Genomic DNA, 102,848 nt, shown 5'->3' with positions numbered 1-102,848 from the left:
ATCCACCTAGGATCAGCCCAGAGATAAGAATATAACCAATTATAAGGTGTTATTCCAGGTAGGTAGGGAAAAAAACCAAATATGGGTTCCACTGAACTGTCAGATAACATAACGGAGAAAGGATCACAGCCATTTAGACTTAGAAAAGCAATAATGAGGACAGGCGTGGTGGCTCACGCCTGTAATCCCAGCACTTTGGGAGGCCGAGGCAGGTGGATCACTTGAGGTCAGGAGTTTGAGACCAGCCTGACCAACATGAAGAAACCCTGTCTCCACTAAAAATACAAAATTACCTGGGCATGGTGGCCCATGCCTGTAATCCCAGCTACTCAGGAGGCTGAGGCAGGAGAATCACTTGAACCTGGGCGGAGGTTGCAGTGAGTCGAGATTGCACCATTGCACTCCAGCCTGGGTAACAAGAGTGAAACTCCATCTCCAAATAATAATAATAGTAATAATTAGCCGGGCGTGGTGGTGGGCTCTTGTAATCCCAGGTACTTGGGAGGCTAAGGCAGGAGAATCCCTTCAACCCAGGAAGCGGAGATTGCAGTAAGCTGAGATTACGCCATTGCACTCCAACCTGGGTGACAAGAGCGAAATTCCATCTCAAAAAAGAAAAGGAAAAGAAAAGCAATGCCGATCTACTATCTTACTGATGAAAAATGAATTGTGGAAAAACTATATTCAGGGCTTCTGGAAAACTTTGGATCAGTTACTCTAAAACATTTCTGGAAAACCTTGTTCTTCTACTTGGCAGTAAAACAAAGATGATCTCTGCTTAGAGTTCTACCAAATTCCCTTTGATTGTTTCCCTCCAATGCTCTACATCCTGACAGCCAGGCATGGCACTGATGAAATATTCAGCATTGTAATGATATTTGATGTATAATTAAATAGCATTTAGCAGTTCAATTTTATAGACTTTTAATCTTCAAGTTAATAAACCTTCATGTAGAGAATCTCATAAACAAAATATTCTTGGAAATGCTATCCTCCTTGTAAAAATACATAATCCTGAATGTGAGTAGTTACTACAGACAGAAAACATTTCCTAAGCATGTCTGTGTGCCAGGTAAGGTGCTAACGGCTTTACACATTATGTCATTTAATCTTCATAACCCTGTGAGGTGGGTATTAGTTCTTCTCTACAGATGAAGTGAATGAGGCTCTAAGTAATTTGCTTACGATCATGAAATAAGTAAGCAGCACTGCCAGGGCTGGAAACTCGGGTTAGATTCTCTCTATTCCCTTGCTTTTCCCTAAATTTTTACAGTATTTCTTTTTTTTTTTTTTTTTTTTTGAGACGGAGTTTCGCTGTGTCGCCCAGGCTGGAGTGCAGTGGCCGGATCTCAGCTCACTGCAAGCTCCGCCTCCCGGGTTTACGCCATTCTCCTGCCTCAGCCTCCCGAGTAGCTGGGACTACAGGCGCCGCCACCTCGCCCGCCTAGTTTTCTGTATTTTTTAGTAGAGATGGGGTTTCACCGTGTTAGCCAGGATGGTCTCGATCTCCTGACCTAGTGATCCGCCCGTCTCGGCCTCCCAAAGTGCTGGGATTACAGGCTTGAGCCACCGCGCCCGGCCACAGTATTTCTTTTCTTTTCTTTTTTTTTTTTTTTGAGACATGGTCTCACTCTCTTGCCCAGGTTGCAGTGCAGTGGCATGATCATGGCTCACTGCAGCCTCAACTTCCCCAGGCTCAGGTGATCCTCCCACCTCAGCCTCCCAAGTAGCTGGGACTACAGGCCTGTGCCACCACACCTGGCTAATTTTTAAATTTTTTGTAGAGATGGAGTTTCACCATGGTCTTGCCCAGGCTGGTCTCCAACTCCTAGGGTCAAGCAATCCACCTGTCTCGGGCTCCCAAAGTGCTGGGATTTACAGGCATGAGCCACCACACCTGGCTTATTTCCATTTCAAAGCACTTTCACTTACCTCCAACCTGGGAGGTGGAGGTTGCAGTGAGCTGAGATTGCGCCATTGCACTCCAGCCTGGGAGACAGAGGGCAAGACCCTGTCTCAAAAATAAATAGATACATAAAATTAAAAAAAAAATAAGATAGGTCGGGCATGGTGGCTCACGCCTGTAATCTCTACACTTTGGGAGGCCGAGGCAGGTGGATCACCTGAGGTCAGGAGTTTGAGACCGGCCTGGCCAACATGATGAAACTCCGTCTCTACTAAAAATACAAAAAATGAGCTGGGCGTGGTGGTGCATGCCTGTAATCCCAGCAACTCAGGAGGCTGAAGCAGGAGAACTGCTTGAACTCAGGAGGCAGAGGTTGCAGTGAGCCGAGATCGTGCCACTGCACTCCAGCCTGGGCAACAAGAGCAAAACTCCATCTGAAATAAAATAAAATAAAATAAAATAAAATAAAATAAAACAAAACAAATGCAGAATCCCAAGCACCACCCTAGATTTACTGAATCAGAAGTGCATTTTAACAAGATCTCCACATGATTCGTGTGCACACTGAAGTTTGAGAAGCACTGTTCTGCAACACCACCAGCAATATACACTATAGGCACAGAAGAGGGCAAGACTGTCTAGAACCAGGGATTTTCAAACATGTTCCCTTGGGAATCAGTATTGAGCTACAAGAAAGTATGTTTGGTTGTTAAATTTGATAATGGTGACTTTTCCCAATTCATAGAAAAAAAATTAGGTTAATGGGTTGTATTTTTCATCTTTTCTTCCATAATTTTTCCTCTCTTTTTTTGGAGCGAAATATTACCTACCTGCTGGTAACTTTAGAAGATGATAGTAGGCCGGGCACGGTGGCTCAAGCCTGTAATCCCCAGCACTTTGGGAGGCCGAGACGGGCGGATCTCGAGGTCAGGAGATCGAGACCATCCTGGCTAACACGGTGAAACCCCCTCTCTACTAAAAATACAAAAAACTAGGCGGGCGAGGTGGCGGCGCCTGTAGTCCCAGCTACTCGGGAGGCTGAGGCAGGAGAATGGCGTGAACCTGGGAGGCGGAGCTTGCAGTGAGCTGAGATCTGGCCACTGCACTCCAGCCTGGGTGACAGAGCAAGACTCCGTCTCAAAAAAAAAAAAAAAAAAAAGAAGATGATAGTGATCAAACAAGTAGTAAAGAAATACTTATATTTCTCAATATAATTTCTCAATATAATAAAACTCAATAATATATAATTCTTTATTTTTTCCTTCAATTTGTAGATCTTTTGAATTCTTGGATTTGTGATTCTGATTTTATGTTGCATAATAGAAAATAGCCACACTTTTTCTTAGTAAACTGTTCTTAAAGCATATGGAAGAATTAAGTGTTAATGTTTTATGGTGTTCTAAAAAAAGTTCTTGATTTCCACCTACATGAACAGGAAGATCAAGGCTTCAGAATCTCTCTAGAAATCATCAAACCAAGAGGAACTTGTAATAGAAAAGTAAAGTTAGAAAGAATATTTCTCACCTATCCCGTTTCCTCCAATGACAACATTAATGGATACCAATATAACCTACTGTTTTTTTCTGGATAGTGAAAGTTTGAGTAGTTTTACTTTCTCTTTTGTGATTTCCTGAATGTTGAAAAATGTCGGCTGGGTGTGGTGGCTCACACCTGTAATCCCAGTACTTTAGGAAGCTAAGGCAGGTGTGTATCGCTTGAGTCCAGGAGTTTGAGATCAGTCTGGACAATATGGCAAACCCCAAAACCCTGTCTCAACTTTATCAATCGATCAATCTACAGTGAACACTCATTCACTCGACAAATATCTAACGGGTACCTACTAAGTGACAGGCACTGTTCTAGGTCCTGGAGATACAGCAGTGAAACAAAACAGGCAGACAAAAATCTCGGTTCTGATGTCAGTATCTTTGGGTCTCTTTCCTCTTGGGCTGCTCATATTGCTTCATAAAGACACTTTTAGCTTTCTCTTTGGAGGGTAAGCAGCTGGTAGCCAAAGATCCAGGAATTGAATGAAGAGGGCATCCAATATCCATACATTAACTTATGTCCCTGTTTATACAGACAGCTATTTAACCCTCTCTGGAGAATAAATACTTCAGTCTTGTTTTTCGGAGGGTAGGGTGGAAGTTGAAGATGAGGAAGTGACCTCAGGATTTACCTGCTCTTAAACAACTCTACTTCCACGGTAGGCAGTGGGGGGAACTGTTGCCACCAGTTTCTAAGACTTAGGGGATCCTTCAATAGATATCAAGTGGGATCTCAACTTTACTACTTTGGGTTTAGGATTCAGGTTTCTTAGTTAAAACTTGCCCATTTGCTTTCCATCTTCCACTTTCTTTTTTGCTGCCGACTCCTCTCATTATTCTGGCTTTGTGCCTGAAAAAAATCCCATTACTGTCATTTTAATGGTGTCATAGAAGAGAACAAAAGTAGATCTGTGTGTTCATCTTCATTAATTGTTTAACTCTCAACACTTTCAGGAAATACTTTTCTTTCTTTTTTGAGACAAGAGTCTGACTCTGTTGCCCAGGCTGGAGTGCAGTGTCCTGATCTCGGCTCACTGCAACCTCCGCCTCCCGGGTTCAAGCGATTGTCCTGCCTCAGCTTCCCGAGTAGCTGGGATTACAGGTGTCTGCCACCACGCCTGGCTAATTTTTGTATTTTTAGTAGAGATGGGGTTTTACCATGCTGGCCAGGCTGGTCTCGAACTCCCAATCTCAGGCAATCTGCCTGCCTCAGCCTCCCAAAGTGCTGGGATTACAGGTGTGAGCCACTGCGCGTGGCTAGGAAATATTTTTCTTTTGTTTGTTTTTTTGTTTTTTTTGAGACAGAGTCTCGCTCTGTCGCCAGGCTGGAATACAATGGCGTGATCTCAGCTCACTGCAACCTCCACCTCCCAGGTCCAAGCAATTCTCCTGCCTCAGCCTCCCAAGTAGCTGGGACAACAGGCATGTGCCATCACATCCAGCTAATTTTTGTATTTTTAGTAGAGACAGAGTTTCACCATGTTGGCCAGGATGGTCTCAAACTCTTGATCTCATGATCCGCCTGCCTTGGCCTCCCAAAGTGCTGGGTTTACAGGTGTAAGCCACTGTGCCCGGCCAGGAAATACTTTTCTATACCAACTGAAACCCTCTCTTCTTACCATTCAAAACTTTATTTTCTCCGTTTGTCCTTTGAATTAGATATTTGAAGAAAATATGTATTTTAATTGGTAAGTTATGATTTATGAAGGGCTCACTGTCACTTGCATCCTTTAAGATTTTAAATAGCAAAAAATTGCTTTTCTCAACAGATCAAAAATGGGGATGAGATATACTTACACATATTCAAAATGATGTACATAGAAGATTAGTTATTGCAGTATTGTTTGTAATACCAAAAGATTGCAAAAAACCTAAAGGTCTGCCAATAGAGGACTTGTTAAATAAAACATGTCAATCCATGTGGTAGTATGTTACACAGTTAAAAAGAATGAAACAAACCTTTATGTTTTGGTGCAGAGGTCTGCAAGGCCATAATCAAGTATGTATTACATATGCTATCATTTGTATTTAAAATACATACACATACATATATATAGGATCTATCTATATATGATTTATATCTACAACAGTGGTTGCCTCCTGGTAGGGGAACTAGGTGACTGGGAAATGAACAGAAAAACTAAGGAAGATTTAGTTTTTCCTTGTATATCCTTTGCACCATTTGAAGTTTATACTACATTCTTGTATTACTTATTTTGAAAATAAATGTAAGGTACTAAGGAATAGTTTTTAAAAGGGTGGGCTTTGTGATATTTACCTGAAATAATGCCCTCTCTGATTACTTCCACCTATCCAAATTTTGCTTCTTCTTCAAGACAGATTCCTTTTCTGGATAACTCCAGCTCGAGTGCTCTTATCTGACCTCCTGTGCTAGAAATTACTGTGTGTGGCAAATCATTACACATTGCTTTCTTACAGCTCTTCTATTTTAAAAAATAGTATCTATTTTGTATTAAAATTCCCATTTTAAATTTTCATTTCTGTTTTACTGAACCTTTTGGAGATTGCATGAGGAATACAATCTTGCAAAAGAAGAATGGCTGATGGAGAATGTGACCAAGTAAAAGGCAGAAGGGGGAGTGGGTAAATGGGAAGGAGCATGAGGCTCCCTACTTGCAGTCAGCCCTCACAGATATTTATCAAATACAGATTCATTGAATTAGTGATCCCTTTTTACAAAATGCTAGTGCCCCTGGAAAGGTAAGGCCTTCACGTTTTACAACAATTAATCCAAATATCATGACATCATTTGGCCAAGAATACCTGTGTGTTCTGAGATGAGAGGTTAGGAGAAGTAAAATTTCTGAAGCAGGACTCACAAAATTTTAAAGCCAAAAGGGCTTAAAGATCTGCCATTCTAAACCCTTACTTTATAGAAGATGAAACAGGGTGTTGCCCGAGATCACAAGGCAAAGTATAGGGAGAGCCCAGACCCAAACTCAAATCTCCTCTTAATTTCAGTCAAGAAACTACATCATTCCAGCCTATCAGAGAAGAGGTCTGGCCTGGGTAAAAGATGGTGTCTTTCTATAGCAAGAAAGATATAGATGGGTTCTGTGCCTGGTGAAGAGGGGAGAGATAACTCAGGAAACAGAAAAGAGGTGACGTCAAGTTTTGCCCCCTTTGTAATTGTGTCCAGGAGTCCGTGACTGTGTGAGTCAATGGAAATCCTCCATATTAGCAGAAGCCAAGTTAAGATAATCAGAAATAGTTTGGAAGGCCACAAACCTCAACTTCCCCTTACCCAGCCCAGTCTCCTTACTTGAGGAACCAACTGAAGTTCAGCTTACAGCTCTTGTTGATCCTTTCACACTCTTCCTTTCTAAGTCTGGAGAAGGAAAGTTGGAAAAGGGGAACGCAATACAAACATGAGAGATTTCCCTATTTCCAGGGTACTTTCAGCCGATTCCCCAGTATCAACTGTATTCGAAACACGAGAGAGCCACTTAGGGTAGCCATGGAGATATGACTGTCCTCGGTCTTGTTTCCTTCCTTTTCTCTGCTATTAACATCTTTCGCTAAGATTTCGGTAAGGCACCCCACTTCTGCTGGCGCTCAGGTTCTGCAGCTCCTCTCTCCCCTCAGGGACGCTGAGTGGGGACTGGGAACACTTTTTAAAATGAGGAGAGCGCGAAAACATAAGAACGAGTGAGGATTTTCTCCAAAAGGGATCAGTACCATCCACAGCCTCCCCTTCTCCAGCCTTGAGGTTTTGGCGTTTGGTCCCAGCCCGGACTACAAGTCCCAAGAGACCCCGCGGCGAGGGTGTCCTCCAGCGATCCTTCCCTCACGCTTCTGGGTAGTGGAGAGAAAGGTTCCGACAGCGGCGCACTGCGGCTTGGTTTGTTTGCAACGGCAGCGACGGAGGTTGGGAGCCTGGCTCACTGCAAGCGGGGGTGTCAAGAGGCGGATTCCTCCTCCCTTCGGCACTTGGGGGGCGGGGAGGAGGGAGGCCGGGCCAGCGGCCGGGGACCGAGCCGCAAAGACAGAGCGGGCAGAGGCGATGGAGGGCAACGAGGTGCCATGGGGTAGCGAGCCCGTTTCGGGTCCCGGCCCCGGCCCCGGAGGCGGCGGAATGATCCGCGAGCTGTGCCGGGGCTTCGGCCGCTACCGCCGCTACCTGGGACGGCTGCGACAGAACCTGCGCGAGACCCAGAAGTTCTTCCGCGACATTAAGTGCTCCCACAACCACACTTGTCCCTCCTCCCCCACCGGCGGCGGCGGGGCCGAGCGCGGCCCTGCAGGCGATGTCGCCGAAACCGGGCTGCAGGCGGGTAAGGAGGGCAGCCCGGAGGGAGAGAGGGCAGTAGAGGCAAATCGGAGGGCGGACCGCACCCCTGCCCTGCAAAACAAGCCCGAGAAGAGGCAGGCGGAAAGGGGCAGTCGTGCAGTGTGGCCGGGTCCCCGGGCCTGAGCCGGCCGGATCCGGGATGCCTTGGGAGGGCATCCCTCTGAGGAGGGGAGGAGGGGGCCCGCTGAGGGCCCGGCTGGGGGACCGGGAGCCAGGGGCAACCGAGGGCCGGAGTTCCCGGAGCAGGACCCCGGGGACCAGGGTGTGCGCTGACGGGACTGGGCTGGGCCGGCGTTCGGAAAGGGTACCAGTTAATCCGAGGAGTGGGGAAAGTTGCTCTGAGTTGGAGGCGGGCGGGTGCGCAGTTGTGGGTCAGAGCCCCAGTTTAGGGATGGAGCAGAGGCGGCAGGGTGTCCCGAGAGTCCGAGGAGGCCATGGGACTGTAGTCGGGTGTGTGGGTTTGATGATGTATGTGAAATGTGTTCACACCAATCATGCGGCAGCTCTGTGAAGAGGGGACATTCTCTAAATAGGGTTGGGGGTGGAAATCATATCTGATGGGTGCCAGGGAATTGCCAGAGATGTTGCTCCAGCTTATGGTGAAGAAGAGAGGGGAGGGATCATTTTGGTCCTGAGCCAATGGAGAACTAGCTACTCTTGTTCTTGCATGATTCTTTCTAGGATGTGCCAAGGCCCCCAAACACTTAAAATCGTGCATGGTCTTTAATCTTTCCTAACGTCTTGCTTCCTTTTAAACTGCTGTTGGTGAGGAACTGGAGGATTTGTTAACTACTGCGTCTAATTAGGAAATAACTTTAGATCGGAAGGGAGAAGGGACTGGCATTCCATGTAGATAGATCTCTTGGGGACAAAACAGGAAAGAAGTCTGGGTTTAATTTAGTGATTCTCAAACGAAAGTGTGCATTAAACTCACCCCAGGGGCGTATTAAGAATGCCATGTCTCATGCTGTAGCTCATTAATTCCGATTGAATAGGTGTGGAAAGTGGGTCCTAAAAATCTAATTTAACATGAAAAGAACCTGGAGAGGACGGGCGCGGTGGCTTACGTCTGTAATCCCAGCACTTTGGGAGGTAGAGGCGAGCAGATCACTTGATGTCAGAAATTCGAGACCAGCCTGGCCAACATGGTGAAACCCTGTCTCTACCAAAAAACAAACAAACAAACAAACAAACAAAAAACTAGCCAGTTGTGGTGGGTGGCGCCTGTAATCTCAGCCACTGGGGAGGCTGAGGCAGGAGAATCGCTTGAAACCAGGAGACGGAGGTTGCAGTGAGCCGAGATTGTGCCACTGCACTCCACCCTGTGCGACAGAGTGAGATTCCGTCTCAAAAAATAAAATAATAATAGTAATTATAAAAGACACTGGGGAATGTGAGGCAGGTGGTCTGTTAAAATACCTTCAGAACCATGAATTTAGATACAGCAGATTTGAACACGAGGCTCAGAACTGGATGAATTGTTCTGACTTTGGGTGTTAGCTCTTATATTCCCAAAGTTTTGCGCTTAATGTCCTACATCGGACTGGGAATCCACAAATGGTGATAAAAATAAGATACTAAGATTATGACAGGGCCCTAAATGATACTATCCCATTTAGTTGGTTTGGATCGGAATTTAAAAAGCCTTATTTTATCTTGTAGCATAAAAGGAGGGGGATTACTAGTTTTTCTGAAGTTGTTTTGACATCTTATGTCCGGAAATACGCTGTCCTAGAGAGAACTGGTATCTGTGAGGCTACCAGAAAACAGCTGATGAGAAGGGCTAATGTTTTCTGAGACGATCCCCAGAATGTGTACTTTCACCCGCACCCATAACAGTGCTTTCCAGAGGTGTCCCCTGCTGGAAAGTTTCTCTCACAGCTTATCTTAAAAAGCCCTTTATTGCTGTTTTTATTTTAAAACAACTATTTATTTTAGACTTGGCTTCTAAAACAAAGAGAATCGATTAACCTCAGAGAGATGGAGGTTTTCAAGGCACTTTGGTTGGCTCTTGTTTTTATTCATTAAAAAACAACTTAAGACATACAAATATAACTTTGCATTTCACCTCATTAGCTTTTCCAGTTGACTGCATCATGAACTAATCTTTGCGTATTTAACTCTTCACCGTGTGGAGTCTGTCCATCCCAAATAAAAACCTGGAAGTGTGCAGATGGCAGGACTGGGAGCAATTCGGTTTTGTTCCATAAAATGCTTCTCTTCCTTTCAGCATGGAGTGTTTGGGGATAAAAATGCACCAAGGAAAGTTAGTGAGGGGACACTTACTATGTATATTTTAGGGATGCATTTTCCTAGCTATTTAGGTGGTCATGTCAGAAAGTAGAAACGACTCCTAAAAAGACAACTAGTTGTTGTTCTGTCATTTACAGGCCATCTTTGTAAGGTCAAGTTCATTCAGAGACTGTCTCAACTTTCTTTTTTAAATTTTTTTGTAAAGATGGGGTCTCGCTTTGTTGCCCAGGCTGTTCTGAAACTCATGGCCTCAAACGATCCTTCCACCTCAGCCTCCCAAGGTGCTGGAATTACAGTAATCAGCCACCACACCCAGTCCTCAGCTTTCTTTTATGAATGTTAGTCTCTGATTAATAGGAACTTGGATGTTGAAGGAACACTCAATTCTGTTATTTATTTATTTTTTATTATACTTTAAGTTCTAGGGTACATGTGCATAACGTGCAGGTTTGTTACATATGTATACATGTGCCATGTTGGTGTGCTGCACCCATTAACGCGTCATTTACATTAGGTATATCTCCTAATGCTATCCCTCCCCCCTCTCCCCACCCCACAACAGGTCCCGTTGTGTGATGTTCCCCTTCCTGTGTCCAAGAGGAACACTCAATTCTTACCCAAACAAACCTGTAGGTTTTAAACATTATTTCAGAATGGAAGTGTGCCTCTAGGTTGATGTAGTATGGTATTTGAGCAACTGAAAGAATATCAAGGATTAACTCTCAATTTGAAATTATTGGACTAAAAGGATGGTAACAATAGTAAAACAATTTTCATGTCTATTTATATACCATTTGTAATGCCATAGGATACCAAAAATTTTTATTGTCTCACTTTCACCCACAAAAGAGAGTAAAGGACCCAAAATAATATTTTCCTCTAAAATTTTATAGTTCTGAATTCACTGGGGTCAGTGTAAAGGATATGTAATGTACATGGTATTTTAGAAGTTAAAAAGTAAGGCTGGTTGTGGTGGCTCACACCTGTAATCCCAGCACTTTGGGAGGCCAAGGTGGGTAGATCACCTGAGGTCAGGAGTTCAAGACCAGCCTGGCCAACATGGCGAAACCCCATGTCTACTAAAAATACAAAAATTAGCTGGGCATGGTGGCGCACGCCTATAATCCCAGCTACTTGGGAGGCTGAAGCAGGAGAATTGCTTAAGCCCAGGAGGCGGAGGTACAGTGAGCTGAGATTGCGCCACTGCACACCGGCCTGGGCGACAGAGTGAGACTCCATCTCAGGAAGAAAAAAAAGAAAAAAAAAAGTAAGTAGAATGGAACTCCAAAATAGTCTTCTGTTTTTAGAGTAGCTTGACCTATACAGAGAAAACTGAATTATAAGTAAAGTTTCCTTGATTCATTTCTTCCCCTGCTGCCCAAATCCCTGGCCTTTTCACTTAGCTATAGGGCGTGAGAGCCCTTTTATCTGTTGATTTTCTTATGTCAGAGGGATCAGAAGTAATGAGATAAAGGCTTTGGGCTGGGTGTGGTGGCTCACACCTGTAATGCCAGCACTTTGGGATGCTGAGGCAGGCGGATCACCTGAGGTTGGGAGTTAGAGACCAGCCTGACCAACATGGAGAAACCTGTCTCTACTAAAAATCCAAAAAAAATTAGCCGGGCATGGTGACACATGCCTGTAATCCCAGCTGCTGGGGAAGGCTGAGGCAGGAGAATCACTTGAATCTGGGAGGTGGAGGCTGTGGTGAGTCGAGATCACACCATTGCACTCCAGCCTGGGCAACAAGAGTGAAACTCTTATCTCAAAATAAAGAAAGAAAGAAAGAAAGAAAGGCTTTGAGCACTTCTGAGGAAAGGCAGGGTGGAGTATTAAGAGTAGCAGAGGGAAAAGTATTTTTCTTTTTCTTTTTTTTTTTTTTGAGACAGAGTCTCTCTGTGTTGCCCAGGCTGGAGTGCAGTGGCATGATCTTGGCTCACTGCAGCCTTCGCTTCCCCTGTTCACATGATTCTCCTGCTTCAGCCTCCTGAGTAGCTGGGACTACAGGCGCCTGCCACCAGGCCCAGCTAATTTTTTTTTTCTTTCTATTTTTAGTAGAGGCAGGGTTTTACCATGTTGGCCAGGCTGGTCTCAAACTCCTGACCTTAAGTGATCTGCCTGCCTTGGCCCCCCACAGTGCTGTGATTACAGGCGTGAGCCACTGTGCCCGGCATGGAAAAGTATTTTTCTTGTTTTATGATCCAGTAAAGTTGCTAGCTGTTGCAATTTGTCATAAGCCTCTCAATTTTAAGAAATTGGAGTGGGCCAGGCACGGTGGCTCACGCCTTTAATTCCAGCACTTTAGGAGGCCGAGGCGGGTGGATCACCCGAGGTCGGCGGATCACCCAAGGTCAGGAGTTCGAACCAGCCTGGCCAATGTGGTGAAACCCCATCTCTACCAAAAGTACAAACATTAGCCAGGCATGATGGCACGTGCCTGTAACCCCAGCTACTCGGGAGGCTGAGGCAGGAGAATTGCTTGAACCCAGGAGGCGGAGGTTGCAGTGAGTCGAGTTCGAGCCATTGCACTCCAGCCAGGGCATCGCAGTGAGACTGTTTCTCAAAAAAAAAAAAAAAAAAAAAAAAGATATTAGACTGACTTAAATATGTCTTGTTGAAATTCTGTGGTCTGTGCTGCCTTCTTTGAATCCTGGTTTCACCTCTTCCTCTCTTCCTAACCAAATGATCTTGGGCAAATCACAACTGTGCTGTGCCTTCATTTCCTCATCTGGAAATAGGGATTATAACAGTACTGATCTCTCAGGTTCTTGGGAGTAAATCTATGTGCATGTTTAGAACAGGACCTGGGCTGGACGCGGTGGTGGCTCACGCCTGTAATCCCAGCACTTTGGGAGGCCAAGGAGGGTGGATCACTTGAGGTCAGGAGTTCGAGACCAGCCTGACTGACATGGTAAAACCCCATCTCTACTGAAAATACAAAAATTAGCCGGGCAGGGTGGCGGGTGCCTCTTTCCCAGCTATTCAGGAGGCTGAGGCAGGAGAATCGCTTGAACCTGGGAGGCGGAGGTTGCAGTGAGTCTAGATCACCCGCTGTGCTCCAGCCTGGGCGACAGATTGAGACTCTGTCTTAAAACAACAAAAAACAAAAAACAGGCCAGGTGTGGTGGCTCACGCCTGTAATGTCAACTCTTTGGGAGGCCAAGGCGGGTGGATCACCTGAGGTCAGGAGTTTGAGACCAGCCTGACCAACAAGGAGAAACCCCTTGTCTATTAAAAATATAAAACTAGAGGCCGGGCGCGGTGGCTCAAGCCTGTAATCCCAGCACTTTGGGAGGCCGAGACGGGCGGATCACGAGGTCAGGAGATCGAGACCATCCTGGCTAACATGGTGAAACCCCGTCTCTACTAAAAAAATACAAAAATCTCGCCGGGCGAGGTGGCGGGCGCCTGTAGTCCCAGCTACTCGGGAGACCGAGGCAGGAGAATAGTGTAAACCCGGGAGGCAGAGCTTGCAGTGAGCTGAGATCCGGCCACTGCACTCCAGCCCGGGGGACAGAGCGTGACTCCGTCTCAAAAAAAAAAAAAAATATATATATATATATAAAAAACTAGCTGGGCATTGGTGGCACATGCCTGTAAAATCCCAGCTACTCGGGAGGCTGAGGCAGGAGAATGGCGTGAACCCGGGAGGCGGAGCTTGCAGTGAGCCAAGGTTGTGCCACTGCACTCCAGCCTGGGCGACAGAGTGAGACTCCGACTCAAAAAGAAACAAACAAACAAAAAAAACAGTGGCTGGTAAGGTGCTATGTAAGTATTAGCTATTATTCAATAAATATCTGAGTACCTGGTACGTACTGGGCAATGTGCTACTTATGGGGGATAAAGAGTCAAATAAAAAGGACCGGACGCTGTGGCTCACCCTTGTAATCCCAGCACTTTGGGAGGCCGAGGTGGGCGGATCACAAGGTCAGGAGGTCGAGACCATCCTGGCTAACACTGTGAAACCCCGTCTCTACTAAAAATATAAAAACCTAGCCGGGCTTGGTGGCGGGCGCCTGTAGTCCCAGCTACTCAGCTACTCGGGAGGCCGAGGCAGGAGAATGGCGTGAACCTGGGAGGCGGAGCTTGCAGTGAGCCGAGATCGCACCGCTGCAATCCGGCCTGGGCGGAAGAGCAAGACTCTGTTTCAAAAAAAAGAGTCGGCCGGGCGCGGTGGCTCAAGCCTGTAATCCCAGCACTTTGGGAGGCCGAGACGGGCGGATCACGAGGTCAGGAGATCGAGACCATCCTGGCGAACACTGTGAAACCCCGTCTCTATTAAAAAATACAAAAAACTAGCCGGGCGAGGTGGCGGGCGTCTGTAGTCCCAGCTACTCGGGAGGCTGAGGCAGGAGAATGGCGTAAACCCGGGAGGCGGAGCTTGCAGTGAGCTGAGATCCGGCCACTGCACTCCAGCCCCGGCGACAGAGCAAGACTCCGTCTCAAAAAAAAAAAACAAACAAAACAAAACAAAAAAAAGAGTCAAATAAAGATACTGGTCTTGGCCTTAGGCTAGTGAAGATCAGTCTTTCCCTTCTATAAAGAAAGAAAAAATAATTATAATTATCATCAATAATCGTTTACGTTGGATGATGGATTAAAAAGGTCTAAGAGGCCGCCTGTAATCCCAGCACTTTGGGAGGCCGAGACGGGCGGATCACAAGGTCAGAAGATCGAGACCATCCTGGCGAACACAGTGAAACCCCGTCTCTACTAAAAATACAAAAAACTAGCCGTGCGAGGTGGCGGGCGCCTGTAGTCCCAGCTACTTGGGAGGCTGAGGCAGGAGAATGGCGGGAACCCGGGAGGCGGAGCTTGCAGTGAGCTGAGATCCGGCCACTGCACTCCAGCCTGGGTGACAGAGCAAGACTCTGCCTCAAAAAAATAAAACAAAATAAAAATAAAAATAAAAAGGTCTAAGAAGACCTGAACTTGGTCCTCTAGAAAAGTATAATCTAAACCATATACGTGTGCAACACATAAAACACATATATAAAAAAGCAGAATGCTAAGGTAGGTTATAAGCCTTTTATATGAGTTATAATTCTCAGGTTTTTTATAGCTCTTTGCCTTTGGTGAGCTCACAGCTGTGTTTCTCCAACATTCTTCACCTTTTTGTCACACCTTTTAAATGTGCCAGCATTTAAAAGAAGGGGAAAAGCACTAATGTACTTATTTAAAATAGGCATTTTTGGCTGGGCACGGTGGCTCACTCCTGTAATTCCAGCACTTTGGGAGGCTGAGGCGAGTGGATCACCTGAGGTCAGGAGCTCGAGACTAGCCTAGCCAGCATGGTGAAACATCGTCTCTACTAAAATACAAAAAGGTTAGCTGGGCATGGTGGTGCAGGCCTGTAATCCCAGCTCCACAGGAGGCTGAGGCAGGAGAATCGCTTGAACCCAGGAGTCGGAGGTTGCGGTGAGCTGAGATCATGCCAGTGCACTATAACTTGGGTGACAGAGTGAGACTGTGTCTCAAAATAAATAAATAAATACATAAAATAGGCATTTTCCTTGGTCGTCTTAGACCTTTGTATGATGAGAAAGTTTAAGTGGCAGAGTGACATTTGGGGAAGGGATGAAAAGTTGGGAAAGAGGAGATTCTTTAGAGCTTCATTTTATAGAGCTGTCATCTCTATGGGGCAGAGGGGTGGGGAGAAGCTGGGATTGTAGGGTGGAGCACAGTGACAGCAGTGCTGAGGCTGGGATGGGTGTGCTCTGTGGTCGTTTGCCATCATCTGTTTAAAAGAGTTGCCAGTGCATTTCAACATCTTATGCTGAGCATAAGCTCAGCAAAGATAGTGCTATAGTTTTGGTTCTTACTACTTTTAATAAAAGGTTATCTAATCTAATCATTTTTAAAAAGATTAACAAACTCCCATTTTTCCAAGGATATCCAAAACTTGGTCTTTCTTTCTTAATTTTCTTCCGGCATGGAGGCAGCATACAGTGGCCAAAAGCAGGCATAGCATTTGAATGAAACCTGGGTTCCTATTCAAGTGCATTCTCTTTTTAACTGTGTGACTTGGGGCAAGTTACTTAACCTATTTGAATCTTGGGTTCTTCATATATAAAATGGGAATAATACATAATGCCACATATTATATGATTCCATTGATATGAAATATCCAAAATAGGCAAATTTATAGAGATAGAAAATAGATTAGTGGTTGCCAGGAGATGTGGGGAGAAGAAAATGAGCAAATAAGGGGTGACTGCTAATGGGTATGGGATTTTTCTGGGGGGAGATGAGAAAGCTCTGGAATTAAATAGTGGTGATATTGTACAATTTTGTGAACATACTAAAAGCCACTGAATTGTACACTTAAAAAGGGTGAATTATATCTCAATAAATAAATAAAATGGGAGTGATAACACCTGCCTTACAAAGTTGTTGTGACATTTGAAGATAATATACCTTAAAGCACAGGCATATAATTAGTGCTAAATATATGTGGCTGGCTGTTTGAGTGGTGTGTGTGTGTGTGTGTGTGTGTGTGTGTGTGTATGGTGAGCATTGATTTAGAAAGTTAGAACATGGGGTTGGCAGAAGAGTGAGAGGAACAGAAAGATGGAATGTGGGACAGAACAGTTTTGAGCTAGAGGCAGATTTTTTTTTTTTTTTTTTTTTGAGACGGAGTCTTGCTCTGTCACCCAGGCTGGAGTGCAGTGGCCGGATCTCAGCTCACTGCAAGCTCCGCCTCCCGGGTTCACGCCATTCTCCCGCCTCAGCCTCCGGAGTAGCTGGGACTACAGGCGCCCGCCACCTCGCCCGGCTAGTTTTTTGTATTTTTTGTAGAGACGGGGTTTCACCGTGTTAGCCAGGATGGTCTCGATCTCCTGACCTCGTGATCCACCCGTCTCGGCCTCCCAAAGTGCTGGGATTACAGGCTTGAGCCACCGCGCCCGGCCTCTAGAGGCAGATTTAGGCCCGAGTGTCTAGGCTGCCAGTCCAATTCTGCTTCTGCGGCTCTTCCTTTGTTCTTTTCTGATCTGACTATGGGAATACAAAATGCACCCTGGCAGTAGAGAGACTCTGTTACAAATGAGTCATCACCCAGGCTCCACAGCTTGTACGGAACCGTCATTTATTTAGTGGGAGAATATCTGATTGAATAAGTATAATGTGGCACTACCTACTCAGGCTCTTATTCTAGTTTCCACTCCCTGACATTTAGGGCATCAGACCCCTTGTTGCTGATCTTGCTATCTCCTGCTCCCTGGGAGGAAATGGCCTCCCCAACCACAGTGGCTGTTTGCACCCTTTCCCTTTTTAGCCTTTCCCCTTCCGAATCTTCCTTTCCTGGGGTAATCTGTTTCCCATGGTACAGGTCTGCCTGCTGTTTTGTTGTTGTTGTTATTGTCGTTTTTGAGACAGAGTCTCGCTCTGTTGCCCAGGCTGGAATGCAGTGGCACAATCTCAGCTCACTGCAACCTCTGCCTCCTGGGTTCAAGCAGTTCTCCTGTCTCAGCCTCCCAAGTAGCTGGGACTACAGGTGCACACCACCATGCCCGGATAATTTTTGTATTTTTAGTAGAGACAGGGTTTCATCATATTAGTCAGGCTGCTGGAACTCCTGACCTCAGGTGATCCGCCTACCTCAGCCTGCCAAAGCACTGGGATTACACGCGTGAGCCACCTTGCCCAGCTGGTCAGCCCGCTATTAAAAAGGGCTGGGAAATTCTGTCCCCTCCCCTCCCCTTCCCCACCCCTCCCCTTCCCCTCCCCTCCCCTTCCCCTCCCCCTTCCCCTTCCCCTCCCCTTCTCCTCCCCTTCCCCTCCCCTCCCCTTCCCCTCCCCTCCCCTTCCCCTCTCCTCCCCTCCCCTTCCCCTTCCCCTCCCCTCCCCTCTCCTTCCCCTCCCCTCCCCTCCCCTCCCCTCCCCTCTCCCTCACCCTTCCATCCCCTTCCTCTCCCCCTCCCCAACCCATCCCCTTCCCCTCCCCTCCCCTCCCCTTCCCCTCCTGTCCCCTCCCCTCCCCTCCCCTTTTCTTATTTTATTTTTTGAGACAGTCTCACTCTTGTCGCCCAGGCTGGATCTTGGCTAACTGCAACCTCTGCCTCCTGGATAAAAGTGATTCTCCTGCCTCAGCCTCTCAAGTAGCTGGGACTGCAGGCATGCACCAACCACACCTGGCTAATTTTTTTTTTTTTTTTTTTTTTGGTAGAGACAGGGTTTCACTGTTTTGACCAGGCTGATCTTGAACTCCTGGCCTCAAGTGATCTGGCCACCTTGGCCTCCCAGAGTGCTGGGATTACAGGCATGAGCTCCCATTCCCAGCCTGCCTGCTTTTAAAAGAGAAAATACTGCCTTTAAGCTTATTATAATTTGCAATATGTTTAGTCTTAAAAGTCATTACTGATTTCAGTATAGTTAGTTCTTCAGCCTTGCAAGTAGTTTTTAAAGAAGGCGTGGATTTAAATAAAAATCCAATCTGGGTTTTACATTTTGTTTTGCTCTGTCTGCTTTCTCCTTTTCTTTCTCCATGCTTCTGTTCTCTGTTTTACTAGGTTAAGAGAACAGGGATTCTTTCTCCAATAAATGCACTTCTCAAAAACAATCTTTCAGAATAAAACCTAAAAAAAAGTTACGGAAATAAAGGGGAATATGAATTGTACCTTATACCTGTTAGTTAATATAGGCTCTGCTCATACAGATCATGCTTTTATTTACTTTCTTTTCTTTCCTTTTTTTTTTAAAAAAAATTTAATTGCATTTATTTTAATGCTGAATTTACTCCTGTGTCATAAGTTTTTGTTTCTTCAGTTTCTTCTGGGATAACTTTTTCTTCTGGGCAACCTCCTTTTCTGGTTTAGGAACAATCTGTTCCTTTTCTATAAGGATCATCTCAATGTGGCAGAGAGAGCACATGTATGGGTTAATCCGACCATGAGCTCTATAGGTCCAGTGGCACATCTTAGGTGCTTTGTTCACTTGGATATGCTCAGTGACCAGAGAATCTACATCTAAACCCTTCAGTTCAGCGTTACTCTCTGCATTTTTAAGCATGTGCAGCAAAAATTCAGCAAGCTTTTTGGGCCACTGACCTTTTGTCCAGCCCCACCACCTGGCCTGGGCAAACCAGCCAGCTCCACCATTGTAATGTTGGAACGGCACACGCTGTTTCTGTAAAGTGATTTTTTTCATATACTTCGTGGCTTTTCATATACGCATACCCTTGATGGCCTGAGAAGTGTCACGAGTATTCTTCTTCTTTTTTTTTTTTTTGAGACGGAGTCTCGCTTAGTTGCCCAGGCTGGAGTGCAGTGGCGCGATCTCGGCTCATTGCAAGTTCCGCCTTCCGGGTTCATGCCATTCTCCTGCAGCCTCCGAGTAGCTGGGACTACAGGCACCGGCCACTACGCCCGGCAATTTTTTTTGTATTTTTAGTAGAGACAGGGTTTCACCGTGTTAGCCAGGATGGTCTCGATCTCCTGACCTTGTGATCCGCCCGTCTTGTGATCCGGCCTCCCAAAGTGCGTGAGTCACCGCGCCCAGCCTAAGTGTCACTAGTATTCTTGAAGTGAACACGAAGATTTGAACCTCTTGATTTGCATGATTTTGTGGGGTTCTCTGGGTCAAGTGAATAGTGAACCATTTTCACAGATTACCTCAGGCCACATAGGGGAAGAGGCCCCTTCCCTTCTCCCCTTCCGTTCTCCCCTTCCCCTCTCCCTTTCCCCCCATCCCCTCTCCCCTCCCCTTCCCGAGTTTCCCAAGTTTCCTTTCCTGAGTTTCCTTCTTGTTGCCCAGGCTGGAGTGCAATGGCGCAATCTTGGCTCACTGCAACCTCTGCCTCCCGGGTTCAAGCGATTCTCCTGCTTCAGCCTTCCTGAGTACCTGGGATTGTAGGCATGCACCTCCACGCCCAGCTAATTTTGTATTTTTAGTAAAGACAGGGTTTCACCATGTTGGTCAGGCTGGTCTCGAATTCCTGATCTTGGGTGATCCTCCCGTCTTGGCCTCCCAAAGTGCTGGCATTACAGGTGTGAGCCACCGCCCCCGGACTTTTCTTTTGTGTGATTAGCTGTGGATATGTTTGTATTAGTCTGCTGACAAGATTGTGTACCCCTAAGGATAAAGAGTATGTTTTACTCATTTTGTACCCCCCGTAGTGCCTACCATAGTGCTTTGTACATAATGGGCAAATAAATATCTGTTAAATTATCTCCACAGCTGGTGGATATTGGAATGATGTTTTGAAATTAAATGCAATTTTTTGGCCCCATAGAACATAAGAATTTTTGTAAATTCATACACATTTTACCCTCTGGGCCCCTAAAAAAGAACAATGATAGGTGACTAAGCATTTGATAGGTGACTAGTTAGGCTGCAGTTGCATTATTTTTTTTATTAAAAAAATTTTGTTTTTAATTTTGTGAGTACATAGTAAGTAGGTTTCTATATTTATGGGACACCTGAGATGTTTTGATACAGGCATGCAATGTGGAATAAACATATCATGGAGAATGGGGTACCCATCCCCTTAAGCACTTATCCTTTGAGTTACAAACAGTCTAATTACTTTCTTTAAGTTATTTAAAAATAGACAATTGGGCTGGCGTGGTGGCTTATGCCTATAATCCCAGCACTTTGGGAGGCCGAGGCGGGTGAATAACATGAGGTCAGGTGTTCGAGACCAGCCTAGCCAACATGGTGAAACCCCGTCTCTACTAAAAATACAAAACTAGCCGGGTGTGGTGGCACGCACCTGTAATACTAGCTACTCAGGAGGATGAGGCTGGAAAATCACTTGAACCTGGGAGGTGGAGGTCGCAGTGAGCCGAGATCACACCATTGCACTCCAGCCTGGGCAACAAGAGTGAAACTCTGTCTCAAAAAAAAAAAAAAAAAATTAAGTTATTATTGACTATACTCACCCTGTTGTGCTATCAAATAGTAGGTGCAGTTGCATTCTATGCCAGTATCCCAAAGAATTATTTTCATGTTCCAAAGAATGACTTGCATGCAATGCCAGTAGATCTGAGCTTCACCATGATATGGCAAGTAAATTGTTAATATTCATTCACTCAGCAAATCTTTATTTAATGCCTGACTCTGTACTAGGCACAGGTCACACATTGGTGAACCACTCTATCCGACTAACTGAGATTATTAATTCCAATTGATGTTATGAAGGAAAGAAGGATTAGTGTTTCATCATGTCCCTCCCAGAGGATTTTCTACAAATTTGTTATCTACTTAACCATTAGTTGTCTTTGAGTGGGTAGAAGTGTAGAGCATATGGAAAGTTGTAAGATTAAATGGCATTGATAAGAATAGGAGTTGAGGCTGGACGCAGTGGCTTACACCTGTAATCCCAGCACTTTGGGAGGCCGAGGTAGGCGGATCACCTGAGGTCAGGAGTTCAAGACCAGTCTGGCCATGGCGAAACCCCATCTCTACTAAAAATACAAAAAAATTGGCTGGGTGCGGTAGCTCATGCCTATAATCCCAGCACTTTGGGAGGCCGAGGTGGGTGGATCACCTGAGGTCAGGAGTTCAAAACCAACCTGGCTAACATGATGAAACCCTGTCTCTACTAAAAATATAAAAAATTATCCGGGCATGGTAGCGGGTGCCTGTAATCCCAGCTACTTGGGAGGCTGAGGCAGGAGGATCTCTTGAACCCAGGAGGCGAAGGTTGCAACGAGCTGAGATCAGGCCACCGCACTCCAGCCTGGGTGACATAGTGAGTTTCTTGTCTTGTTAAAAAAAGAATAAGAGTTGAAATGTTCTGCCTACTTTCTGACAGTAGAGGAAAATCAACCTATTTTCTCTTTGATGGAAAGATTATATCATCTTGTTTATATGGTTCAAATGCAGAATGCATTTATGAAGAGTACTGTTAGAGCTTCTTTCATTTCTGTCTTTCTTAGAAGTTACAGACAAGCCAGTAGGAAAAGTACGAGGTGTGGGTGGATGTGGTTTTTTTGGTTATGATTGTAAGACCTAAGGTTGCTTTGCTCCTTCTTACAGGAAGATAGCCTCTAGGGATGATGGGGTTTGCTTCCTACATGGTGCAGGGAATCTGAGTAGTGTCATTCATAACAAGACTACAGAGGGTGAGTTCATGTGGGGGTGCAACTTTTCTATTTTACCTCTCAGAGCTCTGACTGGAGTATCCTGGGAGGATGTCCAGTCTCAGTATAGGCCATTCCCAGGTTTGAAGGTTGATTCAGTTCTTTGCCAACCTATGGAATCTGGAACTTGACACTTACATGACCAGAGGAGAACAGATGTAGAAATGCTTAAGATATGTGTCTCCTTGCTTTGAGCTATAAATGAGACTCTCTGAGAAAATTCCCTTATGCGTAATGTTCCTCCAAAGTCCAAACAAAAACTCTTGAAGGGCAAGTTGGTTAGAGCATGGAGACTCATCAGTATCCCCTGCGGATTCTGGTTGAAGTGCCTGTCATAGGCAGTGCATTTTTCTGTTTTCTTCTCTAGGCAATGTGAACAGTTTGGATGTATTCCCCAGCTGTGTGCCACGTGGCTGTGGGAACCTTTTGACCACCACTTTCTTTTGAGTTGGGCTTTATTGTAACATGCTTCCGTTCCCTGGGGTGGTGTGCTCTGGGCTCAGGATGATGGGAGTAGGACTTGAGGATTGTTTTGCTTTTCACTTGTCAATTGTCCCAAAGAATTATGTCTAGGTTATATATTTATAAAAGCCTTTGATTGTTTTTAATTCCACTTCTTTTAAAAAATTACTTTCATCCCCAAAGTGTCTTACTTTAGTTTCATCAGATTAAGAGCTTTAGTGCCCGGGAGACTGAGGCAGAAGAATCGTTTGAACCCGGGAGGCAGAGATTGCGGTGAGTTGCACTCCAACCTGGCGACAGAGCGAGATTCTATCTCAAAAAAAAAAAAAAAAAGCAAAAAAAAAAGCTTTAGTGCCTTATTTATGCCAGACGAATTTCAGTTTAGATCTTTTTTTTTTTGAGATGGAGTCTTGCTGTGTCGCCCAGGCTGGAGTGCAGTGGCGCGATATCGGCTCACCGCAACCTCTGTCTCCTGGATTCACGCCATTCTCCTGCCTCAGCCTCCCAAGTAGCTGGGACTACAGGAACCCACCACCACGCCCGGCTAATTTTAAAAATATTTTTAGTAGAGATGGGGTTTCATCATGTTAGCCAGGATGGTTTCCATCTCCTGACCTCTGACCTCGTGATCCGCCCCCCTTAGCCTCCCAAAGTGCTGAGATTACAGGCTTGAGCCACCGCGCCCGGCCAGTTTAGATCTTTTTTTTTTTGAGATGGAGTCTTGCTGTGTCGCCCAGGCTGGAGTGCAGTGGCGCGATATCGGCTCACCGCAACCTCTGTCTCCTGGATTCACGCCATTCTCCTGCCTCAGCCTCCCAAGTAGCTGGGACTACAGGAACCCACCACCACGCCCGGCTAATTTTAAAAATATTTTTAGTAGAGATGGGGTTTCATCATGTTAGCCAGGATGGTTTCCATCTCCTGACCTCTGACCTCGTGATCCGCCCCCCTTAGCCTCCCAAAGTGCTGAGATTACAGGCTTGAGCCACCGCGCCCGGCCAGTTTAGATCTTTTTTTAAATCTTTTCTAGTCTATTTAATGGGGAGACAATTTCCCAGGCCTTTTTTTTTTTTTTTTTAATCAAATCAAACTTGCCAGAGCAAAGACTAAGGCCCTATCACAAATGCAGCTAGGTTATAAGACTAGTTTAAATAAAAGCTCTTTCTATTCAATTGAGAGGGACAGTGAGTGAACCAGTATGGAGTTTACGTTTTAGGAATATTCCATATGATATACTCTAGCCTCAGCGTTTAAGATTATGGCAATATCGAGGTGCAAGGAGGAATGTGGGGAAATATAGCTAGTAGAAGAAAAGTCATTCTTAAGTTTTAGTATATAAGAACCCCAATGAGGAAACCTCTTTCGCTTTCTCCTGGTTGAACAACTGACATGCTCTTCTGGTTCTGTCCCATGGAGATAATTGGAAAAGTTTTGCTGCTTCAACTTGGAAAAGTGGTTTGTTGGTATAGGATAAAAGTAGTTAGTGTATAGGCCGGGCGCGGTGGCTCAAGCCTGTAATCCCAGCACTTTGGGAGGCCGAGACGGGCGGATCACAAGGTCAGGAGATCGAGACCATCCTGGCTAACACGGTGAAACCCCGTCTCTACTAAAAATACAAAAACTAGCCGGGTGAGGTGGCGGGCGCCTGTAGTCCCAGCTACTCCGGAGGCTGAGGCAGGAGAATGGCGTAAACCCGGGAGGCGGAGCTTGCAGTGAGCTGAGATCTGGCCACTGCACTCCAGTCCGGGCGACAGAGCGAGACTCTGCCTCCAAAAAAAAAAAAAAAGGAGTTAGTGTATAATGGCGATATAGGCTCTACCACTAAGTAAACATAAGGGGTCACTACAGGCAGTGCAAAGTCAAAGTCAAGCTTCCCCTGGTGGTTTCCTTTCTTTTTTTTTTGAGACGGAGTTTTGCTTTTGTTGCCCGGGCTGGAGTGCAACAGCGTGATCTTGGCTCACTGCAGCGTCCACTTCCCGGGTTCAAGCGATTCTCCTGCCTCAGCCTACCAAGTAGCTGGGATTACAGGCATGTGCCACCAAGCCCAGCTAATTTTGTATTTTTAATAGAGACGCGGTTTCTCCATGATGGTCAGGCTGGTCTCAAACTCCCAACCTCAGGTGATCCGCCCTCCTCGGCCTCCCAAAGTGCTGGGATTACAGGCATGAGCCATCACGCCTGGCCTTGGTGGTTTCTTATTTAATGAACCTGATGGTTACAGGTAACTTTTAGCAGAGTGTCCTATACTGGAACATCATGTTGGTCTATACTGCTTAGACTTGTGGATTTGGATTCTAAGTCTGATCCTAAACTACTTACTTAGATCAGTGCCTTGAACTCCTCAGACTCTGAGCAAGCAATAGTAAACATCACAGGAAGATTGATGAGATGGAAGGTAATGTGCAGGGCAAAAGTGGAGACAGTGAAGAAACTGTTATTGTTCAAATCCGATTATTGCTGTATTTGATGTATTTTTTTTTTTTTCTGCTGACTTTTCTTGTCAAGTAAAATCCTATCTCTTGATCTCTTTCCTCTGAGATCAAGAGCTGGATACGCTTTACTAGGTATACCTTTGGATCCTAAAAAAATTATTTTGAAATAATTTTAAACATACATAAGTGTTGCAAGAACAATAAAAGAGTTCTAATACCTGCTTCATACAAATTTTCTAGTTGTTAACATTTTCATGGATTTGTTCCATCACCCAGTCTCTCTCCTTCCTGATATATATTAGATGTAGTCTTTTAATGAACCTTTTGAGAGCTGAATGCAGATAGTTTTTCTCATCTCCTCTAAACACTTCAGTGTACATTCCTCCCAAACAAGGATATGCTTTTATGATCATCATACGGCTCGCCAAATCAAGAAATTAACCTGGGTTCAGTACTACCATCCAGTCCACAGACCCTGTTCAGGTTTTGCCAACTGTCCCAACAATGTCTCCTTTTTTTTTTCTTTCATCACAGGGTATATGATGTCAACCCATCCCTGGAGATGTTTTCTCCACCTTAAATTCACCATTTTTAGGGCCAGGTGTGGTGGCTCATGCCTGTAATCCCAGCACTTTGGGAGACCAAGGTGGGTGGATCACCTGAAGTCAGGAATTCAATACCAGCCTGGCCACTATGGCAAAACCCCATCTCTACTAAAAATACAAAAAAAATTAACCAGGCATGGTGGTGCATGCTTGTAATCCCTGCTACTTGAGAGGCTGAGGCAGGAGAATTGTTTGAACCCGGGAGGTAGAGGCTGCAGTGAGCTGGGATCATGCCATTGCACTCCAGCTTGGGCAACAAGAACAAAACTCTGTCTCAAAAAAAATAAAAAATAAAAAAAAAATAAATTCACCATTTTTTCCTTTGCAATTGATTAGTTTGTGAATTACCATTTTTTCCTTTGCAGTTGATTAGTTTGTGGAGAGGTGTTCTTCTATTTCACTGATACCCTGTTTCTCAAAAAATCTCCTTCCAGTAGACCTGGCATTCACTGATAACTCCCACCTGTCTCGGTGATGGGGTTTTTTTTGTTTGTTTGTTTGTTTTCTTTTTACAGGCAAGGTCTTGCTTGGTTACCTAGGCTGGATGGAGTGCAGTGGTATGATCATAGCTCACTGCAGCCTTAATTTCCTGGGCTCAGGCAATCCTCCTGCCTCAGCCTTCCTAGTGTCTGGGACTACAGGCACATGTCACCGTGCCTAGCTAATTTTAAAATTTTTTGTAGAGATGGAGTCTTACTATGTTGCCCAGGTTGGTCTTGAACTCCTAGGCTCAAGCGATCCTCCTGCCTCAGCCTCCCGAAGTGCTGGGATTACAGGCGTGAGCGACCATGTCCAGCCCAGTGGTGGTGTTTATATCCATCATTGCTTGTATATGTATTAGTTGTAGTCTACTGTAAAGAAGAGCTTTCCTTTTCTCTTGTTTATTTAATCAGTGTAGACTTGTGAAGTTTTTCAATGGATTGTAATATCTTCCTATCACTTTTTATTTTTATGCATAAATTGTCCTCACTTTGGTGAGTGAGTTTCCCTTCAAGCTGGTTCCTGTGTCCTTTTGACATATTCCTACCTTTGGATCATTGTTAATGCTTATAAACTGTTATACACTGCCTTCCAAATGCCAGAAACTAAGCCCTCTGTGAACCATGGGGTTGACTTCCTTCAAGGAACTACTTCCATCTCTGTGTCCCATACATTAAAGCCTCAACTGCCAGCTGCGATTCTGTTCCCTCTGTAGTGTGACCAGTCTCAGGAGCAGTTTCACCCAGAAAGGAGCTTCTTCAGCATGCTGCTGAGTGTGTTCCCATTTTACATGGCTCCCAGGGAGTATCAGCCTCTAGGGAGGCGGTCTCCTCTCCCCAGGTGCCAATACTATCTGCTTCTTAAAAGCTGTGAGAGATCTTAACATGGCCCTGACATAGAATAACTTTAGAGAGACTTCTGCCAACTTGACTTTTCCGATTCCAGCAAGAGCTTTGGCTACTGGAGTACATTTCAGTCTCTAATCTTCAATAACCATCGCCTTCAAATGAAATAGCGTGTACTACTTGGTCCTGAAGGTTCTGAAAGCCAGACTACCTAAGCATCTGTTTTCCTTAAATGAGAGTACCTCCTGTGTCAATCTTTCAAATTTAGCTGAAGGTCAGAGAGCTTGTTTGGGAAGGACAAATAAATATTTCTGGACTAAATTTTTTCTCTCTCAGCCCCTGGAATTTTGTAGTTCAGTACTTCGAAGCTTGTGGTAGAATTGACTGTAGTAGAAAGACTATATAAGATTACTTTCTCAATTTAGGATTTGTTCTTTTCTCTACTTTTGGTACAGATAGTAAAAAATAAAACATCACTACCTATTTGTGGAAATGCATATTTGTGTCACTGGTTGGCTCAGTTAACTATAAAATCCTTTGTCCTTCTTTCTTTCTTCCTTTCTTCCTTCCTTTCTTTCTTTTTTCTTTTCTTTCTTTTGGTGGAGTCTCACTCTGTCGCCCAGGCTGGAGTGCAGTGGTGCGATCTCGGCTCACTGCAAGCTCCGCCCCCTGGGTTCAGCCATCCTCCTGCCTCAGCCTCCCGAGTAGCTGGGACTACAGGCGCCCACCACCGCGCCTGGCTAATTTTTTGTATTTTTAGTGGATACGGGTTTCACCGTGTTAGCTAGGATGCTCTCGATCTCCTGATCTCGTGATCCGCCCACCTGGGCCTCCCAAAGTGCAGAGATTACAGGTGTGAGCCACCGCAACTGGGCAATCCTTTGTTTTTCATTCACTTTCAGAGGGGACTTAAGTTGACTTCCCATAAAAGCATGGCAGGTTCAATGTTAGAAGTGATATTTTTGGCCAGGCATGGTGGCTCACACCTGTAATCTCAGCACTTTGGGAGGCTGAGGTGGGCAGATCACCTGAGGTCAGGAGTTTGAGACCAGCCTGGCCAACATGGTGAAACCCTGTCTCTACCAAAAAAAAAAAAAAAAATTAGTGGCACTTGCCTGTAGTCCTTGCTACTTGGGAGGCTGAGGCATGAGAATCGCTTGAACCCGAGAGGTAGAGGTTGCCCTGACCCGAGATCATGCCACTACACTCCAGCATGGACGACAGAGCTGGGGTTTTGGCACACGCCTGTAATCCCAGCTATTTGGGATACTGAGGCACAAGAATCTCTTGAACCAGGGAGGTGGAGGTTGCTATGACCCGAGATCATGCCACTGCACTCCAGCCTGGGTGACAGAGCTGGAGTTTTCTTTTTTTGAGCTCTGTCTCTGTCTTTTTTTTAGGCCAGGCATGGTGGCTCACGCCTGTAATCCTAGCACTTTGGGAAGGTGAGGTGGGAGGGTCACTTGAACCCAGGAGTTTGAGACCAGCCTGGGCAACATACTGAGACACCATCTCTATTAAAAAAAAAAAAAAAAAAAAGGTGAGATTTTTAAAACTACTGAAAGAGGGAAATCCTTGGGTACCAGGAACAAGTATTGCAGTAATAACTCTGTCAAGACCTGAATTAACTTTGCAGTCCATGTTACCTTTATGAACTGCAGTAGTATAATAAAGCAAAAGTATTTTCTATTTCACCGACTCTTATAGTGCCTTCCCTACGTTGGACATGGACTGTACCTTAAGAGCCTTTAGTTACCTTTCACAAGTGTGTATTACTGATTGGTAGTGGCTGAAAGGTGTGATAGATTTCCTCACTCATCTTAAGGGTCATAGTCAACACTTCTCTAACAAAAGACAGGTTAACAAGAGAAAAGCATAACAAATTTATGTGACACAGGAGGCTTTAGAAATGAAGTCTCAAGGACCCAGGGAAAACTGTCTGTTTTTATGCTTAGGTTTGATGAAGAATTCACTGCCGTGTAGAAAGTGATTGGACAGTAAGACATGATCTAATGGTAATAGACTGAGAAACCCACCAAGACTGGTGTGCTCAGGTCATTCTTGGGCTCTCTGTGTAGCATTCCTTCCCCCAGGGTATGGGATGGGGCAGGACCTCTCTAGAATGCGAGTCTTCAGAGGACAAGAGAGTGACCTTTCTAGTTTTATGGCTTGCTTCAGAGAAGAAGGTTTCTAGTTAGTTCCTTTTTTTTTTTTTTTTTTTTTTTTGAGATGAAGTCTCATTCTGTTGTCCAGGCTGGAGTGCAGTGGCATGATCTCGGCTCACTGCAGCCTCCACCTCCCAGGTTCAAGCGATTGTCCTGCTTCAGCCTCCCAACTAGTTGGGACTATAGGCACATGCCACCACGCCTAGCTAATTTTTGTATTTTTAGTAGAGGTGGGGTTTTACCATGTTGACCAGACTGGTCTTATAGTGATCCACCCACCTGGGCCTTCCGAAGTGCTGTGATTACAGGCATGAGCCACTGTGCCTGGCCAGGGTTTCTAGTTTCTATGGTCTTGAGGAAGAGGAATTCTGGTTTCTATGAGTAGCTTAGGGGGAGAAAAAGGGGAGGCAGACAGGAGGCCCGGAGAAGGTCAGAGAGCAACCTTGCTTCTGAGGCCTTCCAATCTCCTTTAGTTCAAAGTGCTTAGCATGCCAAAGCACCATACTTTAGGGTATTGTTTTCTGAGCCTGATGGGATGGAAATAGGCAAGAAGGAGAGTGTATTGCTACAAATCGATTGCCATTACCCCAGAAACAATTTAAATAAAATATCTATCCTAAAGAGTCACTAGCAACAGAAACAGGTCATGAGTATTTCCTCCTTCCTGTCATCTCTTTTCAGAGTAGTCACCCAAACAGTAATACACACTGACTGTTGAGTGGAGCATTAAGAATTTCTCTGAAAAGAGTGTACTGTTGCTGTTAGCAAAGAAACTTTAGAGATCTCAGGTAGAATAACGTTTTTTGAAAGTGTGAACCAGCCAGTGGTAATACTGCGGTTTTCTCCATATGCTTTATTCCTCATGGTTTGGGACAACTTTCATAGGGATTATATCAGTCTGCTTTACATTGAAGTCCTACAGTTACTAAATCGCATTTGACCCCAGATTGGAAAACAATGTGGCGTAGGGGTCATTGTCTACTGGCCCCCAGAGATCTAGGTACAGTTCCTGCTTATCTCTGCAGTTCACTGCTCAGAGAAATGGGGAAACCTTAGCTGTTTTTTTTTTTTGTTTTTGAGACGGGGTTTCGCTCTTGTCACTCAGACTGGAGTGCAATGGCGCTATCTCGGCTCACTACAACCTCTGCCTCCAGGGTTCAAGCAATTCTCCTGCCTCAGCCTCCCGAATAGATGGGATTACAGGCATCAGCCACCATGCTTGGCTAGTTTTTGTATTTTTAGTAGAGATGGGGTTTCACCATGTTGGCCAGGTTGGTCTCGAACTCCTGACCTCAGGTGATCCACCCGCCTCAGCCTCCCAAAGTCCTGGGATTACAGGCGTGAGCCACCGCGCCCAGCCTGGTTTGGTTTTTTGAGCATCCATTTCCTCATCTTTATTATTATTACTTTTTGAGGCAGGTGACTCACCCAGGAGAGTCACACAGTAGCGTGATCACGGGTCACTGCAGCCTCAGTCTCCCTTGGGTCAAGCAGTCTTCACACCTCAGCCTCCTGAGTAGCACACCACCATGCCTGGCTGATCTTTAAAAATTTTTTAGTAGAAACAAAGGCGCGGCGGGGGTTGCTCCCTTTGTTGTCCAGGCTGGTCTCTCACTTCTGAGCTCAAGCCATCCATCCATGTTGGCCTCCCGAAGTGCTGGGATTAGAGGCATGAGCCACCACTCCTGGCCCATTTCTTCATTTTTAAATAGAGTTAATAATAGTCCTTGTCTGGTAGAATTATGAGCTTTAAATGAGATGAAGCAAATAAAGTGATCAATAGATATAAAGGGCTCAATAAATGTTATCTAAAACAAAAACCAAAATGGGTTGCTGCTTTAATTGTTCTTCTCTTCCATCTAGCTTGAAACTTTTGTTTAGAAGTAAACAAAAATCAAAATCTGTATTTAAGAACAACCACCAAGAACAATAACAACAACAAAAGCCTTGGTTTGCACTTAAGACGATTTGGTATGAATTTTCCCCCAGCCAGAGTTGGCAGGGTTAATGTGCGCCAGCTGAGAAGCCATGCTGTTACCTTCTGGCAGCCCATATGCAGATGCTGTTGTATTAATTACAAAAGAAAACTCGATTAACTTGGAAGTCCTTTAACTGTCAGTGAGGCAGCTGCTCCAGCTCTGAAACAGGTTTTCTTCCTCCCTTCTACTGTCAGTCTACAGCTTTTAATCTCTTCTTTAGAGAACTGCTAAGACTGCACTGTAGGTCCTCAGAGCCCCTGGCTAGTTCAGTCTACTTTTTGATCTGCAGTTATAGTGGTCCAAGGGGCACTTGCATAGATTCACATATAATTTAAAATAAAATAAAAACAACCAGACCAACCACCCATCCCCCTCACATCCTTGTTCTTTCAGCAGTTAAAACCTGGCATTTTAGAACTGGAAAGCATGTTAAAGATGACCTAATCCAACTCCACCCGCCTCCATTTACCGATGAGCATTTCAAGGCTCAGAAAGATCGAGTGGATTGCCAAGGTCACAGAGCTAGTCAGAGTGGCAAAGCATGCCTTCATTCTCGTGCTGTTCTCGCTTCCATATTGCACTCCACATCACTGAGCAGTGTGCTCAGAATCCAGGAGTAAAACCATCTGCTTCCAACTTCATTTCTCTCCAAGCCCTTGTTCAAATCTGGTGGAGATGTCAGATAGATGAAAAAGCTAAAGATTTAGTGGGAGAAGCAAAGGGCTTGGATAGTGACGTGTTGGAAAACAGAGAGAGTGATGTTTGCCATAGACTTCTAACAGTGTACTGGGCTCAACTTCAGCACCCTTTCCTATTGCACTGGTCTTTGGTTGGTTTGACAGTAGCAAGTTTATTTGTGGTGACTTTTTGTAGGAAAGATGGAGGTGGGGAGTGTTCATTGGGGTCAGATGAATAATGGGGTGTGTCTGCTGTGGTTTTGGCTGATGCAGCCTGTTTCATTGGCTGTCCGGTAGTTGACACTTTGTCTCAGAGGTGCAGAGGCTTTCTCCCTCTGGTCCTGAAAAGTGATTTAGTTGGTTTTCCTCTCTATTATCCACTCTCCTGGTAGTAGCAGTAACAAAGGTTAGTTAGGTTTGTTGGTCTTTTTGTGATGAAACCATTTTTATTGTAAGAATTTAAAGGTTGTCAGTATGCATTCACGTGTAGACACTTAAGTGAAAATCTGGGGAGGACTGGCAACAGAAGAAAGCTAGGAAGTGTAGATGAGGGTAAAGACATTCTAGCTCGACTTCTCACTGCTCGAGCTAAGACTATGGTAGTTAAATTCCACAAGATGAATGGAAGGGTCCTGTTCTTGTTTTTTTTTTTTTGAGATGGAATCTTGCTCTGTTGCCCAGGCTGGAGTACAATGGCACGATCTTGGCTCACTGCAACCTCCGCTTCCTGAGTTCAAGCGATTCTCCTGCCTCAGCCTCCCGAGTACCTGGGATTACCACCATGCCCAGCTAATTTTTTGTATTTTTAGTAGAGAGAGAGTTTCGCCATGTTGGCCAGGCTGGTTTCGAACTCCTGACCTCAGGTGATCCACCCGCCTCCGCCTCTCAAACTGCTGGGATTACAGGCATGAGCCACTGCACCTGGCCGAAGGGTCCTATTCTTTATCCGCATGAAGGAGGTTTTTAGGAGTGATGGTTGCTCTTAAACTATTCATCATGATACTGGACTTTTCAAAGTACTCAGTGGGTTTGCTTACAGCTTTCTATAGGTAGCTCTCCCCGCTAAATGGATTCTCAGACAAAACAAACAGATCTGTAACATTAAGCCCTTGGTATGTGTCAGGCATTGTGTTGGGTGTTGAGGATGAAATAGGATGGTTCTTCCTGCTTTTGATGATTATAAACAGATCATTAGAATAGAGCATGGTAAGTGTTCTGCAGTTGTGAATAAGGTATGAAGGGACTCAGGACTGACCTGCTGCTACTTGTTAAGTGACCACACAAGCAATTGGCTGTGTCCTCTTGCTTTTAGGTTGTAGATCAAAAGAGTAGACTAGTTATCTGCTGTTACACTCTTGTATTTAGTAAATACCCTTGCACAGAATTATATACTTAGTTAACTCTGGTTTTTGAAAGGAACTCCTCTCTTTCCCAGGAGAGTAGATTGGCTTGTTTCAGTGTCTGGTGTTGCTGATGTATATATGCAGGCCAGGGTGATATCCTTATAGACAGAGAGCTATGAAAAGAAGGGCCCTAATGAAATGCATAGCGGGATTTGCGTGAACACAGACCTCTTTAACCCTTTTGGTGTTACTGTTTGTGGAAGAGAAGGATGCTTAGGGATTTGAAATTGTAGCTGGGTAGGTTCACTCTGAAGTAGAACCACCTCTTAATTGACTCAGGCCTCTCTTGCTTCAATTCCAGCAACAAACAGAATAAATGGCCTACAAATAATTTAATGCAGCTTATGGTTAAGTGACTAAAACAAATACTGTTTCAGTTAGTGCCACCCAAAATTTCAATTATGATGGATGTCTTTGGCTCAAGGATTGGCCTTTTTGTAGCCTAAGAACTGTGTGTCTGTGCTTTTCTGAACAAATGCGGGAATTGCCTGAATCTTAGAGGTAGGCAGACACTGATACTGAGGGAATAAGGAAGTGATATAGTTCAGACTGAGAGTTTCAGTGAACTAATTTCGGGTTATTTTTCCCGGACAGAGATTCTCATTCTTTAGGAAGCTTGTTCTGTCTTGAACCTTATTTGAATGTGTTTGGGGAAGTTATCCATTTAGATTAGTAGTAGTTGCCTTGAAAGGAGTTTTTTTGTTTTTGCTTTTTAGATTTTTATTTTTTATTATTTTTTGTACAAAACATCAGGTTGGTGAAAAGCAGATTTTTTAATTGACACATAGTAATTGTACATATTTATAGGATACATGTGGTATTTATAGGATACATGTGGTATTTCGATATGTGGGTAACAATATGGTAATGGTCAAATCAGGGTAATTGGGATGTCCGTCAAGGAGAATGTTTTTGAGATAAATCACATCTCTTTCTAGATTTGCCTGGATTTTATCCTAATAGGCAATTATTTCCCTTTGTCCTATTTAGGGTCTTGTCTCCCATAAACAGAAGGAATGTGATTTGACTAGGAGGTATTGATGTTAATTGAGCACCCCAGTGTTTTAAGGAAACAGATGACTTGGCAGCTGGGATGTTGTCACCAGCTATCAGAGCGATGAACTGGAAAAGATTCTAGAGCTTATGCAAACCTGAATAGCATTTCATTTTATACATTTATACATTTTATATATTTATAGCTCATACATTTAGTAGTAAAATATGTCACAATGAAGAACATAAGCTAAAACCACATATGGTAGATAATTTAAAAGGACCCTATAGTGCTGTATTATGTGCTACATGATGGCATCTTGGTCAACAAAGGTATAGTATTTTTAGCACACCTTTTCTATGTTTAGATATGTGTAGATACACAAATACTTAAGATTGTGTTACAGCTATCTATAGTATTCAGTACAGTAACATGCTGTACATGTTTGTAGCCTAAGAGCAATAGGCTACACCCTCTAGCTTAGGTGTGTAGTAGGCTGTACCCATACCACCTAGGTTTGTGTAAGTATGCTCTGATGTTCACACAGTGACAAAATCGCCTGATGATGCATTTCTCAGAATGTATGCCTGTTGTTAAGCAACACATGACTGTAATCTGTGTTCAAGTATTACATCTTCTGTCAGAAGGAAGGGTTTAATTTTGACACATTCAGGTATGTTTCTCCTTGGGCTCGCATCCCAACCAGTATGGTTTTTCTGGCTTTGTTATTTTAATAATCTTGGTGTTTGTGATGGAGTCCTTGTAAACTCCTTAGGCTGTCCCTCCACTGAATGAAAAAGGAGCGGGGTGGGAAGATCAGGTCACTCCCACGTTTCTGAGTAGAAATAACAACTTGTTCCTAGAGAATGAGCTAGGGAAGGGAATTCTGTTTGGTATGTGGAGACTTTTCTCACTGGGGTTTTTCCCCTGATATGTCCTTCAACCAAGGTTCCTAGCTAGAAATTTCTCCTCAAGGACCCTGTCATCCTCGTGGGATTTCTGTGTGAGTCTCTCTCTCTCCCCTTCCTCACTCCTCTCTCTCTACTCCTTTCTCTTCCTCCACTCTCCCCTTCCCCAACCAGGCCAACTGAGCTGCATTTCCTTCCCGCCTAAGGAAGAGAAGTACCTCCAGCAGATTGTGGACTGCCTCCCTTGCATACTGATCCTCGGCCAGGATTGTAATGTCAAGTGCCAGCTGTTGAACCTGCTGTTGGGGGTGCAGGTGCTTCCCACCACCAAGCTGGGCAGTGAGGAGAGCTGTAAGCTTCGGCGCCTCCGCTTCACCTATGGAACTCAGACTCGGGTGAGCCTGGCGCTCCCTGGACAGTATGAACTCGTGCACACGCTGGTTGCTCACCAGGGCAACTGGGAGACCATCCCTGAGGAGGATCTGGAGGTCCAAGAGAACAATGAGGATGCTGCTCATGTTTTAGCGGAACTGGAGGTGATGATGCACCATGCTCTCTTACAGGTACCAATCTCATACTTCTCTACCAATTGTATACATATATACCAGCTTTCCTTTTATTTTGACTTTCTAGAAAAGTAATTCGATGATACATAATCTGAACTCTGAGCAGCAGTGGCTAGTGGAGTCAGAGGAACATAATCTGGGAAGTTGAAAAACAAACAAGACTGTAGCAATACCCATTGCTGCCTCTTCTTACCATGCTGCAAGGCCCTGAGTAGTTTGCTTGTCACCTCACTTCCTTATCTCTGTTTCTAAAATGAAAGGAATATGTGATTCTTGTATCTCAGCATGCTTTTACAGAATAATTGTAATCAAAGTTAGAAATCCTTTCTCATTTCTTAACCAGAAGATATGGCTGGAATTGTCTCTAGTTACCTCTTTCTAAAAGGAATGATAAGATGAGGGATGAGTATTGTTCTTATTAGAATTGAGACCAAGTGAAGAATTTTGTGGGTTCTTCCTTAGACCTAACCGTTAATTTACTAAGTAGTACAGAGGACAGATCATTTCTCCTACTTTATAAGGAACATGGGAATGTGAGGCCAGGTCTGGCTCAATGTAAGGAGACATGGAGATCTTGTTATTTGAAGAGTATCTTAGTTTCTCTCATAAACTCCCAAAGAGAGCACAGATCCTGTGCCATCTCGTAAGATATCATATTGTCTAAGACTTTATATATTATCACTTAGGAAATACTTCTCTCTTGGTCTGTGTTTCCTTTCCTGTTGGATAGTTAGGACTGGGCTATTTAATTAGACCAAATGGGTATGTGACTATGGCAGGGTCAGGAGTGGATAGAGATAAAATAATTCAGCCATACTCAGAGTTTGACCCTTGGTTAACTGTGCCAGGAAGGATGGGCTGGTTTGGCAGGACCTGAAAGAGTGGTTTTTTCTTTCCTTATTTCTTATAACCACTTCAACTACCCCACTTCTTTTTTTTTTTTTGAGGCGGAGTCTCACTCTGTCGCCCGGACTGGAGTGCAGTGGCCAGATCTCAGCTCACTGCAAGCTCCGCCTCCCTGGTTTACGCCATTCTCCTGCCTCAGCCTCCTGAGTAGCTGGGACTACAGGCGCCCGCCACCTCGCCTGGCTCGTTTTTGTATTTTTAGTAGAGATGGGGTTTCACCGTGTTAGCCAGGATGGTCTCGATCTCCTGACCTCGTGATCCGCCCATCTCGGCCTCCCAAAGTGCTGGGATTACAGGCTTGAGCCACCGCGCCCGGCCAACTACCCCACTTCTAAGAAGCTTAGTTTCTCAGTCAATGAATGAGTCCTTTGGTTGTGGCCATGGCCTGTGACACTGTAGAAGTAAAAACTGTCATCTCATTTCCTTCCACAGTCCATATATCTTTCATCTTGATAAATGCCACAGGGGGCTATGTAACAAGCCCCCATTCTCTCTCAGCTCAGTTTCAGTGGTGGTTTCCTGTGTTTTCAAACTGAGAGTTCACATTTCCTAGCTCCAGGATAATGTGAGGGTTTTTGAATAGCTCTGATAGTAACTCTGGCAGTAATCTTTGTATATTAACTGTGGCATGTTCAGTTGACCCATGAACTTCTTCACAATTCACAAGTATTTGATCGATCCATACACAGTCTCTCTGTAGTATACAGTCTTGGTCTAGTTCCTTCAAACTTCCAATAGCTCAGTGGTTTTCAAACTTATATATATATATTTTTTTGTTGTTGTTGTTTCCTCTTCTTCTTCTTTTTTCTTTTCTTTTTTCTTCTTTTTTATTTTTTTTTGAGATGGAGTCTCTCTCTGTTGCCCAGGCAGGAGTGCAGTGGTGTGATCTCAGTTCACTGCAACCTCCGCCTCCTGGGTTCAAGTGGTTCTCCTGCCTGAGCCTATAGAGTAGCTGGGACTATAGGCGCCCGCCACCACACCTGGCTAATTTTCGTAATTTTAGTAGAGGCAGGGTTTCACCATGTTTGTCAGGGGTTTGTCAGGGTGGCCTTGAACTCCTTACCTCAGTGATCCACCCACCTCGGCCTCCCAAAGAACTGGAATTACAGGCATGAGCCACCATGCCTGGCTACTGTTTTATATTTTAATTCAGGGTAAGACAAACATTTTCTTTCAGGACCCAGTACATGTATACACATATACATTTGAAATACAAGTTTCGTGAAACATTACTTTTGCTTTCTGCAATACATACTGATAATTTCCTCTCTTTTTGACTTCATTTTTTGAAAATGTGAGTAGCAACCCACTAAGTTGATGCTATGACCTGGTAGATTATAAACCTGTAGCTTAAAAAGCACTGTTGGGCTCAGTGGCACACACTTGTAGTCCCAGCTACTGGGAAGACTGAGGCATGAGGATTGCTTGAACCTAAGAAGTTGTATCCAGCCTGGGCAACATAGTGAGACCTGTCTCTAAAAAAAGATAATAATAATACTGTTAAATAGCAGAAATGACTGATGTAAGTCAGGTGGTGATTTTTACCATTCTTGCCTTTAATAACAATCCTGGAATGTGACAAAGCCATCCGCAGGAGAGGCAAATCATTTGACTTTTTTCTCTTAGTCCCTTCATTTTTTAAAATTACTATTATTATTTTTTATTTTTTTAATTTGTGAGACAGAGTCTTGCTCTGTGGCCCAGGCTGGAGTACAGTAGCATAGTCTTGGCTCACTGCAACCTCCACCTTCCAGATTCAAGCACTTCTACTGCCTCAGCCTCCCGAGTAGCTGGAATTACAGGTGTGTGCCACCACACCCGGCTAATTTTTATATTTTTAGTAGAGACATGGGGTTTCGCCATGTTAGCCAGGCTGGTCTTAAACTCCTGACCACAAGTGATCCTCCCGCCTCAACCTTGCAAAGTGCTGGGATTACAGGCATGAGCTACCATACCCGGCCCCTTCATTTTATTGGTTTAAATTTCTAATGCTTGTCTGAGCACAGTGACTTATGCCTGTAATCCCAACACTTTGGGAGACTGAGGGAGGAGGATTGCTTGAGCAGGTTCAAGCGATTCTCGTTCCTTAGTCTCCCAAGTAGCTGGGATTATAGGTGCCTGCCACCACACTCAACTGATTTTTATATTTTTAGTAGAGATGGAGTTTCACCATGTTGGCCAGGCTGGTTTTGAACTCCTGACCTCAAGTTATCCGCCCCCCTCATCCTCCCAAAGTGCTGGAATTATAGTCGTGAGCCACCGTGCCTGGCCCTAATTTTTTTTTAAATTTCTAATGCTCGTTTACTTTTATTCCATAAATTGAGGTGATATAAGAAAGTCACAGAAAGGGAAGTACGAGCCATTCCCCAAGTGCGTATCTGAGCATGTATCTTTCCATTGAGAGCTCCCAGGGCCTACTCCTGATGTGTGCTAAGCATGCAGACAGAGGCAACAATTGAGGCTACTTGGATGGGATGTTGAGATACCAAATCAGCTTTCTCTCAGCATAGTTAAAAAATATATTCTCTCTTCTCTTTTCTTGAGGAATTATTTAGCCTCTCATGTTGTTTCGTGTGGTTTGTGAGACTTCCTTGGCCAGTGTTTCTCTAGATCTGCTTTCTTCTCCAGTGGTTTTGGTGTAGGCCTCGTACCACATCCCTGTAGTTCTAAGTTTAGAATCCCTTGTTGTTGAGTCTCAGAGGGCCTTGCAACCTTTGTGGAATCCAAGCACTGCTCTCTCACTGCAGCCCGACTCCTGTCTCTGTTACATACATCAGCAATACTCAGCTTACTGCTGGGGGCATCGCACAGCAGCTACCTGGAAGATCGTTCATGCCAGCGAGAATGAGCTTTTTGTTTAGCTCTAGTTATTTTTAGGACCAGTGAGTTAGCTCTAAATAGCCCTTCCATCTGATTTATGAAGTGGGTAGTAAAGAAAGGAAACATTTAGCTAAAGGAAATCAAGATTGAATTAGGGGAAATGCAGTGTTCATTTTGAACTGTCAAATTATCAAAGCAGAATTTCCCCTGCCCTCTTATACAATGGTCATTCTTCTAATACGTTATTTTAAAGTCCTCATAAATTAGCCATTTTCAGTTTGTTCCAGAATAGGCCAACTCACATGGACCCACACTGCTTGGTATTCCCACCTTTTTATTCTGGATCCCCTGAGATTCTCAGTTCAAAATTCAACAGTAGAGGAACACTGTCAAGCCGTTCGTATCTGAAACCTCAGTTGGTGTTCAAACATAGTCACTTTGCAATTGGCAGCGCAGTTCACCATTCGCCATATTCACTAGTTGTGTCTTTATATACAAAAGTACTCCCCCTTCCCCACCCTCATGCCTTCCTTCAAGCATATATATCTGATACCTCCTTTTCCATTTCTTTCTTCTTACAAATCTGATGGAACAGTTGTCTACCTTAGAGTTGCTCAATCTGATATATCTGTGTGTGTGTTTATTTTTGTTTTTTTCTCCCGTGAACACCTGTAAGAAAAGGAAGAAGCAGCAGCAGAAGCGATTAAACTTGCTCAGCCTGAGATGGGATTCCTGCAGCCTGGAGGTGGCGTTTTGTTTACTGTGGCAGTTACATAGCTTCAGTTGATCTGCTCTGATCAGTAGCCCACCAGGTGCTTTTGGCCTTTTGGGCTGCCACATACTGACCTGGTTATTGGCTCATGGTGTTATCTGTTAGGGTTTACTTCAGGGAACTGAGGTAGACTAATATTTCCAGGCAAGGTCAGTGACTTGCAAATAACCTTTTTTGTGTGTGTGTGATGGGGTCTTACTCTTGTCACCCAGGCTGGAGTGCAATGGCGCAGTCTTGGCTCACTGCAACCTCTGCCTCCTGGGTTCAAGCGAGTCTCCTGCCTCAGCCTCCTAAGTAGCTGGGATCACAGGTGCCTGCCACCATGCCTGGCTAATTTTTGTACTTTTAGTAGAGACGGGGTTTCACCATGTTGACCAGGCTGGTCTCGAACTCCTGACCTCAGGTGATATGCCCACCTCGGTCTCCCAAAGTGCTGGGATTACAGGTGTGCACCACCATGCCTGGCTAATTTTTGTACTTTTAGTAGAGACGGGATTTCACCGTGTTGACCAGGCTGGTCTCGAACTCCTAACCTCAGGTGATCTGCCCACGTCGGTCTCCCAAAGTGCTGGGATTACAGGTGTGCACCACCATGCCTGGCTAATTTTTGTATTTTTTGTAGAGATGGGGTTTCATCACGTTGGCCAGGCTGGTCCCAAACACTTGAACTCAAGCAATCTGCCTGCCTTGGCCTCCCAAAGTGCTGGGATTACAGGGATGAGCCACCACGCCTGGCCAGTAATTGTTTTTGTTTGTCTGTTTTGCTACCCTGTTTTTAACGAACAGATATCGGTATTTAAAAATTTTCAGTAATTAATGCTTTTACAACTCATAAGCATTATAAAAGATCTTAAAATGACAAGTTTACATAAAATTTTAACCCCCAAATTTACTAAACACTATTTGTTGCTAGAAAACTAGCTTCTCTCATTTTTTGTCTAGTTATTGGCATTTCAAGACCAGACTGGGCTACAAAGTGAGACCTCATCTCTACAAAAAATTAGCCAGGTGTGGTGGCGTACACCTGTGGTCCCAGCTACATAGGAGGCAGAGGCAGGAGGATCATTTGAGCCCAGGAGGTCGAGGCTGCATTGCATCTTGGGTTATGGAGTGAAACCCTATCTCAAAAAAAAAAAAAAAAAAAACCACACACACACACAAACCCCAACATTGGTGGCTCACACCTGTGGTTCCAGCACTTTGGGAGGCTGAGGTGGGCGGATCGCCTGAGGTCAGAAGTTTGAGACCAGCCTGGCCAACATGGTAAAACCCTGTTACTATTAAAAATACAAAACTTAGCTGGACATGGTGGCAGGTGCCTGTAATCCCAGCTACTCGGGAGGGTGAGGCAGGAGAATCACTTGACCCAGGGAGGTGGAGGTTGTAGTGAGCCGAGATCACGCCACTGCACTCCAGCCTGGGCGACAAGAGTGAAACTCTGTCTCAAAAAAAACCCCCAACATTTGTTATACATTACTTACCTTTAGTTAGATACCATATTGTCTCTTGAGTATATCTAGGTTAAAAGATAAAAATTGATAGGTAAAAGGTAAGAAAGAATGCTGGGTGAGGCCCTCAGGGCAAGAAGATACTGTTGGTGGAGGGAGTCTATGGAATTGGGCCCAAAAATGGTCAACTCCAAGGGAAAAGAAACAAGGATCATATTTATATGTACAGGACAGAGAAATAAGAAATGATATTCTAGAAGTATAATTAAAAATTTAAAAACTCTTATGTGGCAAAAAAGGGAAACTGAAGTGATATATTTAAAAAGGATGTGGAAAGTTCAGGCGAATGCTAAATTATAAATTCTTTATGGCAGTAATCCTATTTTGTTTTTAATGTCTCTCTCACCTTTACCCTAGCATGCACTAACATACATAGTAAAATGTAACCATCCTGCATACATTGCTCTTTGCCAAAAAACCTGGGAATTCCTGTTATAGGCTAATATACCTATGAAGGATATGTGTGATTCAGAGGCAATTTTTTTTTAATCCCTATGCTCACTGTAATAACCTTGATATATCTCTTAAAAGAACAGCCTGGCTGGGCGCAGTGGCTCATGCCTGAAATGCCAGCACTTTGGGAGGCCAAGGCAGGCAGATTGCTTGAGTTCAGGAGTTTGAGACCAGCCTGGGCAACAAGGCAAAACCCTTTCTCTACAAAAAATACAAAAATTAGCTGGGTGTGGTAGCACATGCCTGTAGTCCTAGCTACTCGGGAGGCTGAGGTGGGAGGACCACTTGAGCCTGGGAAGTGGAGGTTGCAGTAAGCTGAGACCGCACCATTGCACTCCAGCCTGGGTTTCTGTCTCAAAAATAAATAAATAAATAAATAACAACATCCTGTGTAGCCATAAAAAAGAATGAGTTCGTGTCCTTTGCAGGGACATGGATGAAGCTGGAAGCCATCATTCTGAGCAAACAGGAACAGAAAACCAAACACTGCATATTCTTACTCATAAGTGGGAGTTGAACAAGGAGAACACATGGACCCAAGGAGGGGAGCATCAGACACGGGGGCCTGTTGAGGGGGTTGGAGGAAGGGGAGGGAGAGTATTAGGACAAATACCTAATGCATGTGGGGCTTAAAACCTAGATGATGGGTTGATAGGCGCAGCAAACCATACCTATGTAACAAACCTGCACGTTCTACACATGTATCCCAGAACTTAAAGTAAAAAAAAACAAAACAAAATAACATCCTGAAGCTGAGGCTGTATTTCCTCAGTTCACTGTCAGTGATTCATCTCTGGCCTTCCAGGGTTGGCTCTTTTTTTTTTTTTTTGAGACGGAGTCTTGATCTGTCGCCCAGGCTGGAGTGCAGTGGCCGGATCTCAGCTCACTGCAAGCTCCACCTCCCAGGTTTACACCATTCTCCTGCCTCAGCCTCCCGAGTAGCTGGGACTACAGGCGCCCGCCACCTCGCCCGGCTAGTTTTTTGTATTTTTTAGTGGAGATGGGATTTCACCGTGTTAGCCAGGATGGTCTCGATCTCCTGACCTCATGATCCGCCGGTCTCGGCCTCCCAAAGTGCTGGAATTACAGGCTTGAGCCACTGTGCCCGGCCCAGGGTTAGCTCTTGAGGCGAAAATCTGACAGCAGTCACAGTCTTAATCTTCATCTTTTGTCTTCTTCCTTTGCTAGGATTCTGTCTGCCTCTTTCCTGCACCAAATAGCTTCCTTTCTGTTTTTACTATCTCACATATTTGTTTGTTTCCTTCTGAGTAGAGGATGGATGGGGTAGGAAATCTTTCCTAATTCAGAGACTTAGAGATTGAAAAGTATTGTCAACGGGCAGAAACTGTTGTTAGGACTATTAACAATATTTTCTTTTTGACTGCTATTGTGACGTCTCAACCAATCCATAGAGGATATTATCTTGTTTGATAACGGAGCCTTTACTTTATAGCCAGCCAGCATATACTTCTTAATACAGAACCCTAGCTAGAATTGTTAGGACCCCTGAAAGCATCTAGTCTATCTTTTATTCTACTTTCGTAACTCCCCAAACACCAAATCAGACAGTGCTTGACACAGAGTGGGTCTTCCATGACTGTTTAAACATTGTCTTTGTAGCTACGGGGACCTGGATTTATATCCTGGTTTTGTCACTTAGCTGTGTCACTTTGTTCCCTCATTTGTAAGATGGGGCTATAATTCCTATCTTTTTTTTTTTTTTTCTGAGACAGTGTCTCACTTTGTCGCCTGGGCTGAAGTGCAGTGGCAGGATCTTGGCTCACTGCAGCCTCAACCTCCTAGGCTCAAGTGATCCTCTCATCTCAGCCCCTGAGTACCTGGGACTACAGGCACATGCTACTATGCCTGGCTAATTTTTGTATTTTTTTGTAGAAATGAGGTTTTGCCATGTTGCCCAGGCTGGTCTCGAACTTCTGAGCTGAAGCATTCTGCCTGCCTAAGCCTCCCAGGGTGCTGGGATTACAAACATGAGTCACTGTGCCCGGCCTATAATTCCTATCTTTTAGAATTGGTATGAGGCTAACGTGCGAGAATGTGTTGAAAGCACCTACCACAGTGTCTGGCACATAGTAAGCCCATTTCCTCCTCCCTTTGAATAAATCAGTGTCCTTGAGAAGACTTCCTGCTCTCTCAGTCACCCATCCCTTCCCTGAATCATCCACATTGGAACTCCTCCAAAACTTAAGGCTTCTTCTTCCAACTTACTTATAGTTATTCTTCTACTTTTTTTTTTTTTTTTTTTTTTTGAGGCGGAGTCTCGCTCTGTCGCCCGGACTGGAGTGCAGTGGCCGGATCTCAGCTCACTGCAAGCTCCGTCTCCCGGGTTTACGCCATTCTCCTGCCTCAGCCTCCCGAGTAGCTGGGACTACAGGCGCCCGCCACCTCGCCCGGCTAGTTTTTGTATTTTTAGTAGAGACGGGGTTTCACCGTGTTAGCCAGGATGGTCTCGATCTCCGGACCTCGTGATCCGCCCGTCTCGGCCTCCCAAAGTGCTGGGATTACAGGCTTGAGCCACCGCGCCCGGCCTATTCTTCTACTCTTATTAGAGAGGACATTCTTCGTAATTCATTATGGCTTATTTTTGTAATAAAATGAAAGCAGAAAGCTGTTATAAAAGGTTAATAATACAGAAGTATATAAAAGTTGAAAGGTAAAGTTTTCCCTCCTTTCTCTTTCCCGCTTCTCTATTCTAGACAAAATATTTTGTCTCTCCCAATCTAGTAAGTGGCAAGAGAATAAAATTCAGATTTCTACTTTTATGTGCATCAGTAGATACCTAGGTGTTTGACTATCCATTAGGTAGAATGCATAGAGACCATTCAATATATTCTTTTTTTTTTTTTTTTGAGATGGAGTCTCGCTCTGTCGCCCAGGCTGGAATGCAATGGCTGGATCTCAGCTCACTGCAAGCTCCGCCTCCCGGGTTTATGCCATTCTCCCGCCTCAGCCTCCCGAGTAGCTGGGACTACAGGCGCCCGCCACCTTGCCCGGCTAGTTTTTTGTATTTTTTTAGTAGAGACGGGGTTTCACTGTATTAGCCAGGATGGTCTCGATCTCCTGACCTCGTGATCCGCCCGTCTCGGCCTCGCAAAGTGCTAGGATTACAGGCTTGAGCCACCACGCCCGGCCCATTCAATATATTCTTATCAACTTGTCGGTTACCTAATCCATTGTCATTTGAGATAGAGAGAAGAGAGTTCAGATCCTTAAAGTCTTCATGCTTATGAGTTGAGAATCAGAGCTAAAATCTTTGCTTTTGGGTGTTTGGGATTATAAATATTCTTCTACTTTTAACATGATGGTCTCATGCTTTCTGTGGCTTCTGAGGGCTATGATTGTGATTGTGTTTTTTCTAAGTCTTATATCTGGCCTGAGTTACACACTGATGCTTTTACTAGGTAGGGAGATGAGCTTGTATCCATTCAATGTTGACTACTGGGATAAAACTCTGGTTTGCCTTCACATTGATCCCAGTTTCTTTGAGGCATGTTGTAACCTAGAAACATGTTATAGCTGTTTGGTTGCAGCTCCCCCTTGGAAGGTATATGTACCAACAAGAGTCAAGGTATTTTCTTTTCTTTTTTTTTTTTTGATATGGTGTCTCGCTCTGTCGCCCAGGCTGGAGTGCAGTGGCAGGATCTCGGTTCACTGCAACCTCTGCCTCCTAGGTTCAAGCGATTCTCCTGCCTCAGCCTCCTGAGTAAGTGGGATTACAGGTGCCTGCCACCATGCCTGGTTAATTTTTGTATTTTTAGTAAAGATAAGGTTTCAGTATGTTGGCCAGGCTGGTCTCAAACTCCTGACCTTAAGTGATTCACCTGCCTTAGCCTCCCAAAGTGCTGGGATTACAGGCTTAAGAGTGATGTTTCAGGGAACTATTTAGAAATGATAAAGAATCAGCCCTGTGTGAAAATAAACAGGAGAAACCTTTCAAATGCCCCGTGAGAATGTCACAAGAGGAGAACTGGAAGTAAAGATAGCTAGAATATGGGGACAAGGATAGAGGTCAAGGGTGTGCAAGGGCAGGACAGTTATTAATATATAGTTGCATATTTTTCTATGTGATGTGAACCTGAGGCATCAGAACTCTAGAGAAAGCAAAGACACCTTTTACCTACCAACTTTAGCCTGCGTACATAACTGTTTTCTGTGTTTTCTGTTTGTATGTTTGTTTATATTTTAGAAATAGGGTCTCATTCTGTTGTTCAGGCTAGAGTGCAGGAACGTGATCATGGCTCACTGTAACCTCAACTTCCTGGGCTCAGGGGATCTTCCTGCCTCAGCCTTCCGAGTAGCTGGGACTATAGGTGTTTGTCACCATACCCGGCTAATTTGTTTTATTTTTTTGTAGAGATGTAGTCTCGCCATATTGCCCAGGGTGGTCTTGAACTCCTGGGCTCAAGGGGATCCTCCAGCCTCAGCCTTACAAAGTGCTGGGGTTACAGGCGTGAGTTACTGTGCCAGGCCACTGTTTTCTGTTTGAATTAGCAGTTAGTATAATCATCCTTTGTTATAATTGAGTTTTAGTAATATACCATGAGCTACAGAGTAGGGATTCTTCACCTATAAGAGTCAGTACTCTTAGGAAGGGGTCAGCCTTCTTCAGTGATTGAGTGATTACTTCTTGACATTTAAAATAGTGTCACTGGCTGGGCACAGTGGCACATGCCTATAATCCTAGCACTTTGGGATGCCGAGGCAGGAGGATTGCTTGAGCTCAGGAGTTTTAAGACCAGCCTGGGCAACATAGTGAGACTTTCTCTACAAAAAATTTAAATAAAATAAAATAATGTCATTTTACACTTTATACCCAAAACAAAACCAAAGAAGTATATTCTGGTGTTTGTAGAGTAGCAAGCTCCTTTCTATTGCATTTCCTTTTTTTTTTTTTAAGATGGAGTTTTGCTCTTGTTGCCCAGGCTGGAGGGCAATGGCATGATCTTGGCTCACTGCAACCTCTGCCTCCCGGGTTCAAGTGATTCTCCTGCCTCAGCCTCACGAGTAGCTGGGATTACAGGCATGCGCCATCACCCCAGCTAATTTTATATTTTTAGTAGAGACGGGGTTTCTCCATGCTGGTTAGGCTGGTCTTGAACTCCCGACCTCAGGTGATCCACCTGCCTCGGCCTCCCAAAGTGCTGGGATTACAGGCATGAGCCACGGCGCCCAGCCTCTATTGCATTTCTTAATCCTACCAAGAAAATGGGTGGTAACAGATCAGCTTCTGTAAATTCCGTGGATTTATGCAGAATGCATTCTACAAGAGAGATCTCTTTAGGAATTCACTGTGACTCAATATGGGAATTATGGGTTATTGTCATGATTCCTTGAGATTCTTTTTACTTGATTGAGTTAGGAGCAAAATGCTTACTCATTGCTTTATTCTTGGAGTAGAGGCAAATGCGATTTCAGATAAATGTGTGGGATAAAATGTGTGGGATGGGAGTTGAAAGATAGAAGATTTTACATATTTTGAAAGTGGCTTTGAGCATCATTTCTTCATTAATTCATTCCATGTTTATTTATTGGATGTTTACTAAGTGCCAGGCACTGTTCTAGGGGCTAAGAAGGGATATAGCCATCCATGAAACAGTCTGATGTCAGACTTCCCTCTCAGGTGGCCATACTAAGACCCATAACAGCTCTGGCTCATCTTCTTTATATTAATTTTTATTTTTTCACTCCCTGTCTCCAGGAGACAGTGTTGGCTTCCTTTTTTGTTTATAACCGTCAGGCATGAGTCATCCCTTCACTGTGAGTATTGCAGAATCGCATATCACATTCCAGCCTAATTTGTACTGCTGCCAGGGTCTCTGCCAGCAGCTCTTTGCCTATCTTCTGACAGTCATGATACTCAGAGCAGTGACACCAACTGCACACGTTAGTCAACTGGGGAAGGGAGAAGAGAGAGCATAATACCTGTTTTCTATCCATTGTTGTTTAGTACAAGGTATATTTAGAAATGGGCAGCTTCTTTCTGGGTGCCAATATATCAGGCCATACTCTACCATTAGAAAGCCCGAAATCCATGGCCAGGCACAGTGGCTGATGCCTGTAATCCCAGCACTTTGGGGGGCCAAGGTGAGCAGATCACCTCAGGTTGGGAGTTTGAGACCAGCTTGACCAACATGGGGAAACCCCATCTCTACTAAAACAACAAAATTAGCCCAGTGTGGTGGTGCATCCTGTAATCCCAGCTACTTGGGAGGCTGAGGCAGGAGAATTGCTTGAACCTGGGAGGCAGAGGTTGCGGTGAGCCAAGATTGTGCCATTGCACTCCAGCCTGGGCAACAAGAGTGAAACTCCGTCTCAAAAAAAAAGAAAAATTAAAAATAAAAAATAAAGCCCAAAATCTTTTATTATTATTATTATTATTATTATTTTAGACAGTGTCTCACTCTGTTGCCCAGGCTAGAGTGCAGTGGCGTGATCTCAGCTCACTGCAACCTCCGCCTCCTGGGTTCAAGTGATTCTCATTCCTCAGCCTCCCAAGTAGCTGAGATTATAGGCATGTGCCACCATGCCCAGCTAATTATTTATTTATTTATTTATTTTGAGACAGAGTCTCACTCTGTCACCCAGGCTGGAGTGCAATGGTGTGATCTCGGCTCACTGTAACCTCCACCTCCCGGGTTCAAGTGATTCTTCTGCCTCAGCCTCCTGAGTAGCTGGGACTATAGGCTTATGCCACCACGCCCGGCTAATTTTTGTATTTTTAGTAGAGACGGGGTTTCACCATATTGGCCAGGCTAATCTTGAACTCCTGACATTGTGATCCACCTGCCTCAGCCTCCCAAAGTGCTGGGATTACAGGCGTGAGCCACCGTGCCCAGCCTAATTTTTGTATTTTTAATAGAGACTGGTTTTGGCCACGTTGGCCAAGCTGGTCTCGAACTCCTGGCCTCAAGCAATCTGCCCACCTCAGCCTCCCAAGAATGCTGGGATTACAGGCACGAGCCACTGTGCCTGGCTTCCAAAATCCATTTCTTTAATAATGAATTTACACCTACGAGCAAATAAAGTCAACTGGTCTTTTTTTTTTTTTTTGAGATGGATTCTTGCTCTGCCACCCAGACTGGAGTGCAGTGGCCGGATCTCAGCTCACTGCAAGCTCCGCCTCCCGGGTTTACGCCATTCTCCTGCCTCAGCCTCCCGAGTAGCTGGGACTACAGGCGCCCGCCTCATCGCCCGGCTAGTTTTTTGTATTTTTAAGTAGAGATGGGGTTTCACCGTATTAGCCAGGATGGTCTCGATCTCCTGACCTCGTGATCCGCCCGTCTCGGCCTCCCAAAGTGCTGGGATTACAGGCTTGAGCCACCGCGCTCGGCAACTGGTCTCTTAAAAACAGTATTGGGCCAGGTGCAGTGGCTCACGCCTATGATCCCAGCACTTTGGGAGGCTGGGGCGGGTGGATCACTTGAGGTCAGGAGTTTAAGACCAGCCTGGCTAATATGGCGAAACCCATCTCTACTAAAAAATACAAAAATTAGCTGGGTGTGGTGGCACATGCCTGTAATCCCAGCTACTCAGGAGGCTGAGGCAGGAGAATCACTTGAACCTAGGAGGCAGAGGTTGCAGTGAGCTGAGATTGCACCACTGCACTCCAGCCTGGGTGACGAGTGAAACTCCATCTCAAAAAAAAAAAACAAAAAAAAACACCCAACCGTATTGGTCTTACAAATGGACATGGTAGGTTTGGCTGATGTTTCTGTCGTGCACACAAAATGGTCCTTTGAGGAAAACCTGAAAATTTATTCTAGAATTTTAAGATAATCCATCAGAAAAAACAAGCAAACAAAATTCTTCCTGAAATTTCTAAACAATACTTTGGTTTTGAATATTTAGGCTTTCCTTTCGTAAGTTTGATTGGTTGATTTATATCTTTTAAAAAATATGTATTTAGGGCAACTTTGTAATATAAAAAACATTTCCACCTATAATTCTTTGCTTTAATGTAACTGTTTTCTTTTCTTTTTTTCTTTTCTTTGTTTTTTTTGAGACAGAGTCTCACTCTGTTGCCTAAGCTGGAGTGCATGGTGTGATCTCAGTTCACTGCAGCCTCTGTCTCTTGGGTTCAAGCAATTCTCTTGCCTCAGCCTCCTGAGTAGCTGGAATTATAGGTGTGCACCACCATGTCAAGCTAATTTTTGTATTTTCAGTAGAGACGGGGTCTCTCCATGTTGGCCAGGCTGGTCTTGAACTTCTGACCTCAAACGATCTGCCCACCCCAGCCTCCCAAAGTGCTGGAATTGCAAGTGTGAGCCACCACACCCAGCCTAATGTAACTGTTTTCGTTTCTTGGGATTCTTTTTAGTCTTTATCTCATTGTTATATGTGATTATAATGTTGTCATTTGTGCAGTTGTATGTTCTATTTTAAACCTTAAAATTTCTTACTTACCAACTTTTTGAATATGCTTCACTGAAATGATTCATACTGTAGCATGTGTGACTCAGGGTAGTGAAAAGGGGTTTGTTTTGAATAGCAAGATGACTATCAGGCTAGTCTTCCAGCCAGAAAACATTCCATGCAACTTGAGACACAGATGAAACAGCAAATTTCTTCTTGGCTTGGGTTGGATAAAGAGTAGATTGACTTATGTAGCGTTTACTAAAATGACAAATGGTGAGATGCTAAAAGCACTTTGAGCTTTAGGGAGTTCAAAGTGGCCAGGCAAATTAAAGTTATGTGACCTGCCTGAGAAAATAGCACAGTTCTTTGTGAGAAAAGAAGGTGAGATATTTGTGCTTTGTTGGGAATAAAGAAGATTTTAAAAACTCAAACAAGGCTGGGCACAGTGGTTCACACTTGTAATCTCAGCAGTTTGGGAGGTTGAGGAACAGATCGCTTGAGCTCAGAACTTCAAGATCAACCTGGGCAACATGGCAAAACCCCATCTCTACCATAAAAACATAGCCAAAAAAGAATGAAAATTAGCTGGGCGTAGTGGCTCACACCTGTAGTATCAGCTACTTGGGAGGCTGAGATGGGCGGATCACTTGAGCCTGGGAGGTTGAGACTGCAGTGAACCTTAATTGCACCACTGCACTCCAGGCTGGGCAACAGCACAAGACCTTGTCTCAAACAAACAAACAAACAAACAAAAACTTATCAAAAAGACCTGCTGCTCATGCTGGGTGTGGTGGCTCACACCTATAATCCCAGCACTTTGGGAGTCTGAGGCAGGTGGATCAGGTGAGGTCAACAGTTCAAGACCAGCCTGGCCAACATGGTGAAACCCCATCTCTACTAAAAATACAAAAATTAGCCCGGCGTGGTGGTGTGTGCCCGTAATCCCAGCTACTTGGGAGGCTGAGGCAGGAGAATCGCTTGAACCCAGGAAGCAGAGGTTGCAGTGAGCCAAGATTGTGCCATTGCACTCTAGTATGGGCGACAGACTGAGACTCCGTCTCAATCACTCAATCAATAAACCTACTGCTCAAATAGGGTAAGATATAAAAACAGTAGATTCATCTGAAAGAAGCAAAATTGTGTATCTTTTAGAGTTCACATAAAGTAAATATTCAACATCTGATAACTGTTAAGGGCACAAACTTGAGCATATTTGTGTTGAGTTCTTTTATAACTCTAAAATATGCTAGAATTCTGTGGAGGATTGATTCTGAGTTTGCAGACCCTTGAAGACATCGGGAGTCTATGTACCTACAATGGTAATATATTAATATGTGTGAGTCCCTAGTTAACAGTTTACACCTGGAATGCCAGGCAAAATAGACAATGTCAGAGACACAGAGGAACAACCTATGCAACGGATTGAAATGTAGTAGATAGACATACGCTCTTGTGTGTTTGGAACCTTCACGGGAAAGAAGCAGAACACAAAGTGGAAAGTGCAGACTGGGCAAAGGACCTGTGGAAGGTTTGTTTCTAAACCTCAAAGATCATTCTTTTTTTCTTTTTTAATTGAGACAGAGTCTTGCTTTGTCGCCCAAGCTGGAGTGCAGTGGGGTGATCTCAGCTCACTGCAACCTCCGCCTCCCGGGTTCAAGCTGTTCTCCTGCCTCAGTCTCTGGAGTAGCTGGGACTACAGGTGCCCACCACCACACCCAGCTAATTTTTGTATTTTTAGTAGAGATGGGGTTTTATCATGTTGACCGGGCTGATCTCAAACTCCTGACCTCAAGCGATCCCCCTGCCTTGGCCTCCCAAAGGGCTGGGATTACAGGTGTGAGCCACTACCCCTGGCCTCAAGATCATTCTCGAAACTCACTTTAGCAACTTGGGTATTTCAGTTAGGATTAGGTTCAATTGTGTGTAACAGATCATCAAAAAAACAAACTAAAAACCCAAAACTCAGGAACTTAAAGGTAGAGTTTTTGGGTGTTTGTTTTTTTGCCTTACATAAAAGAAGTCTGAAGCTAGGTAACTGAGAGCTGGTGTGGCAGTTCTGTGATCACCAGAGACCTAGGCTCCCTCTTTCTTTTGGTGTCATCATCTTTAGTGCTGGCTTCCACCCTCAGGTTTGCGTTAGGGCTGCTGAGTGATGACTGCTGTTCTAGCTGTCACATCTGTGCTCCAAGCAGGAAAAAGGACAAGGCCAAAGGGCGTATTTCCTGGTAGAATCCACCCCCTGTACACTAAAGGGCTTTCCTGGAAACTCCACCCACTTATTGGACACCCCTATTTGTAAAGGACATCGCCTTCCCCTATAACATGGAGACTAGATATTGGATAGGCAAACCTTGGTCTCTGCCTTACCAAGTGATCATATTCCTAAAGGTATTACTTAGACTTAGGTGGCTAAGACTTTGGGATACCTACAGACTCAGAATAGGACAGTAATAGTGTTTGGTGAACCTGGCTTTTAGTTTCCTACTTAATACTGTTGATTGATTCAACAGTATTTAGGACTTACCACATGCTAGGCACTGGAGCTACAATAGTAAGCAAAATAGACCCAGTCCCTGCCCTCAAAGAGTCTACAGACAGATGGGGGAAAGAAGAGCTTTAAATAAGTGGATTATAAATATGTTGAACCTTAAGAAAAGGGAAGTAAAGTGTGCTTGGTTGGGACTGTGTGATAGGAAAGGCTCTATAAGGATATGTCATAACATATACATCGAGACTTAAAGGATCCTTAGGAGTTAGCCAGGTCAGAATGGCAGAGATGGAGGTGTCAGAGGAGAGCAAGAGGGGGAGGCGTGCGCCAGGTCGACTCACTCCCAGTCTCATAGCTTCCATTACAATTCCTTTTTCTTCCATTATTTGTCTTAATTCTTCATCAGAGGGAATCGGTGGGAATGTCTAAACAATAAAGGAAGGCAGAGACCAAAATTTGTTTTTAATCTGATGGCGAAAGGGGTTGCCATCCTTTCTACTTCTTTGTTTTTTCACTCTCTCTAGATGAGTGCCTGCCTTCATAGGCTGCACCAGGGAGTGTTGGTAACCGAGGAAGGAGGTGGATCAATGGCTGGGGTACCGAAGTATTGTTCCATTATAGATCAGGATTTTGGTCTCAGTGTGGGACTTTGGGGAGGCAAGTATTGGTTCTGACCTAAGGCGCTGATATGACCCCCCTCCCCTTCCAGGAAGTGGACGTTGTGGTAGCACCATGCCAAGGCCTCCGGCCCGCAGTGGATGTTCTGGGTGACTTGGTGAATGATTTCTTGCCTGTGATAACCTATGCACTCCACAAAGATGAACTCTCTGAGAGGGATGAGCAAGAGCTTCAGGAAATCCGAAAGTATTTCTCCTTTCCTGTATTCTTTTTCAAAGTGCCGAAACTGGGCTCAGAGATAACAGACTCCTCAACCAGGAGAACAGAGAGTGAAAGATCACTGCTTTATCGCCAGCTGATTGACCTGGGCTTTCTGAGCAACAGTCACTGGAACTGCGGGACTCCTGGCCAGGATACTAAAGCTCAGAGCGTGTTGGTGGAACAGAGTGAAAAGCTGAGACACTTGAGCACATTTTCTCACCAGGTGTTACAGACTCGCCTGGTGGACGCCGCCAAGGCCCTGAACCTGGTGCATTGCCACTGCCTTGACATCTTTATTAACCAGGCATTTGACATGCAGCGGGACCTGCAGATTACTCCCAAACGTCTGGAATATACTCGAAAAAAGGAGAATGAGTTGTACGAATCATTGATGAATATTGCCAACCGAAAGCAGGAGGAAATGAAGGATATGATTGTTGAGACACTTAATACCATGAAGGAGGAACTTCTGGATGATGCTGCTAACATGGAGTTTAAAGGTAGGTCCCACAGAGCTTGCTGGGGTGCTGGCATGGGAGGAGTCTCTAGCCATTTTCTAGCCGGAAATTAAGAACGTTAATTCTTCAGGTTGGAGGAATCTCAGGGTAACTTCATCCACCCCACTGTTACTAGCAGGAGCCCACTATTTAGCCAAGGTGGCCTCTCTTGCTCTCAAAGATCATCGTGGAAGATTCCACCCTCATTCCTTCCCAAGAACATTAGCTCAACTTTTGGTAAATTCATCCTAATAGCTTGCTCATCTCCACTTTCTGCCTGTACCCCCTCAACTCCTAATGGAGCTGGAGAAGAGCTGCTTGGAGAATGTTAGTAAATGGTGCTTTAACCTTTGTTCCTGCAGTATGGCTCATGCCTCTTTATTGATTCTTTTTGTCTCATGGTCTCATTTCCTTTCAGGCTGCTTCTGAAGCCCAAATCAGGAGGATTTCCCAAAGTTGTGTTTTTAGCCTTTTGATAATCCTGTTCTTCACAAATGGCTACTAACAAAATTGGGTGAAAGTGATTGGTCAGGTCTTTGGGTGTCTGAGATGCTGCTAATTTTGTATACTGACTTCTGTATAAACCTCCTTGCAAGATTAAAATGATGGTTTACAGGTTACCCTTTAGAGTCTCAGTTGTGGGTATCCTAATCCCTTGGGAGGCTTTCTGAAAATACAGATGCTCAAGACCACTAAAGATCACTGCAGACTTACTCAGGATTTCTGACATGGGACCCAGCATCAGTATTTTTTGTTTCTTTTTGAGACGCAGCCTTGCTCTGTCGCCCAGGCTGGAGTGCAGCGGCGCGATCTCGGTTCACTGCAACTTCCACCTCCTGGGTTCAAGCAATTCCCCTGCCTCAGCCTCCCAAGTAACTGGGATTACAGGCATGCACCACTATGCCTGGCTAAATTTTTTTTGTGTTTTAGTAGAGACAGGGTTTCATCATGTTGGCCAGGATGGTCTTGATCTCTTGACCTCGTAATCCGCCCACCTCGGCCTCCCTAAGTGTTGGGTGTCGTGAGCCACCACACCTGGCCATGATTAATCTTCTCACATATTCGATACCTACCTGTGCTTTTCTATTCTGTCTCCTTAAGTCTAACTGAACTATTGTTATCTAACTGATCTCCCTGAGCTTCTTTCTCCAGTTCACCTTTACTGGCTCCCTATTTCTACAGACTAAGTTTAACTCCCACACCTAGTATTAAAGACCTCCCAAAGCCTAGCCCTTACCAACTTTTCCAGTCTTATTTCCTCACTATGCACTTTCCTGTATTTTCTATGTTAATTGGTCTTAACTTCTTTCTGTCCTCCGTACGCTCCCTTTACTTTTTCTTTGATAACACCCTGCCTTAAACTTGGAATGTCTTTGATTTGTCTGTGAACTTCCAGATCCTACCTACCCATCAGGGCCTGTCTCCCAAATGCCATTTTTCATGAAGTCTTCTTTAATTTTCTCCGTCTTTTTTTTTTTATTTTTGGGACAGCTTCTTGCTCTGCCATCCAGACAGGAGTGCAGTAGTGCAGTCGTGGCTCACTGCACCCTCAATCTCCTGGGCTCAAACAATCCTCCTGCCTCAGCCCCCTGCATACCTGGGACTACAGGCACATGCCACCATACCAGCTAATTTTTTGTATTTTTTTAGAGACAGGGGTTTCACCATGTTGGCCAAGTTGGGTCTTGAACTCCTGGGCTCAAGCAATCCTCCCACCTCAGCCTCCCAAAAGGTGCTGGGATTATAGGCATGAGCCACCACACCTAGCTCTGCTTTAATTTTCTTAGCTGATAACAATTGCAGTCATTTGAAATCCCATAGCATTCTATCTGTAACTTATTTCTGGCATATTTCACTTTCTATCTTTTATTATAGTTATTTATATACTGCTGACTACTTCCTAAAACTCTAGAGTTGAAGGAGGATGGGATCTGGGTCTTATTCATCATCATATTCCTTGCAGCAAATAACGCAGACTCTTTTATACAGTACATATTTGGAGAATCAGTGAGTGTGTGAATGATGGTATCTAGTTGAAGTTACACTTATAAATATAAAGGAAGTATGGTTGACTTTAGCAAGCATAGGTTGCCTGATTTCTTATAGTCATTCTAAAGATGAACAGAGATACCTCTTTGGTGAATTCCCCACTACAGAGAGGAGTTGTTGAGAAGTGTTACTTGCAGTGGAAATCTTAGGAAGTCTTCTTAATATTTGATTAAAGACACCAAAGCATCACTGCCAGCATCATGTTACACAGAATGAAGGGAGGTCAAGACAGCTAGGTTGGACGGACAGTAAAGTATTCGATTGTTCTTACCTTGTTCTAAGTGCTTTCTGGGTATCCTTGAAACAATAAGAAGAAAATTTAGAAGCAAGCTAGCATATATCCTATGGAGCCAGATTTTTTTTTTTTTTTTCTGTAGGGACGAGGTCTTACTATATTGCCCAGGCCTGTAGCGATCCTCCCACCTCAGCCCCTACAAAGTGCTAGGATTACAGGTATGAACCATCATGCCCAGCGTGGAGCCAGATTACTATTACTGTTTGTTTTTAAATAAAGACAATGCATATGTGCTAGGTATCTTGATATTCACACTTTATAAAATTTATTTTGAAGATAACACCTATATGTATGGTACTTAATTCAGAGTTATAAAGACACCATCTCCGCCGGGCGCGGTGGCTCAAGCCTGTAATCCCAGCACTTTGGGAGGCTGAGACGGGTGGATCATGAGGTCAGGAGATCGAGACCATCCTGGCTAACACAGTGAAACCCCATCTCTACTAAAAAATACAAAAAACTAGCCGTGCGAGGTGGCGGGCGCCTGTAGTCCCAGCTACACGGGAGGCTGAGGCAGGAGAATGGCGTGAACCCGGGAGGCGGAGTTTGCAGTGAGCCGAGATCCGGCCACTGCACTCCAGCCTGGGCGACAGAGCGAGACTCCGCCTCAAAAAAAAAAAAAAAAAAGACACCATCCCCTAGCCACCCAGTTCTTCTCCATATGTTCTTCTGCACTTGTCTTTTTCATTTAGTATGTGTCTTAGAGGGCATTCTATAAATATTCATACAAATTTGTCTTCTTCTAATGGATATGCCTGAATTTATTGAACTATTCTCTCATTGATGGACATTTAAGCTGTTTGTTTTTGTTTTTTAATTTTTGTTTTTTGTTTTTTTTTGATAGAGGGTCTTGTTCTGTCGCCCAGGCTGGAGTGCGGAGGCCTAATCTAGTCTCACTGCAACCTCCGCCTCCCGGGTTCAAGGAATCCTCCCACCTCAGCCTCCCTAGTAGCTGGGTCTAAAGGTGTGCGCCACCACACCCGGCTAATTTTTATATTTTTAGTAGAGACAAGGTTTCACCGTGTTGGCCAGGCTTGTTTGTTTATTTTTTATTTTTTATTTTCTCTTTCGCTAATACAAATTGTACTGCATTAATCATCATTGTACATTGTACATATACGTCTTGGGACTTGTAAGGGTATATTTCAAGAAAAAGAATTCCTAGAAGCAAAATAATTAGATCAAAAAGGTATGTAGATTTTTCTTGGTTGGTTGAACATTTTAATAGATATTGCCAAATTTCCTCTGAAGAAGTGGCACCAATTTAAATTTCCACCAGTAGACATGAGAGTGCCTTCTTAGGAGCACATCTTTTTACAAGTAGTTTGACTTCTCTTAAACTCTTCTGTCTTCTGATTTACAATATTAATAGATGTTCTAATCCTAAGAGATAGTGTAGCATGGTGGGGACAATTGAGTTTTACTTTTTATTTATCTAGTAATTGATTAGAATAAAATTCCTGACTGGGCACAGTGGCACACGCCTGTAATCTCAGCACTTTGGGAAGCCAAGGTGAGCGGATCACCTGAGGTCAAGAGTTCAAGACCAGCCTGGCCAACATGGTAAAACCCCATCTCTACTAAAAATACAAAACTTAGCTGGGCGTGGTGGTGGGCACCTGTAATCCCAGGTACTTGGGAGGCTAAGGCACAAGAATCACTTGAACCCAGGAGGCGGAGGTTGCAGTGAGCCGAGATCGTGCCACTGTACTCCAGCCTGGGCGATAAAGCTAAACTCAGTCTCAAAACAACAAAACAAAACATAGAATAAAATTCCCGACTCTTGGATTTTTCTCATTAATATGCTAGGGAGTGTGAAATTTTGTAAAGATCATAGGAATAAGCACTGGGTTCAAATGCTGACTATATTACTTCCTAACTAACTGTACTATCCCCTTCCTATGTCTACTTTGTTCTCTCTTTGAGGCTGTTTCTTGATCTATAATAACCATCTAACAAAGTTATTGTGAAGATGAAATTAGATTACATGTGTAAAATCCTTATTTTAGTGCCTTTCAAATAGTTTGCACTTATAAATGTTGTTCCTCCCTTCCTATAAATGTGTCATAAAAGCTAACAAAATCAACAGTCTCATTCTAGACTTAATTGCTTCTTTTTTTTTTTTTTTCTGAGACAGGGTCTCACTCCCATCACCCAGGCTGGAGTGCAGTGACACAATCACAGCTCATTGTAGCCTCTACCTCCTAGGTTCAAGCCATCCTCCCACCTGCCTCATCTTTTTACTTTTTGTAGAGATGAGGTCTCACTGTGTTACCCAAGCTCATCTTGAACTCCTGGGCTCAAGCAATCCTCCTGCCTCGGCCTCCCAAAGTGCTGGAATTATAGGCATGAGTCACTGCACCTGGCCTTAATTGCTTCTGCTCAGGATCTTAGCTGCCTTAAGTAGTTGAGGGTTATGTGACCCCTGATCATTGTGAGAGTCAGACTTCATCAACGAATCATGTCTTTTTGCAGCCATCATCATCACGGTAGTTCCATGATTCCTATTTGGGAGATGAGTTTATTTGGTGTGTCTGCCCCTTCTTCCTCACAACTCATTAGCTTATTTCTCTGCCTCCATAGACGTCATTGTCCCTGAGAATGGAGAACCAGTGGGCACCAGAGAGATCAAATGCTGCATCCGACAGATCCAGGAACTCATCATCTCCCGACTAAATCAGGCAGTGGCTAACAAGCTGATCAGCTCAGTGGATTACCTGAGGGAGAGCTTCGTCGGAACCCTGGAACGATGTCTGCAGAGCCTGGAGAAGTCTCAGGATGTCTCAGTTCACATCACCAGTAATTATCTCAAACAGGTAGAAAAGGAATGATTTTTTTAAGACATCGTGTCATAGATAACACATGAAACAATCTGCACAAACCCACGCTTCAAGTTAAGCAAGAATTTCCCTTTCAGCTTCTTGAGAATCTCGTTTGAATTTTATTTTGTTTTCTTGTCACATGACCACTGCCTGTGGGAGATGTTGGTGAGCTGTAAAATTGCAGTTAAGTTGATGAATATAGGCCAGGCACAGTGGCTCATGCCTATAATTCCAGCACTCTGGGAGGCTGAGGCGGGTGGATCACCTGAGGTTGGGAGTTCAAGACCAACCTGACCAACATGGAGAAACCCCATCTCTACTAAAAAAACAAAAATAGCCCAGCATGGCGGTGCATGCCTGTAATCCCAGCTACTTGGGAGGCTGAGGCAGGAGGATTGCTTGAACCTGGGAGGCGGAGGTTTCACTGAGCAAGATCGCGCCATTGCACTCCAGCCTGGGTGACAAGAGCGAAACTCTGTCTTAAAAAAAAAAAAAAGTCGATGAATATAAAGATGAGGTAGAAGGGGCTAGATAGTTAGTCACAAAATAAATAATCAGCTTGACTCTGCATATATATTGAGGGATAAATTTGGAAACCCTGAGTCTGGACTGTGTTCTTGAAATAAATATCATTTATTGCATTTTTGAAATAGCCACACTGCTGAGGGCATGTTTTCTTTGGCGTTGTCTCTTTCAGATCTTAAATGCTGCCTATCATGTTGAAGTCACATTTCACTCAGGGTCGTCAGTTACAAGGATGCTGTGGGAGCAAATCAAGCAGGTAGGGATTATTACTTAGAGAAAGATTTCTAAGCCCCTAGTTGGCTCAAATGAATCCTAGTGACCCCAATAGGAAACAGATATCTAGGATATTCTGTTAAGGCAGGATGGCCATTTGTTCTGGTTTGTCTGCCTGGGAGAATTCTGGTTTATGCCTATTCTCAAATAATTATTAACATTGTTACCTTGAACTCTCAGAAGTTTTGGGTTTAAATGATTTTTATGTTGGGTGTTCTTTGTGGACAATGGAAAAATAGAAAAAAAGATAAATGATATTTCATGGAGCCGCAAGACTCTACCACACTAGCTTCTTCATATTTCTTTTTCCCAGCCTAAATCTTTTCTCAGAACTAGGCTTTGTTGTTGCCGGAGGCTGTGAATGTGATTTCTGTTCTGGAATTTGATCTGGCTCTTATGTAGAGTTATTTACTGACTTCAGAAAGATTATCAGGCACTCCCTGGCACTGAATGTAGTATATTGAGGGTTTGTGAGCATGTAAACTAGGCCTGGTGTTCTTTGATGCTTTCTTTGGGCTAGGACCTGATTTTGAGGTTGATGGAATTGGAAAGGAACTTTAGACTTCGTATTGCTCCCATCTTATGAGCCTGCTCCTATTGAATGGGTAACCCAGAAAAGGAAGGACACTGGATCTTTGTAGTGGTTCTTGTCTCTCATTCTTCGGTGATCTCGCTGTCCTCATCCTGGTAGATCATCCAGCGCATCACATGGGTGAGCCCACCTGCCATCACTCTGGAATGGAAGAGGAAGGTGGCCCAGGAAGCCATTGAGAGCCTCAGCGCCTCCAAATTGGCCAAGAGCATTTGCAGCCAATTCCGGACTCGGCTCAATAGTTCCCACGAGGCTTTTGCAGCCTCTTTGCGGCAGGTTGGTATGTAGGAAAGGAGATATAACTGGATCAAGCAGAGAAGAGCCTCATCCAGATGGGAATATTTTGCTCTCTGTTCTTTGTGTGTGTGTGTGTGTGTGTGTGTGTGTGTGTGTGTGTATAAAATCATCAGTATTTTTTCTTTCTAGCCTATTACGTTATAGGAAGTTTTTTCAATAAATTTTTCATGTGGATATTTTCCTAACTCTAGGGAGAATGGAGTGAGCTCAGTTAATTTCTCCCCATTTCACTGAGTGAGGCAAGAAAATAAGAGTAGGAATTTTATATGTTTATATAGTATTTTAGCTAAGAACAAATGACAGAAGGTGATGACTTTCCAACTTCTATGTTATTTCATAATTGACATCTGATTGTCTGCTGGCGGGGGAGTGGGAGTGTCCAGGCAGAGAGTGGACAGATGTGAGTATGCATCCAGGAGGAAAAGTTATTATTTATTGAGTCCACTCTGTGCCAGTCTCTGTGCTAAACATGTTACATGTATCTTGTTTAATTCTCATAATTATCTATATGAGGTAGATATCGTTATCCCTGTATAACAGGTGAGGAAGTTGAAGCTAGGGACTTAAGTCATATGTTTTTCTTTTTCCCTCCCAGCTAGAAGCTGGCCACTCAGGCCGGTTAGAGAAAACTGAAGATCTATGGCTGAAGGTTCGGAAAGATCATGCCCCCCGCCTGGCCCGCCTTTCTCTGGAAAGCCGTTCTCTACAGGACGTCTTGCTTCATCGTGAGTCTGGTTTTCAAATAAACTGGAGGATGGTTCAGGATACCTGACATTCTTATGTCCAACGTCAGAGAATCCCAGTGTCTAAAGCTGCTTCTTTGCAAAACTGCCTAAACCCTTACTGATGTTTTTGAATTCCTAAAGTCTCGTCCTGCTATTTATATAGTTCAAATAACATGACCAGGCTGGGTGTGGTGGCTCACACCTGTAATCTTAGCACTTTGGGAGGCTGAGATGGGTGGATTGCCTGAGCTCAGAAGTTCAAGACCAGCCTGGGCAATATGGCAAGACCCCATGTTTACTAAAAATACAAAAATTAGCTGGGCGTGGTGGCACTTGCCTGTAATCCCAGCTACTCGGGAGGCTGAGGCAGAAGAATAACTTGAACCCAGGAGGTACAGGTTGCAGTGAGCCAAGATCATACCACTGCACTGCAGCCTGTGTGACAGAGCAAGACTCTGTCTCCAAAAAAAAAAAAACCACCACATAATCAAAGTTTATTTGAATTGAACCAGTTAGATTACTTTCTATTGGGTTAGAATGACACCAGAATTTTATCCCTGGGCATGATTACAGCTTCCTGACCCTAAAGGCAGGTTCACAGTGAAGAATGTTACAGGGCCGGCATGGTGGCTTACGCCTGTAATCCCAGTACTTTGGGAAGCCACACTGGGTGGATCGCTTGAGCCCAGGAGTTTGGGACCACCCTGGACAACATGGCAAAACCACATCTCTACCAAAACTACAAAAATTAGCCATGCATGGTGGCGCATGCCTGTAATCCCAACTACTTGGGAGCCTGAGGCAGAATAATCGCTTGAACCCAGGAGGCAGAGGTTGCAGTGAGCAGAGATCGTGCCACTGCACTCCTGCTGGGTGACAGAACAAGACTCTGTCTCAAAAAAAAAAGAATCTTACAGAGGTTGCCCACCAAGTTCCCATCCCTCCTGCCTTATCTCTGTCTCTGTACCTTATAGGTAAACCTAAACTAGGACAGGAACTGGGCCGGGGCCAGTATGGTGTGGTGTACCTGTGTGACAACTGGGGAGGACACTTCCCTTGTGCCCTCAAATCAGTTGTCCCTCCAGATGAGAAGCACTGGAATGATCTGGCTTTGGAATTTCACTACATGAGGTGGGTCCTGGTCTCATTCATCTCTATGAGAAAGATCCAGAGAAGAATCTAGAAGCCTGGTTTAGATTTTGTACCAAGAGCTACAGCATGGCCTCTCTATATTCAGGTTTCTGTGTCTAACAGACATGTGCTCCCTTTCAGGCCTTTACTGTCTTTGCTTGCTCTTTCCCCACCATCCTAATTTCTCAGACTCATCATTCCATTTAACTTTCTTCTTTAGTCCTTAAGCCTTATCAGTTTTTAGAATCCAGGATTCTTCATCCTTGTTGAAGAGGCCATGCTCTGTCTGCACTAAGGGCTCTGTCTACACTGAGGGCTCTATCTGCACTGAGGGCCATTACCTCCGGACCTGTCCTAAGCATGGTCTGGAAATTCTTGTCTCCTACATTCTGGCATGGCATGCAGGATTAGAGCCCAAGTCTTGTAGCCCAGACCTCTCTTCTTCCCACCAGGTCTCTGCCGAAGCATGAGCGATTGGTGGATCTCCATGGTTCAGTCATTGACTACAACTATGGTGGTGGCTCTAGCATTGCTGTGCTCCTCATTATGGAGCGGCTTCACCGGGATCTCTACACAGGGCTGAAGGTAAGGAGAGAGCAAGATCCAGCTGGCAGCCAAATCCACAGGTTCCTTTCTGGCCTCTCATCCTCTCCTGTTTATTCAGAGCTTTTAGCTTTCATCAGAGATTGTTGGAGTAATTAGGCTTTATTTCACTTATTTCCAAAAACCCTTAAAGATTTCTCAGCTGGGCATGGTGGCTCACCCCTGTAATCCTAGCACTTGGGGAGGCAAGGTGGGAGGATCACTTGAGTCCAGGAGTTTGAGACCAGTCTGGGCAATAGAGGGAGACCTCGTCTCTATAAAAAATTTAAAAGTTAGCTGAGTGTGGTGGCTCATACCTGTAGTCCCAGCTACTCGAGGGGACTGAGGTAGGAGGATCGCTTGTACTTAGGAGGTCAAGACTGCAATGAGCTATGATCATGCCACTGCACCCTAGCCTGGGTGACAGAGCAAGACCCTGTCTCTAAAAATAAAAATAAAAATAAATTTAAAGATTTCTCAGAACCTATTTTCACCCCATTATATACCCAGAATATTGCCATTCACCAGTCGGACCCCTGTCGTGGTAGTAAAAATCTAAACTCCTTAGAAGAGCAGTACAGCTTCCTGTAACTCTGCTCTTCTTTCTCACTTTTGCTGTAAGAGGATAAAGCTAGTTTCTGTTGTTTAGTCAACGGATATTTATTAGTGACTGCTTTATACAAGGTCCAGCATTAAGCATCATTAGAGGATATCAGAAGGTATAATTGATAGGCGCTGTTAAGAGACTTGTAGTCAGTGACCATTTCAGGAAGACGTGGAGTTTGAGTTTGACAAATACACCATGATGGGTAGAATTTGGGCAGTTGGAAGGAAGAGGCCATAGCAGGGGGAAGGAACAGCTTAATGCCTAGAGCATTTGAAGGCTGGTAAGGACACTGGGCACATTGGAGCAGCTGGTTCGTTTTGGGAATCAGGAGACATAATGTGCAAAGAGATGCTGGGAACAAATTACGTAAGACCCAAAATGTTAAGAATTTCCATAGAATTCAAATTCTGTTATAGACTATGAGAAGCTACTGAAGGATTTTATTTGAGTGAAGGTGAAACCCTCAGTTGGATGTTGAGTTGCCCTTATCTAAACCACCAAGAGGGAATTAGAGAGGTTTCTTTTGTCTGTTCCCTACATAGGAGCTGAGTAGAAGGAGAGAAAAGCTGACCTCAGAGTCTCTGAGTAGATCCCTTCTCACAGATTCCTCTTGGACCAGTTTATATGGAGGCTTCCAGAAGTAGGGCAGAGGAAACCTTAGAAGTGCTTCCCGGAGTCATGAGGAATCAATATGATGAAGAAAATGACTCTCCAAGCAGCTTTCCCTCTTCATTTCAGAGGAGTTAAGCATTGTCTGATGCATCTCCACAAGTGAACTACAGAATGTCCTTTGAACTTTTGAATGAGTGATGTGACATTTTCCAGTATTCAGGAGACCCTGAATTGAAGTAATATGAGTGACTTTGGTATTTGAATCCATAAAACCAAACCTGGGCTAACCAGGCCTGTACAGCAATGGAAGTAAATCTTCCTAAGGGACCTAGAAATAGTCACTTTGAGCCTCAAGGGCAGTTCCAGAATTTGTTCAAATGTTAGAAATGAGCTCATGCCTTAGTTGTTTGGTTCTATCTGCTAGTCATATTTGAGGTTATCCATTTGGCTTAACTGCAGTCTGCAAGGGATTTTATCTGGCTTTGTCTCCTTTACAGCTTGCTCTTCTTTGCTTTTCTTCTACCTCCCTCTCCTAACTGCTTTTTTCTCTCCCCACCTTTTTTTTTTTTTTGAGACGGAGTCTAGCTCTGTCACCCAGGCTGGAGTGCAGTGGCACCATCTCAGCTCACTGCAACCTCTGCCTCCTGGGTTCAAGTGATTCTCCTGCCTCAGCCTCCCAAGTAGCTGGGATTACAGGCACCTGCCACCACATCCAGCTAATTCTTTTTTGTGTTTTTAGTAGAGCCAGGATTTCACCATGTTTGCCAGGCTGGTCTCAAAATTCCTGACCTTGGCCTTCGTAAGTGCTGGGGTTATAGGTATGAGCCACTGTGCCTGGCTCTTCCCCCTTTTAAAAATTCACTTTTCTGTCCTCATGTGCCCAAGCATAGTCAGTTGAATCGAGGAGTTGCCTTATCATGACAAGCAAGCTCTTTTGTCTCCCCAAGGCTGGGCTGACCCTGGAGACACGTTTGCAGATAGCACTAGACGTGGTGGAAGGAATCCGCTTCCTGCACAGCCAGGGACTTGTCCATCGTGATATCAAACTGAAAAATGTGCTGGTAAGTAAGAGCTGTTTCCCCAAGATTATACTCTACCTCTGTGACTGAGTGATTTTGGAGGGTACACGTAAATGTAAGTTAGATCCTAAGAAAAGTCCTCACAGAAAGTGTATTAGTCCACTCTCACACTGCTAGTAAAGACATACCCAAGACTGGGTAATTTATAAAGGAAAGAGGTTTAATTGACTCACAGTTCCACAGGGCTGGAGAAGCCTCAGGAAATTTACAGTTACGGCAGAAGGGGAAGTAAACACATTCTTCTTCACATGGCAGCAACACGAAGAAGTACTGAACAAAGGAAGGTAAAGCCCCTTACAAAACCATCAGATCTCATTAGAACTCACTATCGTGAGAAAAGCATGAGGGTGACTCCCCCCGTGATTAAATTACTTCTCACTGGGTCCCTCCCACAACACATGGGGATTATGGGAACTACAATTCAGGATGAGATTTGGGTGGGGACACAGCCAAACCATATCATTCTGCCCCTGGCCCCTCCCAGATCTCATGTCCTCGCATTTCAAAACACAATCATGCCTTCTCAACAGTTGTCCAAAGTCTTAACTCATTCTAGTATTAACCCAAAAGTCCAAGTCCAAAGTTTTATCTGAGACAAGGCAAGTCCCTTCCACCTGTGAGCCTATAAAATCAAAAGCAAGTCAGTTATTTTCTACATACTATGAGGGTACAGGCATTGGATAAATACACCCATTCCAAATGGGAGAAATTGGCCAAAACAAAGGTGCTACAGGGCCCATGCAAGTCTGAAATCCAATAGGGTAGTCATTAAATCCTGAAGTTCCAAAATGATCTTTTTTGACTCCATGTCTCACATCCAGGGCATGCTGATGGAAGAGGTGGTCTCCTATGGCATTGAGCATCTTCACACCTGTGGCTTTGCAGGGTACAGCCCACTTCCTGGCTGCTTTCATGGGCTGGCATTGAGTGTCTGTGGCTTTTCTAGGCACATGGTGCAAGTTGTGTGTGGATCTACCATTCTGGGTTGTGGAAGACAGTGGCCTTCTTCTCACAGTTCCACTAGGCAGTGTCCCAATAGGGACTTTCTGTGGGGGTTCCAACCCCACATATCCCTTCTGCACGGCCCTAACAGAGGTTCTCCATGGGGACTCCACCCCTGCAGCAAACTTCTGCCTGGATATCCAGTCATTTTCATACATCCTCTGAAATCCAGGTAGAGATTCCCAAACCTCAACTCTTGATTTCTATGCACCTACAGGCCCAACACCACATGTAAGCTGACAAGATTTGGGGCTTGCACCCTCTGAAGCAATGGCCTGAGCTATGTGTTGGCCCCTTTTAGCCACAGCTGGAACTGAAGCAGCGGAGATGCAGGGCACCATGTCCCAAGGCTGCACAGAGCAGGGGGGCCCTGGGTCCAGCTCACAGAACCATTTTTCCCTCCTAGACCTCCAGGGGTCACAGGAGGGCCTGCTGTGAAGGTCTCTGACATGCCCTGGAGAAATTTTCCCCATTGTCTTGCTGGCTAATACTTGGCTCCTCATTACTTATGAAAATGTCTGCAGCGGGCTTGAATTTCTCCCCAGAAAATAGGTTTTCTTTCTTTCTTTCTTCTTTTTTTTTTTTTTTTTTTTTTTTCTGAGATGGAATCTTGCTCTGTTGCCCAGGCTAGAGTGCAATGGCGCTATCTCAACTCACTGTAACCTCCACCTCTCAGGTTCAAGCAATTCTCCTGCCTCAGCCTCCCAAGTAGCTGGAATTACAGGCACTTGCCATCACGCTGGGCTAATTTTTGTATTTTTAGTAGAGACGGGGTTTTGCCATATTGGTCAGGCTGGTCTCCAACTCCTGACCTCAAGTGATCCGCCCACCTTGGCCTCCCAAAGTACTGGGATTATAGGTGTGAGCCACTGTGCCCAGCCAGAAAATAGGTTTTCTTTTCTATGACATTGTCACACTGCAAATTTTTCAAACTTTTATGTTCTGCCTCCTCTTCAGCACTTTGCTGCTTAGAAATTTCTTCTGGGGTGGGCATGGTGGCTCACACCTGTAATCCCAGCACTTTGGGAGACCGAGGTGGGTGGATCATCTGAGGTCAGGAGTTTGAAGCCAGCCTGGCCAACATGGTAAAACCCCATCTCTACTAAAAATAAAGAATTAGCCGGGTGTGGCACACACCTGTAGTCCCAGCTACTTGGGAGGCTGAGGCAGGAGAATTGCTTGAACCTGGGAGGTGGAGGTTACAGTGAGCTGAGATTGCACCACTACACTCCAGCCTGGGTGACAGAGCAAGACTCTGTCTCTAAATAAATAAATAAATTTCTTCCACCAGATACCCTAAGTCATCTCTCTCAAGTTCAAAGTTCCACAGATCACTAGGGCAGGGGTAAAATGCCTCCAGTCTCCTTGCATAGCAATAGTGACCTTTATTCCAGTTCCCAACAAGTTCCTCATTTCCATCTGAGACCACCTTACCCTGGACGTCATTGTCCATATCACTATCAGCATTTTGGTCAAAGCCATTCAACAAGTCTCTAGGAAGTTCCAAACTTTCCCACGTTTTCCTGTCTTCTTCTGAGCCCTCCAAACTGTTCCAGCCTCTGCCTGTTACCCAGTTCCAAAGTCGCTTCCACAATTTCATGTATCCTTACAGCAGCAGCCCACTCTTGGTACCAATTTACTGTGTTAGTCCATTCTCACGCTGCTAATAAAGGCATACCTGAGACTGGGTAACTTATAAAGGAAAGAAGGTTAATTGACTCACAGTTCCGCAGGGCTGAAGAGGCCTCAGGAAGCTTACAATCATGGTGGAAGGAGAAGCAAACATGTCCTTCTTCACATGGTGGCAGCAAGGAGAAGTGCTGATCAAAAGGGGGAAAAGCCCCTTACCTCCCATCAGGTCCCTCCCATGACACACAGGGATTATGGGAGTTAGCAATTCAAGATGAAATTTGGATGGGGACAAACCGTATCAGAAAGTAGTAGAGTTAACAGCATGGTGAAAGATGGTATGTGAGACTTAAAGCTTAGGGAGGAGTTTTATCATACACTTAGCTGATACTGTGTAAGGTTTTTTCCCCCTACACTGTTTTGAAAAATGTTAAACTTATGGAAGAGTGGTACAATGAAGACCCATATACCCTTTACCCAAATTCATATTCTCTTTTCTCCAAAATGTGCACTCTCTCTTTCTCTCTATACATGCGTGCACACACACACACGTGTGCATACTTTTTTACTGAGCTATATGAAATTCAGTTACAAGGGCAGGCACAGTGGCTCATGCCTGTAATCTGAGCACTTTGGGAGGCCAAGGTGGGTGAATCACCTGAGGTCAGGAGTTCGAGACCAGCCTGGCCAACATGATAAAACCCTGTTTCTACCAAAAATACAAAAAAAAAAAAAAAAATTAGCCAGGCATGGTGGTGCACACGTGTAGTCCCAGCTACTGAGGAGGTTGAGGCAGGAGAATCACTTGAACCTGGGAGGCAGAGGTTGCAGTGAGCCAAGATTGTGTCCTGCACTCCAGCCTGGTGACAGAGTGAGACCCTGCCACAAAAAAAAAAAAAAAAAGTAACAGAAAACACTTTATTCCTAAGTACTTCATCATGTATCTCCTAAGAAAAAGGATATCGTTCTACATAATCAAAGTGTCATTATTATACCCAAGAAATTTAACATTGATACAATAGTATTATTTAATATGTAATCTATATTAACATTTTTCAGTTGTCCCAAATATGTTTAGTTGCCCTAAATATGGTATGTTTGTTTGTTTGATACAGGAGCCAATCCAGGAAATATATAGTATATTTTGTTGTCATGTTTCTTTAGTCTCCTTTTATCTAGAATAGTCTTTCTGCCTTTGAGGAGTCTGGGCCTTGTTATTGCTTAAGGTTTGATCAGAGATGTGGGATGAAGGCTGAGATGGGTAAATGTACCTTAAATGGTGAGATGGTCATGAACTCACTAGTCCTGTAATTTGAATTGTAAAGAATCTTTTGATCTATTCCTCTTGAAAGTATACTAGCATGTCCTTCAGTTGTTTCTGGCAATACCTAAATGATGTATGAAGATGACAGCAATTTAGGGGAAGGGAACAGTCTCCCTAAAATTGACAGCCGAAACCTAAAGGCTGATCAATAGCCAAATTAGACAGACTTATTCTCTTCAACCTTTAGGAAAGGAAACTACAGGGACTTTAGGAAACTCTCCTCGGCTGACCAGAGGACCTCAACTTTCTGCTCTGGGGTCAGGAGGAGAGTCAGGCTCTGAAGTGTTTCCCTGGTGTCCTTCCATGGACCTGTACTTTCTATTCTTCCAGGGTTTTTTAGGACCTTCATATGTACCAGGCACTGTGCTAAGCACTGGGGATACAAAGATTAAAACGGCAATCCCTGCCTTCATGTTGCTCATAGTATGGGGAAGAAGACAGTACAGGTTGAGTATTCCTAATCCAAAAATTACAAATCCAAAATGCTCCATAATCCGAAACTTTCTGAGCACTGACATGACCCTCAAAGAGAATGCTCACTGGAGCATTTTGGATTTTTAATTAGAGGTGTTGAATCAGCAAGTATAATGGATATATTCCAAAATCTGGGGAAAAAAATGAAATTCAAAACACTTCTGGTTCTAAGCCTTTCAGATAAGGGATACTCAACCTGTAATGGAAATGAACCTGGAGACAGGAAGGTTGGCGGCAGGATTTATGAAGTACAGTCATGCACTGCATAATGACATTTTGGTCAGTGAGACCACATATACAATGTAGTCCCATAAGATTATAATGGATTGGCTAGGTGTGGTGGATCACGCCTGTAATCCCAGCACTTTGGGAGGCCGAGGCAGGCGGATCACCTGAGGTCGGGAGTTCGAGACCAACCTGACCAACATAGAGAAACCCTGTCTATACTAAAAATACAAAATTAGCTGGGTGTGGTGGCGCATGCCTGTAATCCCAGCTACCCGGGAGGCTGAGGCAGAATAGCTTGAACCCGGGAGGCAGAGGTTGCGGTGAGCCGAGATTGTGCCATTTCACTCCAGCCTGGGCATCAAGAGCGAAACTCCGTCTCAAAAAAACAAAAATAAACAAAAAAGATTATAATGGACTAAAAAATTCCTATTGCCTAGTGACATCATAGCTGTTGTAATGTTGCAGCACAGTGCAATACACATGTGGTGATGCTTGTGTAAACCTACTGATATAAAAGAATAGCACAATTATGTAAGGTATATATTTGATAAACAGCTATGTTACTGGTTTATATATTTACTGTACTATACTTTTTATCTTTTTATACCTTTTAGATACTCTAAAAAGTGTAGTACAGTAAATATATAAACTAGTAAGGATAGCCTCGGGCAGGACCTTAGGACGAACTCCAGAAGAAGGTCTTGCTATCATAGGAAGTGACAGCTCCATGTGTGTTATTGTCCTTGAAGACCTTCCAGTGGGACAGGATGTGGAAGTGGAAGACAGTGATATAGATGATCTTGACCCCATGCAGGCCTAGGCTAATATGTCTGTGTTTTAGTTCTTAACAAAAAAGTTTTAAAAGCTAGAAAAAAAAAAAAAGAAAGCCTATAACCAGCCTAGACAACAGAGAAAGACCCCATCTCTACTAAAAATCAAAAAATGATCCCGGCATGATGGCATACAACCATAGTCTTTGCTGGTCAGGAAGCCGAGGTAGGAAAATCCCTTGAGCCCAGAAGTTCAAGGCTCCCTTGAGCTGTGATCGTGCCACTGCACTCCAGCCTGGACGACAGAGCACAACCCTGTCTCTTAAAAAAATATATATATATATATATTTGTACAGCTATACAATGTGTGTTGTAAGCTAAGTGTTTATTGCAAAAGTCAAACAAAAAGCTTAAAAAATTAAAAAGTTTATAAAGTAAAATTACAGTAAGTAGAGGTTGATTTATTATTGAAGAAAAACTTTTAAAAATAAATATAGTGTAGCCTAAATATACAGTGTTCATAAAGCCTACAGTAGTGTACAGTAATGTCCTAGGCCTTCACATTCACTCACCACTCACTCACTGACTCACCCAGAGCAACTTCCACTTCTGTAAGCTCCATTCATTATAAATGCCCTCTACAGGTATACCATAAAATGGTAAAATATTTTTTATACCGTATTCTTACTGTACCTTTTCTTGGTTTAAGTATGTTTAGATACACAAATACCATTGTGTTACAGTTGCCTATGGTATTCAGTACAGTAACACACTGTACGGGTTTGTAGCCTGGTAGCAAAAGACCATACTATTAATACGTAGCCTAGGTGTGTAGCAAGTATACCATCTAGGTTTGTGTAAGCACAGTCTGGTGTTTGTACAAGGACAAAATCACCTGACAACTCATTTTTCAGAGCATAATCCTGTCCAGTGACACTACTTTGAGGTACCTACCTTTGAGCTTGGGTATGCAGCACTGCTGTGTGCAGGATCAGAAACAAGGTGACTCTTGCCCTGCTTTGTTGGCAGCTGGATAAGCAGAACCGTGCCAAGATCACTGACTTAGGATTCTGCAAGCCAGAGGCCATGATGTCAGGCAGCATTGTGGGGACACCAATCCATATGGCCCCTGAACTTTTCACAGGTAAGGCTGGAGGGCAGGCAGTGGGTCTGGGCAGGGTGTATTACTTTAATCCTGAGTGCTACCCCTTGAGCTCGTTTCCACAATCACTGCTGGCAGTTCTGGCACAGGCAAGGGAGAAACCAGATCAGGGGAGACCTACCTAAGGCAAGTAGCAGGGAAATTGAAGAGGTAGAGGAGTAAGAAAGAAAAAGTACAAATGGGAATCACCATTTGGACATCTCTCTGGGTTATTCGTGCCATAATTGCCATAATCAGCCAATTATTTAATCATAAAGTATTGATTGAATAACTCCTGTGTGATAGGAGTTGTCCTTTATCATTAAAGAACTTACAGTTGACATAGAGATATATTGAGAGGTAAAATAGGAAGCAGTATAATACAACGTATGATTAAGTGCTAAATTAAGGGCTATATGATGTACTGTTGGTGTTTAGAGAAGGAATAAATGAAGGTGGAAATGTTTAGTGGTTTTGTGATGAAGGTGAGATTTTGAGTAGAACTTGAGTCAGATCTGGGAAATTGGTAGGTGGGAAGGGAAATCATTTGTTTATTTATTTATTTATTTTTATTTATTATTTTTTTTGAGGCGGAGTCTCGCTCTGTTGCCCGTACTGGAGTGCAGTGGCCAGATCTCAGCTCACTGCAAGCTCCGCCTCCCGGGTTTACGCCATTCTCCTGCCTCAGCCTCCGGAGTAGCTGGGACTACAGGCGCCTGCCACCTCGCCCGGCTAGTTTTTGTATTTTTAGTAGAGATGGGGTTTCACCGTGTTAGCCAGGATGGTCTCGATCTCCTGACCTCGTGATCCGCCCGTCTCGGCCTCCCAAAGTGCTGGGATTACAGGCTTGAGCCACCGCGCCCGGCTGGGAAATCATTTATTAAGTATACACCTTGAGTTAAGCAGTATGGGTAGGTTTTTCATGTATTTTGTTTAATTCTGTGATGATGATGGATTTTTATGTCCATTCAATGGATAAAGTTGAGACCAGACTGATGAAGAAATCTACTCCCAAAAACATTGAGCTAAAAGGTAATGGACCTGTGATTTAAGTCTAGGACTTTCTGTCTCCATAGTACAACCCTGTAACATAAAGGAGAGAAAATTCTGGAGGCTAAAGAAGGGGAAATGAAGAAAATCACAGAATAGAAATAAGCGTGACAGGAAAGAAATCCATTTGGGGAACAGTAGCAAACAAGGTTGGAGATAAAATACATTGAGCTTGAAATTCCCACAGAAGAATCAAGGCTTGTTGTGCAAGACTTAAGGAGCTACTGAGCTTTTGAGTAGGAGACAAAGGAAAATGTTGATGAATATGAGCTTTAGCAACAGTAGGTAAAGATGATTTGGGAGGAACCAAGGTAAGACCAGATAGCTGGTCTTCTATGGTTGCCTCCATGATTAAGGTGGTGTTAGTGCGGAAACAAACAAATGTGAGAAATTTAGATTAATTCAGAGGAAGAGTGAACAAGATTTTGGTGCTAACTTGATACAGTTTGTGAACAGAAAAGAATGACTTAAAAGATGACTGCAAGGTTTTGAGCCCAAGTGATGGGAGTGATTGTTCCATTGCTAGCAAAGATAGAAAGGTAGTCATTAGTATTGGTAAGAGTTAAAATTAGCAATATATTTAAATTTCTTTCATTTCATGTATGAGTCTTCCCCCAGCCCTTCACTGGGTGATACATGTAAGGATTAGGTGTTAGTGAGACAGCTGTAGCCGTATTCAACATCTGAACTAAGTAGACAGTCATCATTTTTCTTTCTCTAGATTTACTTAACAACAACAAAAAAACTTTGGGCCAGGCACGGTGGTTCACGCCTGTAATCCCAGCACTTTGGGAGGCCAAGGCGGGTGGATCACTGAGGTCAGGAGTTCAAGACCAGCCTGACCAACATGGAGAAACCCCGTCTCTATTAAAAATACAAAATTAGCCGGATGTGGTGGTGCCTGCCTGTAATCCCAACTACTCGGGAGGCTGAGGCAGGAGAATCGCTTGAACCCGGGAGGCAGAGGTTGTGGTGAGCCAAGATCATGCTACTGCACTCTAGCCTGGGCAACAAGAGCAAAACTCTGTCTCAAAAAAAAAAAAAGAAGAAACTTTCTAATCCCACTGCTGTTACTCTATTTTGGTTACTTCATACTTAAATTTCTTTTATTGTTTCTATTGCAGTCCACCCTATTGCTGTCAGAATCATCTTTCTAAAATACTATATTCTTCATGTCACCTCCTACTCTAAAACATAAATGACTTCCTGCTGCCCACTAAATCCAGACTCTTGTACCTGACTTTGAAAATTATTATATTCTGGTTTCAACATACCTACCCACCCGTATTTCCAACTTTATTTCCTTAATTTTTTGTGATTAATCTTTTTGACTGTCCTAGCAGAATGACAGGCCTTATTTTCCTTTTCCTCTGTCAGGTTCTAGGCTTGGCTCTCTTAATATTGAGCTGTGACCTCCCAATGTCTTACTTGATTGTATTGTAAAATGGGCATTATAAATGTGCCCTGCCCACCTGGCAGGGTTGTTATTGAGAGATAATAGATGTTAAAAGCTTTGGAAAAAGCCAACCCTCTACTGAGGCAAGATGGTGTGGATGCTGCTGCCTGACTCTCTGCGGCTCATTATGTTTCATCCTTTCTTGCCATCAGGGAAGTACGATAATTCCGTGGATGTCTACGCTTTTGGAATTCTTTTCTGGTATATCTGCTCAGGCTCTGTCAAGCTCCCTGAGGCATTTGAGAGGTGTGCTAGCAAAGACCATCTCTGGAACAATGTGCGAAGGGGTAAGAGCCACAAGTACTACCTTGTCCTAACTCCCCTGGCTAGTGCAGACTGAGCCCAGGCAATGTCACCCAGCCTCCTGTCATCCTATCTGGCTACTCCATAGCAGGGCCATAGATACATTTAAACTGTCCTGAATCCAGAAAACATATTTAAGTCAACCTTTGCTTCCAGTCAACTCTCTATTGAACTATCTCAAAAAGCCTTTTTAAAAAAATGTCCAATTCTTCAACTTCATATGCCAGTGTGTTCCAGTTTTTCTTTTCTTTTTCTTTCTTTCTTTCTTTTTTTTTTTTTAAATTATTCTTATTGTTAGGTTCTAACCTAGATGTTTGCAATTGAAGTCAAAACTCCTTGTATTCTTTAGTATTCTGAGCCCCACTGGGAATTCAGCCTTTGAGCTGGTCATGCCTCTTTGTATGTGGTGGGCCCCTCACTGTGGTCTTGTTTCCATGCTCCTTTCTCTAGGGGCTCGTCCAGAACGTCTTCCTGTGTTTGATGAGGAGTGCTGGCAGTTGATGGAAGCCTGTTGGGATGGCGACCCCTTGAAGAGGCCTCTCTTGGGCATTGTTCAGCCCATGCTCCAGGGCATCATGGATCGGCTCTGCAAGTCCCATTCTGAGCAGCCAAACAGAGGACTAGATGATTCTACTTGAAAGCAAAGACCTTTCTTTTTCACTCTCTAATTCTTTCCTTCCCCCTCACCTTTTGGCCATGGGGAGAATTTGACATTTATTCACTATAGGACACACTCCCAAGGGAACTGGTGCTTGCTGGGAATCTTGAAACCTTCCCAGGCAGGGATGACTCCTGGACAGTGAAGAGTTGAATGACTGAGCATATTCAGCAGCTCACTGAAGCACCAAGCTATTCCTTTAGCAAAAAAGTGTCTAAGATGTGTAAAAGCTGAGGAATGTGATGTTCTGGCCTCACAAATGAAAAGGAGGCAGATGTTACCATTGTCTATTCACTGTATATGCTTCTAAGACAACCAGCGGGACACTGCAGTGGCAATAGTGTTAAAAAGTCTCATTCTCATGATTTTTGGCTCTAGCTAGGAATAGTTTAGTCAGGACTCAGAAAATTTGAACTTAGTTCTGGGATTATGAAAACATGGGGACAAAAACAGTAACTTGTGGATGTCTGGTTCCTGCTGTCTGCAGCCAGGGATCTCAGATTGCAATGGTCAGAAGTCCCAGTGAGGTAGCTAGAAACAGAGCTATCTGTTCCTCATAGTGCCAGTGTGTTTACATTTATAGGACCACATATCCCTGGTTTCTGGGGGAGGGTTTCACTGTTACATCACCAAAAGGCCCTGAAAAGAGTTAAAAAAAAAAAAAAAAAAAAAAGAGGCCGGGCTTGATGGCTCACGCCTGTAATCCCAGCACTTTGGGAGGCTGAGGCAGGCAGATCATAAGGTCCAGAGTTCAAGAGCAGCCTGGCCAACATGGTGAAATCCCGTCTCTACTAAATATACAAAAAATTAGCTGCGCATAGTGGTGCATGCCTGTAATCCTAGCTACTGGGGAGTCTGAGGCAGGAGAATCGCTTGAACCTGGGAGGCGGAGGTTGCAGTGAGCTGAGATCGTGCCACTGTACTTCAGCCTGGGCGACAGGGTGAGACTCTGTCTCAAAAAAAAAAAAAAAGAATGTGTGTGCATATATGTGTGTGTATATGTATATACATGTGTGTGTGTCTATATCTCTATATATAGACATACACACAGAAGTTACTGGATTTAGAGTTACTGCTAACCCCAGAACAGAATCTGTTCTTTTACCTTTGAGTCTTTTCTTTTGTTTACCTCTTTTCATCTCAAAGTGGGAAAGCTCCAGATAACATGGTACATAGGAGTGAGTGAGCAAAACCAACCCAGTGCGAAGTATTTGGGTGAGACCTGAGAGGTGGGAGATGATTGGAGGCCATGGCCTGTGTACAAACGTACTGGAAGAAAACGAGCTTCTTTTTAAAATTTAACATAGTCAGAAGCTTTTCTTTTTGTGTTTCAATCTAACACGTTGACGTTTTTAAAATTTGATCAGTGAGCTTTTTAACCAAGATTTCTCCTGCAATTTGTTCCTTCTTTTTACCTTATTTTAAATATAATCTGTTAGAAGAAAAAAAGAAGCAGACGAAAGAGAAAAACCCTCCTCTGGTAGTTCTGTGTGTGTGCCCCTCACCCGTGTGCTAGTGTCTGGGAAGTTTCCCTGAAAGGTGGGAGGCGGGTGGGTGGTCTTTTGGAGAGTTCCTCATGAAGTGTGCTTGAGGAAAGAAATTCTGATTCTAGGCAGAGGAAGGGGAACAATTTAAATATTGGTGCATCTCAGATGCACTTCTTCAAGCCTTCCTCAACCAAACTGATCCATTAGATTCAGAAAAACAGGTAGACGAGGAAGTAGACAGTGGAAGTGAGTAGTTTCCCTCCATCTGCCTAATCCCCAATAACTGTGGTCTGGCCCCTGTGTCCAGCCCCAGAGTTTGTAGAACAGGTCCCCAAGTAGGTGTATAAGATGAGTTGCAAATTAGCCGGACATGGTGGTGTGGGCATGGTGGTGTGCGCCTGTAGTCCCAGCTACTCGGGAGTCTGAGGCAGGAGAACTGCTGGAACCTGGAATGCGGAGATTGTGGTGAGCCGAGATCGTGCCACTGCACTCTAGCCTGGGCAACAGAGTGAGACTCCATCTCAAAAAAGAAAAAGAAAAAGATGAGTTGCACATTTGCTGCTGGGATTTTCTAGGGTTGTTTATGACAGAATGACCATCTTTTAAATATTAATGGAATATAAATGGAGTCTATAATGAGTCTTTCATATAACTTTTAACTCTTTGGCTATCCTGGGCTCTGATCATGACATATTTGAGCATAGTAGCTCCCTAAACTCTTGCAACCTTTCAGAAACTCCACGTAGTGCTAATAACCTTTTTACCTGCAAATGATAAAGTAACTGACTCAGTGTCTTTGGGCTCTGTAGGCTTTAGCCTTGTTTTGGTAGGATGTTCAGTACATTCGAATTTTTACCACCTATTTAGCTATACTTCAAGTACTCTATTCTCTGCACTAACTCACTTGTCCTTCTGGGAACTATGATGGGGCTTCAAGGGAGTCAGGTGTCAAGAGAGGAGGGGTAAGTACTCTCTACTTGCTGGAAAATCATTGTCTAAGTCTGTTGTGTATGAAATTTTAGGAAAAGTCTTACATAGTTCCCTTTCCAGACTGTCTTCTTTTGACTCTAGCTATAATCATAAGTCTGTGCTTCCATTATGAAGGTCACATTCCTAGCATTCTTTGGAAGTCTCAGCTCATACTCCCATTCACATATGGGAGGTTAGATTTTTTTTCATCTACCCAGAGTCCCTTTTTAGTTTACCCCATGGCTTAGTCTGCGATCAGATGCCAGTTCTCTAGCAGATTCCCCAACAGTTTTTTCCCCAATGGGGAGGGTGGAAGGGAGGGACTCATGTAAGTAAAGAGATGAGTAGTTGTGTTACAGTTCATTTTCTTAAAAAAAGTATTTTGAGAAAAGGTGCAAAATATTCTTGAAAGTCTCTAGGCCAGCCAAAATCCATATATGGATATTTGGGGATGTTATTTAAATACTCAGCAGGCTGAGTGCAGGTATACGTGTGTATAATGTGTATACTTTGCTTTTGTTTTATAACATTGTCAGCTAATTTTGGTTTCTTTGTTCCTTGGCATCCATTCTTATGATAAGTGATGGAATGCCATGAAACGTACTGTATCGTATATTACTTGGGAGGACACTAGGTTTTCAAAGAAGTCTGGCAGCACTTGGCTTATAGAGGGCCCAGCATGACCAAAGTCCTAAAGATTTTACCTCCCAGCTTTGGTTGTACGTGTTCCCAAGTGGTGAGGTGAGATTGTGGCTGGAGGAGGAAAAAGGATGACGTGAAAGAATGACCCTTATTGTGTTCTGTCCTTCTAATCAGCATAATTAGGGCAGCTTACCCCAGCATGAAAATGATGACCTGGCCATTTTTAATGGCCAGAGCTTGAAGTCTGGTCTCTCATTTTGTTTCAGAAATGAGGCCTTCCTGCAGAGCAGTCAGGAGAAATGGTGGAGCCTGGGACCCTGGAATGGCTGACCCTGGGCCTAGAGAGCTGATGGCAAGGGCTGTCTGGCCCGGCTCATTTGGGTGGGGTTTCCCCAGGCATACCTTAGTTCCCTGATCCTCTGCAAAGAGTAGCTCATTGACTGAGCAAGCGCTTCACAGGAGGACTGTGCTGGTTGTTCCCAGACCAAAGAGAGTCACTTTTGACTCCATCAACTTCAAGGGGACAGAGCCTAGGCAGCTTCTCCTAATTTTTAACACTAAAATTCAAGGAAGCAGTGGAGGAAAGAATGCATTACTACCACAGATAGAAATAGGGGACTCGTCGAACTCTCGACTAGTACCTGTCAGCTCTCAAGTGCATTTTTGTGTCTTTGCTTGAGCTGCCAAAGAAGGGTCAGTCACAAAGTGTTCGTCCTAATAGAAGAAGTGCCTCGGGGTTGCAGGGCTTCAAAGTGACAACTGCACTGAAAGACACTTTATATTTTGGCTTTGGCTTATTATTTAGCACTGGGAGGCCTGGGGGGAATTGGTGATTACAGTAGCACTTTGGGAAGTTAAAGGCCCCTTTGGGCTTGCTTTGGAGAGATGATGGCATGCTTGGTATTCCATTTGGATAATCAGGAAACCTCCCTAGTCCACCCATATTGCATCAGAGTGGGATTAACAACCCTGGAAGAGGCCGGGCGCGGTGGCTCAAGCCTGTAATCCCAGCACTTTGGGAGGCCGAGACGGGCGGATCACGAGGTCAGGAGATCGAGACCATCCTGGCTAACACGTCTCTACTAAAAAAATACAAAAAACTAGCCGGGCGAGGTGGCGGGCGCCTGTAGTCCCAGCTACTCGGGAGGCTGAGGCAGGAGAATGGCGTAAACCCGGGAGGCGGAGCTTGCAGTGAGCTGAGATCCGGCCACTGCACTTCAGCCTGGGCGACAGAGCAAGACTCCGTCTCAAAAAAAAAACAAAAAACAAAAAAAAACCAAAACAACCCTGGAAGAGTCCACTGCCAAAAGTGTAGTTGCTTTCCTTGAGTTTCCAAAGCTTTTGGATTTTCTGGATCAAGTAACCCACTTTTTAAAACCTGAGGTCAGGAGTTCAAGACCAATCTGTGACATGGTGAAACCCCGTCTCTCTTAAAAATAGAAAAAATTAGCCAGGCATGGTGGCGGGCATCTATAGTCCCAGCTACTCAGGAGGCTGAGGTAGGAGAATTGCTTGAACCCAGGAGACAGGCTGCAATGAGCCGAGAACACACCACTGCACTCCAGCCTGGGTGGCAGAGCAAGACTCCATTTCAAAAAAAAAGAAAAAAGAAAAAGAAGGTTAATCCTTCCAAATATGGAGGTGGGATGAATAGGGCTTGTTTGATGTTGAAGTGGGAAAGGAGGGAGTGGCCTTGGGACACTTGTATTCCAAACTCCCCTGGAGGTTTCCAGTAGCACTACTGTTCTTAAAAGGGTTTTATTTTTAACTTCATCTGTTTTGTTAACATCCAGTCCAATTGAGGTGATCTCAGAGGTGCATCAGGACACCAAGCACTGGGGAGGCCACCTTGCCCAGATGGTTGAAGAGAAAATTGGTCTGGACAGTTGTATTTTGTCTTCATGTAATGTCGTTTGTTTGTTTTAAAGGACTAATGTTTGTTACAGTGTTAAATAAAGGTGTAACATACTAAGTGTGTAGAATAAAAGTGCAATAACAAAAGAAAATGACTTTCGCACACACTTCAGTCTTTATCCTCTCTCCTTTCTTGTGCTACCTGGCTCTTTCCATAATACTGTTACAGCAGGACTGTGGTAATTGTGTGCATTTTGAAGAGATGCAACTCGGGGTTCATCTTCATTCATGTAATTTTGAAGGGTTGGGTTTGGTTTTATAGAGTATTCTATATACTTGTTGGGTTACACAAATACCAGATGTGCTGTATAATAAAGATCACATTAACGTTTTAGGTTTCTATCTGTTTGGTTTTGGTTTTCCCTTACCTCACTACCCACAGTAACAGGACATTCCCTAATCCATTCCATTTCCACTGGTGACCTGCAGTCGGATGTCTTTCAGTTTGTCTTAGGGGAGATAGATGGAACATGTTCCTCTCCCATCAGGGGCCCTCCCCAGCCACCATGGCTCTTGGCCTCTGGGTACTTTACATCACCACTACTGGAGGGTGGGGCAAGGGAATGGGAAATAGGATAGCGGAGCAAAGGGGTGAGATGATAGCGATGTATCTTCCGGAGCCTATCCTGGGTGACATGCTTTTTTCCAGCTTCTTTTAAGCACAAACCTGCAGTATTGTGCGTTCATATATGAGCCTAGCTACTCTTTATTACACTGTGAGGGAACTTGGCACATAATCTTATGCTGGCCTATCTGCATGTAGTGTATTTTGAAGTTTCTATTTAGGCTCACCCCAGCGCTGAGATTTGCTTACTCAGCAGTGCCTGACAGGCACCACCATGGGCCACCGCCAAGAGACAGGCACTACCTCTAGTCACCAGGGAAGGTCAGCGTGCAACACGAGGTGCATTTGCTTTGGTTTGTTTTTTGTTATCATACCCATGTCTGGCTTGTGTGGCTGTCATCTTTTGCTGTAACTACTTTTGGTTTGACTGCAACACAAGGTTAGCCAGCAGATGGCAGCACATCTTACGTAGTTGGTGTGTTCTGCTCCTTGATCTCAGTGGTTCTCAGCCCATACCCACACAGTATTCATTTAATGCAGCTGAAGCCGGTTAGCTCAGTTGGTTAATGCTAATGATGCAGATAAGCCTTTTTTATTTTTATTTTGGAGACAGTGTCTTGCTCTTGCTGTTGCCCAGGCTGGAGTGCGGTGGCACAAACATGGCTCACGGTAGCCTCGACCTCCTGGGCTCAAGCAATCTTCCTGCTTCAGCCTCCTGAGTACCTGGACCATAGATGCACACCATCATGCCTGGCTGTTTTTGTTTAAGGATAGGGTCTGGCTATGTTGCCCAGGCTGGTCTCAAACTCCTGGGCTCAAGCAATCCTCCTGCCTCAGCCTCCCAAAGTGCTGGTATTACATGCACCCAGCCCAGATAAGCCTCTTAACACTTGTGAAACTCTGATAACTCCAGCCACCCTTCACAGTTAAATATATCCCATCTTATATGCATATGCCCTGTATTTTCCTAGGAAGTTCAGTGTGACTGAGTTCTCTTAACCTCTTCCTTTGCCCTTATTACTTTGGAAAAAAATAGCTTTTGGTATACACATTTTCAGATTGGGCATGCTTTTTCAAGAACACGTCCCTCAGTAGTCATGTGCCCTGAGTAGGGCAACTTGGGTGGCCTTCCCGACCCTGTATTTTGGTGGGATTCAGGCTTCTGAACATTATTAAATTCAACCTCAAAATTTCTGCCTTTAGTAGAATCCCAAGGGTCCATGAAGTGCTAACTGAATGGCCTCCTTTGGAGTGCAGTTACTATGGGGAGACACGCACTGAGTGAGGCCTCTTGTGGCCCTTCTAGGGAGAGCCTGTACCTTGGTATATTTTATTTTTATTTTTATTTTTTTGAGATAGAGTCTCTCTCTCTCTCCCAGGCTGGAGTGCAATGGTGTGATCTCAGCTCACTGCAACCTTGCCTCACGGGTTCAAGCTATTCTCCTGCCTCACCCTCCCAAGTAGCTGGGATTACAGGTGTACACCACCATGCCCGGCTAATTTTTGTATTTTTAGTGGAGACAGGGTTTTGCCATATTGGTCAGGCTGGTCTCAAACCCCTGACCTCAGGTGATCTGGCCTCTCAGAGTGCTGGGATTACAGGCATGAGCCACCACGCCCAACCCCTTGGTATATTTTGAAGTTAGCATTTCAAATCCATGAAAAAAACAGATCAGTCAGTAAAGTTGGCTATCCCCTTGTTTTAGTCTTTTCCTGCTACTATAACAAAATACCACAGACCAGGTAATTTATAAATAACAAATTTATTTCTCACAGTTTTAGGAGCTGGGAAGTTCATGATTGAGGCGCCAGCAGGGTCAGTATCTGGTAAGGACTGCTCTGTGCGTCCAAGATGGCACCTTGTTGCTGCGTCCTTCAGGAGACTAACACTGTTCTCACATGGCAGAAGAGATGGAAGAACTAGGCAGCCCTCTGAGCCTCTTTATAGTGCCATTAATCCTATCTGTGAGGGCTAAGCCCACATGGCCTAATCACTTCCCAAAGGCCCCACCTCTTAATGGCTTGGGGTTTGAGTTCCAACATAGGAATTTTGGAGGGACACATGCATTCAAATCGTATCATCACCTGAGGAAAAAAATACTTAAATCATCATGTGAAAAAAAAGTCCAGGTATAGGAAAGATGTAAATGTAAAAACAAAAACAAAAACAAAAACTCTAGGCTAGGCACAGTGGCTTGGCCGGGCATGGTGGCTCATGCCTGTAATCCTAGTACTTTCAAAGGCCAAGGTGGGCAGATCACCTGAGGTCAGGAGTTCGAGACTAGCCTGGCCAATATGGTCTCTACTAAAAATACAAAAATTAGCTGGGTGTGGTGGTGCATACCTGTGACCCCAGCTACTCGGGAGGCTGAAGCAGGAGAATCACTTGAACCTGGGAGGCAGAGGCTGCAGTGAGCTGATCGTGCCACCACATTCCAGCCTAAGCAACAGAGCAAGAGTCCATCTCAAAAAATATATATATATAAAAAACTATATATAACTATATAAAACTATATAACTATATATAACCATATATATATATAAAACATAACCCATTTTTTGGTAAAAATCCCTTTGTTCCCCAGAACCCCAAATTATCTAGAGATTTAGTCCATCTGCACATATAGTGCACAGAAAAAAAAATTGTAAATGTATAAATCAAACTGATAATAGTGATTTTCCTAAAGAGGCAACTTCCAACTTTTAGGGTATGGAATTTCTGTTACTCTGTTGTTTATCTGCTATGAACATCTAGAAAATGAATCCTGGCTAATTTAGGAGGAAGGAAATACGTACTGGAAAAATACTAGTGCCTCAAAAAATCAGCAAGAACTGGAAGATCAGACTCACAGAATCTGTAGGCAGGAACCAGAGCAGCTCTGCAAGCTTTTGCTGTCTAAGGCTATGATGAACCATCTTTACTCCCTCACGAGTTAACAGCCAGGGCGAGTTTTCTCAATTGGCCCAGCACAGGTCCCAGACCCATCTTCTAGCTTTACTGGTTGAGAACTAGAAGGATCTGTCCCCTTCAGATTCCATGATGGGAGGCAGGCACCTAAATTTGCCTGCTCACTAAAAATTATATTCCTTGGAGGAGATGTAACTCCTGAAAAGTAATCAAAGAGAAATGAGAAAAGGGACCTAAATTCAGGACAGGTGCCAGGTGACACATGGCCGTTACAGTTCATCTCTTGGGCTGCTTGACCTCCACAGCCACCCTTCTGGCACTACTGGGAGGCAAGGTCGTGAAAGAAGATTGACAGATTGGGGACTGATACAGAGAGGCCACAACTTGGTCTCTGGGAAGGACATTTCTAAATCTCTGGAGTGTTTTTCAACCTATGAAGAATGCCTTGGCTTCTATTTTCTTTCTCTTTCCTTCCTCCCTTATTTTCTCAGCATGGCTTCCCCATGAATCAAAGACACTCAAGCATCTAGGTAAAGGCTAAATCAGAGCCTTTCTATGTGTGGAAGCAGGAGTTTAAGAGGCAAATGTCAGGCTCAATGTGAAGCCACTGGCTCTGAAAATAAGGGGAACTGCTCTAGATTCTAAGCTGGGACCACAGAGAAACATGGTGGTTAGTCTAAGACATTGTATTGAGCAGGATTTGCTTACAATTGTTAAAAATTATTAGATACTGGCAAAGGAGTATATGTAACATCCTCATATATTTTGATGCGGCCGGGTGTGGTGGCTCATGCCTGTAATCCCAGCACTTTGGGAGGCCGAGGCGGGCAGATAATCTGAGGTCAGGAGTTCGAGAGCAGCCTGGAAACATGGCCAAACCCCATCTCTACTAAAATATAAAAATTAGCCGAGCATGGTGGCGGGTGCCTGTAATCCCAGCTACGCAGGAGGATGAGGCAGGAAGAATTAATTGAACCTAGGAGGCGGAGGTTGTAGTGAGCTGACATTGCATCGCTGTACTCCAGACTGGGCAAGACACTGTCTTTAAAAAAAAAAAAAAATTGATGCATAAGAACAGTTTTTTTTTTGTTTTGTTTTGTTTTTTTTCTGGAGACAAAGTCTCACTGTCACCCAGGCTGGAGTGCAATGGTGCCATCTCGGCTCACTGCAACCTCCATCTCCCAAGGTCAAGTGATTCTCCTGCCTCAGCCTCGTGAGTAGCTGGGATTACAGGCATGTACCACCACGCCTGGCTAACTTTTGTATTTTTAGCAGAGATGGGGTTTTGCCATGTTGGTCAGGCTAGTCTCAAACTCCTGACCTCAGGTGATCCATCTGCCTTGGCCTCCCAAAGTGCTGAGATTACAGACGTGAGCCACCAGGCCTGGCCAAGAACAATTTTTTAAAATGTGAATTTATCATGCAATTTGTGGGCCAGAACACTGCCATGGTTTTTAAGCCCCTGTGTGATTCTCCCAGATACCAGTTCCTGCACCTCCCTGCCTTTCTCCCATCCCTAAGTTACTACTGTGTTGATCATTCTCTTTTTTTTCTTTTTTTCCTTTTTTTTTTCTTTTTTATTTGAAACGGAGTCTTGCTTTGTCATCCAGGCTGGAGTGCAGTGGCGTGATCTCAGTTCACTGCAACCTCCGCCTCTTGGGTTCAATCGATTCTTCTGCCTCAGCCTCCCAAGTAGCTGGGATTATAGGCACACACCACCTCACCCAGCTAATTTTTGTATTTTTAGTAGAGACGGGGTTTCACCATGTTGGCCAGGCTGATCTTGAACTCTTGACCTCATGATCTGCCCGCCTCGGCCTCCCAAAGTGCTGGGATTACAGGTGTGAGCCCCCATGCCCAGCCCATTCCCTCTTTTTTTTTTTTTTTTTAAGAAAAGTATTTCCAAATATACCTGTAGCTCTAAACAATATATACTTTGTGTTGTGCCTTATAAAAATGATATTATTTAACCAGGCATGGTATGGCATGTGCCTGTAGTCCTAGCTACTTGGGAGGCTGAAGTGGGAGGACTGACTGAGCCCAGGAGGTTGAGGTGAGTTTTATAAAGGTATGTTTAAATTTGCAAGTGTGGTCAGGCATGGTGGGTCACACCTGTAATCTCAGCACTTTGGCAGGCCAAGGTGGTAGAATTGCTTGAGCTCAGAAGTACAAGACCAGCCTGGGCAAAATAGTGAGACCCTGTCTCTACAGAAAATTTTAAAAATTTGCCAGCCAGACGTGGTGGCTCACGCCTATAATCCCAGCACTTTGGGAGGCTGAGGCAGGTGGATCACTTGAGGTCAGGAGTGTGAGACCAGCATGGCCAACATGGTGAAACCCCTTATCTACTAAAAATACAAAAATTAGCTGGCCATCTATTCTTCATTACGAAAAACTTTATAAAAACCTGAAAGAAATGTTGCATACTTGTATTTTCTGTTCTCCATTTCCGAGCAAGATAATAAAGAGAGGCTCTAAAATATTTGTAAATCAAAACCCAATGGGATTAAAAATGAAATATAGAAAACCAAATCTACATACAGCTGTGCCAGAGAGCATTTGTGGCTTTTTGTTTGTTTGTTTGTTTGTTTTTGAGACGGAATCTCTCTCTGTCACCCAGGCTGGAGTGCAGTGGCATGATCTTGGCTCACTGCAACCTCCGCCTCCCAGGTTCAAGCAATTTTCCCACCTCAGCCTCTCTAGTAGCTGGGATTAGAGGCACCCACCATCATGCCTAGCTAAACATTTTTGTATTTTTGTAGAGATGGGGTCTCACCATCTTGGCAAGGCTGGTCTCGAACTCATGGCCTCAGGTGATCCACTTGTCTCGGCCTTTCAAAGAGCTGGGATTAGAGGCATGAGCCACCAAGCTCAGATGCATGAGTGTTTTTTGTTTTTTTTGGCGGGTGGGGGAGCTGGGGACGGAGTCTCCATCTGTCACCCAGGCTGGAGTGCAGTGGCGCGATCTCAGCTCACTGCAACCTCGGCCTCCCGGGTTGAAGTGATTCTCCTGTCTCAGCCTCCTGAATAGCTGGGACCATAGGCGTGTGCCACCACACCCAGCTAATTTTTTGTATTCTTAGTAGAGACGGGGTTTCACCGTGCTAACCAGGATGGTCTCAATCTCCTGACCTTGTTATCCGTCCGCCTTGGCCTCCCAAAGTCCTGGGATTACAGGCGTGAACCACCATGCCCAGCCTGCATGAGTGGTTTTTATCTGATGTTTTGGATCCATTTCACATGAAACAAAAACAGGTGCTATGGTAAAGCCAAACCAGGAAACCCCCAATAGATTATTTTTAGCTTGCCTCTTAATTTTTCTATCCCCAGCTTCTCATTTTCTGTGATGAGTCTTGGACATGTAACCTCTTGAGGGGATGCCAGTGATGGATGGGCCATGGGTGAAGTGTCAACAAATGTGAAAAAGCAAATCCAGCTATAACTATATAGACAGTTCATCTGCAATGTTCAGCCGCATAACCGTAGATAAATCCAACCACTGAAGAAAAAATAATTCTCTGAAACATTTGTTCAACTAGCTTTTGTCCCTTGTAATCTACTCGTATGGGCAGCAAGCTCATATGCTCCAACATGACTGGCCATGGAGGCAGGTGGTGGAGCACAGGTGGTGGGCAGCATGGTGAGGGTGGCTGCAACTCAGATCCGGGGCTGGGTCTGGGCCTTATACCACCACACTTGGCTTTTTTTTTTTTTTTTTTTTTGAGTGGAGTTTTGCTCTTTTTGCCCAGGCTAGAGTGCAAGGGTGCCATCTCGGCTCAATGCAACCTCCGCCTCCTGGGTTCAAGTCATTCTCCTGCCTCAGCCTTCCGAGTAGCTGGGAGCCATGGCATGGCCACCACACCTGGCCTAATTTTTGTATTTTTAGTAGAGACAGGGTTTCACCATGTTGGCGAGGCTGGTCTTGAACTCCTGGCTTCAAGTGATCCGCCTGCATGGGCCTCCCAAAGTGCTGGGATTATAGGTGTGAGCCACTGCGCCAGGCCCTGTATTGTCTTTTAAATAACATCTCCAAAGTGGTAATAGAGACGAAATACCAACTTGTGAGTATATGTTTAGCTGATGTATACTCCAAGAATTAGGATAAAAATTAAAACATTTTTTAAAAATCAAAAGTTGAAATAATTTACAAACTGATTTTCACTAATACTCATGTAAAAGATGTATTTTAGGAAAAAGGAAACTATGAGCCTAGAGAGGCCTGATATGCAGGAATGAATGGTAAGCAGAGAAAACAGTAAATGGATGGCTAAATCTAAACACACATTGGTTATATATATAAAAAAATACGTATAATGATATCGGGTCTGGCATGTAATGAGCCTGTAATCCCAGCACTTTGAGAGGCTGAGGCGGGAGGATCCTTTGAGGTCAGGAGTTCAAGACCAGCCTGACCAACATGGCGAAAACCTGTCTTTACTAAAAATACAAAAAAATTAGCCAAGTGTGGAGGCGCATGCCTGTAATCTCCGCTACTCAGGAGGCTGAGGCACAAGGATCACTTGAACTTGGGAGGCAGAGGCTGCAGTGAGCCAAGACTGTGCCACTGCACTCCAGCCTGGGCAATAGAGCGAGACTCTGTCTCGAGAAAATAAACAAACAAATAAAGCAAAATATGTATAATGATATCTAACTTCTGAGGCAAAAGGATCTCAGCCAAGAGTTTTTTTTCCTTTTTTTAGAGATGGGGTTCTGCTCTGTTGACCAAACCTGAGAGCAGTGGCGTGATCACACCTCACTGCAGCCTTGAACTCTGGGGCTCAAATGAGGGGGTGAACTTTTGAAATATTGTAAGAGTCCTATATTTTCAGAGAAGGGTAAAGATACTGATTACCTTCAGATAAAACCACCTTTCCAAAATTATGACTGAAAGAAAAATCTGATATAGTTGATTCCATCTTGCTTCTAACATCCAAGCTGTCCTTGGTCATTCCAAGCCAACTTTGGGAGAAATTTGGTTTATAGTTTAACCTTAAAGCAAGAATAATAGTAGCCCCTCCCAGAACTAAACTGCCTTTGTAAAACTAATGAAAGCCTCCAAGGTTAGAATAATGAGAGGACTCTGGATTCTGATAAGCTATAGACATAATTAGCTGGGTGCAGTGGCTCACGCCTGTAATCCCAGCACTTTGGGAGGCCGAGGTGGGCAGATCACGAGGTCAGGAGTTCGAGACTAGCCTGGCCAACATAGTGAAACCCTGTCTCTACTAAAAATACAAAAAATTAGCCAGGCGTGGTAGTGGGCACCTGTAATCCCAGCTACTCGGGAGGCTGAGGCAGGATAATCGCTTGAACCCAGGAGGCGGAGGTTGCAGTGAGCCAAGATTGTGCTACTGCACTCCAGCCCAGGCAATAGTGCAAGATGCTGTCTCAAAAAATAAATAAATAAATAAATAAATAAAAATAATAAACTCCTTTCTTTCCCAGTCTATCTGCATCTTGTTATTGGACTGCGAGAACAAGCAGCCGGCTGCGAGAACAAGCAGCCGGACCCCATTCTTCCTGGAACACTAGAGCACAGCAGGTCCCTCAGGCCCTTGCTTTCTGTCCTAGACCCTCAAGAAGACCTCAGGCAAGATGTAGACTGAGAAGCAGATGGATCAGGTGGATACAGCAGGGAGGAGGCCATCTGTAAACCAGGAGGTAGGCCCACACCAGACACTGAATCTATGAACACCATGATCCTGAACTTCCAGACTCCAGAACTGTGAGAGAGAATTTCTGTTGTTTAAGTCAGCCACTATATGGTATTGTGTTGTGGCAGCAGAGCTGACTTAAGACAGGGCCCCTTTCCCCACTGTCTTGATCCCCACATACCCTTCTTGGTGCAGATGACATGGCAGCACTTGGGAGGCATGCCAGCCAGAGGGTGCTGCCCTTGGGCTGTCTCCACTTCACCTAGGGGGTCAAGGATCTGAGGACCTGCCCAGGAAAGGGAGAAAGGGTAAGAATGAGAACCAGTCAGCCCGGGGTTCTAAACTGAGATATCTGAGCCACCCTCCTACACTCATCAACAGCCCTTTACTCTCATTGACCCTAAATACCAACTCCCCTTTTGTCTAAGAGACCTGAGGAAGGGGCGCTTACCCTCACAATCTGCAGTCTAAGTTCTGTGTTCCCTGGGATAGGCTCACCAGTCTGTAGGGTGGGAGAGGCCTTTTATAGGATAGAAGCTGGAATAAATGGCTGGATTGGGGTTTCAGAAGGGTCATCTCTGACCTCAGTAGGATGTAAAACTGTGGTCCACAGGACCTCATATCCCAGTCTTTGTTGTTGTTTAAAGACTCAATATGTTAATGAGTTGAATTACAAAGCTAATACACTTGTAGTAATTTAACGATAGAGAAATGTCTAAAGTTGGCCAGGCGCAGTGGCTCATGCCTGTAATCCCAGCACTTTGGGAGGCCAAGGCAACTGGATCACCTGAGGTCAGGAGTTCGAGACCAGCCTGGACAACATGGTGAAACCCCTCTCTACTAAAAATATAAAAATTAGCTGGGTGAGGTGGCTCATGCCTATAATCCCAGCTACTCAGGAGGCTGAGGCAGGAGAATTGCTTGAACCCAGGAGGAGGAGGTTGCAGTGAGCCGAGATCGTGTCATTGCACTCCAGCCTGGGCAACAGAGCGAGACTCTGTCTCAAAAATAATAATAATAATAGCAGAACTAAAAAGTTTTTGTGCCTCCCATATTGCCCCTTGAGGAACAAGCTGTCAGGAATGTCTCCCAGCTAGAAGGGGTGTTGGATGCTGATAGCTCACAGCCAAGTTCCTCTCCACAAATTGCCTTCAGCAGATAAGAGTTGGCTCTCACAAGGTGTTGCCTCCTTCGCAAAACCAGTCTGTGTTCAACGGCTGGTCATTCACGGGTACAATGGCCTGGCCCTCTGACCTTCATTTGGTATGACTCAGAAGGACCATTCCTCCTCTGATGCTTATTGTGGGCTTGTCTGAGGCCTCTGCTGTGGGGCAAATGGGGCACTTGTTTGGTGTGCAAAATTTAAGGGGGCACTCCAAAACTCAATATTTTGAAAAGTCAGAATTCATGCCAAAAAGAGGCCATGATGAAAAAAATAAGGTAAAAGTTTAAAATAAAGATAGGACCTGTCTGCATTTCATTTTCCTCTGCCTTCCCCTGATCAGCTTTTGATCCGTTTTGATTAATTGGATTGGTGAGCTGAACTCAGTGTGCAAATTTGGATTGCAATTAATATAAGCTAACATGTGGCTTTGAATATGCTAGGTATTTTGTCTTTATCACTTATAAAATGTACAGTGAGTTAGTTTCAAAGTTATGTACTCTTTTTAGATAACAACATAAAGTAATAAAAAAAAACCTAGGATGAGAATTATAGTTCATAAATTGTTCCTGTGGTTGTTTATTGATCAACAATTATTTATTGAGCATGTACAGTGTGCCAAGCACTAATCTAGACACTTGGAAACAAAACAGAGTAGGCTGCTTGCCTTCAAGAAGCTTATGTTCAAAGAATTGATTAGGCATTCCCTTAAGATATTAATGAACTGGAGAGAAGTTCACTATATTCCCATTTTCCTTTCTTTTCTAGCTAATTGTCTTTTGTTTCCTAGCTCCAGAAAGTTTAGTGTATCCTGGTGCTTAAAGATAAATTAAGGCCAGGCACAGTGGCTCATCCCTGTAATCCTAGCACTCTGGAAGGCTGAGGTGGGCAGATTGCTTGAGTCCAGGAGTTTGAGACTAGCCTAGGCAGCATGGTGAAACCCCATCTGTACAAAAGATACAAAAATTAGCCAGGCATGGTGGCACATGCCTGTAGTCTCAGCTACTTGGGAGGCTGAGGTGGGAGGATCACCAGAGCCCAGGAGGTAGAGGCTGTAGTGAGGCATGATTGCACCACTGCACTCCAGCCTAGGTGACAGAGTAAGACACTGTCTCAGAAAAAAAAAAAAAAGGATAAATTAAGTGCTTAATAAAGTGCTTCTGAGAATTTTCTTTCTTTTTCCCCTGACATAGGCCTTTTATCTTCTATCAAAGTGTAAGATTGTCCATGTATAAGAATGGCTGCAAAATCCTCTACAAATAAAAGTATACCCCATGAGTACACACATGAGATCCCTTTTTCAGTTCTATTGTTCATATAGGCACAAGCAAGAAAAATTTGAGAGGTAAGAGTCTCATGATAGTACAATCTCGATCCATGATCTTGAGAAAAAGCTGTCCACATCTGGGATGCCATCTGCTTCTGGAGAGAAACTTCCCTGTTTAGCTTTACCTTAAGGTTTCCAATCGGTATACAGTTCCACAAGTCTGGAGGGGGCCCTTCTGAGTTGTGAGATTATGAGACCAAGGTTCAGGATCTCAAAGTTTTGCTGCATTGTTGGTGCCAAGGGCAGTTTTTCTGTGATGTTGCCCTCAGAAGACCCAATCGATCTCCAGGTTCTAGATTGTGAAATGTTTGATTGTCCTCAGTCAGTAGACCATGAAAGTTTTTTTTTTTTTTTTTTTTGAGACGGAGTCTCACTCTGTCGCCCAGGCTGGAGTGCAGTGGCCAGATCTTAGCTCACTGCAAGCTCTGCCTCCCAGGTTTATGCCATTCCCCTGCTTCAGCCTCCCAAGCAGCTAGGACTACAGGCGCCCGCCACTGCGCCCAGCTAGGTTTTGTATTTTTTATTAGAGACGGGGTTTCACTGTGTTAACCAGTATGGTCTCGATCTCCTGATCTCGTGATCCACCTGTCTCGGCCTCCCAAAGTGCTGGGATTACAGACTTGAGCCACCGTGCCCGGCCCATGAAAGTTTTTTTTAATCTGGTGAAAATACACTTTGACGTAATGCATTAAAACTTTGTAGCATTTAGTCATATTAGTATTTAGTAGCAGAAGATACATGACATTCTATTATTAGGTGCATAGGCCTTTCCAGTGACTATTTATTTCATAAGGGGTCAACTTCCATCTTCTACTGGAAGTGGATCTGATTGTCATCAATCTATAATACCTTTGACCAAGGCAATCTAGTCAATTCAGTTAGCTTTGCCTAATGTTATTGTATCTGTAATCCTTTTTTAAAAACTGGCCGGCCTCCGTGGCTCATGCCTGTAATTCCAATACTTTGGGAGGCCAAGGTGGGAGGATCGCCTGAGGTCAGGAGTTTGAGACCAGCCTGGCCAACATGGTGAAACCCCATCTCTACTAAAAATACAAATATTAGCCGGGCATGGTGGCAGGTGCCTGTAATCCCAGCAACTCAGGAAGCTGAGGCAGGAGAATCACTTGAATCTGGGAGGCGGAGGTTGCAGTGAGCTGAGATCATGCCATTGCACTCCAGCCTGGACAACAGAGGGACATTCTATCTCAAAAAAAACACAAAAAAACAAAAAACTGTTTTATGGCCGGATGCCGTGGCTCACGCCTGTAATCCCAACACTTTGGGAGGCCAAAGAGGGTGGATCACCTGAGGTCTGGAGTTCAAGACCAGCCTGGCCAACATAATGAAACACTATCTCTACTAAAAATACAAAATCAGCTGGGTATGGTGGTGCATGCCTGTAATCCCAGCCACTTGAGAGGCTGAGGCAGGAGAATCACTTGAATCTGGGAGGCAGAGGTTGCAGTGAGTCGAGACTGTACCATTGCACTCCAGCCTGGGCAACAAGAACGAAACTCTGTCTGAAAAATAAATAAGTAAATAAATAAATAAATAGGCTGGGCACCGTGGGTCATGCCTGTAATCCCAGCACTTTGGTAGGCTGAAGTGGGCGGATCACCTGAGGTCAAGAGTTCAAGACCAGCCTGGCCAACATGGTGAAACCCCCGTCTCTACTTTTTTTTTTTTTTTTTTTTTGAGACGGAGTCTCGCTCTGTCGCCCAGGCTGGAGTGCAGTGGCCAGATCTCAGCTCACTGCAAGCTCCGCCTCCCGGGTTCACGCCATTCTCCCGCCTCAGCCTCCGGAGTAGCTGGGACTACAGGCACCCGCCACCTCACCCGGCTAGCTTTTTGTATTTTTTTAGTAGAGACGGGGTTTCACCGTGTTAGCCAGGATGGTCTCGATCTCCTGACCTCATGATCCGCCCGCCTCGGCCTCCCAAAGTACTGGGATTACAGGCTTGAGCCACCGCGCCCGGCCAACCCCGTCTCTACTAAAAATAGAAAAAATTACCTGGGCGTGGTGGCAGGCGCCTGCAATCCCAGCTACTAGGGAGGCTGAGGCAAGAGAATTGCTTGAACCCAGGAGGTGGGAGACAGAGGTTGTATGAGTCAAGACTGTGCCATTGCACTCCAGCCTGGGCAACCAGAGTGAAACTCTGTCTCAAAAAAAATAAAAAAAAAAAACAAAAAAATAAATAAAACCATTTTTACAACTTGTCCAATGAAACAAGTATTAGTACTTCTATCACTACAACCAGAAAATATGTACTGAAAATGAAAATTGAATAAAATTCCTCTATAAAGGTTTAAATGATCGATCAGGTAGCAGAAATGTACTTGAAGTTGCATTCATCTTCCCAGGATTATGGGTTTAACAACCAAACATTGGTCATAAACTATTTTAGCAATTTAGAACAGTCATCACACACACCCACTCACACACACACATTTAATTTGGAACATTTTATCTCTTCATGATGAATCATGGAAAGCTTAATAATGGAGGCTTTAAGGCCTCAGGAAGGGCCAGGCAGCCATCAGGGTTCTCCATGAGTCTGTGCCTAATATTGGACTTATATTTTAATATCAACTTTGTTTCTCTAATTTAGATGCGTAGTACGGTTTATTAGATGGGTTAGCATAGGTAATTTGAGTTGGACCATGGAATTTATTCAAATTTCATATTTTAACAATTTCCATACTGGCTGATTTAGTGTGACCATTTGGCAAAGTATTTTCTTGGTATTCAATTATTTATTTATATATTTGAGACAGGGTCTCACTCTGTTGCCTACGCTGAAGTGCAGTGGTGCAATCTCAGCTCACTGCAACCTCCCCCTCCCAGGTTTAAGCAATCCTTCCACCTCAGCCTCCCAAGTAGCTGGGACTACAGACACACACCACTATGTCCTGCTAATTTTTGTATTTTTTGTAGAGACAGAGTTTCCCCATGTTGCCTAGGCAGGCCTCAAACTCTTGGGCTCAAGGGATCTGCCTGCCTTGGCCTCCCAAAGTGCTGGGATTTACAGGCATGAGGCACTGCCACAGCCTTCAATTAATTCTTGTCCTGTTTGGGTTAGCAGTTTTATAAACCAGTCATTCCTTTTATTAGAGTTCTGAGAATTCATACCTAGTCCAAATGATATGATCCTAAAGTTATGAGAAATCTGTATTTTTTTTTGAGACAGAGTCTCGCTCTGTTGCCCAGGCTGGAATGCAGTGGTATGATCTCGGCTCACTGCAACCTCCGCCTCCCAGATTCAAGCGATCCTCCTGTCTCAGCCCCCCAATAGCTGGGATTACAGGCACATGCCACCATGCCCAGCTAATTTTTGTACTTTTAGTAGAGATGGGGTTTCACCAAGTGGGCTAGGTTGGTCTCGAACTCCTAACCTCAAGCGATCCACCTGCCTCAGCCTCCCAAAGTGCTGGAATTACAGACATGAGCCACCGCACTTGGCCAGAAAGCTGTATTTAAGAGTGCTTGTCGGCCGGGCGCGGTGGCTCAAGCCTGTAATCCCAGCACTTTGGGAGGCCGAGACGGGCGGGTCACGAGGTCAGGAGATGGAGACCATCCTGGCTAACACTGTGAAACCCCGTCTCTACTGAAAAATACAAAAAACTAGCTGGGCGACGTGGCGGGCGCCTGTAGTCCCAGCTACTCGGGAGGCTGAGGCAGGAGAATGGCGTGAACCCGGGAGGCAGAGCTTGCAGTGAGCTGAGATCTGGCCACTGCACTCCAGCCCGGGCGACAGAGCGAGACTCCGTCTCAAAAAAAAAAAAAAAAAGAGTGCTTGTCACTGTCCTTTCCATCCTTTCATGAACCTCCCTGAAGACACAACACTCTAGGATTTTGTTTGCAGAGTTTTCAGAAACTGCATCAGAATTAAGCAATTAACCATGGAAACAACTTAAAATGGGCATAAAGGCATAATAGCTGAGCGCGGTGGCTCACGTCTGTAATCCTAGCACTTTGGGAGGCGGAGGCTGGTATATCCTTTGAGGTCAGGAGTTTGAGACCAGCTTGGCCAACATGGTGAAATGCTCTCTGTACCAAAAATACAAAAGTTAGCCAGGCGTGGTGGTGCATGCCTATGATCCCAGCTACTTGGGAGGCTGAGGCAGGAGAATCACTTGAACCCAGGAAGCAGAAGTTGCAGTGAGATCAGGCCACTGTACTCCAGCCTGGGCAACAGAGTGAGACTCCTCCATCTCAAAAAAAAAAAAAAGTCATAATCGACAAGAAAATTTGGTGATTTGGCCGGGCGCGGTGGCTCAAGCCTGTAATCCCAGTACTTTGGGAGGCCGAGGCGGGTGGATCACGAGGTCAGGAGATCGAGACCATCCTGGCTAACATGGTGAAACCCCGTCTCTACTAAAAAATACAAAAAACTAGCCGGGCGAGGTGGCGGGCGCCTGTAGTCCCAGCTACCCGGGAGGCTGAGGCAGGAGAATGGCGTAAACCCGGGAGGCGGAGCTTGCGGTGAGCTGAGATCCAGCCACTGCACTCCAGCCTGGGCGACAGAGCGAGACTCCGTCTCAAAAAAAAAAAAAAAAAAAAAAAAAAAAGAAAATTTGGTGATTTATGTGGCCTACAATAATTTAATAAACTAACCATAATTACAACTGACAGCATATGTAAGACATATTAGAATTTTGGGAGTCTCATACAATTGTGGAATATATATTAATAACATTTAATACAATGCAATTCAAAGAAGGTTAATATCACTTCTTTTATTTTTATTTTTGAAACAGAGTCTCGCTCTGTCACCCAGGTTGGAGCGTAGTGGTGTGATCTTGGCTCACTGCAACCTCCGCCTCCTGGGTTCAAGTGATTCTCCTGCCTCAGCCTCCCGAGTAGCTGGGACTACAGGTGCCCGCCACCACGCCCAGCTAATTTTTGTATTTTTAGTAGAGATGGGTTTTCACCATGTCGGCCAGGCTGATCTCGAACTCCTGACCTCGTGATCCACCTGCCTTGGCCTCCCAAAGCGCTGGGATTACAGGTATGAGCCACCGTGCCCGGCCATTTTTAATCTTTTTTAGAGACAAGGTCTCACTGTTTTGCCCAGGCTAGTCTCGAACTCCTGGGCTCAAGTGATCCTCATGCCTCAGTCTCCCTAAGTACTGTGATTACAAGTGAGAGCCACCACCCTTGGCCTCCTTTAGATTTTTAAATTACTTGTCATGAAGTGGTACAAAAAGTAGTCTTTTATAATTATTTTATTCTCATCTCTCTGCTTTATTTTTTAAGTGGCAGACTTCTCTATGTTTTTCTACACTATTATACAATGTAAAGAACAAGGGTTTCTACTGGCATATGGTCTTATTACTCATCTAAAATATAAATATTTTTATTTATCAAGAATCATAAGACATGTTTTAAATAATTATGTGAAGTCATGAAGCATAACTAGGCCAGGCCTGGTGGCTCATGCCTGTAATCTCAGCACTTTGGGAGACTGAGGTGGGAGGATCACTTGAGCCCAGGAGTTTGAGACCAGCCTGGGCCACATAGGGAGACCCCCATCTCTAAAATATATATATATATATATATATTATATATTACATATAATATAGTTATATATTATAATATAGTTATATAAAATATATAATATAGTTACATATATAATATAGTTATATAAAATATATATATAGTTACATATATAATATAGTTATATAACTATAATATAGTTATATAACTATATTATAGTTATATAATGTTAACTATATATATATAGTTAAAAAAAGAATAACTAATGTGAGCGATAACCATGGCTCATAAATTGTATTACTGTTGATCACTTTAGATATAATCTGAAATCACAACGAACTGCTGAGGGTTTCGTACAAAAAAAGTTTAGTTTTTATTTCCAAAAACTGTAAAAAGCTGGAACAGCTTTTAGGTTTTGAGACGGCCATCCCGATGTATTCGTTTATCTTCTGCAGAATGAATAAAAAGGATTATTTTTAATTTCCTTTTTTTTTTTTTTTTTGAGACGGAGTCTCGCTTTGTTGCCCAGGTTGGAGTGCAGTGGTCCGATCTCGGCTCACTGCAAGTTCTGCCTCCCAGGTTCATGCCCTTCTCCTGCCTCAGCCCCCCCAAGTAACTGGGAACACAGGCACCCACCACCACGCCCAGCTAATTTTTTTTTGGATTTTTAGTAGAGACGAGGTTTCACCATGCTAGCCAGGATGGCCTCGATCTCCCAGCCTTGTGATCCGCCCGCCTCGGCCTCCCAAAATGCTGGGATTACAGGAGTGAGCCACCATGCCCGGCTCCTATTTTTAATTTCTTAAGCCAGTCTGAAAGCCTCTGTCTCTGAAGCCAGTCTGAAAAAATCTTTGTATTAATTACACTGATTCATTTATTTTGCAAATATTTTACAAATACATATTAAAGCACCTGTATGCCCTTTCTTTTCTAGGCACAATGGTATATCTGTGAATAAAATTGACAAAGTACTTGTCTTTAAGGAGCTTACACTCTTGTAAAAGGGAGACAATCAAGAAACAAATAAATGAATCAATGTATAATGGGACAAGCGGTGATAACTACCATGAAGTAAAATGAAGTAGGGGCCGGGCACGGTGACTCACGCCTGTAATCCCAGCACTTTGGGAGGCCGAGGCAGGTGGATCACCTGAGGTCAGGAGTTTGAGACCAGCCTGACCAACATGGTGAAACCCTGTCTCTACTAAAAATACAAAAATTAGCTGGGCATGGTGGGGCATGCCTGTAATCCCAGCTACTTGGGAGGCTGAGGCAGAAGAACTGCTTGAACCCGAGAGGTGGAGGTTGCAGTGAGTGGAGATTGCACCACTGCACTCCAGCTCGGGCGACAGAGCAAGACTCCATCACACACACACACACACACACACACACACAAAAGAAAGAAAGAAAGAGGGATTCGGGCAGAGGGAACAAAAACACTACATTCCTGTAGGAATAAAGTGCTTAACAAGCTCATATAATAGCAAGGCAGTGCCAATGTGACTGGAAAAGAATGAGTTTCAGTAGAAGAGAGGTAGGTAGCAGTGGGGCCAATTAGCTGCTTATTGCTGATTTCATTCATATTTCATTATATGAATATATCAGGATATGGCCATTCTACAGTTTTAGATATTTGGGTTATTTGTGATTTTTTTTGCTATTATGAACAATGGTACGGTGTCCATTGTACATGTTTCCTGACGCACTTGTGCAAGAGTTTTTCTACAATATATACCTAAAGGTAGAATTTCCTGGTCATAGTGTATAAAAATGTAAACAAGGTCATTTTTACTACATAACAAGAAATTGTTTTCCAATGTGGTTGTACTGATTCACATTCTCTTGAGAGAATTCTCTTACAAGAATTTTGGGAGATTTCTTTTTAGTTTGTCAACTTTGTGGTTGTAAATATCTAATTGTGGCTTAATTTGCATTTTACTGACTACTGATGAGATTTGGCATTGTCAAATAGATCACTTCCCTTGTTTTGAAGTGCCATGGCTTGCTCTCTAATTTTTACAGGTTATTTAAACTTTCTTAAAAAAAAAAAAAAGGCCGGGTGCAGTGGCTCAAGCCTGTAATCCCAGCACTTTGGGAGGCCGAGACGGGTGGATCACGAGGTCAGGAGATCAAGACCATCCTGGCTAACACGGTGAAACCCCGTCTCTACTAAAAAAATACAAAAAAAAGCTAGCCGGGCAAGGTGGCGGGCGCCTGTAGTCCCAGCTACTTGGGAGGCTGAGGCAGGAGAATAGCGTAAATCTGGGAGGCGGAGCTTGCAAGTGAGCTGAGATCTGGCCACTGCACTCCAGCCTGGGCGACAGAGCGAAGACTCTGTCTCCAAAAAAAAAAAGAAAAAAAAAAGGCCAGGCATGGTGACTCACCACCCGTAATAGCAGCACTTTGCGGGGCTGATGTGGGGAGACAGCTTGAGGCCAGGGGTTCAAGTCCAGCCTGGGCAACATGGTGAATCCCCGTCTTTACAAAAAATACAAAAATTAGCTGGGCATGTTGGTACCTGCCTATAGTCCAAGCTACTTGGGGGGACTGAGGTGAGAAAATCACTTGAGCCTGGAGGTTGAGCTGCAGTGAGCTGTGATTATGCCACTGCACTCCAGCCTGGACGACAGAGTGAGAGTCTGTCTCAAAAAAAGAAAAAAAGAAAAAAAGAAAAAAAAGAAAGTCCAAATAGGATTGAGGGGTAGAAAGGGAAAAAGAGGTAAGTGTTAGGAAAAAGGTGTATTGAAAATCCCTCAGCGGGCCAGGCGCTGAGTTGAGATTGCACCATTGCACTCCAGCCTGGGTGGCAAGAGAAGACTCCCTCTCAAAAAAAAAAAAAAGAAAAAAGAAAATTCCTCAGGGTTTTTCTAACACTATTTTTATCTTCATTTTATTTATTTATTTATTTGTTTGTTTGTTTGTTTATTTATTTTGAGATGAAGTCTTGCTGTCACCCAGGCTGGAGTGCAATGGCATGATCTTGGCTCACCGCAACCTCCACCTCCCAGGTTCAAGTGATTCTCCTGCCTCAGCTTCCCTAGTAGCTGAGATTATAGGCATGTGCCACCACGCCCGGCTAATTTTTGTATTTTTAGTAGAGACGGAGTTTCACCATGTTGGTCAGGCTGGTCTAGAACTCGTGATACGCCTGGCCTCCACCTCCCAAAGTGCTGAGATTACAGGCGTGAGCCACCGTGCCTGGCCTCACTATTTTTATTTTTAACAGCTTTAATTTTAACTTCATCAGCTATATTAGCATCTGATCTATAAAAATTATTACATTGGAATCAGGCGTGATAGTGTAATCCCTGCATTTTGGGAGGCTGAGGCAGGAGGATCACTTGTGCCCAGGAATTTAAGGTTACAGTAGTGAGCTATGGTTTCTTCATTGCATTCCAGCCTGGGCGACGAAGTGAGACCCTATCTCTAAATATATAGATATGATTACTTTGGATTTGAGAGTCAGAGAATTTAGAGGAAAGTAGGCTGTTGTCTTCACATAATATTTTTCTTTGTTGCTTTTGCCTTTATGCAAAGTTTTCCTTTATCTTTGGAGAGTAGAAAAACTGTGGATTTTTTTTTTTTGAGACGGAGTCTCACTCTGTTACCCAGGCTGGAGTGCAATGGTGCGATCTTGGCTCACCGAAACCTCCCCCTCCCGGGTTCAAACGATTCTCCTGCCTCAGCCTCCTGAGTAGCTGAGCCACCACGCCCAACTAATTTTGTATTTTTAGTAGAGACAGGGTTTCTCCACGTTGATCAGGCTGGTCTCGAACTCCTGACCTCAGGTGATCCGCCCGCCTCGGCCTCCCAAAGTGCTGGGATTACAGGCGTGAGCCACTGCGCCCGGCTGCAAAAGGCATACTTTACAAAGGTCTAAGGATAATGGAAATAGAAGACATTAATGTAACATGTTCTTGGGAACTAATTAGATACACAAAGTATTTTATCTTTGACTTGTTTCTGGACCTCTGCTTCATTCTGCAACCTGCAGCCAACTACCATGGTGTCCATCTATTATTAGGAGCCTTAAATAGCTCCTTAATTCACACTTATTCTCTTCAATCGATGTGTCAGACTGTGGGGGCCACTTAATTCCCATTCCAAATTCTTGGGAAAGGAATTTAATTGGGTTGAGCTTAGGTCAGGAGCTTACTGAAAGAGCAATCAACTGGGGCCCGGGGACAGGGTGCACTGTGTGAATGAGGCTTCTTTTTCTGCAAATTTGTCAAGCAGAGGCGGACTGGACTAGCTATATAATTTTGCAGGGCCCTGTGCAAAAATGAAAATGCTGGACTCCCTAATTCAAAAGTTTCATTATTGTTTCCAAAAGTTTGCAATTGCAGACAATACGGCAATTAATAACCTTGTGTATGTGTACTTTTCCATTGTCGGAGACCTAGCCCGAGTACTATTTTCTGTAGCGAGCCTTTGACGTTCTTTCCTTTTTCTGATGAGCCACAGCATTTATAGTAGGAATTTATTCATATAAAATTTGCTCCTTCGCTAGATATCAGTAACTGGCCTTCTCTAATTGCTTTGGGTATCTCGTTGGAGTTCTGTATGATTGAGCTCTGGGAAACTCAGTCCACCCCTCATTGCAATTCTTTTTCACAGTGTCCCGGTTAACACTGGGTAAACGGTAAAATCTTAGATAGTAAGGTTTTTATTATCCTAACATAAACAGGCCTAACATATATTGTCGTACCTTTGTAGGATTAATGGCATATCTTTACAAATGAGAAATACTTTTCACGAGACTGAAACAGCCTGCAACGCCGCCTAC

The 102,848-nt window shown here is 44.2% G+C and overlaps 1 protein-coding gene and 2 pseudogenes across 3 annotated transcripts; 1 reads left to right on the top strand and 2 right to left on the bottom strand.

Annotated features, from left to right (window-relative positions):
• Positions 1 to 6,885: 6,885 nt before the first annotated feature.
• On the top strand, positions 6,886 to 77,953 carry DSTYK (dual serine/threonine and tyrosine protein kinase). Of its 3 annotated transcripts, none has more exons than XM_033200693.1 (13): positions 6,888 to 7,748; positions 35,226 to 35,587; positions 53,647 to 54,316; positions 59,241 to 59,473; positions 60,177 to 60,260; positions 60,969 to 61,145; positions 61,762 to 61,891; positions 62,866 to 63,022; positions 63,475 to 63,607; positions 65,771 to 65,884; positions 72,359 to 72,473; positions 75,129 to 75,263; positions 75,730 to 77,953. In XM_033200693.1, exons 1-13 carry the CDS (start codon positions 7,478 to 7,480, stop codon positions 75,915 to 75,917), a joined length of 2,769 nt encoding a protein of 922 aa, XP_033056584.1. In that variant the 5' UTR covers positions 6,888 to 7,477; the 3' UTR covers positions 75,918 to 77,953. The 3 variants fall into 3 exon arrangements, with proteins under 3 accessions (XP_033056585.1, XP_033056584.1, XP_033056583.1); XM_033200692.1 differs by having other exon boundaries at positions 6,890 to 7,748; positions 35,226 to 35,614; XM_033200694.1 differs by lacking the exon at positions 75,129 to 75,263 and having other exon boundaries at positions 6,886 to 7,748; positions 35,226 to 35,614; positions 75,730 to 76,586.
• Positions 18,727 to 19,616, bottom strand: LOC117076804 (annotated as a pseudogene).
• Positions 77,954 to 84,948: 6,995 nt separating the features above from the next.
• Positions 84,949 to 88,088, bottom strand: LOC117074076 (annotated as a pseudogene).
• Positions 88,089 to 102,848: the final 14,760 nt, after the last annotated feature.

Source organism: Trachypithecus francoisi, unplaced genomic scaffold (genome assembly GCF_009764315.1).
Source record: "Trachypithecus francoisi isolate TF-2019V2 unplaced genomic scaffold, Tfra_2.0 Lachesis_group5, whole genome shotgun sequence".
Classification (NCBI taxonomy): domain Eukaryota; kingdom Metazoa; phylum Chordata; class Mammalia; order Primates; family Cercopithecidae; genus Trachypithecus; species Trachypithecus francoisi.
This window is presented reverse-complemented; position numbering and strand designations above follow the sequence as displayed.

Coding starts and splice junctions, on each gene's coding strand:
- DSTYK (XM_033200692.1), top strand. CDS start 7,478: ATGGAGGGCAACGAGGTGCCATGGGGTAGCGAGCCCGTTTCGGGTCCC. Junction 54,317..59,240: donor TGCTAACATGGAGTTTAAAG/GTAGGTCCCACA, acceptor CTGCCTCCATAG/ACGTCATTGTCCCTGAGAAT. Junction 63,023..63,474: donor TTGGAATTTCACTACATGAG/GTGGGTCCTGGT, acceptor TCTTCCCACCAG/GTCTCTGCCGAAGCATGAGC.